The sequence below is a fragment of the Mytilus galloprovincialis genome, chromosome 13 (genome assembly GCF_965363235.1).
Source record: "Mytilus galloprovincialis chromosome 13, xbMytGall1.hap1.1, whole genome shotgun sequence".
Classification (NCBI taxonomy): Eukaryota; Metazoa; Mollusca; class Bivalvia; order Mytilida; family Mytilidae; genus Mytilus; species Mytilus galloprovincialis.
This window is the reverse complement of record NC_134850.1, coordinates 27,527,104-27,638,118: the sequence shown is the minus strand read 5'-3', so window position 1 is coordinate 27,638,118 and position 111,015 is coordinate 27,527,104. Positions and strand designations below refer to the sequence as shown.

At 32.0% G+C, this 111,015-nt stretch overlaps 3 protein-coding genes and 1 long non-coding RNA gene across 4 annotated transcripts in view; all 4 read right to left on the bottom strand.

Moving 5' to 3' along the window:
• Nucleotides 1-10,680: 10,680 nt before the first annotated feature.
• LOC143057573 (uncharacterized) lies at nt 10,681-12,801 on the bottom strand. The gene is made up of 3 exons (XR_012972740.1): nt 12,718-12,801; nt 11,266-11,409; nt 10,681-10,950 (listed from the first exon to the last, which is right to left on the bottom strand). It is a non-coding gene; the product is annotated as an uncharacterized LOC143057573 (long non-coding RNA).
• A 13,499-nt stretch (nt 12,802-26,300) lies between these two features.
• On the bottom strand, nt 26,301-91,277 carry LOC143057456 (uncharacterized). The gene is made up of 5 exons (XM_076230765.1): nt 91,219-91,277; nt 89,162-89,240; nt 85,117-85,404; nt 27,218-27,273; nt 26,301-26,333 (listed from the first exon to the last, which is right to left on the bottom strand). Exons 2-5 carry the CDS (start codon nt 89,226-89,228, stop codon nt 26,301-26,303), a joined length of 444 nt encoding a protein of 147 aa, XP_076086880.1. The 5' UTR covers nt 89,229-89,240; nt 91,219-91,277.
• LOC143056424 (uncharacterized) lies at nt 46,443-62,934 on the bottom strand. Its single transcript, XM_076229510.1, has 5 exons — nt 62,871-62,934; nt 60,826-61,065; nt 52,627-52,847; nt 52,074-52,251; nt 46,443-50,515 (listed from the first exon to the last, which is right to left on the bottom strand). Exons 2-5 carry the CDS (start codon nt 61,058-61,060, stop codon nt 46,497-46,499), a joined length of 4,653 nt encoding a protein of 1,550 aa, XP_076085625.1. The 5' UTR covers nt 61,061-61,065; nt 62,871-62,934; the 3' UTR covers nt 46,443-46,496.
• Nucleotides 91,278-106,871: 15,594 nt separating the features above from the next.
• The window catches only part of LOC143057571 (uncharacterized), a 7,812-nt gene continuing 3,668 nt past the window's right edge, over nt 106,872-111,015 (bottom strand). The window contains exons 3-5 of the mRNA XM_076230889.1: nt 109,548-109,862; nt 107,720-108,196; nt 106,872-107,134 (exon numbers count right to left, since the gene is read on the bottom strand). Coding sequence (XP_076087004.1) covers nt 107,103-107,134; nt 107,720-108,196; nt 109,548-109,862 — 824 coding nt within the window. The 3' untranslated portion in view covers nt 106,872-107,102. The remainder of the gene's footprint in view (nt 107,135-107,719; nt 108,197-109,547; nt 109,863-111,015) is intronic.

Below are 111,015 nucleotides of genomic sequence, written 5' to 3'. Positions count from 1 at the left end.
GGCAAAATTAAAGAAAAAGTAAACGATTGTGTTTATATCAGGTTTAATGGCTGTCGGCAGGTCTTCAAAGGTCACATCGATGGTTAATTAGAAAGCGTGTACACAAAATTACCAAAACAGCTATTTGTTCGAGATTATTAAATAAAGATACAGCTTAGAATTTTAAACTTTTTTTCAAAAATTCATTATTATCGTTTTCATTAAAGTTCTTCATATTTGCATTCTCCAAAAAACAAAATGGCAAACTCTAATCTAGTTTGATCAAATTATCATACCTAAAAAAATATCTTTCTGGTACTATTAGTACTTCAATAATATTCTTGCAAACCACATATCGGTAGCTATTTACGACAATTCTGACGCCAAACATCAGGGAATATTTCGAACCTTATTTTTTAAATTGCAATGACCAAACGTTTTAAATAATTGCCTGAAGCCCAAAAATACTACTCAGTATCCGTGAATCGTTTTGTATTCAAAGAAAATTTAAGAATCAAAACGCATATGCATTAATACATAATTTCAATATGACAAAAACATTTGCATCTAAACAGAAATGTTTCTTATTTAACAATCCCCTAAAAGTCCAAATTTCCAGGGTTAACTGGTTTTGTTTTTATTATATTAATAAATAAATTTGGTGTATTTACTGTCTTCTGATTGGTTAAAAGAATTATCTTTATTTTCAATGTTATCAATTTTTATGGCGACACGCCCACTCTAACGTTGTGTATTCATACACAAACATCTGTGTACGTTGTTATTCGTATTAATATACATCTTTGAGCCTTATTTTTGATAGAAATTTATTCATAATGAATGGCTGTTATTTATTTTGAATTTATTGAACCATAAAATTAATTTTTGACTCTTCACATTGAATAATCCGCTAAATTAATTTTTGACTCTTCACATTTAACATAATCCGCTTCGCGGATTATTCAATGTGAAGAGTCAAAAATTAATTTTATGGTTCAATAAATTCAAAATAAATAACAGCCATTCATTAAATAAAAGAAGAATATAAGAAGATGCTTTATGATTGTCAATGAGACAACCATACACCAGAGTTCAGATCTTGGGGTTAATGTTATAACACTGTTGTAATCGTATATTTCTTGATTCTTAAATATAGAATGCAGAATTGATCCAGGAAATGTGTCAAAGAGCCAACAACCAGAAAGTCTGAAAACAATTCAGGGCCACCAACACATTCATCACAGCAAGAATATCCCGCAGCCGGAGGCGGGTTTCAGCTGGTCCTTAAAACTAGTGTTCTAAAGGATTTTTCAAAATAATGTAAGCTTTTCTAGTACCTACTAAGCATAACAACTTATTAATTTAAAAATATCAATATGATACAAACTAGCAATAACCTTGTTTTAAATTAAATAGGAGCCTGTTGTTTAGTAGTTGTCGTTTGTTAGTGTGGTTCGACAGTGGTTCTCGTTTCTCATTTTTTATATACATTAGATCGTTGGATTTTCCTGTTTTAATTGTTTTACAATAGTTATTGTGGGGTCCTTTATAGCTTTCTGTTCGGTGTGAGCCAATGCTCCTTGTTGAAGGCCAAACTTTGATCTATCATTGTTTACTTTGACACTCATAGCTTATCTTCTTAATCATATTCACAGCAATTTTTTTTTATGTGGAAACAGAATACATTTTGATTACTTCGCATTAAAGTTTGACCCTGAACAACTAAAAATGTAGCATGACCCTTTTTTTTTCTTTCAATAACAAGAATAAATAAATTGTCATGACTTTTATAGCTATAACACCGATCCTTAGAAAAAAGTGCCAAAAGGAATATAATTTAATCAACCCTTGTATGCTTACATGTGCATATGGTAGGTTGATTGTTCTACATGAATTCAGTAATACTCGATTAATAGTTATCAAAGTTACCAGGCTGATTTGATATACCAGATATAAGATGATGCTATATATCAAAGTTAGAAGAGATGTATATTAGTTTATACTTATCTATTGAGTCAATAGTAGATGTGGAAAATGAATTACAATGGCATAAATATTTTCAAATACGTTTTATGTATTTCAACATGGTGAGGTCCAGTTATTTAAAATAATCATTATAATGTTAAAATTGAATTCAATAACATTTGAGAAACTGATCTAGATTTTAACAAAATACACACACAAAACAAAACGTTAAATGCAAGTGTTTTCAGATATCTTAAATACCTTTATACATTTAGCATATTACCAAATAAATGTTTGATTCTGAGACATGTGTTTCTTCTGTTTCTTTTACGTTATTTATAAACATTTTCTATATTTTGATGCAATCGAAAACGTCATATTTACTTTTTCTCAATAAGCATCTCAAAGGTTTCACATACACACATTATTAAACGGTAATTAAAGGATAATGTGTACTTATCCATGACATAAATATTTACATGACTTGGTACGTTTGATAACCATTGACAAATCCAAAAAGCATTTAAACAGCATAATGATAAAATTAAGAACGAAATGAGGAATATGAAAAGGAAACAACAATCCGACCTTATGAGAGCGGAAAACAACAGAAGACCACCAATGGTGACTGTTCTTCATCTGAAAGTCACAGTCAAATCGTCAACAAGTTTTAATTTTACTGCAAGTACAAGACTTTCCCTTGTCTGTTTGAGCAATACTGTTTGTCAAATGTTGACCATTTTAATTAATTTCTCAACTTTAGAGTGATACATTCTTCTTGTCTCCGTTTAAGCATCCTTTAATTAGAAGCACAACCATGAATTATGGCGTATAAAGGAGATTTGGAGCCTGTATCGGTACAGATTAACATGAGAATTCTTACCCAATTCCTCAGCCAATCCGTGACGGGTCTTATTACCAGAGAGATTAACATTCCCCAAACACAATAAAATGCAATAAAATAAAACACACTAACTCACACACGCACCTTATTCGCTCAGTCCTCAAAGTATAAAAAAGTGCAAAATTATATACATTGAACGATTAATTGTTGGTTGCTTATCTTCCAGTTGCAAATATTACCTGCATTTTCAGGACCAGAACAAGTTAACAATAAATACCAAAGGTTGGTTTTATAATAAAGGCCATGCGGGATGACAGTCGGGAAAATTTGGACTGCTACTGAAAAATGAGGATATTTTGGATACGAACAAAAAAATACCTTGCTTCAAGGTCACCTACGGATCCCTCAAAGATTTGTTGCCAGTGTTTTTAACTTGAAAAGAGCGTGGTAAGCACTTTCCTTACACGAGGCAATGAATTTAACGTACCCATTCTGACCGGACGTTAAAACTATATACATAAAATGGAACAAGGTCACCCGGATGCCCAACAAATCTCTAAATACGTCTAATGTAATAACGAGGAACCGGTTAAGATAAAATACATATCAAAACCGACACTTCCAAATACCCTGCTGTATCAATGGTAGAGGAAAGCAGAACATACAAGTGAAAAGGATGTCGGAAAGAAACTACCGATCCTTTAAGAGAACAGCAAGAACTCTCAGACTTCAAAAAATAGGTCTGATAGTTACAAGAATAGAAACTACTAATGAATCCCAAATGGGGAGAACACATATCTCAAACACACCTGAAAATATCTGCAGAGGTTTTCTTCAACAAGAACATAATGACCGAAATTGAAAGTTTATAATCTATGAATGATACAATGCGTCCAAGAAAACAATTTAGAAAACTAATTTGGATGATGTTGACGGATTCGCTCTGCACAAATCCAAGTCCGTTCTCCTCGACATTCAGCTCAGAGATACAAAAAAAAAACTATAGACTATAACGGGCAAATATATCAAAGAGGTGAATTCACCAACAACACAACTGCGGTCATTTTACGCAGTTGTATTTAAATGATAGTATTTATTGTTTAAATTAAATGTTTTGATCGGGTTATGAAAAGTACAAATCAACAATAGTTTTTTTTCAAAATGAACCAGGATATTACCTGCTTAAACTGTAAAGAAAATTGCTGATATTTTGTAACATTTCATTCCTATCACTTGACAAATACCAAAATTACAATTTTAACTGTTCTTCATCTCAGAGGGTCAACATTGGGCAACACCTCCAACTTTACTGCAAGTACGAGACGGCCCCTAGTCTGTTTCGGAGGTACCTTCAAAAATTGACCACGCTAACTCCTTTTACACCTGAAGGGTTATACCAACACATTGTAGATAAAAACAGACAAAAATAGATCAAAGAAATAAATTCACGTACAATTCAACGGTGATCCTTTGAAGCAGGTGTATTTAAATCGCAATATTTATTTTTAGAATTAAATGTTTCATCAGATATTGAAAAGTACAAGTCAAAAAAAGCTTTTTTGAATGAACCAGGATATCACGGCAATAAACATTGATTAATGTATCTTGAAAACTCCATAATTTTTGTAACGCGCCATTTCAATTATATTTAATTTTGTTTACATGTCACAAAAATTACCTGTGTGACCAATTCACTTGAATCTGCGCACATGATATTTTGTATGAGTGTTTAAAATAATAAGATTTCAAAATTTCATTGCAGATGGAAGCTTTTGATGGGCATAACCGTCACCAAAGAGTATAAGACAAGACATACATATATCATTTAAAAAAATGTTTCAATTTTATGTTGACTTTGGATGTTCATTCCTTTTTTATATCATAGAACTATTATATCTGCGTAGAAACTATAGCCATTCAGATAACCAAACTGTTAAAGATACGAAAAATGATCGTATTCAAAAAATTTGGAAGGAAAGGATTTTTATCATTCGATTAGCACTTGGATTGTTGTGTAATGCAGCAATCATTATAAGTATATGTGTACTGAAAAAAGATGTTTGCATTGTAGGGAATGTTGCAAAGGGATTATTCATAACTATTGTAATATTTACTGTACTTTCGTTCCTAATTATGGAATATATTGCGTGTGGAATAGATCCCAATGATGAATGTACACTAACAATGTTGATAGGACATAGAATATACGAAATACAATATGACATTGTGTTGTGTGTCTACTGTCTTCTGTTATCAAACTGGGTAATGACAAAACTTGTAATCGTTATATATGTACTTTCAACAATTGATATAGCAATTAGTGCCATTTCACTAATAAAGAATTTTTGTGACTTGAAAAAAAATGAAACAAATGTATTGACAGTTTTATTTCCTATTTGTGTCTTTATATTTATTCCTTTTCCAGTTGTGTTTATCTTATGTATGTTAAGTAGTATGTCAAGTAGTGGTGGATCAACAAGTAGTTCTTCACATGGAGGAACATTTGACCAAGTTATATAGCAATATTATCTTTTACGAAATATTTATAGAATAACTAATCGAAGAATTCAAACAGAGAAAAATATTCGACGAGTGACCGAACAACACATTAATTCACGAATGTTGTTCGGTCACGAGTTGAATATTTTTCAGTATTTGAATTTTATAACTAGTCATTGTTTGTATTACCTTGGCAAATGGCTTTTTTTTTAAAGAAATTAATGTAAAAGACGTAAGGAACTATATATTTTTTTTCTACGCATTCACAAATTGTTTTGATCCGCCGTTATCAACGTCTTGACAACGCCTATTGTTGTATGACGTCTGAGTGTGAAATAACCACGTTTATTTCACATGTGCAATTATCGTTTTTTTTTTTATTTGACTCGGAAATCAATGTAATTCATTGCACCTAATGTAATAGTAAAACATATTAAACGCAATTAAAACAAGTGTAACAGAGCATTAAGTATGTGTATATAGCATGAAATTAAATGCAAAAAGGCACCAACGAAAATAAATAAGTTTTATTTAAACATTCAGATTAAGCTGTATGAGAGTATCAACCAAATGCCTATCTGGTTAGAGACCCCCTTCCCCTAACCCCCGAATCAGCTGTTCTAATTGTACAGCAAAAAACTACAAAAAGCTTTTTATCGGCGTAATTGTCAATAAATTATAAATTATCAACTACAAACACATTTTTGTTGGCGTCTTTCTCAAATTCACACAACTTTAAAGGAGTAGGTCCGGTAAGGGCTGATTTTGGCCTCAATTTTCAAGTGAATCTAACGAAAGATTTTAGACATTTTTTTAACAATAAAGTGTCTATTTCAATTGATTCAATTAGTTTATGTGCAAGATGTTAACTGATTAAGTCATTAAAAACGCTTCGATTCAAGCTTAAATATGACAAATCTATCAAATATGTCAATCAGATAGATTTTGTCAAAAATGAAAGTGGCCGCATCCGTGTTCATCCTCAACCTTTATATATATTATGTATAATCATCAAATACAATTTACATTTCAATATTATGGATGAACACGAATGCGGCCACATTCATTTAAGACGGAAACCGTCTAAAATTTTACTAAAATGCAAAAATTGTGAAAATTTCAGTAATTTAGCATGACTTAATGATGCTAGTACTCGATATATGTGCATTATATTGTCAAAAACAGCCCATAGTTATGTAGCAGAAGCATTATTCTTTTCAATAAATATCTTAACGATTACATATTCACAATTTTCTGAAACTGCTAAATGTTTGGGCCAAAAAGGGATCTTACTGAACCTAATCCTTTTTTGTTGGCGTCTTTGTAAGATTTATTTGTATATTTGTTTGAAAATTTAATTCAGATGTAATTTATATTTACAGCATATTGGATGAAAGTTAATGTTACATTTACATGTTATGTGTGTTTGAGTTGCTCACTTATTATGTTAACACAACGGAACTTTTAACAACTGTCATACTAGTGGTAGTTAACTTTAAAACCACTTTTAACCCACCTTTCTTCTGCAGTTGGTTTTCAATTTCTCTGTTAATTGATAACAATTGTTTGTGTCATTTGTTTTTTACCTCTCATTTTATCTTGGATTCGGTATTTTGTTATACTTTTGAAATCAACAGTTAATCAGCTGTGTTAAAATCTATTTTCAGATGAGGATACCGTTAACATTGCTACTCGACGCAACTTTTTGAGTGAAAAATAGCATAAAACTCAACAACAACCGATAAACAATCAATGACAATGCACTGGCTTCCCAACAGTAATGCCTATGTGAACTGGAAAGTTCCCCTTGGTTTTTGATAGTGTAATTTCAATAAAAAAAAAGACATTTCCTAAACTAAACTAAACTAAAATCTTGACATTGAGAAAGAGGATCGACCGAAAAGCAAATTTTACCAGTGCCTACAATATATATCCTCCATTAAATACGATTTAAAGGGGCATTAGCTGTCATGTGGCTGATCATCGATTTGACCAAAATTCACATATTTGATTTATAACATACTATATATCCAAATGGTAAAACTGCCAAAATTAACAGTTTACAAGGCATGGGCTCGATAAAATGTATTTTATGCTAGACGCCTTCTTCGTATTATGAACATCAAAAATATGTATTTTGTACAAATATTTCCTTTCTCCAATTAAACTGTACATGTATACATAACAACTAATTGATTTTTATTTACCTGTGTTTTTTATAATTGCAAATGGCGAATTTTCGTGCAAGCTTATTTTTTTTATTTTTCTGAAATTGTTTCACATTGTACAGCGATAGAATACATTTACATCAAATATTCATCCCATATTTTATTGATTGTGTATTTACATTGTATATCATAGATCGAATTTCTTCGTTCAGTGTATGTCCACTTTCAATTGATATGTTAGAGTGTGTTTTCTATGATGTGATGTTACACTTTTGTTTCGGATAAGGGTGAAGGTTTGGTACCATTGAAACATTGAAACCATCTGCAATTGTTTGCATTTGTCCTAAGTCAGGAATCTGATGTTCAGAAGTTTCTTGATGTGGTTTACAAGTGTTTCTCGTTTGTTGTTTTTATATAGGTTTCACCGTTGGAACTCGTTTGTATGGTTTAACACTTTGTCTAATATTTTTATGTATTCCCTTTATAGCTTGCTGTTCGGTGTTAGCCACGGCTCCGTGTTGAAGACCGTACTTTGACTTATCATGGTTTACCTTTATAAATTGTGACTTGGATAGAGAGTTGTCTTATTGGCACTCAGACCACATCTTCTAATATCTATACACGCCAAATCATTAACTATCGATGTTACCTCAAATAGATTAGCTTTGTTTAACTGCAGTGTTTTCCTTTTTTCACTAAGGTAAGGTGGGTGTTTTAAAAATATAACTTGCAACCGGGTGGTTTTTTTTTAAATGTCCAACCTTTTTTAATTTACTGTGGGTGCACGTGGGGGTCACAGAAGTAAAGATTAGTATAATATTCACATTTTATGGAGTTGAACAAACATAAATAGAAGTAGTCATATTAATTGTCAAATATTCTTAGATTTTATTTTTCAAACATTTCTCTTTTATCTCTTCTTTCATTTACAATTTTATGCATCAGCATGGATTTAAGGCCTTTCGATCCAGGTTTCTGTTCTGTTTTTTGCTTTTGTGCCATATTTTTGGCACACAGAACAGTAGTATCCTTCCTCTGTGACTATAAGTCATTTTGAAGTCTTGCTCATATTTGTCTTCACTTGCGTGTCTTTTCCGTTGTTTGGTTGATTTTTGTTCAATTTCCTTCACTTCAACATTACTATCAATTTTATTTAACTTATTTGGTCTAGTATTTTCTTTATCATCATCGTCATCTTCCTTTCTTTTCCCCGATTGATTAATGAAAACATTGAAATTTGACGATTGGACGCCATCTTTGTCAATGAAAACAAGGCGGGATTAGTATTCAAATTTTAACGGTACGGAACCGAAAAAAATCCGGATTTTGAAAAAAAAGCCGACCACCTCCTAAAATCGAAAGGTGGTCGGCTTTCAAAAGAAGGTGGTCGGCACACCCGGCTTAAATGATGAATGGAAAACACTGAACTGTCAATGTTGACATTCTTTTCCTATAAATAAATGAAAACGCCTAATTCATGCGAAATCCATTAACTATAGGTTCAACTGCAGGCTCACACGAATATGGTTTCTCACAGGTTGAAATATTCATTTGCAAGTGAATAATTCATCATCGATATTTCTTAGTTGATTTTGACAAAATTGAACCATGCTGGCTGCTAAAAGCGAATTAGTATTTTACTATTTCACTTTAATTAATGATTGAACAATCATATTTTTCTATGTGTCTCTTCGTATATTATGCCCCTTTAAGAGTTTGTATTCCAGTTTATGGTTTCATTGATAGAAGACCTGCGTACGAGATATCTATTTCACCAAAGGTTTTAAGTAGAAAGTTCGCCTTTCGAAAATTAATTGGACGCCATCACGACTGAGTATACCGTCAAGATTATTTGTATATCTGGTGACTATTCATATATTCCCGTTCTCGTAACCAGAATCGTTACTCATTATCAGTGTACAGCAGATGTTCAAATATTTTTTCATCTTGTTTAGTAGTGCAAAAGAAAGGTGTGATTGAAATCAAATACTAATGAAAATTTCGAAGTTAAAGTAAACGTAGCAGATACAAACGGGTTCATACGTAACAAATAATTGATCGAGCCATCCGTTGAGATGTACATTAGAAAATTAAGAGGAGAACATTTTATAGACAAACGAACGAATAGATAGTTATTAGGGTATTTGTTTTTTACTTTCATAATTAGGTGGTTTAACACATATTTTTTCTGAAAAATCAATGCCTTTCTTCTTCTTTGGTTCCACTTTAGATGTGAATTTGAAGCATCTTTTACCATCATAATGAATAGCAATGCAGTTGTTAAACTTAATACGATAACTCTCACATTCCTTGAAAGAGGGCTCTTCCCAAACTGTTTGAATTTCATCATCAGGTCCAATGTTTCCGCTGGCGGTCGCCATTTTCGCAATTTGCGAAAAATAACAATTGTGGCGATAAAAATTCGTCATTTGCGAAAGAATTTGGCGAAAGAAATATATAAACCGATTTATTTTCCTCCATCTTGTTTATTTACTTTTTTTTTCGAGTTTCTCGGACTTTACCAGATCAGACAATACTCGGAATTCACCTTGACCTCATTAAGATTTAGACAGAAAATCAATAATCAGCTGATTGCATTTATAGCTATCGACAACAAAGGACTAATTAATAAAGGTGTTGATTGAATTGTTTCACAAAATGATATGGTCAAATGGCTTCCGCTATAAATGTCACAAACAGAATTTATTTACATCTTTGCGACGCACGTGTTTGAAGCAAACTTTTGACATCCCTCCCTTTAAAGATAGTTTTGTAAAGAAAGCTGTTGTTGTGACGAAAATTGTTCAAAAGCAAGAAAAATCTCCGATTTAAAACTTTAATTCTTTTATCCTTTGACTTTAATAAAGTCGTTTGAGTGACACCTGCACGTGTTTCAAGCATAGTTGTACGTCTCAACTTTTTCATTTACGATGGTCAAGAAAAGAAAACTGTCCGTTATGAAAAAATTTGATCCAAAAGGCTGGGAACAACCCCTCGAATGAGAGTAACCCTTCAATTTAATGACTACACATGAAATGAGGGATCAATTTCATGAGATAAAAGCTTTTGTTTTGTTGTAAAAATTACTTCTTTATAGTACAAAAGGGCACAACAGGAAAAATATATTTATGTTACTTGGCGAAAAAAATAATAAAGTGGCGAAAAATATATTGTTTTGGCGAAAGAGGTGGCGAAAAAAATAATTGACCCAGGGGAAACCCTGATCAGGTCCTTTTGCATTTTTTATTGACTTCATGGAGCATGATATGCAATCTTTTACATAGAAGGAGCTTTCACTAATATCCTCTTCAATATATTTCTGTTCACTGTATAAAAAACAAAACTTGTTTTTTTGCAGGTATCTGAACGCCATGCAATCTGTATGATGAATGCAAACATATTCACAACTTTCTAAATTTAGTTCCCATTTGGCTTGGATCAGATACTCATCTAAACCTTTCATGTCGTCGATTCTCCGAGTAATACAATCTATGTCTGGGAAAAAAGAAAATTGAATTAAAAGGTTAAACTTAATGTAAAAGGTTATAATTTCACATAGTTATGTCGAGAGTGCATTTATGTGAATTGTTATTTAATGTGGTTACTGCCTTTATATATTTGATAGAAATTGTTAAAACAACTTTTAGCAAGTTAGTCGACTTAAGCACATTGTGTTTAAGTGAAGTTTCAATTCAAAACCATCGACAAAATATATTTTTCTCTTTGTACATGTAATTTTACTCTATAATTAATCATTTTCAATTCCTACACTCGAATCAGCTGTTTGCATCGTTCCAAATATCAACCTACTTTGTCCACATAAAGCTGAACAGAATGATGGAAAAGGCACACCAAACATCCATTCAACTGTTGTCATACATTCGGTGTAGCATGGAACTTTTTTCATTTCCTGCTCTTTTTCCGGACCTTTTTCTGGATTCCGTGACCACCACCCTAATAAAATACACGAACATGCAAGTTAGTTATTAACTGAAGATACCTTGCCAATATGTGTATTCATAAATTTTCAAATGAAACATTTGTTCCTTCGAAACTATGTTTTCAATTGAAAAAGAACATGTTGTTAACGAGCTACCACATTCAAATGGTAGATCAAAAATGAGTGTATTAAATATATTGCTATATCTTACCCATGTTAAACATATTATTCTTACACCAACAACATCAAGTATATTATAAATTCTCTATGTTACTTGAATAATTTTCGACCATCATGTAATAAATTTCTACTATGAATGCTATAATTAGCCAAGGATTAAATTTAAGACAATATAAAAAAAGCAGCCGTGGTATGATTGCCATGAGACAGAAGAGACTAACGTTTTCATTGTTGTAGGCCGTACGGTGACCTATAGTTGTTAATTTATCTGTCATTTGGCTTCTTGTGAAGAGTTGTCTCATTAGCGATATTATATCTTTTTTATATTGTATGTAAAACTACCAAGCCAAATCAGAAGACTATATTGATGCTAAAAACCTATGACCTCGAGCACATGTCGCTAAAGAATTGAGACACCGACACATCATGATCTTATACGTGATGTAGCCATATACTTGTGTAGTTTCAATTACAGTCCGTCTCCCGTGTTAAGTCTGTTAAAGCGGTTTTTTTTGCTTACTCTCAAGTGTGGTACAATATCAATTATAATTACAAAGAATCCTTTTTTTTTTACTAAAAAGGAGTGAAGCTATGTAAATGTGAGTTTAAGTTTTAAAGTCCGCCTATAGAATGATTTTTTCTATAAAAAAGTATACAAATGTAATTTATCAATAATGAAGCAAAACCCCTCCTTAAAAATATCAGGTTCTATTTTTATGTATGCATATATGCAAATAAATAGATAAATAAACAAATAAATACTTGTTTGCAATACTTATCAAAATCGAAATAGGGAAACCAACTCATGTGTTCTTCCCCTTTACCTAATTTTTTCTGAATGTTTGCAAATGTTTTTATTGATTATCACGAAACGACATATTATGGTCTTAGAGAAGATCAAAGCTTGTGTCCGCATTTAACAAAGCAATTTTGTGCATGCACAAATGCAGGGTGTCTAAACCATATGTTGTTCGATACTTTTCGTTTCTGTTGGTATATTATGCGGCTGAGTTACATTTTGGTGAGTGGTAGGGTCTGTTTATATGTTTTAAAGATTGGAAATACTCGTTAACTTGTCCTCTATATACAATCATCCTAAGGTATCAGTACCAAATAAGTAAGCATTAATAATCATATCTTACCAACCACTCCACTGATGATTGATAAAACAGCGAATGCTAAGATACATAACCCTTTGATCCGGTGCATTGGTCTGAATCTTTATCTGAAGATATATGCGAAAACATATAAAGTAGTAATTATTTCGCTAACTTCAAAATTCTGTAAATCTTTATTTTCTGAACTACTTCTTTATTTAATGTATTACCAGTATTTAGTTCAAAGATATAGTTGTAAATAGGATAAAATGTATACCCATTTGAAAACAAGTATCATTGGCATTATTGCTCAAAGATAATGAAAAAACTCAAAAATACACCGATGTCAAAACGAAAAAATAAATAGCATTGGAAGTCATACATAAATGGTATGAATAACCTTACAATTTAACAAATTATACAATTAAGTCAATACAAAATAAAATACCATCGAAAGTGATGTATATACTGGGATGAATAACTTTACAATTCAACAAATTAAACATCGAAAATCTATCAAAAATATCTAAATTAAAGAAATCCATTGAAATAAGATTCATAAGGGTTTCACGGAACTCTGTGTGTTGCGTTTGATACAGTTGTTGATGAAATAAATGCTGATTGCACACTTTGGTATTTATCAATAAAATACCTTATAGAAGAACCAAATCAACAGTATTGATTTCCCTCGATCGCCACGATGAGTATAAGGTTCAAGTACACAATCAATAGTCTTATATATTTTAGAGTTGAATATGATACTTCTGTCCATGTTTTGTAAAATTCTACGATTTACGCAAATATTCAAGTCTGAAATGTTAATTCACTGAATAAAGATTTGTACAAAACCGAGGACAACAAATCAGTAACTGAAAGACCATGAATCTTCTTGAAAATTTAAAACGTTTCATGATGATTGAAGAAAGTTAATTATGATTATCTAATTATGTTGCAATCAACCCGGTTCTGAGAAGTGTTTAAGCACCACATTGATTTAGTTTTTCTTCTGTTATTTAACGCCTTACTCATTCGGAATATTGCATTGAGCGTTTATTTCCTTCCGATACTAAAATTTTCAAATTACTGAATGCTTGATTTGTAGAGGTATATGTTACGAAGGATGGGTATTTTGACACTTATGTTATCATAGGGTCACAATATGCTCGTTTTAATCCTCGGCAATCAGGACTTTTGTCTCCCTTGAACTGGTAAAACATTATATCGGCGGCCTATCTAATATCCACACATATATATTTCGTACATATGCTTGTTGTTTTATAAGTAATAATTTTTCTGTATTCTTTCTGATTTTTTTTTTTTTTTTTTTTAGCGCCAGTAGTCCGTTAATTAATTCCCGATACTTAAATGTTGTAATTACTGAATGTTCATCCCTGTTTGAAGCCTTTTTTGAATGGACGATTTGAGTTTGAATAAACTTAATAATCAATATTGACAACTCGTATCTGCCGGTACAAATACGATTGAGTATATAATGTTTAAGAATGAACACATTTTGGTGATCTATATCATATATGAGACACCATATCTCCACCATAAATGAAACTGCTACATTTCATATACATCGAGTTAGAATATATTGGTGTTGCATATAATTAAACAATATAATTTATGTAATCAAGCTATCACAGTAGTGTAATTTCTAGGGTTTACCATACTATATGCCTTTTAAAGCTGTATGGTATGAGCTATTCTCATTGTTGAAGACCGTACGGCAACCTATAGTTGTTAATTTCTTTGTCATTTTGTCTCTTGTGTAAAGTTGTCTAATTAGCAACCAAACCATCTTTTTGTTTTTATATTTACTAGCACACTATGTATTTAGAATTCATTTTTTAAAAGGATTATGTTAATTTGATATGTCTTCTCTTGCAATTTCCATAGAAAATATTAAATTAAAACTTTATAAATGTTATGAATCCTACGAGCTTTTCTGGATCTACCTTCATCAGAAACTCATAAAAGACAAACATTTAACACACAGTACCGAATCAAATGAACAAAAAGGACAGAAGAAATAGTAATTGGTCTTGGAATATATTTGCTTACAGAAATAACAAAATATACCATCTGTTTCACATTTGATAACAAATTAAATATAAAAATATAAAAAAAAATGAAATTGATTTTTTGTTGTTGTCCTTTTGGAACATTCTCTAGAAACGAGCTTACTTTAGCCAGGAGTTCATCAGGAAAAAATATTAAGTCTTTAATCCTTTGAGAATTTTTCGAAATGAACACATTCAGTCAGACACCTGATCTTCAGTGGTTGTCGTTTGTTGGTGTGGTTCATAAGTTTTTTTAATACTCTTTTGTATAGATTGCATTGTTGGTTTTCCTGTATAAATGGTTCTATACTGGTCATTATTTTATGGTCTTTTATAGCTTTTTGTTTGGTGTGAGCCAAGGATCCTCTAATGGTTTACGTTTACAAATTTTGGCTTGGATTGAGACAATGGCACTCTGGCCACTTCTTCTTATATCTATATCGTAATAACACTTTTTTTTACCGGATGAAAACATGTTAGTAACTAGGTAAATATTAGGTACTTGTTTAACAAAATTATGCATGAACATTAATTGTTATGCCGTAATAATCATATATAAAAGGTATAGAAAATCAACAGAGTTTCAACGAGAAACAAAACTAAATATGAGCAATACTAAATGGACATTTAAATTTCTGATATGCTTAATTGATTGTGTTTTAAATATTATTGAATGAAAATTGTATGTAACAGAAAGGATATACAATTATCAGTGTATATAAAGTGCGAATCCAGCTAGTTCATTTTTACTGTTATATGCGGGTATGTCTATTGTAGAATAAAGGATCATGGGAAAACTGTATTTGTTTACGTTTTGAAAATATCAAGTTAAAGGATTTTAAGTTAAGTTTTAACATATTTTCATTGTGATATGTCTTTATAATATACAAACATAGCATTAAACTTCAAATAAGTGTTATAAAAGCATCATAATATAGCATATCGATTATTGAAAGCGATCCATTTTAACTATAGATGCGATGAATTATCACTGTTAGTGCAGTCATTATTAATGTAGAATTTTCAAAGATGCGAGGAATTTTTATTGTAGAATTATGTGATAAATGCACTTGCAACAAATGAAAAAAAACTTAGTTGATGACTTTAGGATTTATGATACATGTATTTTCCAATTGAAATACAAACTCCTCATTCATTCTTCATCAAATATATAGCTTTTCAAACTTGTAACAAAAGCGATTCTCAAAATGTCATATTGTATTCTTCAGATTACGTTTCTCCTTGATTTTAACTTATATAGTGAATCACTGGAGCGTGACAGCAGCGGGCCCTCTTAAGCAGTCAGTGGGCCCCTACTTAGGAAAAATTCTAGATCCGCGAATGGATACTACCACAGAGGTAAAACCATGCACATTTGGGTTATTGTACACGAAATGCATGCTACAATTCATTTTTGTTGATTTTAGACCCTTTGGAACTCTATGTGGGCTATTTCAGCAACTAGGCAAAAAATCCCCAAACTTGATACATGGTCAGATTCAGCATGTCAACGAATTCCAAATATCTATATTAAAGGACTTTTGTCTATAAATTTGGACCCCACAAAATTGAAAAAGGGACCAAAAATATGAAAAAATGCATGCATCGGATACTTTTGTTATTGAAGGCATGACTGTAACAATAGGATGAATATACAAAAATATCTTTTTCTGGGGTCTCATTGGGGGGTTCTGATCCCGGATCCCGCTTACTGTTTTGGCAGATTCCCGTATTCCGCTTATTGTTTTGTCAGATTCCCGTATCCCGCTTATACTATGCAGTTCTAATTTTTTGTAATTATCCGTGTCCCGCTAGACTTCATTTCCCGTTTTTCTCTACACAATCATTTGACTTTCACCTGTCACGCTTGCAAAAAATCGGCAATCCGGCGTGACGCTTATACCCAAATGCGACCCACTATTTTACTCTATTTTGACTCATATAAAGCCCATTATAAATATATTAAAAAAGTAGCGTAGATTTTTTCATCCCTTTTTATCCCGTCTCGTTTCGTTTTTGAGCCATATAGATGTCGTATGTGACAATGAGACAACTCTCCATCCGAGTCACAATTTATAAAAGTAGACCATTATACGTCAAAATACGGTCTTCAACATGGAGTCTTGGCTCACACCGAACAGCAAGTTATAAAGGGCTCCAGTGTAAAACCTTTTAAACGGGAAAACAAAGGTGCAATCTATATCAAGATGTACGTAATTAGTGGTGAAGTGTCATGGAAATGGATAAAAAAAATAAGGATAAAGATCTCTATACGCTAACTAAATGGAATACATTTGAAATAAATGTTATTTCTATTGAATTTAGTAGAGTGTTTTAAAACCAAACTTTTATCCGTAAGTTAAATTTTATCAAATCTTTCTCTTACTTTATCTATTATTTGAGCAAGTCGTCTAAATTAAGGCTTTACAGCTAATTTCCTAATGCATGTAAAGCAAAACTTTGGTTGGCTTGCTTGCTTTGTTTGTATAATTGTTTATACAAACTTTGTAAATAAGATTGACATTTTTAAACAATATGAATAGGCATAGTTTAACCTGTATTTTTAATATTTGAATTAAATTGGGTGTTATCATAATGATTATCCAATAAAAAAAGCAAGCAAATCAACTAAAGTCTTGCTCTACATGCTTAAAGAAATGAGCTGTAATAGATAAAAAAATAATAATTATACAGTGAAAATGCACCGCATATACAATACTAATGATTCGCTCCACAGTTAAAATGAAAGAATAGTATCATTATTCGACAGTAAACATGACTAGCATTACGAAATCATCATAGTGGAATTTAGTTAAATATGAAGAAACTGAATGACAAAACATATTCTACGTTATACAACTTTAATATTTGTATTAAAATGAATATTTTTTACTGCAACAACATCTCACCTGTTAGTTATAAAGCACCTGCACGATCTGTTCGTGAAATGTCCTAAAAATTCACCTATTTTGGTATATATTTTACAGTTGGATGGCTTTAGGCGAGATAAATCCCGCTCGCATCTCTTACTTTGTTTAATTAGTATTATGTATTTCTGAACATATACATTTTAACTATTTTTCTTCATTTTCTTCAAAAATTAAAAAAAGTTCGTCTGTTTATTTGTCATTCTACATTAGACATTTATGGCATATACAGTAAAAATGATATTTTAGGATCCGCACTTTACATACACTGATTATTTTCTTTGGATGAAGTGAATTTGTTTTGTAATATACTTTCGAATTGATAGTTGTACCCTGAATATTGATTGTCTTCCCAATATTTTAAATGTATGCGCGAGGTATTAGATCATTAGAATTTTCCATACTAATAATTTATAGAAAAGTGGATTTCAACACAAAATGGAACGAAAACGGAGGAATAATATATTGCCTTTATTTCATTTGATACAGAGATCCCGATAAATTTGTTAAATATTTCTTACTGAATTATTGTTTTGAAATCAAGAATATCGAAGCCATGTCTACGAATTAACGTTTTAGTAGGTTTTTTTTTATCAATGTAGATGTGTAAGTTTAACTGCACGATTAAATCAAAATGACCATAACATAAACTTAATTATAATTTTCAAAAGTGTATACAAACGGTTTTCAGTTAAATTAAATACGGGCTCGCCAATATTTATTGTCTTAAACTGATTATAACTCATTTTTAAAATAGTTTATCATATTAATTATTTAGACCATACAAACAAGTTTGGAAAAAAACAAAATAACCAAAAACAGTTAACGTCGGCATCTGAATAAACACTGCTTGTAAAAATGCACACTTGATGTAGTAAAAGTGCTCGTTTATTGATAATCTGGCTGCCGAAAACAAATCTTTCTGGAGTGTCAGGAGACTAAATTGGACTAAGTATGATATTTGATTCAGACATAAACATTAAAAAAACGCTGTGTTTATTTTGTCTTTTTATATGTTTTTTGGATTCGAGCGTCACGGATGAATCTTTTGTAGACGAAACGCGCTTCTGGTGTATAATTACAAAATTTAATCCTGGTATCTATGATGAGTTTTTTTAAAACATAACATCTACAAAAGAGATTCGACAGATACCAAAAGATATTCTTATTCGAAGACACACTGACAATGGTGTGTCAAAAAAAGGGGGAAAAACCAAGACTATTCAACACGTACTCAACCAATGAGAGATATTCGGCTTCCCAATATATTGGTATGAAGCATACTGATAAACTGTACACCGAGACTCGTGAACCAATAACTGTATTTCCACTCTTACTGGATTATGTTATTTAAAAAAATATATATATAATTGCATACAGTTGAACGTAGTTGATTAGACTGAAATCATTTTCCCTTGTCATTTTCATGATGTATAGATGTCATACCTATCTTTTGGTAAGTTTCCCGTCGAAACGGGGGTTCCGGTCATTCATCCCGACAGCGCCAAAGCCATCGATCCTTACTTTATCACTTGATCAATTTTAATTCATCAATAAGTCCCCTCTTTTTATTATTAACTAGAACACACCCTCGAAATCGCGGGCATATACAGCTTGTGAACTATTGTAGGATGGTTTTTTTGTAAAATATATTATGTATTATGTCCGATAATTGTTTCCTTTCTGTTGAATTCAATTACTTTCGTGTTTCTTGCCTCGGACCACAATTATTCTTCTCCTTTGCTAAAATGCATCTTTTGGTAAAAGTAAGATTAAATTAAAAATTTGCAGCGCTTCAAACATGAAATAAATGTAACTGCTTATAAATAGACCATTATTAGTCTAATAAAATATTCTTCAATGACAATCCATCAGTGCTTTTTCTTTTGAGAGCCTTATTAACATGCCAATGGTAGGATATGAATCTTGTATAAATGACTTAGGCAAATATTAGGGGTGGTCGTAGGGGGTCCTGATCCCGAAATCCCGGGCTTAAAAAAATGAAATCCCGAGATGCAGAATTTAAAGCAATTCATATCCCGAAATCCCGAAATCGAAAAATATATTCCTGAATCCCGTAAGGATCAATCCCCAAATTCCGAGCTTAAAAACACCCGATCCCGACGTCCCGAAAAAGGTCCTGCCTCCCTCTAATCTCTACCCTACTTTCATTTTTGCCAAATCACTACTTTCACTTTCAACAATGAATCATTTATCGGCATTATGTTTTCTAGTCTGTGTATCCGTGCGTTCGTTCGTTCGTTCGTCCGTCCGTCTGTCCCGCTTCAGGTTAAATTTTTGGTCGAGGTAGTTTTTGATGAAGTTGAAGTCCAATCAACTCGAAACTTAGTAAATATAGTATATAAATATATGTGGCATCGTACCATGGACACATCCTTGTTTCCACATGTTTTACTTATTTTAATATATATGCAACTGGTATGACCCTTAAATAGTAAACATTTCAAAGAAAACAGTAGACAGAATACAGAGAGTCTCTTTATATTAAAGTAGTATAATCGTAGTTTGCATGTAAATAAACGCGAAAAATAACTGTCCTCTCTGAGGAGGTATACTAGTTCTTGCGATCTAAACACCATGGTAAGGAGAACGCTCTGATTGGCTTATAAATTTTCCATTTTTGTTATCTATCATACGATTGGTTGTACTTGTGCGTGTGTCAAACCGGAAGTCTTATCTATGACTAAAAGTCAGTCTGATGACGGAATCAATATACGGACTCCTTTTTTGTCGTTTTTCTACAAAAATAACTCAATCTGAATAATCATTAGAATGGATGACAAAGGCGACTATGCATGTTACCTATAGAACACAGAGGCATGATGATTGATTTATCGTGGAAGGAAGAGAAGCGACACATAAAATGAGGTCTTCTCGTTTAATAGTATAGATGAGATAAGATCGACAGGACTTGAGTGTTGTTTTTCTTTTTGGTATTATGTTGTTTGAAGTATGTATGTGTGTATCATATATTCATATGTGTTTTTGAATGTGCATGTGCAACATATTTAATAAACATAGCAGCGGCGTTGTCGTGTAGCTTTGCAATTCAATTTTATGAGTTTTTGCATTCTACATACTATGCATTTTCCTTTAAATGGTTTTTCAAAGGCATACATTATCATGGGGTGACGTGCATGAGACTATTGGTATGAAGTGAAGTTCTTCAATACAGAATGAAGATTGTTACAAGAGAACTAATCTTTAAATCGAAATATTTTGGAGTTTCTTTATCGAAATACAAAATAAATTGAAAAGACGATAAAAAAAAATGTTAAATTTAATAACAAGAACAATATCAATTTTCTAATTATTTGCCCATGTGCTTTTAAACAATCAATTGTTGGTTACATACAAGTTATAGACTTTAGTGAAATTTTCAATGTTACTCTATAAATTAGTTGTATTCACATAAAAAAAAATATCAGATATCAAACAAAAAATGAGTACGGATGAGCCTGCAGAAAATATATTTCTACATAGCGCACTCTCCTATGGAAGCCTTATATAAAAGAGGGTATATTTGTCACTTATTATTATTTTCTTAAAAATTTTAAAAAAATTAGGCGAGAAGTGTTGATACTTTATAATTACTAGTTGTCGTCAATGTGTGTGTTGTCTTCTTTTTTTTTTTTTTTTAAATCTAGATGACAGAGGTCCACCATCTAACTGTAGCATAATAAATCATATATAAATCCTTCTTTACATTACACTACAAACCAGTAAAAGTCTGAAATGGCCTATATCTGTACTCGACTGCACTGATTTTTACTCGACCAATCTGAGTTGGTCTGAAATTTGCTAGATAATACTCGACTGTAGTCTGAACCATACTTAACAGTCTGAACTTGTACTTGACCAGTACTTAACCATTTTATACGAGTCTGAACCATGCTCGACCTAGTTTGAACCGTACTCGACCTAGTCTGAACCATACTCGACATAGTCTGGACCACAATCGACCAAGTCTTAATCAACCTAGACATATTCTTTGTATCTATCAACTGAATTTTATCAATTAAGGATGTTTAAACAAAAAAAAAAAAAAAAAAATTGAACAACAACTTGAAATTAAAAATGTATTCAATATAGTATTGAAATTAAAATTTCACAATACTCAATTATAATATAACTTTAACACAATATTCACCAACACTTACATAATTATATATACATATCAACTTTAAAATATAAATAAAACAAGCTGATAAAATAATCTAAAAATGGAATTGTGACTAATAATTTTTAATGTTATTCAAAATTTTTTGAATGTTTCAGAAGTATTTTATGGTGACTGGACTATTTTCACCATTTACTTAAGCCTATTATAGATTTATGATGTCAGTTGAGTTGAGCTAATAATGCAGTGAATCTTTTTTTTTTATTAATATATATATAAAATATAAAGCAACTTTATAAAAAGAGACCTTTGTTTTGTTTTGTTTTGTTAAACCAAAAATGTAATTAATCATGATAATAGAATTTCCATAGCAACCTTTGATAACCTTTTTAAAAAATGGAAATGAGTTCCAAAGTAAGAGTAATTTTTTTTTAATTAAATTTAAATTAAAGACATGGCATACAGAAATCACTTTAATATAGTTTACTTACCCAAGTACATGTATGTTTCACAGGTAGAAAAGAAAGCCCAATTTTCTTAAACTCGTGTATTACTTATCTAGTATATTCGAAAGGCCTTGTTATTTAAGTTAAACAGGATGTTGCAATTTTGAATAAATGTTATTTAGAATCTAATACCTCTGACCAGGTGTGATCTTATTAACGAGTTTGCCACAAGCAGAGGTAATACTTTATACTTCACCGCTTTAAATCAGAAGAACAATTTTATTTAGTACTTTTATTTTATCCCTTTTTGATATTTATTATATATAATATATTTATATTTTAATCCCAAATTATAATAATAGATTTATTTCTAATATATTGTTAGACAATTCATTGATTTTGTTGGCTGTCGTTATATATTCCAGTTAAAAAGAAATTTATTTAAACAGTTAAAAAAGTAGAGGTTATTTGGTCCAGTATGGTTCAGACTGGTCGAGTATTGTTCAGACCTTTGGTTAAGTATGGTTTAGACTTGAACAATAGGTCGAGTACAGATCGAGAATGGGTTAAGACTGTTTCAGACTGGTCAAGTAATAGTTCAGACTATTTTCAATGGCAATGATAATGGTCAAGTACGATTCAGTACAGTCGAGTATGGTTCAGACTGGGGTCGAGTAATGTCAAGTAAAAGTCAGACCAATTCAGACTGGTCGAGTAAAAATCAGTACAGTCGAGTACAGATATAGGCCATTTCAGACTTTTACTGGTTCGTAGTGTTATTCAAACAAAACCTTGTGATATTCAAACTGGCATATGGCATTATCTCAGATATTCAGATATCAGTACTCAATTGATGGAACGAAAACAAGGGGGGAATCTACGTCATCACGCAGGGTGTCGGCGATTGAAATTGGACCACCATCTTGTCGCTTCAAGGTAAGAATTTTACTTATCATTCCAGTTATATGAGGGTTATGATTATACAAAATAGTCCACCAAAGACTATATAAAGTAGGAAAATTAATGAGCCATCGCTCAATATTATTGGTTATCTCAATTTTGCAAACACTTCGATACCAGTTTTAGGAATTAGGTCAAACATGCAGGATATCGGCAAAATTTTTCCTAACAACATCTTGATTATCAAGAACCGCCTACTTTAACAACAAATAAACATGTCCGAATTATTTATTGTACTCGGGAAAATACTTGTAACTCACAAATATCCGTCATTATGGTCGGAAAACTTCTTATTTTTTAAAAATGGAAAAAGGATGTCGGCAACACATCGAATATCGAAGGATGTCGGGGACACACTAATTTATTAACAATGTAAATGTCCATTTTTATCAACCATTATAAAGATACGATTAAAAAAAACCAGGATTCAATTTTTGTAAATATTCGAGAGAAAAAAAAGTTTTAGAAGTTTTATCTGAAAAAATTAGAAATTAGATCTTGTTACATGTTGAATAATATATGCGTTAGAAATAGTATATGATGTGTCCCCGACATCCTTCGATATTCGATGTGTTGCCGACATCCTTTTTCCATTTTTTAAAAATAAGACGTTTTTCGACCATAATGACGAATATTCGTGAGTTACAAGTATTTTCCCGAGTACAATAAAGAACTAGGACATGTTCATTTGTTGATAAAGTAGGCGGTTCTTGATAATCAAGATGTTGTTATGAAAAATTTTGCCGATATCCTGCATGTTTGACCTAATTCCAAAAACTGGTATCGAAGTGTTTACAAAATTGAGATAACCAATAATATTGAGCAATGGCTCATTAATTTTTCTACTTTATATAGTCTTTGGTGGACTATTTTGTATAATCATAAACCTCATATAACTGGCATAAGAAGTAAAATTCTTACCTTGAAGCGGCAAGATGGTGGTCCAATTTCAATCGCCGACACCCTGCGTGATGACGTAGATTCCCCTCCTTGGAAAATAAAATGTTCATGTATGGTTATCCCATCAAAACAAAAGACATCATATGCACAATTTAGCAAGATCTACTTATCCCGGTTTTAGATCCATTTTATCTGTGCAACAAAGCAAAGAATCTAGAAAATTCATGGTTGAAAAATTACATAATTCTTAACAATTCAAATAATTTACTAAATATTTCGACTATATTTCTCAGAAAAAAAAACAATATAAAGTATAAATAAGAAATTTTAGTCAAATATAAATTACAAGGTATGCTTGAAGATGAAAAGCGAGTAAAACAATATTATACACACAGTACAATTACAATTTAATAATAAAACGATGCCTTTTTTTTCTTTATATTATTCCGTCGTTTTTATTTCTATTTCTATTCCTTAAAGTGAAATGGTCGTTTAATTAAGTCAATTGTTACCGTTTTATTTATATTAATCCCCTGAAAAAAAATCAGCAGGAGAATTTAGTGTCCATAATCTGTGGATTTGTGAAAACCATAAAAAATACATTTGTCCAAGTCGCACAAAAACTAAGCCATAAAATCAAACAATAGAATGAAAAACTAAAAATTGAGTAATATAAACATTAGATTTTATTTTAATAATTATTTAATAACTTTTGACAGCAATGTCAATTCACACGACACATTTCTGTATATAACATTGAATTGTGCTCTGGTTAATACTGGCCAATAGGTTATTTGCCAATTCCCTTAATTGACCCTGTAATTAGAGATCCCTAATTTGGTTGTCTCCCTTATGACGGACATTATTTTTTATTTACAATGGTGAGCTAGAAGACAGAGCAAATTTACCTGTGCGTAATGTGAGTAATCTATAAGATTTTTTAATCTGTTAATGACATTAATTTGTTGTTTAGCTAAATACTTTTGACATCAGAAATTATTTTTCATGAAAAATTAATTAAACCGCCGATACATCAATTTCAATTCATCATGCTTTGCATTGGAAAAAGGGATTCTTGTCCGGTATGGAACCAGTCTACGATTGACAAAGGGAAGTAATTTGTTTAAAAAGTGTGTAATAATAGAATCAAATCAGTAATTGGCAAATGGACTATTGATAAATTCTTTTTCGAAAAAAAAACCATAGCATGTGGAGCAGGGTCTACTCACCCTTCCGGAGCACCTGAGATCGACCCTAGTTTTTGGTGGGGTACGTGTTGCTTAGTCTTTAGTTTTCTATGTTTTGTCTTCTGTACTATTATTTATCTGTTTGTCTTTTTATTTTTGGCCATGACGTTGTCAGTTGATTTTCAATCTATGAGTTTGACTATCTTTCGTCCCTCTTTAACATACCTACTAATAGTTAATCAACGGCTTAGCCAACAACGATTTAAAAGGAGGTTTTTCGTTACTATCGAAATTCTAGTCCTATTGATCTTGAACTTAAACATCGATATACGTTTCGCGAATAACATAAAAGGAAGTAAACTTAGATGAATACTTGTCAATAATGTGTTATGAATTAAATTTAATTTCGGAAATTGATAATGCAATAGGGAAATTTGCTATGAGTATGACCTACTAAATATTTTGGATCATGATTTCAACATACAAACATGGTTTGAAGATTTACATATACAACCAACCGATTAAAAAGATAAAATAACAAAAACCCGGATATCTAATGACAATTTTACAAGGAAAGTCCCTTAATGATTAATTAAAAGATCAAACACATCACACTAATCATTGCTAATGGAATTGTGATAACAACTGTCATATTCTGGACATTAAATTATGATTAAACCTGGTTTTATAGTTTGTAAGATTTTTCACCTGTTTGACGGTTGCATAAATGCCATTGTTTTGACAACAATGTGTGAGTAAACTCAAACGCAGGGATCAATATACTATGTTTAACCCGCCAAATAAACCCCAAAAACATTTAAACCCAATTGGACATTATAAAGCAAAATCTTCTTAGGTGAATTTGGCTCGAGAAAAAAACCCGATAAAACTTCTAAACACGTCTGATATTAGATTCAATGCAAAAGACCGAAATCGGGTTGCATGCACAAAGACAAATCTCGTTTATATAAGGGGTTAATATTTGGTAGAATAGGAAATGTTCAGTATCTGATTGAAGAATATAGATGTATATGCTGCATTTAAAGATATAGTTAAAAGTTCATTCAAAGATAACAAGTCAGTCCTTGTGCTTGTGCTATCCGCCCCTTGTTGAACACTAAAAAGTTGGAGTGTTTATTGGTTTATATATATTCTTCCGAGTTAGATATCAGATTGCTGTTTAGACGACCATTTGTCATTGGCTTAATCTGATAGTGAACGGTCATTCTACCGTAAAGGAGTAATAAGTGGCAAAAAAAGTACTATATATTATTTTGTTGGATACCAATTCTTTATATTCATAACCGCTGTGTAAAACATATACATTCTGAAAACATCTTAATATTGAAACGACCATACAATACATTTTACATAACTACGAAAAAAGAATTAATAAGATTATACCGTATGTTAACAAGTCTTTCTATTTACTACAGTGTAATAACTATGTAAAATTCATGACCAAGACTTCAGCATCTTTAGCATGTTAAGACTCTTACCATCATATTCAATTTAATCCGTATATCGACGACAGATCTTTCTTGAAAAATCAATGTAGCTTTTCTGATATGGTTCTGATATTGGTAAATTTGAAACACATTTTTCCATCATAATGAACAGCCCTGCAGTCGACTGACTTAATGCAATTATTCTCACATTCTTTAAGAGAGGATACCTCTTCCCAAACTGATTCAACTTTATCGTCACGTCCTTTAGCATTTTTCGTGGTGTTCATATAGCATTTAGCGCAACGTTTTACATAGAACCGATTTTCACTGATATCGTCTAAAATATATTGCGTTGAGTCGTAAACAATACAAAAGCTTGTTTTTGGCAGATATAGGAAGGCCTTGCAATCTTTTCGACCGTTGCATAGCACTACACATTTTGATGTATTTTTTATTTTTTCAGATTTTACGATATTTTCGTCTAAGCCTTTCATTCCATTGATTCTATGAGTATTACATTTTAGATCTGAAATTGAAAAAAAAATGTAATATGTATTTAGCTAACTTAAGATTTCCTGTTTTAGTAATATTAAATAATTTCGAGTACATACTTGTTCAATTTGTTAAATTTCTATGTAAATGATGTTTTATGTACATCAATCGTATTAAACGAAAACTGTTTTCAGCAAACTGTAAAAAGATAGGTCAACCAGATTTAATGAAGGGAATATTCCAATCGCAGCGTATGACTTTTTTTCGTTCTCTATATATAAATATGTTTTTTCATTGATATGTTTGATTCAAATATGTTGATCACTGTTTGTGTTGTCATCTTTACTTTTTGTAGTTTTTTAAAATATGTATGTCATCTATTTGCATTTTCCCTAATAGGTTTCATTTCACCCATTGAAATAAAATTATCGAATGATCTGAAAAAAATACCGTGTCTTTCATCTGAACTTCAACATAGAGCAGCACATAATGGTGAGACAGTCGATACCAATACCATTTTATCCGTTGTCCCAACACCGGTAACGCCAATCGATTGTAAGAAGGCAATCAAACTTCCAGCTTTAACAACTCCCACCAAGCACATCGTTTTAGCAGCCAATGACCCTGAAGCAATACTTGCAGCGCCAAATCCTACTGCTGATATGGCTAGTGGTGTTGCAACAACTGCGCCTGCACCAACTGCTGCCAAACATGTAATGTAGCATGTTACATCTTCCTTTTTCCATTTCCATGGCCAATCTATACCTGATAAATCATTCATAAATTAGAAACTCATGTCATAAATATATATATATATATGTTGAAGGACATTATGCTTTTCCTTTCAATTCGACAGTACAATCAAGAATTAAATTATAGAGCCTTGTGCAATAAAAAGAAATTCTACTGCCTTACAAAATGGCAACATGTTCACTTTCTCATGTATTTCTATTTAAATTATGTACGCATTAATTACAAAATATTATCATGCCATTTACAAATGTTGATCAATGCTGTAGGCTGCTCAGTGTTATATAACAGCATATATGCAAGTCGTTTGAAAACAATGTGATAGTTGTCCGATTGAACATTATACCATGTTTCTTTATTTTGATAGAAGTTCTACTTATAAACATATTTTGAGCTGAAACGGCCATTTTTACCCTAACTGCTCTTAAAAAACTATACATTGTTATTTCATTTTAAGTCTTAAGTCAATTTTCAGACATGTCAATCGCTGTTAATAATTAAGCACATGCAGTAAATTATTTGATATCAAACTGAATTTGGCTGACAATGTTATTTTGCGGACTTTACAGATGATATTATGAACAAAATGACAGTTTAAGACTAACATTCATTTACCAGTGGTGGCGGCATCGCAACCTTCATGCCACGTGTATGTTTTCATTATCAAATCTCCGTATTTGTCAACGTTCTAGAATTGATGATACCATTTTAATGAAACAGATGCGCAAGTCGACAGTAAATGTCTCGATACGGATGCTCGAAGTCATTGTGTTTTACCTTTATAAATCGTCATCAATTATAGATAAACGTCGTAAGTAAATTTTACGGACGCCATCACGAGTTGGTTGACCGTTATGGAATAACCGTTTCACAAATGATATCGGATATGTTCCTTACGTCGTAACTACAATCCCCTTCCCTTTCATGAATATGACCTACCGAATTAGACTATTTACCGGATTTGTAATCACATAAGCAACACGACGGGTGCCACATGTGGAGCAGGATCTGCTTACCCTTCCGGAGCACCTGAGATCACCCCTAGTTTTTGGTGGGGTTCGTGTTGTTTATTCCTTAGTTTTCTATGTTGTGTCGTGTGTACTATTGTTTTTCTGTTTGTCTTTTTCATTTTTAGCCATGCTGTTGTCAGTTTGTTTTAGATTTATGAGTTTGACTGTCCCTTTGGTATCTTTCGTCCCTCTTTTATTACCACTGGGTCGATGTCTCTGCTGGTGGACATTTTGTCCCCGAGGACATCATCCGCCCAGTAGCAAAACTACAATTGCAAGAACTTACGAAGATCAAACAGGAAACTGTCTCGGACGTCGCCCAGTATAAAAAGGTCCGAAACAGACGTCACCATGGACACGGTGTCGTCTGATACGGCAGGTGTCCCCTCATCACCAGACATGACAAATATCTCAAACACGACTCATTCAGATCATCGTCGTTGTGAAAATAGCAATATTACACATATAAAACCATGTTCAGTTCTCCTTAAAGACATTTTGGTGTTTGATGACACAGTACAACACTGTCGCATTTCAAAATGTGAGATAAAAGGCTGCAAAACTTGTGCTATTTTAATTACAGATGCTGAATTCACGAGCAATTTGACGAAGAAGTCATATTTTACCAGAAGTTACGATGATCTGAATTGTAAATCGATAAATGTCGTCTACGGATTAGAGTGCAACCTTTGCGGATTGGTATACGTCGGTGAAACGAAAGGAAGGCTTAACAAATGTATGTGCGGTCATAGATCAGACATTAACCTTAATGCTAACGACATTCTATACCAGCATTTCAATCAGCCCGATCATTCCATCGTTTCTATGACAGTTCGCATTATCGAAAAGATATACCATAGCTCTAACAATCCTAATCTTTCAACGACTCTCCGTAGACAAAAAGAAGACTACTGGATTAGACAATTGGGAACTGCAACACCTTATGGCTGCAATGACAAAATTGATGGTATAGGTATTCTATCTAGTCCTTCGTGTAACTCGGTGAATGTGATGAATATTTTCAACTCGACTCCTCGACGTAGACGCAGTCATGGTCATCGTCATTATACATCACCTTCTCTGCATGATGTCCCTATTAATGACTTGCTGCCATTCATACAAAAGCCGTTAGGTATTCATCACATTCGCACGAAACTTTATTCATTAACCCTTTCAAAACTTCATTCTCTGTTCAATTTATGTTTGGAATCCACTGTTACAAACCCTCATTCAAACCAATACAAACTTGAAGCTATAATTTCGGATATTGCAAGTCACAGACTTTTCAAGCCAGTTCGCATTGGAAAAGATGAAAAAGAGAAAAGATCTTTTCTTAATCTTTCCTTCGCCAACAAAGGTCTCGATGGCGTCAACCTAGGCAATATCCTTCATCATAAATTAGTGCAATCGAAAATACCTCCTTATTTCAAAGACCAGTCTGTACCAATAATTTCTTATACCTATACCAAACCTATTGCAACTAAAATTTTCAATTACAAACGCGTTTTGCAGGATCTCGATATTGACGACTTCAAGTCTAAACCTCCTGATTGCACTTGTGCTAGTTCCAAATTCACATATAATCCTGCTGGCCACGTTTTTACCGGTGACCTTAACATTGTTAATAACACTTCTCTACGAAATGTGTTATCGAAAGGTCCCAAATATCGTGAGCCTAAATCCATCAATTGGAAATACAACTTTAAAACTTTGATGGATTCAGTCAAGGATTATGCCAGGCAATGGGCTAAGCGCGAAAAGGAAGACGTAGACACTCTTTCCGAATGGATTAAGGCAGTGAGGTCGTTGATACAAATCAAAATTAAGAAACTGAATGGGTGCATCAATGCACATGCTACTTCAATCATTAAAGACCCAAATGTTGCAAAACACCTATCCGACCTCCATGACAAATATGTTGTTGTCCCCGCAGATAAAGCCCCAAATAACATCGTTTTTGTGTGTAAAAGTCACTACATCAACTGCTTGATAAACGAATTAGGTATTGACAATTCACTTGGAAACTCAACATATACCCTCACAACACTTACCAAAGAGGAAATCCTGGATAAGCATAGGTCTGTTCTATGTTCCTTTGGAATTTCAACCAAAGATGAAGAACTGGATCTTCCATCACTGTATTGGATACCTAAACTACATAAGTGTCCTTACAAACAACGGTATATTGCTGGGTCTTCCAAGTGCTCCACGAAACCTCTTTCTAAATTATTAACATCTATTTTATCAGCAATCAAAGACGGGCTTCAAAGTTATTGTGAAACTGCCTATTCTAGAGGTGGCGTGAATCAGATGTGGATACTTAAAAATTCAAAAGATCTTTTAGAGTACATACAATCTAACTCTCTTTCATCTTGTAACAGTATTAAAACATTTGACTTTTCTACTCTGTACACAAGTATTCCACATCCCAAACTAAAAGACAAATTGAAAGAGTTGGTATTACTTTGCTTCATAAAAAAGAATGGCCAACGTAGATACACGTATCTTGTCTTAGGGAGGGATAAATCCTACTTTGTAAAGAATCACTCTGATTCAAACCAAAAATTCTCTGAAACTGATATTATCAAGATGCTTGATTTCTTGATTGACAACATATTTGTTACGTTCGGAGGACGTGTTTTTCAAGAGACTGTCGGCATTCCAATGGGAACAAACTGTGCCCCTCTACTCGCCGACTTGTTTCTTTATTATTATGAGGCTGACTTCATGCAGGAACTTCTTAGGAAGAAAGATAAGAAGTTAGCAATATCCTTTAACTCTACTTTCCGCTATATAGATGATGTTCTTTCACTAAACAATTCAAAATTTGGTGACTATGTGGAACGCATCTATCCAATCGAACTAGAGATAAAGGATACTACAGATACAGTTAAGTCGGCTTCATATCTTGACTTACATCTCGAAATTGACAATGAGGGTCGGTTGAAAACAAAACTTTACGACAAAAGAGATGATTTCAGCTTTCCAATTGTGAACTTTCCATTTCTAAGTAGCAACATTCCAGCAGCACCTGCATACGGGGTATAGATCTCCCAATTGATACGATATTCCCGTGCTTGCATTTCCTATCATGATTTTCTTGATAGAGGTTTGCTGCTCACAAGGAAGCTATTAAACCAAGAGTTCCAAATGGTGAAGTTGAAATCATCCCTTCGTAAATTTTACGGACGCCATCACGAGTTGGTTGACCGTTATGGAATAACCGTTTCACAAATGATATCGGATATGTTCTTTACGTCGTAACTACAATCCCCTTCCCTTTCATGAATATAACCTACCGAATTAGACTATTTACCGGATTTGTAATCACATAAGCAACACGAAGGGTGCCACATGTGGAGCAGGATCTGCTTACCCTTCCGGAGCACCTGAGATCACCCCTAGTTTTTGGTGGGGTTCGTGTTGTTTATTCCTTAGTTTTCTATGTTGTGTCGTGTGTACTATTGTTTTTCTGTTTGTCTTTTTCATTTTTAGCCATGGCGTTGTCAGTTTGTTTTAGATTTATGAGTTTGACTGTCCCTTTGGTATCTTTCGTCCCTCTTTTAATGAACACTTCTGTGTATACATGAATTATCATTGATATGGTTTTAATAATAAATTAACTGTTTACAAAACTTTGAATTTTTAAATACTAAGTCCAATCACATTTGCAGGTTCAGTGATCCACAAAATCTGGGTTATAACCCTACCTGGCATATATTTTGTGTTTAAATGTTCACATCATAATGACAATATACAAGTGTGCTAAGTTTCATTATGATGTGACCACAACTTGATACCAAAAACTTTAAACTGATACAGGATAGCAATCGGTTGAACAAACAAATGAGCACACCAGAAAACAATGGCTCTTCTATCTCTTGAATAGATTCCCTTAGCTGTATTTGGCAAATTCTTATCATTTTAGTTCTCAATGCTCTTCAATTTCATACTTTATTTTGCCTTTATAAGTTTTTGGATTCGAGCGACACTGATGAGTCTTATGAAGACGAAATATGCGTCTGGCGCAAATACAATCTGGGTATCTATGATGATTTTATAAGCACCGTTTAACCGTCTTTCTTTAAAATTCTCAAAGTTATAAATACATATTTATACCTTACCACACACTCCGTGGTTGAATGACACAACAATGAATAATAATATTAACAATCCTTTGCCTAAAAACATCTTAAGCACAAGCTGTAGATAGTTCAAAATCTGGGAAACAAAATGAACTTAACTATTCCAACCGATGAGGCAAAGACAATATTACAGTTAAATGTTCAAAACTAATCGTTTATATTATTGATAAGATAACTGATTAATTTGATAAACCATGTATGTGCAAATACAAATATTCTTTTTTCAATATCTAAACAAAGTATGGTTAAGCAAGGACGTTTAGTTTATAGTATAAGTTGTAACAATCTATTATAAAATTTTGAAAGATTTCCGTACCGTTAATAAAAATTCAAAGAAGATAAAAGGGAATTACTTGATACCAGAAATATTATCATTGGCATGAATAAATGAAACAGTAGTATACCACTGTCCTAAAGTTTAGAGAATAAAAAATACAGGTTACAAACTAAAACCGGGGGAAATACATCAGCTAAAAGACGAAAACATTGGATATTCAGAAAAAATGAAGTGCAACAAAAACAAATACCAACATACATAGAAGGGAACAATTTTATTACAACTGCCATATTCCTGATTTGGTACATAACATTTTAAGAAAAAATGGTGGGTTAAACCTGGTTTTATCGGTAGCCAAACCTCAAGCTCATAAGGCAGTGTTATAAAATATCACTTAAAAGAACACACAACGTTACAGGAATATAGTACAAACAGATTCAAAGAAACACAAACATACTGTGGATTCATAATTATTCGTTAGATACCAATTTTCGTGGATTTTATGGGTACAGGTAAACTTTAATCAATCAACGAATGACAAAGTTTATATAGGCTTTTATGCGGACCTTGGCAAGACCACAAAATAAAATATCCACGAACAAACAAGAAAAATGGTACTCACAAAAAAATGAATCCACAGTAAATAAAATAAGAGTACTACAGCAAAACGTAAATCGCAGAATAACAACAAACATCTTCCATATACGACAGCAATGGACTCCACAAATAGTGACGTATTTTTGGACGTTTACATAATCTTGAAATTTATACAATTAAATAGAACTAGACATGTATTAGCATGATTATGACGGTATCAAAAAGCTATTTTAAATTAATATTGTGATGACGTCATAATCATTTTGACTTATACACTACTTTATTCATTGAAGATGAAAATTAACTCAACTATACCGATAAATAAGACATATGTGAAATGTAGAACAAATACAGAATTTAAACCACACACGATTAAACATAACACAATAAATATTCAACCGAAGCTAGTACCAATCAGTACTAAATGCATGAATGTTGGTTGTTAGAACACCGAGACACGTCGTATAGAAGGGCGATCTAAGACACAGAAAAAATGTCTTATGTATTGGTGTCTATTAAATGTATGGAGTGTCATTTTTTAACCGTTTTTCCTCTTAACCCTGTTGGAGTAGTTTTCTGCAATAGGAGCACACTCGAGTATATAACGTCCTTATAACCTTATATGCATGAGCATACCATATCAATTGATATCAATTGATATATATATCATAAAACGGATAAGACGGTATGTTCATGCTTAGAAATGGAAAATTGATAATTGTGAAGTTTAAATCATACCGTTTGTAATAGATTTTAGTGATAAGTAGTCCATCTGTGTCAATATTGAGCAACATATCAAGGTAAGATGCAGTCCTTCAAGAATCAGTAGTATCCTTAATTTCAAGTTCACTGGGATATACGAGATGCAAGTACTGACTGGAATATAGGATATAGGACATCATCAATATACCTGAAAGTACAATTTATGAACTTCGCAAGGTGCTTTTTCTCTTTTGTCTATTAGAATGTTATCAATGTACTTTGATTAATACGAGTAGGAAAACAAATCGGCCAGAAGGGATGCACCATAAGAACATATTGGAATACTCAAATATATGATTGAACCAAATGAATTAATAAAAGTATGGAGTTGAAATTGAAAGACCAGTTTTTTGCAAAATTGCATAACATCAATTAACACTACTCCTAAATGCTTATGTTTATAATTATTAAAACTGATTTTAAATTTGAAAGTTATTTTCCAAATTGTATAATCAATATGTATTGTGAAAATTTAGACGTGGAAGTCATCAATTTCCTATCGAGACGGGAAGGTAGAATACAATATCTAGAAATAATGTTTGTCACCTTTGTGAATCAGGAATTTGTTACATGCGCAAGTATCAAAATTGCGTTTTTTTTTATCCAATTCAATCATAGGTTTGAACGTTGTTTTCAATTTAGATTTGTTTATATTTATTTCGTTTGAGCTTGTATTATATTTTCCCTCCGGTTTATAAAATCTGTTCATCCTATTTTAACTCTTTAAAATTCAAGAGTCTATCCTAAAATTTTAACACCATATCCAGATTTCGACAATGACTATCTTTTCAGTGATGTCAGGGATATACATATTCTCTGTTACTATGTAATTTGTAGTTAAAATAATAAAAATCATTCAAAATTCATTCCTATCAAACACTTTATCAATATTGTCTGCTATTAAGCCTTCATCTTGTGCCATTTTATTTATTTTGGTTACTAATGAAATCAATTAGTGTAAGTTTTCACTTTGGAAGGCAAATGCAAGCAAATTTAATGGATCAACTATTCTTATTATACTCTAGAGCAGTTTATAAAAAAATGATGATGTTGACGATCAATGTGATAGAACACTTCTTTAAAATGAATAAAATCCTGAAATCTTTATCAACCACAATGCAAGGGAAATTCTTTACCAGCATTTTAATCAACCTGATTATTCAATCGTTTCTATGAAAGTTTGCACTATCGAACAAAATATAGCACAGGACTTACAATTCTCAGCTTGCAACGCCTTTCCATAGACAAAAAGAGGACTTCTGGATTCAATAATTGGGAACTGCGACACCATATGGTTGCTATAACAACATTGATGGTAAAGGTAGTCTATCTAGGTTGTTCTGTAGCTCGATGAATGTGATGAATATTTTCAACTCTAATCCACGACGTAGACGCTGTCAGAATCATCGTCATCTTACATCGGCAACTCTGCATGATATCTCTATAAATGACTTGCTACCATTATAAATATACAAAGCCGTTAGGAATTCAGCACATTCGCAAGAAACTTTTTTTTACCCCCGGATCTTTCAAAACTTCATTCTTTGGAATACACTGTTACACATCCTCTTTAAAACCAATACAAACTGACAGCTATGATTTCGCATATTGTAACTAACACTTTTCAAACCAGTTCGCATTGCAAAAGAAGAAAAAGAATATGTTTTTCTTAAACTTTCCTTTGCCAACTACGGTCTCGATGGCGTCAACTAGGGAAATATCCTTCATCATAAAATAGTTCAATCAAAAATACCTCCTTATATTCAACATCAGTCTGTACCAATCATTGCTTATACCTATACCAAAGCATGTTCAATTGCAAACTGGTTTTGCAGGATCTCAATATTGACGACTTCAAATTTAAACCTTCTAATTGCACCTGTGATAGTTCCTTATGCACATATAATCAGGCTGGCCACGTTAACGTTATTACCGGTGACCTCAACATTGTCAAAAACACTTCCCTGCTGAATGTGTTATACAAAGGTCCGAATTATCATGCCTAAATCCATAAATTGGAAATACAACTTTAAAATACTGATGGATTCAGTCGAGGATTATGCCAGTTAATAAGCTTAACACGAGAAAGAAGATAAAGGTTTTGGTTTTGTAAATATTGCCGGTATTTTTAACTACCATTCTGTTAAAGAACAAATTCCTGGATATTTTGATAATACTGAGCTCCCTCTTATTTGTTATATTTACAAGAAATCTACCCGGAAATTTGTGTTTAATTATAGCCAATTGTGTAAAGATGTTAATATCAGTGAAAATACATCTACTTCATAAAATTGCAGTAATTCCGAATACATTTATGGACCCATTTATCATGTTATAACAGGAGATCTTAACATCGTTCAAGACCGAGAGTTAAAATCATTCCTCAGTAAAGGACCTAAATATCGTCCCCCGTCAATTATTAATTGGATTGAGTGTCGTAATATCATCCACGACTCACTCCGTACTTACTGTTCGAAATGGATAAAACGGGGAAAGGCTGACAAAAAATCTTTGGACTCTTTTTTTAATTCAGTAATGAACATAGATGCTCTTCAACTTTGTATTTATTTGGCTTTTTAACTATTTTGATCTGAGCGTCACTGATGAGTCTTATGTAGACGAAACGCGCGTCTGGCGTATAAAATTATAATCCTGGTACTTTTGATAACTATTTACACCACTGGGTCGATGCCACTGCTGGTGGACGTTTCGTCCCCGAGGGTATCACCAGCCCAGTAGTCAGCACTTCGGTGTTGACATGAATATCAATTATATGGTCATTTTTATAAATTTTCTGTTTACAAAACTTTGAATTTTTCGAAAAACTAAGGATTTTCTTACCCCAGGAGTAGATTACCTTAGTCATATTTGGCTCAACTTTTAGGAATTTTTGATCCTCAATGCTCTTCAACTTTGTATTTATTTGGCTTTTTAACTATTTTGATCTGAGCGTCACTGATGAGTCTTATGTAGACGAAACGCGCGTCTGGCGTATAAAATTATAATCCTGGTACTTTTGATAACTATTTACACCACTGGGTCGATGCCACTGCTGGTGGACGTTTCGTCCCCGAGGGTATCACCAGCCCAGTAGTCAGCACTTCGGGGTTGACATGAATATCAATTATATGGTCATTTTTATAAATTTTCTGTTTACAAAACTTTGAATTTTTCGAAAAACTAAGGATTTTCTTACCCCAGGAGTAGATTACCTTAGCCATATTTGGCTCAACTTTTAGGAATTTTTGATCCTCAATGCTCTTCAACTTTGTATTTATTTGGCTTTTTAACTATTTTGATCTGAGCGTCACTGATGAGTCTTATGTAGACGAAACGCGCGTCTGGCGTATAAAATTATAATCCTGGTACTTTTGATAACTATTGATATACGTATTCAACATTTTAAAGAACATTTTACTCTTAACAATAACCATAATAAACATATGTCTCGTATCAAACATAAACTAACAGAATAAGCCAAGGATTTTTTTTGTCCCGGCCGATAAAGCTGTTAATAATATTATTATTGTTTGACGTAAATTTTACATTGAGGTTCTACAAAAAGAAATCCCCAATTCACCAACATTCCAACTGACTCCATTTTCAGAAAACGACATCTGTAACAAACATAATCTTTAAGCTACCGCTTTACAAGCAGAACCAAATACAATGAAAGTCCCAAAAAAGTATTGGCTTCCGAAGCTACACAAAGCACCTTACCAATATAGATTTATTTGGTCTTCAAGCCATTGTTCCACTACTAAATGGTCTATTCTTCTTACCAGTACACTTGGTACAATCAAAAACCTGATAATAAATTGTTCAAATAAGGCCTTCGAAAATAGTGGAATTAATTACTTTTGGAGTGTCAAGAACTCGTTGGAAGTACTTGATAAATTGCCTGCTTATACTGGTGATTTTGAATCTGTTCAAAGTTTTGATTTTTTTACCCTATATACCACATTGCCTCAGATTCTCATTAAGAAAAAAATCACACACCTAATTAAATGGGCATTTAAAAAGTCAGAATGTGAATATATATGTTCAAACTCTTTTAGGTCATTTGTTAGTAGCAATAAACAAAAGAATTACGTCAATTGGACATGCTTTGATACTATATCTGCCCTTAAAGTTTTACTAAATAACATTTTCGTTCGTTTTGGAGGTTCCGTATATCGTCAGGTTATCGGAATTCCAATGGGGACTAACTGTACACCACTTATTGCGGACCTGTCTTTGTATTGCTATGAGTTACGATTTATGACAAAAATCAGCAAAGACCCATCGAAACAACATCTGATACACAAATTTAATAATACTTTTTAGATATTTGGATTATATTTTGGCTCTCAATAATGACGACTTCAGTATGTATACTAAATAAGCTTATCCTGTTGAACTTACTTTAAATAAAGCTAATACTAACAATGACCACTGCCATTTTCTCGATCTTGATATTTATATCATTAACGGAAAGCTTAATACTAAAATTTATGATAAAAGAGATGATTTTTCATTTCCTATTGTTAATTATCCATTTTTAGATGGTGACGTTCCCTTGTCACCATCTTACGGTGTTTATATAGCTCAACTTGTACGATTCGCTGGTGTATGTAACAACGTTTTAGATTTTAACGAGAGAAATTTATGTATTACTCAAAAATTATTACACCAGGGTTTTCGATATCACAAACTAGTCAAAAAATTTACTATATTTTATCATCGGTATAAGGACATCATTCGTAAATATAGCTCAACATGCAGACTTCTTATACCTTCAGGTATTTCACATCCAATTTTTTATGGAAATATTCTTTATAAAGCACAAAATTGTCAGTATTCACCTCAGAAGCTAACAAAACCTTTCAATAGACTTATTAAGAAGGGATATAGTTACGATACTGTAGTCAGGTTATTAAAGATTGCATATTTTGTCTTTAATATTGATTCACTTATATAGTCTTTGCATCGGAACTAAACACATTTATTAAAAAAAAAACAGTTGTTGACATGACACGGGTTATGATCTTCTCATATATTTTATGATAGTTTGATACTAAACCCCTAACGGGTAGGATTGTGCTTGATATTCATATGATGAATATATAATCTTTCAATCAGTTTAATTGAAGTCTGGAGCTGGCACACCAGTTAACTGCTAGTTGTCTGTTGTTATTTATTTATTATTGTCATTTTGTTTATTTTTTTTTTTGGTTACATCTTCTGACATCAGACTAGGACTTCTCTTAAACTGGATTTTAATGTGCGTATTGTTATGCGTTTACTTTTCTATATTGGCATGTGGTATAGGAGGAGGGTTGATATCTCATAAACATGTTCAACCCCGCCGCAATTTTAGAGATACTCTTTCCTAATGGATGAAGGCTGTGAGGTCGTTGATTAATAATAAATAAACTGAAAGGGACTATCAATACCTTTGCTACGTCAAAATTTAAAGCTTAAAGTATGGCTTGGTCTTCCAAGTGAATCAAGACACTTCCTAATCTTTCTGAATTAAAAAGAGCTTCAATGTTATTTTGAAACTACCTACGTTAGGGGGTGACCTGATTTTAAGGTGATATTCTACTTTTAAAAAGCGCGGAGATCAATACGTGATCCGTTTAAGCTCATCGAGCCTTTAAACAAACTTACTAGTAAATGTCATCTCATTCATGCTGAAATAAGATCTTTGAAAATTGTTGATAATGGCCCAAATATCGATTTTGTCATTAACAGATTAAAACATACTCTTTTCGAATGTATTTTGGGATGTATAAATAGGCATCCAATAGATATAAGATGTGGTATTAGTGCTAATGAGACAACTCTCAATCCATGTTCACTTTCTATATACAGATTGATAAATCTATATATAACATTATACATATTTTCTATTAGGTTAGATTCTAGCTATATTTTAGCATTGAACAATTCATGTCTTCGTTGACTTTCCATGGCGCTAAAACACAAAAAATCTCGGACGTGTTATAGTTGATCTCAGACGACTCTAATGCATCACTTTTTATCATTTAATGTGTTTGGCTTTTAACTAGTTTTTAGTTACTGCAAATACTCTCAAATCTTCTATCTAATTTAACCTGTTGACACTTTTGTATTTATTTTTGTTTTTCAATGTTAACCTATTTTGTGTTGTATCTCGTCTCACTATTTTTAATATGTACCACCTTTGAAAAAATGAAGTATGACGATAGATTGTCTCTTCTGTACTCGAACTACTTCTCGGTTTTGGTGGGGTTCGTGTAGCTCAGTCAGTCTTTAGTTTACTGTCGGATTTTTTTGTTGGTACTATTATATGTCTATTGGTATTTTTCTTCCCAGCTATTACGTTGTCTGTTAATTTGCGACATATGAGTTTGAATGTCTCTCTTGTATCCTTCTCATGACTTTTGACATCAAAATTATTATATTCAAATGTGTATGTTATTTTATTTAAAGCCGTCTTATCCAATGTTATAGTTGGTTTTTTTTTACATTGTTTTACATCTCCTCCCATTTTGATGTAATATTGAATTTGTAGTGTGTCATAAATCAATTTTTTTTTCGATGTATGAACTTATTTTTGTGAATATGTCTTTTTGATTGATTTTAACCATTTCAAATAACATGTTATAGTCTGTATTTCTTTTTTGTTATCTTAAACAACTAGTTAAGGTTAGGGCGAATGTTGGTCCCTATTAAAACGTTTACATCCGCTGCATTTCTTTGTACCTGTCCTACACCAGGAACCTGTTGTTCAGTGGTTGTCGTTTGTTAGTGTGGTTCTTATGTGTTACTCGTTGCTTTTATTGTTTGAATTGTTTTCTACTAGTCATGTTGGAGCCCCTTTAGCTTGTTGTTCGATTTGAGCCAATGCTGCGTGTTGAAGCCCATACTTTTGCCTATATTGTTTACTTTTATCACATTATGACTTGGATGGAGAGTTGTCTTATTGGCATGCATACCATATCTTCTTATTTATATATATGTATGCCGTTTCAAATCAGATTTTGGGTCTCATAATATAAAGGTAACTCAGTAATTAGGAAAGTTATGTAATTGTTCAACAACTATGTATTGATCAATTAATTGTTATTAGAAGCAAACCTCCACTTTTGGTCAGTTCCATTAATACAATTGTGTTACCCATCTTCGAAAATTCTCAATGCTAAATACATGTAAAGTTATTTTAAAGTATTTTTAAGCCGAAGAATTATGAAAATGTAGCCAACCCTGTCTACGGTAAAATTATCATGAGGTAGTTGAGACTGTTTGTGAGACATAAAATATGATAAAATTGTTAATTTTAAAGAAACAACCTTCACTGTAAGAAATGAGATCACATTCTCGCATTAACACCTAGCAGTAACATCATATCTACGCAATGTTAGTAGATCTATATGAAACGCATAAGTTATACATCATTTTGTGCGATGTTTGAATTTACATTACTAAGGTACATTATCGGCATCAAGTAAAAAAAAACTATTCGCCTATTAGTATATACCGATACCTTTATATTCACTGGTGGTAAGCGGATGGTCGTAACTTAAAGTTACGACCATCCGAAGATGGGAGACAACTCTAGTAATAAATTTTTCTTTTCCGATTTTCGTGCAGTAAAAAAAATGTTTCAGTCAAACCGCTTGTCTCATACATACTAATCGTCAGTGAGTTGATATTGAAACAAAATTTGATACATAAAAACATTCCAATTTTCGTAAAATGATCATTCAATAATTCGAGCATGATGGTCGTAACTAAAAAAACATAAAAGTTCAGGATGGTCGTAACTTAAAATTGTGATGGTCGTAACTCTTTATTAAATAGGAACGAATAAGACAAGTCAAGAGTTTTAAATGTGTCTTTTGTTATATGAATATATTATATGATATATTTGTGGAGTTGATTTCACTAAATGATAAAAACTAAAAGGGATGAAGAGAGGGATACCTGTATAAAAGTGCGAAAGGAAAGAAAATTGGAATGAATCGAAAAGAAAAAAAACCAATACAAAATGAAATGACCAGTCACTGTTACTTAAAATATAATGTATAAAATCGACCAAGAGGCAACTAATTACAAGCGGTTAAGTTTAATAACAATATAAATTTCTCAAAAGTGGAGAATTCATTTTAAAACACAGCTCTGGTTATGATCATTATTAGTTACGAATTAAGAAAAGGCGCCTTTAACAAATTTGACATCACATGAAATAACAGTATTCTGATTTATTTTCTTTATATTTTGCATGTATTGAAAAGATAAACTTTTTAAAAACTAGTATGTACTTACTAGGTGGAATTCAAAAGAAAAATCTACAATTTAAAATTGATACTTTAAGTCGAGATAGCATAAGTAAGGAATCAAAATAATGGTATGGGGGTCGTTATCGAGACAAGACCATATCCGCGAATTCGCAGGTCCGTGATCGAATTAAAGAACATACATCTTATTCTTAGCTTGGATTTTGAGAAGTCGTATTGTCATTTGGTATAAAGTCAAGCTGATTATAAGGTGCAATTTCGAAGTTCAGGTATAATTATAACCCGTGGTTTTAGAAAGTTCTGAATACGCCTATTGGTACCATGCTATCCGCTATACATCTTTGTGTTTCTTATGGAAAATACCATGAACCCTGGACCACAGGTTTTTTTATTCCAAATTCACAAAGGGAATGATGCATCCGATCTTAATAACCATCGAGGAATTACAATTACTGATTCATTGGGGAAGCTTTTTTAATAAGATACACATCTTTGTAAATTCTTAGATAAATATCATATCATTGGTGATAGCCAAATTGGGTTTACCAAAAAAAAACGCGACCATCTGACCATATGTTCATTCTAAAAACTATTATTAATAATTATTTGTAATACAAAAGTAGGTAGAGTGTTTGCCTGCTTTGTTGATTTCCAGAAGGTTTTTGATACTGTCATTCTCCCAGGGATAAAACTTAAGCTATTGAATATAGTTAAAGAGTATGGTAAGAGATCTCTTTAGAACTAAAGTTGGAGTAAATCAAGGAGACAATTTGACTCCAAATTTGTTTAAAATTTGTATAAATGAACTTCCTGATTGTATTTAAAGTTCCCCTGATCAAGCTGTTGTTTATTCACGACCAGTTTATTCTTTACTATATATATATGCTGATGATATTGCCATTTTTTCAACTTCAGCAAAAGGACTTCAAAGTAAACTTGATGGATTAAGATCGGTGTTTGAAAATGAATCCCATTAAAACCAAGGTGCTTGTATTTAACAAGACAGGCAGACATATCAAACATGATTTTTATTTTTAATAACAGACTTATTGATTGTGCTCAACATTGTAAATATTAAGGAATAACTTTTAGTGCATCTGGATTTTTTTCCTTCGCTCAGAGAGAATTTTATAATAAAGCGTTAAAAGCCTACTATAAGCTACGCAAGGACATTCTGTCACTAAATCCAAATTTAAAAAAACAATCTTCATGTTTTTGAGCATACAATAAAACCTATTCTCTTATATAGTACTAAAATTTGGGGATATTTCAACCCTTTCAAAAAAAAAAAAATCTATCACTACAAATGTAGATCAGGCTTATCCTAAAATTCTTTCAGAAAGACTACGCATGAAATTTTGTAAACATTTACTTGGTGTACCCAAAAGAGCAACACATTTTGCCAATCTTTCTTAACTCGGTAGATTCACTCTGTATTTTGACATTGCAAAGTCTATGATCAGATACTAGCTCAGGCTTGACAATTTGGGATCATCTTTCAACTACTAGAGGAGCCATATTTAGAGTCAAAATTACTACACGAGTAAAAAAAATCCTTCACAGTATGAATCCTTAATCTTCTTTCTAAAGAATATCAAAGGGGTTAGCAATTTACATTGTTTACTATATGTATTTTTTGAATTTCAGCAAACAGTATTCATACATAGCTTGTAGCCAGGATAATATTTAAAAGATGGAACTTTATGCTTCAACTCAGCGTGCTGTTTTTTTAAATCTGAGTACATTTATACAATATAAACATATAATATAAACATTATTTTCAACCTGCATATGTATGTGATGGTTGCCGCAGTACATTTAGTTCTACCTTGTAATATTATCCTAGCTACAAGGCTGGCTATAAACTACTAATATTTTTTTTGGGATCTTATTCATAAATTCAAAGCGTGTAGCATTGTAAAATATTTACATGCATATGTATGTAATATTTGCCGCAGTACATTTAGTTCTACCTTGTAATATTATCCTGGCTACAAGCCTGTCTATAAACTACTAATATTTGATCTTACTCTTAAATTCAACGCGTGTAGCATTGTAAAATATATACCAACCTTATTCATACTTTCTAGGTTAACACAATGTTCATGGATTAAGTTTTTTTTTATTCTAAACCAATACTTATAACAAATATCAATGATATACCGCAAGATCGTCATGCAATCGATAAAAAATAAAGACAACACTTTAAAAACACCAGGCATTTGTGGATTTTCATTAATCATGATTCACCAAAAGCCGAATATTTGAAAGCCAATGGTTTATAAAAACTGCAATAGCTGATTAAAAATTAAAGAAGATTGTTCAAAATTGTACGTTCAATAATTTCATCTGCCGACATGATTGCAGATAATAAAAAGTCGTAAATAAAAAAAAATCTGAAAGCAAATATTCAACAATTTTATGCCTTAACGTACAGTAAAAAATATATTAATACTCAACCCTAACATACTATTTGGCTTAATGCGAGTTGATTAGTTTCCAATGTTTCTCCTAAATGATGGTCGTTTGGAACATATCAAAAATGTATGTTTGATAATTCTTTAACTTAATTTCTGCATACCATTATCAGAGTAACAAATGAAATAATATTTTTTGTAGTAAACTTTATATAACAACTGAGTTTATTAACATTGTTATGCATATGCACAGTACTTTTAAAATAATTTGATAAAAGTTCGTCTAAATACTTGAGTTACGGTCATCTTTCAAAGTTACGACCATCTTTTGTCAATTACGACCATCATCCAAAATACTATAGTTGACATTACGACCATCACAAGTTAAAGTTACGACCATCATGTTCGAATTTTTGAATGACTATTTTACGAAAATTGAAATGATTTTATGCGTCAAATTTGGTTTCAAAAACAACGCACTCACGATATGGGTATATAACACAAGCGGCTTGACTCAAATGAACCTTTTACTGCACGAAAATCGGAAAAGAAAAACTTATCCCTAGAGTTGTCTCCCATATTCAGATGGTCGTAACTTTTAGTTACGACCATCCGCTTACCACCAGTGATATTAGACCACTTTGCCTGATGTAAAAAAACAAATGATTTGCAATATCAGTCCAAGAAAGAAGCACTCGTTTGTTACATTTGTTTTATTTTCAAATAAATTGTCTAGCGCGTAGCCATTCGAACCATTCAATACTCAATTTGTGTGTTCAACGTGTTGGTATATCTATGAACTCAAATCAACAAAACTGTACAAAAAATAGTATAACGTCATTTAAATTCAGTGCATTAAATTATTCTTAAATATATAATATATAAAAACACTCTGAGTGACCTTATATTTAGAATAACTCTTTTTTTTTAAAATATATCCAACCAGTTTAACCAATTCTTGCTATGATGTCAAAACAACTATTTTACAATAACCACACTTTAAACGTTTTATTAAGTATGCGTATATTGTTACATCTACAAAGAAGTTTCACCAAACTGGTCATAAAACAAAACTGTCCTGTCAGCTTTTAGGATAAGTTGGGTAATATCAAAATACCCTTTCAAAATAGCAATGTTTAAAGCTGACTGGTTTTTATCATCTAAAAGTTTGACATTGCAGTTATATCCAAGTAGAGTTCCAACAATGTCTTTATCTCCTCTGGATACTGCATAATGAAGAACTGTTCGTTGTGATATATCTTGAATATTCACATCACCGGCATTATTTAGTAACAAGTCTACTATATATTTTTGCTTTGTACGTTCTTGATTGTTTGCCTCCACTGCATAAAACAGTGCTGTCTTATGGTTTCTATCGCAGTGATTTACATCGCATCTGTTTTCGATGAGTATTCTAACGATATCGCCATGACCCGTAATTGCCGCCCAATGTAAAGCAGTTTCCTGATCGTGACTATAAAGGTTAACATTGCAATTGTTTTCTATAAGCAATTCTACTATTTGCTGTTGACCTTTAATGCATGCTCTAATCAGCGGTGTATATGCGTAATTAACAGGTTGTATATTGATATCCGGTTTTGGATCTTGTCGTAAAAGTAGATAAATGATATCAATTTTATAGTTCTGACATGCAATATAAAACGGACTACCTCCGACATTATCCAACAAGTCTATAGTACAACCATTCTGAACTAATAATTCAGCAACATTGGTAAAGCCATTTGCGCTTGAAATCCAAAGAGGAGACCGACCCTGGTTATTGCATTTATCAATATCACATTTGCTATTCAGTAGTAGTTTGGCGATATCACTTTTTCCAGTTTTACATGCAATGAAAAGAGCAGTTTCGTTTTTTCCATTACAGTAATTTATATTACACTCGCTTTGTAATAATAACTGCACGACTTCTGTATTCCCTCGCTCTGTAGCATATATTAATGCTGACATTTGTTGATGATCATATATATTAACGTCACACTTTGTCGTTGATAGTAATTCTTTAACGATATCATTGAAACCGCTTTCGATTGCGTACAATAGAGGTGATTTGTGAAACTCATCTAAATGGTTAATATCACAATCATGTTTCAATAGCTTTCGTACAATATCCTTATGACCTTTTTTAACGGATAATTTTAAAGCTGTACTTTCACCATGGTCGTACATGTCTATCTTACAATTATTTTCTACAAGTATTTTGACGACATCGAAATGTCCTTTACTACTTGCGATGATTAAAGGTGTGTAACCATAACTAACTAACTGTATATTAACATCCGGTGTGTACGGTTGGGTCAATAATAAATTGACAATGTCAATATGATTGTTCTGACATGCTATGTAAAACGGACTCCCACCGACATCGTCAAGCTGGTTGACATTGCAACCTTTCTGAATCAACAAATTCGCGATTTCTACATGACCGAAATAACTTGCAATAAACAACGGTGTCATTTTATTATTGTTTGGAACGTTGATATTACAGCATTTTTCTAATAGTTGTTTAACAATTTGTTTCCTTCCCATTTTACATGCAATAAATAAAGCTGTTTCGCCCAATGTGTTCCGATGATTCATGTTAGGATTTTTCTCAAGAAGAAGGGGAATAATTTCCTCATAGTTCATTGAAACCGCAATATGTAAAGCGTTTTCCTTTTTTTTGTTATGCAGGTTTAAATTAGAGCTGTTTTGTATCAAGATCTTTGAAATTTCTGAACGTCCCATTCTCAAAGCTACATGCAAAAATGGTTCATGATTTTCACCAGTAGCATTTACATCGCAGTTTGCTTGGATTAAAAGACTAACGATATCTGTATTATTCTTTCTAATGGCATAATACAATGGTGTTGCATTGTTAATGTCAGCATGGTTAATATTGCTACTATGCTTAACTAAAATATCCACTATATCATAGAAATTGTTACTTACAGCGTGGTGTAGCGCTAATTTCCGGTATCTATCACCGCGATTTACATCAGATTTATTCTCTAAAAGAATCTCAACAATATCTATATATCCCTTTTTAGAGGCTATGTGTAGTGCAGTTTGTTTATGTGTATCACATATATTGACGTCACAAGAGTTTTCAGTCAGTAATTTTACTATGTCTTTGTGCCCTTCAACGCATGCACATATTAATGGGTAACTTGTGGATATTCCATGCTTATCTACATCTGCATTATTTTTTAACAGGATTTCTACTATGTCGATAAATCCGTTGATACATGCTTCACAAAGTGGAGATTCCCATTTTGGTGTAAATTTATTCACTTTAGCACCAGCTTCTATTAGAATTTTAACAATTTCAGGTTCATTGGCTGAAGTGGCAAAGACTATTGGAGAGCAGATCCCAGAAACATCATTTACATCAAAGTAACTTACGAGGAGTTTGACAATATCAATATGACCCTTGAAACAGGCAAAAAGTAGCGGTGCACTAAATGTATTCCTGAGTTCATTTACGAAATCCCTGAAGTCATCAGAATCATCAAAGCGTTCGTTATTAAGTATATCATCTTCGCTTGAACTGTGTCCGCTAAACAAGCCAAATGATCTTGATAACCCCCGCTCTTCAAATTTCGAAGTTTTAAAGGATTGTGCATCACTTAATCTGCCTAAAGTTCCTATTTCAGTAAAATATTGCCCTGTGTACTGTTTTTTACTCATGAATGAGTTAATCAGCTTCCAGTCACTACATTTGTCAAAACTAATTTCTGTCTTATTTGATTTTTGATTTTTCCGTTTTAACATTATGAACTCTACAATATGAGTATAACCTAACAACGATGAAAGAGTAAGTGGCCAGATGTTCTCAGTCATTATATTACAGATCATTTCGTTTTCGGAAACAAATTTCAAAAAAGCGTGCTGAAAAGAATCATGTTGTAACTGATTTACACAAAACACATTGAAATATTTATTGTTTGTTATTTCAACCGCAAGTCTGTCAAAGAACTTTCTTTCATACTCACGAGGAAGTAAAATAGAAAGATCACAATGCTTTTCATTGATTGATTCAAGTTGAACTCGTTGAGATACAAAAGTCCAATCTCCATGTTGTAGGACAGTATTAAGGATCTGTTTTCCAACGTAAAAAGATATGATATCAAATATCTTATCATGAACTGCAACTATACAACTTTCTGTTTCTTTTATGTACGTTCCTTGAAATTCTAGTAAACATGCTAAAACATAACTGAATGTTGGTTTTGTAGAGAGCTTCAATTCTTGGCATAATGATGAATATAAAGTTTTGGTTTTTAATGATAATGTGACATTACTTGTTAATAGTGTTTTTGGTATGGTTTTATTAAACAAAACGAGAAATGCTAAACCAAGATAACCTCCTTCGTTTTGATAACGCATAAGACTTAGTTCTAGCTCCAACTTCTCGTATGGATTCACGAAATTATCAGCAGTATCTTTACTTGTTGATTTTGCATACAACATGCAAAGAAGCGGAAACATATCAATATTTTTTAGTTTTTCAATATTCAATTTCTTTGCAACTTCTGTTCCTAAATGAAAGGCTGCAATTGAACTTTTTTCCAAAATGCTAAGACCAAGTTCTTCGGAAAGTAAATTACATTCGATGATGTTCATTTTTTTAAGAAAAATTTCAAGTTGTCTTGTTTTCAACACCTGAAATCTACATGTCGCCAATACTCTCAAACATGTTGATTCGCTCAAACACCTAATGATTTGTGGATAATATCTAGTCCAATTATTAAATTCTAACTGATCCAATGAAAATGTTCCACAAAAATCATCTATGAAGATTAACAGTTTTATTTCTTTAGTGCTGTATTCAAGTATTTTGGCTGGTTCCCTTATAGGCAATATTGTATAACCATCTATGTCTCTTAACTTTAAACATATATTGCGAGCCGTTATAGTTTTTCCCATTCCTGGACTTCCGGTTATCACAACGAATGATTTATTTCTTATTTTTTCTAGAATTACTGTCATTGAAGATGTTTTTATATATCTTGAATCGTCTTTTGCCCATTCCGCCATATCTTGGTCAATCTTATCTGAAGTAAAAAAACCAGTATGATCAGAATTATAGTGGTATTCAAGAAATGACAATAATGTAATGAAAATAGAAACAGGGTCATTAAGATTCACAATGTTTTCCTTAACAACGGGATTTGAATATCAAGTATGACATTCTCAAAAAAATCTCAAAAAAGTAATTAAAACTATAAACTTTACACAGTACAATGTATATTGTTTCGACCATTTTCTTGCAACTTTCTTTTCAATCCATCTACATTATGCGACTTAACGTTATTTAGAATATATTCATTTTGGTTATACTTAGGAGAAAGTATGGGTAACTCTAAAACGTTTCGTTTTTCATTACGATGAATTCCTACCTGGTACCTAAATACCATTTCATTTGTTTTACTCCTGTATATGCATTCAATATATGCAGTTGATCAATCTTTTCGTTTTCGACTGAACACAATAACATTGTGTAGATACGGAACTATATTAGGCAGCAGACTAAAAAAAAATGTGTTAAAAATAATTCAACTTGATTATGCTTCAAACATGAAAACATGAAAACAATGTATGTAATGTTATCCATGTTATCGTTATAGCTTCGCAGAATTCTACAAATTGTGGATATAAATTGTATTTACTGACAATGTGACGTGGTATGTTATATCCCATTATCTGACCTATTTAGGATTATCGAATATCAGTTAACAATATTAAATTGTCAAATTTTATTTTGCTGAAGAGATGTTATGGGTTAAAGCAACATTATTTACCCTATATACAAATAGTGGGATATAGTATGATTGCCAATGAGACAACTATTCAAAAGAACCTTAATGTTATGATTCAAAGAAACTATATGTCATCCTATGACCTTTCAGATGAACGCAACTAATACCGCAGAGTCAGGTTTAGGCCATTATGTAATCAAATGTGAAATAATAACTCCGGGCCAGCTTTTACCACATGTTTATAAGGACTGAACCTTTCTCTAACCTTCATTAACATAGCATTGTGGTTTAACAGCACAACATTTAATAACTGTAAAACAGTTGGAAAAGTAAAATAGCAAAAATACTGAACTCCAAGGAAAATTAATAACGCCAAAATCAAAGGCTCAAACACATCAAACTAATCAAACAAATCAAAATACAGGGATTTTCTAGTAGAAAATGGTGGATTAAACATGGTTTATAGGTAGCTAAACCTTTTACTTGTATGACAGTCTTACAAAATTATATAATATTAATGATCGAAATTAACAGGCTTGTATGAAGCACTAAAACCATAGACACAAGACACGTAAAACCAATTTAATAGCTAGCAATTACTTAAAGCTTGTTGATCTGTTAAATGCACAAAACGAACTTTACAGAAAAGTGTGAACCAAAGTTAAAGGTAACGAATTGCCCTTCAAATCTATCTTTATATATAAGGGGTAAAACCAAGACCCGCCTGTTATATCTCAATTTCCTTTTCTTACGAACTACAATTTGAAAAATGTAATATTTAGAAGAAAGTAAAATGATCAGAGATTTATGTAAATTATGAAGATTTGCATCGTTGACGTTATTATAACTATACCTCTCAAGGTCTTAGGAATTGGATGCATGAGTTCTCTTTCAAGGTCTTTGACTTTTTCTTCCATTTCTATAGTTTTGCATAATTGCATGTAAAATTCCCTCAGTGAACAATCGAGTTCTGCAAATCGCAGAGCGTCACACTCATCTTTAAGTGTTTGTTTACTAAGTCTACCTATTGCCTGTAATATAAAATTGAAAAAATATCATTCCCAAACAATTAGTTTTCTTAAATTATGCCATCAAATATAAATGATACGCAAGAATTAAAAACATACTATACAAATAAGAAGTCCTATAAATGAACTTTTACTATTACTTAAAGTTCAGTTTAACTATTAAAAAAAAAACTAATATATGTATCATATAAACTTGATTAATTTGTCGAAATACTACTAATAAGTTCTTTCTATCAAAATATGAATTTTTATTATCTGATTAAATAACCATGCATATTATTACACAAACAAATCGTTACTGAGCACATATCATATTGTTAGATAATAAACGTGCATTATTGCCCAGTCTTTTAAATCATATCATATAAAATATAGTACCTCACACACGTTTTTCCATATTTCACTGTAAACACAATCGTCCAGTTTACCATCACTTGAGTGTGTTATATAATTTCTGTAATATTTAATTCGTGATAAATCAGCACACTCACTGGTATCTGAAGGTTTTGGAAGTACATCTTGAATCTGTATCTTCGCTATGTTTCGCAGTAAACATACCATGAGGGTAACATCCATATCAGACGATGACACTGAAGAACCTACAATACACATTTGTTATTCAAACAGTGAAATATATATTCTTTGAGGGTTAAACGAACACAAGTATATTAAATGTTAGAAATAGTAAATAGAAGTAGAAATTTTAAAATAGTAAGATACCATAAATGACATATATAAGTTAAAAGTATATAATACACTTGAAATATAGCACAAGTTAATAATAAGATTGCACAAATCATAAACATGTAGTCACACAAAAAATGAAAGTAAAAAAAACCAGGCATAAACACTATATGCATGCACTGCACTGACATGAGCTGTTACTTGGATCCCATGTTTGTACCAATTTTTTTCCATTCGACAATGGTTCGGTAGCTCATTCCAGATTTGTGCAGCATTATAGCGAAACGATTTTAAGATATACTTAGTAGTTCGAACTCTTAGGAGTACTGCTGTGATCTTAAATCATACTTGTTAATTTTTATATTGATCAAATCATGAATGTAGCTCGGACATTTTTGTGAATTATTTTAAATGTTTCTATTGCAATTGTTTTTATTCATATTATTTTTAAAGGTGGTAATTTAGATTTTTCTAGCAGTTTTTCGTAAGGACTATCATAATCTTCATAAATGAATCTAAGAGCTCTTTCTTGATTTTTTTCCATTTTAAAAGAATTTTTTTCACTACAGTAGTGCCAAATTACTGGACAATAGTTAAAATTCGAAAGAATGAATGAGTAGTGTGCTGTTAACCTACCTAGCCTGTTTAAATATTTACCCATACGTTTTAGAATATTTAATTGTCTTGATGTCTTTTTACATATTTCACATATATGATTATTAAAATTTAAGTCCGAATCTATAGTTATTCCAGGAAGTTAAACATTTTCTTCACAAGAAATTTTGTTTCCATTTAAATTAAATATCAAATTATGTTTATTTGTCTTTTTTCCAATGGCTATAGCCTGGAATTTGTCAGGATTAGCCTTCATTAAATTTATAGAAAACCATTTTTAAGATTTAAACTATCAGTTTCTAAACTTTCAACAACTTTATCTAAATTATGATCACTGTATGATACAGTGGTGTCATAAGCATTATCATAAATGGTGTTTTTTTTGTACAAAATGAAATATGTTATTTATGAAGATATTGAAAAGAACTGGACCAAGAATTTACCCTTGTGGTACGCCTTTAAACATACGATCCCATTCACTGTAAGAACTTCCAATTTTAATGCGTTGTTTTCTGTTTTCTAAATAACTTTTTAATAATTTTAGAGAATTTTTAGACAGACCGTTTCAGTGTATGATCATTCGTTTAATGCCAGTACATAAACTCAGCATAAATAACGGGCAAGAGTTTTGAACGTCTGACAACCGTTTTCTGTACAAAGTTTAATCTGTGACGTTCGAATAAACAAAATTAAAAGTTTAATAAGGTACGATGTAGAAGAGCATTATGGACCTAAAAATTCTAAATGTTTTGTCAAATACAGATCAGGTAATATATTCCTGGGATAGACATCAGTATGGTACAGTATTTCTGAGCATTGACATTCAACTAGCTGCGTAAACATTTCAAGTTTAAATCAAAAACTTAATGTTGTCAAATTTGCCAGGTAGTAATCCACCATCATATACATTGGAGATTTCACAAAATGTTATGAATACCGACTTCCAATTCGACTGATTTAAAAGTTTTGACAAAACGCATGTCTGACGTATTGAATTTTAAATCTAGTACCTTTTGTTAGCTATCATTCGTGTGTTTCTCTGTCCTATATATTCTCTTATTTATTTGTATTGTAGTCCTGTCGTGTAATGTAATGTTGTCATTTTAATGTTATATTTAACATTGTCATAAAAGCGGGAGGTTTGGCATGCCACAAAACCAGGTTCAAGCCAACATTTTTTTTTCTTAAAATATCCTGTACCAAGTCAGGAAAATGGCCATTGTTATATTATAGTTCGTTTCTCTGTGTGTTACATTTTAATGTTGTGTTTCTGTTGTGTCGTAGTACTCCTCTTGTATTTGATGCGTTTCCCTCAGTTTTAGTTTGTAACCCGGATTTGTTTTTTTCTCAATCGATTTATGAATTTCGAACAGCGGTATACTACTGTTGTCTTTATTTAATGGTACAACTGCACTTTTAATTTTGGTACAATATCTGTCATGAAATATGGAACATTTCAAAAGGGTTTCAATTAATATAACTGGTTTCTTGATTCTATATCAACAAAATAAGCGGTACAAAGTTTATTTTCTTGATCCATTAACTGATGATATTGTATCAAAAAGATAATAAATACCGAAATCCAAGGTTATTAAAAGAAAAAGTCCACAAATCAAACGTTAGACTTTATCGACTTACAGCACGTATTGGGAACAATTGTCATATACCTTTTGGTTCCATGCGTTTTCCGACGAAAATTGTGTGTTTGACCCGATTTATTTGACCGTTATAAAATTGTAAATTCGAGCTTTACATGCATATACAACACTTGAATCCTGGTACCTTGATGAGATTATTTATAGCTAACTAGGTAAGCTTCCCACTTATTTCAAAATTGAATAAGCATCAAAACCATACAAAATAAGGTCTGCTAAGGCCTTTTTTTTCACTTTCACTTTGAATTTGAAAAACAAAATACCAAAAATTTACTTAACAACATCTTGCACGTGTTCATAAGACACTGTCTGTCAGAAATCAGTATTTCATGTTTTGACTTGTGTCTTGTATATTTGCAACATGTCCTCACACTTTTCATATATACTGAACAATTAAAGCTGCTATAATATCTTCATTTTGAGAACATTAAAGATCGTTGATATATATATATATAGATAGGAACAACAGATTTACCATGTAAAAAACTACTTGTTCTACATAAGGTATTTCACAGAGCTGTTAATATGTGCAAAATATCGTTTTGGATAAAACAAAAATGTTGCTCATATATTTTTCGAGTATATAAATAGTTAGGTTCTCGGTATATGTCACTGGTGGTAAGCGGATGGTCGTAACTTAAAGTTACGACCATCCGAAGATGGGAGACAACTCTAGTAATAAATTTTTCTTTTCCGATTTTCGTGCAGTAAAAAAAATGTTTCAGTCAAACCGCTTGTCTCATTCATACTAATCGTCAGTGAGTTGATATTGAAACAAAATTTGATACATAAAAACATTCCAATTTTCGTAAAATGATCATTCAATAATTCGAGCATGATGGTCGTAACTAAAAAAACATAAAAGTTCAGGATGGTCGTAACTTAAAATTGTGATGGTCGTAACTCTTTATTAAATAGGAACGAATAAGACAAGTCAAGAGTTTTAAATGTGTCTTTTGTTATATGAATATATTATATGATATATTTGTGGAGTTGATTTCACTAAATGATAAAAACTAAAAGGGATGAAGAGAGGGATACCTGTATAAAAGTGCGAAAGGAAAGAAAATTGGAATGAATCGAAAAGAAAAAAAACCAATACAAAATGAAATGACCAGTCACTGTTACTTAAAATATAATGTATAAAATCGACCAAGAGGCAACTAATTACAAGCGGTTAAGTTTAATAACAATATAAATTTCTCAAAAGTGGAGAATTCATTTTAAAACACAGCTCTGGTTATGATCATTATTAGTTACGAATTAAGAAAAGGCGCCTTTAACAAATTTGACATCACATGAAATAACAGTATTCTGATTTATTTTCTTTATATTTTGCATGTATTGAAAAGATAAACTTTTTAAAAACTAGTATGTACTTACTAGGTGGAATTCAAAAGAAAAATCTACAATTTAAAATTGATACTTTAAGTCGAGATAGCATAAGTAAGGAATCAAAATAATGGTATGGGGGTCGTTATCGAGACAAGACCATATCCGCGAATTCGCAGGTCCGTGATCGAATTAAAGAACATACATCTTATTCTTAGCTTGGATTTTGAGAAGTCGTATTGTCATTTGGTATAAAGTCAAGCTGATTATAAGGTGCAATTTCGAAGTTCAGGTATAATTATAACCCGTGGTTTTAGAAAGTTCTGAATACGCCTATTGGTACCATGCTATCCGCTATACATCTTTGTGTTTCTTATGGAAAATACCATGAACCCTGGACCACAGGTTTTTTTATTCCAAATTCACAAAGGGAATGATGCATCCGATCTTAATAACCATCGAGGAATTACAATTACTGATTCATTGGGGAAGCTTTTTTAATAAGATACACATCTTTGTAAATTCTTAGATAAATATCATATCATTGGTGATAGCCAAATTGGGTTTACCAAAAAAAAACGCGACCATCTGACCATATGTTCATTCTAAAAACTATTATTAATAATTATTTGTAATACAAAAGTAGGTAGAGTGTTTGCCTGCTTTGTTGATTTCCAGAAGGTTTTTGATACTGTCATTCTCCCAGGGATAAAACTTAAGCTATTGAATATAGTTAAAGAGTATGGTAAGAGATCTCTTTAGAACTAAAGTTGGAGTAAATCAAGGAGACAATTTGACTCCAAATTTGTTTAAAATTTGTATAAATGAACTTCCTGATTGTATTTAAAGTTCCCCTGATCAAGCTGTTGTTTATTCACGACCAGTTTATTCTTTACTATATATATATGCTGATGATATTGCCATTTTTTCAATTTCAGCAAAAGGACTTCAAAGTAAACTTGATGGATTAAGATCGGTGTTTGAAAATGAATCCCATTAAAACCAAGGTGCTTGTATTTAACAAGACAGGCAGACATATCAAACATGATTTTTATTTTTAATAACAGACTTATTGATTGTGCTCAACATTGTAAATATTAAGGAATAACTTTTAGTGCATCTGGATTTTTTTCCTTCGCTCAGAGAGAATTTTATAATAAAGCGTTAAAAGCCTACTATAAGCTACGCAAGGACATTCTGTCACTAAATCCAAATTTAAAAAAACAATCTTCATGTTTTTGAGCATACAATAAAACCTATTCTCTTATATAGTACTAAAATTTGGGGATATTTCAACCCTTTCAAAAAAAAAAAAAAATCTATCACTACAAATGTAGATCAGGCTTATCCTAAAATTCTTTCAGAAAGACTACGCATGAAATTTTGTAAACATTTACTTGGTGTACCCAAAAGAGCAACACATTTTGCCAATCTTTCTTAACTCGGTAGATTCACTCTGTATTTTGACATTGCAAAGTCTATGATCAGATACTAGCTCAGGCTTGACAATTTGGGATCATCTTTCAACTACTAGAGGAGCCATATTTAGAGTCAAAATTACTACACGAGTAAAAAAAATCATTCACAGTATGAATCCTTAATCTTCTTTCTAAAGAATATCAAAGGGGTTAGCAATTTACATTGTTTACTATATGTATTTTTTGAATTTCAGCAAACAGTATTCATACATAGCTTGTAGCCAGGATAATATTTAAAAGATGGAACTTTATGCTTCAACTCAGCGTGCTGTTTTTTTTTAAATCTGAGTACATTTATACAATATAAACATATAATATAAACATTATTTTCAACCTGCATATGTATGTGATGGTTGCCGCAGTACATTTAGTTCTACCTTGTAATATTATCCTAGCTACAAGGCTGGCTATAAACTACTAATATTTTTTTTGGGATCTTATTCTTAAATTCAAAGCGTGTAGCATTGTAAAATATTTACATGCATATGTATGTAATATTTGCCGCAGTACATTTAGTTCTACCTTGTAATATTATCCTGGCTACAAGCCTGTCTAAAACTACTAATATTTGATCTTACTCTTAAATTCAACGCGTGTAGCATTGTAAAATATATACCAACCTTATTCATACTTTCTAGGTTAACACAATGTTCATGGATTAAGTTTTTTTTATTCTAAACCAATACTTATAACAAATATCAATTATATACCGCAAGATCGTCATGCAATCGATAAAAAATAAAGACAACACTTTAAAAACACCAGGCATTTGTGGATTTTCATTAATCATGATTCACCAAAAGCCGAATATTTGAAAGCCAATGGTTTATAAAAACTGCAATAGCTGATTAAAAATTAAAGAAGATTGTTCAAAATTGTACGTTCAATAATTTCATCTGCCAACATGATTGCAGATAATAAAAAGTCGTAAATAAAAAAAAATCTGAAAGCAAATATTCAACAATTTTATGCCTTAACGTACAGTAAAAAATATATTAATACTCAACCCTAACATACTATTTGGCTTAATGCGAGTTGATTAGTTTTCAATGTTTCTCCTAAATGATGGTCGTTTGGAACATATCAAAAATGTATGTTTGATAATTCTTTAACTTAATTTCTGCATACCATTATCAGAGTAACAAATGAAATAATATTTTTTGTAGTAAACTTTATATAACAACTGAGTTTATTAACATTGTTATGCATATGCACAGTACTTTTAAAATAATTTGATAAAAGTTCGTCTAAATACTTGAGTTACGGTCATCTTTCAAAGTTACGACCATCTTTTGTCAATTACGACCATCATCCAAAATACTATAGTTGACATTACGACCATCACAAGTTAAAGTTACGACCATCATGTTCGAATTTTTGAATGACTATTTTACGAAAATTGAAATGATTTTATGCGTCAAATTTGGTTTCAAAAACAACGCACTCACGATATGGGTATATAACACAAGCGGCTTGACTCAAATGAACCTTTTACTGCACGAAAATCGGAAAAGAAAAACTTATCCCTAGAGTTGTCTCCCATATTCAGATGGTCGTAACTTTTAGTTACGACCATCCGCTTACCACCAGTGATATGTTGATTCTAACCGTGGATTTTCGAATTTTGTACCCTGTTATCAGATTGGTTCATATTGAATTTAAAAGGGTATAATTCAAATATTTCCGACAAAGTTCAGCAAAAATTGCTGCATCTAACCATGTATAACCGCTGCATTTGTTTGCACCTGTCCTAAGTCAGAAAGCTGATCTTCTGTTTTTGTCATTTGTTGATGTGGTTTATATGAGTTATTCGTTTCTCGATTTTGTTTTAAATTTATAAGACCTTTGGTTTTCCTGGTCTAGAATAATTCATTTTCAGGCCCTTTGTAGCTTGCTCTTCGGTGTGATCCAAGGCTCCGTGTAGAAGACCCTACTTTGACCTATAATGATTTACGTTTACAAATAGTGACTTGCATGAAGAGTTGTCTCATTGGCACTTTTACCACATCTTATAATATCTGTATACAGATTAGGGAAATGTGACCCCTTTATGTAAATGTTCGATTTCCAATTTTTAGGCTCTGAAACCACATAAATTTTGTGGCAGAAACCTATGTTGTTTCAAATATTGATGTGTCAATCCTAAATGTTGTGTCCCTACTTAACCAATTTGTTCATTGTTGGACCTCCGCGTTAGTATCAAGCTGTGCTCTGTCGAAAGTTTCATATTATGATATTCTGAACCTCATCTTTACATCAAAATGTTTAAAGAAATTACCAAATATCGACTACTTTCGCATTTTTAAAAAAGCTTCGCAGAACCCTATATTGAACAATGATAATGTAAACTTCACATTAAAACAATTTTTGTTTGTTTTTTAAGGTGTCATGATAAATGTTAAGTTTCGTGAAGTTTGATTTCAGTAACTTTGACTCACAAGCCAGTATCTTATAATTTACATTTCCTATTATAGCTCTATATTTATTTTTTTTTGAAGCCAATTGAAAAGTTGTCATCAATAACAAAGCGTCGTATATTCAAATATATATCAAGGAGTATATCTATAAGAACTATGTAAATGCTCATTCATTGAGTTGGACAAGAAATGAGTAATTAGTACAACGTATCAAAATGGGTTTCTTTCCTTATTCCACTATTCCAAAAATCAATCCCAAACTGACCTTTCTTTGGTATTTAACCTTGAAGTACAATTTCTGTGAGATCCAAAACCTTGAAATGAATTTATAAAATTTTCAGGTCGTATAAAAAAAAGATATATTTACCAAAAAATCGAAAGCAGTCATACACTTACCAGTAGAACTCGGATATAATGTACTGAACTGTGACTGATTAATTATTTTTTTCTTCAAAAGTACTTCAATATTTGATTTCTTCATCATCAGGACTATCTGAAGACCACCTGGATTAAAATGATGGTCGAAACTTTTCCTGACCGCCTCGGGTGAAACTCGGATAATTAAATGGGCGAGTCGTAAATAATTGCTTTCTTCTCTGGTGAGTGATGTAGTGATATTAGGCAGCATCATTATGTCTGAAAAAATATATATATATGGTATTATTATTTAATGGGTTCTCACGTTAATAATTACCTTACAAAAGTTTTCATAATGCCGAAATCTCAACCATTTCTTTCGGTCGATTGTTTGTATATTTTGTGGATTTTTTTCTTATCTTTTTCATAAGGAGTCACATTATACATTGTTTATAAGTATTAGATTAAACCATATGGACAATTTTAAAAACACACCACATTAAATCATACAGCATGGCAATACAGTTACATTTAATGGCATCATGACGGAAACATTTTGAAGTATCTAGTTATGATGCTTTGACGAATTTCGGTATATTCAGTTGAAAATTATATTAGTACATTTGAATTTGAAAACGATATGAATAAATGCATCAGTACTATACCGCTGTTCAATAGGCATTAATCGATTAAGTAAAATATAAATCCGGGTCACAAACCAAAATCGAGGGACACACCAACTATAAGAGAAAACAATGAAAAAACAGAAACAGTAAACTGTCATACAAACAAAATCAATTATACATAGAAAGGTATTATTTGATAACAACTGGCATATTCCTGAGTTGCTACAGGATATTTTAACAAAATATGCATACAAGCAATCCCTGAAAGAATCTTGATATAAATGCCTACCTTCCAAATTAGTACCTAAGGCGTAGTAAGGTTAGATTCTGATATTTTGTAATACATGCACAGGTACAAATGTATACACATGTACACAAATATCACAAGTATGATAAATCGGAATCGGATATGATCCAGATAACGTTACAACCTCTTATAATTTCAACTTTTTATTTAGGGTTGTCATTGAGAAATGAAATAATTTACACCATATGGAGATATCGGATGACAACCATGTATTGTTTAACAATGGTCTACCATATTTAGGACATGGTCACGATTAAATAAGATGTCCAATTGTAGACTTAATAAGAATCAATTTCTTTGGAGTAATAATATCAGTTTTTATAAAGTAAAAAATTGAAACTGTAGAGTGAATACAAAGTTTAAAGAATTTGAACTTAATCAGTATTGTAATGTTGAATGTATTTTGAGTAAGTCTGTTATTAAAGATATTGAAAACAAACTATTTATTACGTATCAAAATAATTGGCATCCAAATTTACTAGCTAATGAAAGCAGTAAATGGCGTACTTACAGGTTATTTAAAATCAAATTACTGTACAGAAAAAATATTTTAGTATTACTATGCCTGGTAAATATAGAAGTGCATGTTTATAGATGTAAAAAGTAGTTATACAAATAATACAAGTATGATAGATCGGAAACGGATATAATCAAGATAATGGTACTTCAACTTATGGTTAAACATGTTAGATAAACTGACGCTAATAATTTTGACAATGATTTAGACGCAAAATGATTTGACCAAGTAAACATTGCCTGTGCAATTTAAATACTTCATTTCATTTTGGAGAAATTTAAATGGGCCCTTAATATCAAGGTGACTTAAAGGTTAAAATAGAGTGAATTGTTTGTAAATAAAAAAACGATAAAAAAAAATTGTATATGCCAAACATCCATCATGTCCATTCATAATCATCATTTATAACATTTTTTAATCTTAGATAGCAGTAATCATTGTATTTTGCTTTGACTCTTTATAGATTGACCCCCAATTTTAATGTTGACTTGTTATCGCATTCCTGAATAAAAGTAAAAATGTAAAGTAGTTTGTCACAAATATATTTAGATCAAATAAGTATCTGTCATTTTGATACCATATGTTTCATTTATAACAAGGTCAGATGAATGAATAATAGTTGTTTTCTTCTTACCATAAAATGTATCTCTCCCAAATGTGTCTGCAAAACTATAGGCGATTTAGCGCCATTCCATCAGAAATCAGTAGTCTGATTGGATAAAAGAGCAGAAATTAATTCAGCAATATTTGATAACTAAAAAAATATATACATATAGATGAAAACGAATTTAAAAAATAAAGGTTTGCAGTGAGATTTACCTTATATGTTTTTAAAAAGTCTTCGAACTACGTTAGTTTCAAATTCTTTACTGATATGCTTCATCGTTGAAGATAATCACATAATACATAGTAAAAAGCTACAAAGAGAAAAGTAAAATTCATAAACTCAAAATTTATGACGTTATTTACCAAAAAATTACAACAAAATAACTATTATCCAAATGACACTCAATGACCTCCATACATTTATTCTTAAGCATTAAAATTCCTTTAAATAAGTGTCGGGTCCCAACAAAAACAAACATGAACTAAATAGCGAAATGACATAAAACGGCTTGCCTGTCCAAAGTCAGGAATCTGATGTACAGTAGTTGTCGTTTGTTTATGTAATGTATACGTGTTTCTCGTTTCTCGTTTTTTTATAGATTAGACCGTTGGTTTTCCCGTTTGAATGGTTTTACACTAGTAATTTTGGGGCCCCTTTATAGCTTTTTTTATAGGCTCAGCGTTGAAGGCCGTAAATTGACCTATAATGGTTTACTTTCATAAATTGTTATTTGGATGGAGAGTTGTCTCATTGGCACTCACACCACATCTTCCTATATCTATTTGGCATTACTAACATTCCATAAAGTAAAAAAATATAAAAATAGAACTAGGTGTACATATGTATACATTGCACTAACAGCTTTCCATAAATTCTTTATCAGATAGCAACTCTGTACTACAAAAGATTAATTAGCTTAAATTTAATAAGATAATACAATTGCGAGAATAATAGTTAAACTTTATCGCTAACAATATTTAATATTAATTATTCTAAAATAAACGATGTACACAATGCAAAACATACAAAATGCAGATATTAACAAACATGACCTTTGTACACGTCAATCGGCAGTTCAAACAAAGAAACGTAGACAATTAATTGCTTAAACTTATCAAAACTATTTACTTAAAGTTATAAAATAAAATAACATAAAAAATTTACTCACACTGTAGTTTACCAAATATTGCACGAAAATCGGAGAATTTCGAAAACGAAACACAATCATTCTTCACATGTCATGGGGGAATCTTAAAGAAACTTGTAAGAAATATAACACGTGTTCCAAACAGTGAAATTACATATGTACGTGTAAAAATGCGGGAATTATGAATTATCAAAAATAAGTATAATAATATAATATTGTGATAACATAACAATGTAACTCACTTTTGTTCCTTCTTTTTTTTATATATATAATTGGATTACGAGATACGAACGTAAATAAACTTAGGATAAACTAGTGTCTCCTTAATTTATTCTTATATTTTAATTTTTGTGATAATCAATAGTGTGGTAACAACTGTTACATTCCTGACTTGGTAAGGATATTTAAACTAAAGATGCATATTATCAATTTTTGAAGGAATATTGATATAAATGCCTACCTTCAAAATTAATACCTAAGGCGTTGTCAGGAAAAATCTGTTATATCGTAATACATGCACAGGTATCCAGGTACACAAATATTACAAGTATGATAGACTGAGATGATAGATCGGAAACGGATATGATCAAGATAATGCTACAACCTCTTATAAAGTCAACTTATCGTTAAACATGTTGAAAATAAACGTCCACAACATTCTGCAACATAAAACAATTCAATGTATAATGCACCCTGTACATAATTATTTTTAATGTCTTTTAAAATTGAAATCGACAACAATCTACTGACGATAATAAACTTGACAATTATTTAGACGAAGGATTAAGTGACTAAGTAGTATTATCTGTGCTATTAATAAAATCCATTTCACCTTGAAGAAATATTAATGGGTCAAGTAATATTATACATGTAGTCACTTAAAGGTTAGAATAGAGTATATTGTGTGTAATTAAAAATAAATGATAAAGAATTATAAATTAATTCTTGTTAGTTCGGTCACCTTTTTATCTGTGTAGATGTTTACTTGTTTTTGTAAGGATCGTGTTGCTATGATCTTTAGTGTTCTATGTTGTGTCTTGTGTACTATTATTTTTCTGTTTGTCTTTTTCCTTTCTACCCATGTCTTTGTCAGTTTATTTTCGATCTATGAGTTTGACTGTTCATCTTGTATATTTCGCACCTCTTTTGAAATAAATGGTAGAAAATTAGAATAATATAAGTTAACTATGTGTTATCTTTTATATTGTTACTTTCAACAACGTATTCTAGCCTCTTTCGGATCAAAATGCAGTATTACAACATTAAAACTTCAAAACGCTTTCAAAAACTTACTTTACCCTCTGTGGATTTTTGAATTGGAAGGGTTAAAAATATTGTTTTTTAAAAGACTCAAACATTTGTGTTGGAAAAAAAGTGTTGTAAAAACATTTTGTCTGCAGTTGGAACATTGAAACATTATGGCAAAAGGCAGAAACTACAACAAACCTCTTGGGGACTGTTTGTTTAAGTGGTCTCGTGTATGGCTTCCTCATTTGGATGTTAGTGTTGTACATACTGAAGAAAAAATATATGTAAAATATCTTCACAAAATGTAAACACTCCGGCCAATTAAAAGCTTCTCATAGCTTTTACATGAGTTGTTTTGCCTAACTTAAATTATTGATATGTAATCTTATTCATATTCACCAAAAAATATATTGCTATTGAAAGTATCATGAAGAAAAAAGAATCTGTCATTTCGGGTAACCAATTATTATGGGTTGAAACGTATTGGACGTTTTTTAAATTTTACCGTTCAATTTTATGTTTTTTTATTTTTTAGGTTAACTCAAAGAAATATTGGAATACCTATTCGATGTGTTGTTTTCAAATTCAAAATTCTTTTTGTTGTTTATATACAGTGGTATTCAGATCAAAAATTTCCCATGCATAAACCACTGTTATGTCAAAGTTGTCTCTCCTTGCATAACACCGATTTTCTTAATAATTAATATGTCAGTTGTTGCTATATTTAAACGTGTGATATTGATTTTCTTCAGAAAAAAATAAATAATAGAAAAATCCAAATGGAAAGTCTGTAAAACATGTTTACCCCCACCACATGTCCCATGTTCGGAGCCTCTGGTCTTTGTTAGTCTTGTTTTTTTTTTTTTAACTTTAGTTTATTTAAATGTTTTTTAGTATGATGTCCATTTTCATTGAACTAGTAAACATTTTTGTTTAGGGGCAACCTGAAGCCCGACTCCAGTTGAAGGATTTTCGCGCTGGGTTGAAGACCCGTTGGAGGCCTTCGGCTGTTTTCTGCTCTTTGGTCGGGTTTTTATCTCTTTTACACTTTCGCCATTTCCAATCCCAATTTTTAAATGTCAATCAACATTTTGTTATAATCTTTATCACGATAAAAACAAACAACTATAACAACAAAGAAAAGCAAAATGGCACAAAGACACTCTATAGACAGTCTATAAGCAAGAATGCGTTATAAACATAATAGTCTCTTTCTCTAGTAACATCTCTATCTCTATCTGAAAAAAAATAAACTCATTATAGATACCAGGATTTAATCTTGTATTAACGCCAGACGCGCGTTTCGTCTACAAAAAACTCATCAGTATATGGCCTAACATACCCATGTAATTAATTTTTATGAAGTTTTTAAAGATGTTCTTACAAATTTTAAAGGGAACACAAGGGGGAACATTTTGATACCAGGAATATGATATACTGCAGAAATTATAATATATAAGTATTGGCATCGAACACTTACTAGCTACTTACATCAATTTGGACATACATATTAGTCAGTCGTGTTCACAGTTCCGTGATTATATACTTTCCATTTACAACAAAATGTTTTTTTGACAATAAGGAGCGAAAGTCCTTTACAAATGTATCCTTACTTTTTAATTCCTAAAAGAAGAATAGTAATTTTAAACAATACAGATGACAACAACTGATATAACATAGAAATAGCCCAATTAAACCCTCATCTATTCTCTGCGCACTGTAATTTTGATAAGCTTAGCATTAATATTATAATAAACTAATTAAACAATATGTAATTCATGTTTTTCCTAAAGCTTTTTATTGAAACGATAAAGATTTTTAGTGAATACTACAATCAGCAGATCTACAAGAACCAGAAGTTCTCGTCGTGCACTATTTTTGGTATGTACTTATTTTGTTAAAACTGGATGACAAGTCTTCAGTCAATATCAAGACTAGACATGTATGTAAGATGTATCATATACGATGACATATTTTAGATAAAAAAAAACATCCGGTAAATAGTTTAATTAGATAAATTGTGCAATTACAAGAACTTAAAACTCGGAAAGTTCTATTATTTTACCAGTACGGTAAAGTACATGGAGTTTTTTTTGTCTTATAAGTTCGGACATAATCTTCAAAAGTCAACAAACAAAAAATTAAAAACACCTGGGAAAATTCAAAACAGAAAGACCTTTATCAAATGGCAAAATCTAAAGCTCAAACAAATCAAACGGCTGTCATATTCCTGACTAAGTATATGCATTTGGAAGAAATTATTATATCTGATGAAATTACCGGCGAGCATGTTATCTGTATTATCATCAATTTCTTTTACAAATTATCTCCATGAATAATATGGTATTTAAACATTTAATACATTAGCAATTCATTCATGTTTTATATGTGTGTGTGTACAACAAATTCAGACAAAATGTGCATTTAAAATACCTGTTCATGCACGCGAGTAATGTCGGTGGTTCCTTTGTTGACTTTTTACTGTTGATTTGTTTCCCTCGGTTTTAATTGTAACCCAGATTTGGTTTTTTCTCAATCGATCTTTGATTTTTGAACACCGGTGTTATATACTACTATTGCCTATATTTACATATTTAATATGACGCTTCGTGTACTTTTAAGTCTGATTTTCAGAACACCAGTATCAAAATGAAACGGCTTCTATTACATTTAAATACATTTATCGACGTATGATCCTCAATGCTCTTCAACTTTGTACTTGTTTGGCTTTATAAATATTTTGATATGAGCGTCACTGATGAGTCTTATGTAGACGAAACGCGCGTCTGGAGTACTAAATTATAATCCTGGTACCTTTGATAACTACTTTAGAAAATAATAGTACAGTATTTAAGTGTATCTAGTTGTTTTACATACGATGTATGATAATATGCATAAAATTAAAATTATAACAAAGTGCAGAAATTACCTTTCCTGTTTAAATATCGGAAATGTACACTGTTGTCAAGCAGGGAATGACAACAAATGCAATACAAGTCGGAAGTTTAAATTTGTTAAATGCGCTCTGATGGTTTTTAGGTATATTTAAATAGGAAAACCCCTTTACCATGTTTACAGAAATAGTATGTTGATACTGAGTTGACAGTTATAGGTAGCAATATGGTAAAAATAACAGTGCAATTTGCTAAAGGAAACTTCTATAAAATAAGTGAAACTGGATTAGCTCAAAAAGAAAGTGTTCTATAAAATTAGTGACACTGGATTATAATGTTTGCATGCACATTTTTACAAAATAAAAAGTGAAGGGCAATATAGTATTTTGGGTATTTAGTATGTGACTTCATTTACAATCAATCTAACTTAACCAAATTTACTTTTCTTTACTTACACTTAAGTCTATTTGAAAATTAAATTTGGTCACTGTACAACGTGTTAAATTCGTAAGGATTTTCTATTATAAAATCAATATCTTAATAAAATAAAAAACATGTATGAAATTTCACTTTCGGCATGGAACAGGCAAACAAATTAAAAACAACACGTTTAATCGTTTCTTGCGTCCGAAACGCTTTTCTGGATTTACCTTCATCAGGAACGCTCAAAGCCAAACATTTGAAATCCGAAGATGTATAAGTACCGAAAATCGTGTAAGAGCTAAATGTCAAAAATACCTAAAATAAATAGCCAAATTCCTCTAAAGCCAACTTTGCCTGAGGGAGGTGAAACCTTAGTTTCATAAAAATTTAATTTTATAAACGGACGATTTTAGTGAAATTTGTTTAATCATGTCAGTACCGAAGCACTGACTACTGAGCTGATGATACCCTCGGGGACTGATAGTCCATCAGCAGAAGTATCGACTCAGTGTATTAAAAATTGAAAACAACACGTTTAATAATTTCTTGCGTCCAAAGAGCTTTTCTGGATTTACCTTCATCAGGAACGCTTAAAGTCAAACATTTGAAATCCGAAGATGTTTAAGTACCGAAAATCGTTTAAAAGCTAAATGTCAAAAATACCTAAATCAAATAGCCAAATTCATCTAAAGGATATTTTTTCTTCAAACAAGTGTTGAAAATCTAAACTTCTATAAAGCAGTATTTACCAATATGCTTGTAAACATTTTCCCAATCACTAACAGTTAATAGTATCAGGTATCTTGAATCAAACAAAATCAAAGTACCATAGGTGGTGGATGACATCTTATCTGTTGGATTATTTGTATTATTTGAAACCAATTAATTGGAACCATACATTCAAAATAATTATCAATTACATCGCAGACTACGCCCGAGCATGTGCTAAACTGGGCAAGGTTATATTGGGTCAAAACAATCAGGTCTCGAATAAAATGCAGAATTCATAAGTTGAAAAACTGGATGATTTATCAACCAAATTCCGTTAAACTGTAAAATGTATATCATTCCTTCACGATAAACATGTTCTTGTTCCTGCAGACACAGCTTCAAATATTATTGTTTTTGTATGTGAATAGTACTACTACGAGTGTCTTGTAAACGAAAATGGAATATATGAAGACTCAGGTAATCCAAAGTACAAAAATATATGATTTGACATAGATCACATTTTGGCAAATCACAAGTTCTTCGTGACTAAAAGGAACATTACATGGAACAGCAAATATGAGGTATAGTCCATGCTTATCTGCATGTTCTAATAAGGAATTTCCATTAAATTTACAAAAAAGAAAGAGGGTCTTCAGAAATTACAGATTTGGTACATGACATCTGAAGCACAAAATGGTTGGTTGAACCTGTTTTTGTTGCTAGCCAAACATCGCACTTTATGGCAAAACGCTCGTTTGGTGTAAAATATTTATCAAAGATATAACCTAATATATATTTTTGATGAGTTTTTACGCTATATGTATATTGCAAGCAAATGGTTGAAAAACATAGAAAGACATTGGATTATACAATATTTGATATTTGATACATTGTTTTGACTAGTAAAGGTATAACTAAATCTGTATGTACCTCCCAAACATGAACAACATATCATAGGTCAACGAATATAATTCATATTTGCACTAATATGATGTTATTTTAGGACTACTCTAGAAGCATATGCATTACCAACCCGAAAGCAGTGATTTTTATAATGTAGCTTTTCAAAAACCTTCATCATAAATGATGTTGATACTTATCATTTCAAAATAGAATGCTGTGAGCATTTCACAAACTTAACAATCCATACATTGTACAGAAATTTAAATACTTTTATATTTTCTCCCTATTTTTGTTCCCTTAGTTATTTGATGGATACAGCTAAACTAGATGGTATGCATCATATTTTGATCATTTCGTCGATATTGACATAGATGGACGACTTTAAACTAGAATCTTTTACAAACGTGATGAATTCAACCGCTTTCCGATTATCAATTACCCATTTCTTAGCAGTAACGTACCCTGAATACGATATGCATACTGCTAGATCACATACCGACATGTTTTCGCCGTCTCCGATCTTTCAATATTTGAATTGACGTCTGATCTGTAAATTTACCTGTTAACAATATTCCGCATTCTGACATTTCGTTGATTTATATGGTGAGTAACGCTTGGAATAGCAGGAATAATTTACCCTTTCGACGCAACATTCTCCCTTTTGAAGTGCATGCAATATCCTCATATTGCGTTTGTTACCTTAGTATGTGTATTCCTAATCGATTTATGAGAATGAAACATCAATACAATACTGTTGTCTAAATTCAAAGACGAATTATCTGAATTTCTCAAATTATATTTTTCGGTGTACAAATAACAATGGAACTTTCATGGTTTTACAAAACAATAGATTTTACTTCTCCAAGAAAAACGAATTAAAACATAAATTTGTTGAACATTTATCTGACATTGTTTCATTAGAAAAATAAACATTTAACACTAACTGGTCAAAATAGAAAAAAAAGGTTAACCATGAAGAAGGATTTGCAGCTTACATTATTTTAATTACAAAACAGAAAATAACAAATAAATACATCTGAGTGTTTTTGCTTTTTTTTAAACTTTTCTTCTTCTATACACATTTTATTCATCAATCTAATTTTCAAAATTCAATAATCTTGCACTATTCAATCATATTCAGCTTTTCCCGTTTTGCATGTACTTGTCATTTAAAAAGAAATTAAAAATAAACATGTATGATAGCTAGTTTGCGTTAGTTGCTGTCGGTTGTAATAGTTTTCCCGTTATATTGTAAAAAATCAGGCAAAATGGTTTCGTGTTTGAAATGATCTACATCTTGTCATGTCCGGGCTTTTAATAGCTGACTGTTTGGTATGGGTCTTCTCATTGTTGAAGACTGTATGGTGACATCCGAGCAGTTTGGACTCTGTAAGTTAGTTGTCTCATTTTCAAAAATATCACATCTTTTTACTCATGATTAGTATTTCAGTTTACATGTTTGAAATTTGTCAATTGATGTCACTTTGATAACCCATATATCTCATTAAAACTCGTATTACGTCATTCACGCCATGTATGCCTGTAAATCGATACGGAATGAGGATTTTTTTACAGACGTCGTATCACACTTTCTTTCAAGTTTTAAAAAATTCCCGATAAAGGTTGAGATGCACATCAGTAAGAAAATAGACTAACATTAATCAAGAAGCGCTATCTTTGATACCTGGTCAATTTAAAATTAGGTTTTCGAGGGCTAGTATATTATCAAAAGGTTTTGAGATTTAGCTTTTAAAGAAGAATTTATAATCCTTTTCTGTACCAATTAGAATCACGGGTTGGGTTTTTTTTATATGACACGACTGAAACATCTGTTCATACACTAAGTGTGGTTTCTCAATTATCTCTCCCCCAAAAAGACCAAATTCATAAGAAGATTAAGACAATTGACATTGTTTCCGAGAACGTTTTCACTTCTAACCCTTACATTTTTTCATTGATTTCATGATTATGCAAATCCATGGTAAATAGTCTTAATCAAAATCTTACCATCATATTCATCATTGAACTCTACACATATCTTTTTAGAAAAATCAGTGCCTGTATTCTCATTTGGTTCTGTTTTGGTGTTAAATTTGAAACATCTCAGCCCATCAAAAATGAACAGCCCCGCAGTCGTCAGTTTTTATACATTGAATCTCACATTCCTTCAGAGAAGATGCTTCCCAAACTGTTTGAATTTCATCATCCCGCCCTTTTGCATTTTTCGTTGCGTTCATGTAACACAAACAACAACGTTATACATAAAAATTGGCTTTCATTAATATCGTCTTCAATATATGGTTGTAGTTTGTATAAAAAGCAAAAAGCTATTTATTGGAAGGTATCGGAAGGCCCTGCAAGCTGCATCATCGTTGCATTGATCTTCACACTGCTCAATATTCTTTACTCTTTCAGCTTGTATCAGATATTCATCCAAGCACTTCGTTCCATTTATTTTATGAGTGTAACATTTTAAATCTTACAAAAAAGAAAGAAGCTGTTTTGTTGAACAAAATTTGAAATTTTACTATTGGAGTATCAAATAATATAAAAACAATTACTGAACTCCAAGGTACATTTTTTTTTGTAAGTTAAAAAAGGGAAATTTATAAAAACTAACAAATTCAAACATTAAACTTTACAAACCAGAATGGAAAACAACTGTCAAATTCCCGACTTCGTACAAATATTTTTCAAGTAGAGTGATATATGTTCAATGTATAACCCACAATCATATTATACAACCTGTTAGCAGATAAGTCACGTCAATGTGTACTCGAGTTAATTTCCAAATTTACAGTGTTCTTAGATATATATTCCTTATTATTTTAAAAACTAGAGAGAACAAAAAACACGGGCGAGCGCGGCTTGAAGATACTAAACATAATTATGGGGATACACAGCTTGGGTTCTTGTGTCTAAAAACTTTTTTTATGACTCGGTGCATTATTTATTTTATTTTTCGAAAGGTACGGGTCCAGTTCTGTCTCTGTATTATACGGAGGAAATAACTCAGAGAAGAAGAAAGTAATCTAGAACACTCTGATGACTTTAAAACATTTCTACAGTTGTGCGAGTTCGTAGTAGTATTTTTCTAGTGATGCAATAGTCCTGTTTCTGCGTGATATGGGTGCTCCAAAAAGGGAAGAATTTACAAAGGGAATAAGAAAACAATCTAATGATTTAACATATTTCTTAAAGTTTGTTAAATTTCTTTTTTGTTTAGTGGAACGAGTTAGATAAAGTGATGCAAGTTGTAATAATTAGGGAGAGTGTATTAAAAAGTTATCAATAATGGTCTTCGAATTTGGATATTCACTTCAAAATTTGTGTTTTCTGTGGAAGAAACATTGTTTAAAGACAATTGAAGAACGTTTATACGTCATGTCACAAATATCTCTGACTTTGTATGGTTTTCAGAGAAGTTTTGGGTTAATAAATTCGTTCTCTTTCTTTAGTAACATAGACCTTTGGTAACCTTCATTCTACACACTATGATTATACTTTTGCATTATCTATAAGAAATTACCTTGTCTTTCCTCTGAACTCCCACAAATAGCTGTACACAATGGAGAAACATTCGAGGCCAATACCATTTTATCAGTTGTTCCAACACCGTAAACGCCAGCCGATTGTAAAAAGGCAAACCAATATCTGGCCGCAAACTGTGCTATCATGAACCTGCTGCTGATATTGCCAAAGGGGTTGCAACAACTGCGCCTGTGCGAACTGCTGCCAAACATGTGGTGTAACATTTCACATGTGTAACATCTTCTTTTTTCCAATGCCATGGCCAATCTAAACCTGGTAAAATATAATAAATAAGATGATCATAGAAATACTTTTCTCACAAAATATGGCCAAAGAATTTTCAAATGCAAATAAGCATTTTTCTGTAATGTAGCATTACAGTAATTGCTTGGTTGCAGGCTTTGTCGCAAAAGGGGAATACATTCGTCTATCTGATGTACAGTAGTTTTCGTTTATCATTATCTAAATTTTATGAAAAATGTGTGGAAAAGACGTAATTTTATTAAGATAAAGAAATCGTTTCATTATTAGTTTGTAGTTGTGTAGTGAGTACTCCTTTGCTGGATATTTATCATGTTTATCTTCGCTCTTACTTTGGATTACATATTCGACTATATATTTTTGTATTTGAACGTTTTATTGGTTATGCAATTTATTCAAAGAAGTTTACTTTAAATCGCTCATAGTATATTAGAACTGTAAAGAAAAAAACAAACAAATAGACCCGGTCCGAAAGAACATACAAGAAAATAGTACATATCTCAAACAAAACAGTTCCTATGCATAGCTGTAACTTTGTCAAAATTTTAATTATCTTTTTTAATTTTGATCTGAATTAAATGCCTTTATGCTATATATAATGGTTTACTTTTACAAATGGTTACTCGGAGTTGTCTCATTACCACTCATACAACATCTTTCTAGATCTATGAAGGACTATTACAATATTTAAATTTCTTTTGAATGAGAAAACGAGAAAGATAGAGAGGCATATTTGCCCTGTTGCTAGATCAGAAATACCTGTTATTGCACTATACAGATACCGGAAACAAGTGTGCTCCTATATGCAATTAAACGTATGTTGATTATTTACAAGTCAGTTTAAGGAATAGTTTTGACATGAAATGGCATGACTATTATTTTATCTAAAGTAAAGACAAAGTAAATGCTTGAAATTACAGAATTTAACGTTGAAAGCAAAGGGGGTATACATTTTGTGTGCGTTTTTCTAACGAACATGTATTATTTAAACTACGAATTTATATATATTCATTGTATTGTTGCGCCGAAAAAAAAAAGATGAAAGCGGTATGAGAAAATGGATACCAGATTTTTTTTAATCATACACATGCTGCTTCTATATTTATAGAATTAACACAAATCCTGACGTGCACATGAACATATAATATTGCGTTCCATTGATATAATACTAATATTGATATAATCACGTATTATGGAACAACAAAGAGGAATTCATAAAATTTTGTGCTAATTATGCAGGGAAGGAACTATATTTGGTTTAGTGTTCTGCAGCTAGTTGTTCACCTCTATCTACTAGATGAATTTTGAGAAATAAATCGTATATTAACGACGACGAAAAATAAAATCGAGTACAATTATTTCTCAACAAAAACGTATCAATAATATGTTACGGGAATATCGTCGAATTAACGTAAGGATCCTTTAGGAGAATGTGCTATGCGGAAATGTTATAATCGCTGCAACCGAATTCTAACTCAAAATAATTCATGATATCTGTTTTCCCTGCAGTGATTATGAATAGATATAGCAAGTTACAGTGTAACATGTGTAAACATTCATTAAAATACAAAGCATGTATATGATAAAGAGTTTCATTGAACACGACGTTAGTACACAAGAATAAATCAATAGTAAAATAATTTAATTTTTATTATTAAACTTTACATCTTATAACTTCGTCATTTATCCGCTAAATAGTAAACATATTCGATAAAGTAACAAGCATAAATCATTTTGAAACCAAGGTATTTTTATTCAAAACTACATCATTATCGAATAAAAGAGAAATAAATCATATGTGCATGAGCCTTGTAATACATTTTATCAGAACTGTATTTGGTAGCCGAATATGTGCATTCTTTAAGCCATTTTCATAATGCTTGTAGTTTGAAGGTTTTGTTGGCATGCTTGCTTTTCAGGAATGTTTGATCATGCATTGTAATTCAGATTGATACTTGTAGTCCTGCGGCTACAAGCATATTTCAGACGAATTGTGCACATCCTGCTACAAGCATGAAATTTGGCGTAGATCTTCCTCAACTATTACTCACTTTCAGTAAATTCCAAAATGGCGGACATCATACTTAAATCAGCCCTATATCGAAGTCTATTAAGTGAAAAGGTGTTATTATCATGCTACTAACATAATATTGGGTATCAACCTTTGTTTTGTACTACTTTTGGATATATGCTATAGATAAGATGTCTTCAAAAACCCTACTTCCGGTAAAATCAAACATGGCGGATATAGTACTACAATAAGCTTTGTTTTAGGAAGGGTCATTGAAATGTGTTTTAATGTATTGCTACTATCATTACACTGGGCAGGAACCTTTCGTTTGTGCCTCTCATGGATACAATGTATAAGACATATCTCTTTAAAAACCTTACTTCCGGTAAATTTTAGAATGGCGGTCATAGAAATATCAATTTTCTATTTTAATATTCAACTTTTTTAAATATGTAAAGAAAATGTTTTTTGTTGGTTTTTTTTTTGCTTGTCATTAAACTATTGGCTTCTAGTTATCCTCAAAATCACTAAATTTTTTCTAATGTAAATTTTTAAATCACACTTTCGGTATTAAAAAAACCCCAATATGGTGGAAATTTCAAAAATGAGTCCTCAATACATATCTTTGATTTAGAGTTTTAGATAGATTGGTTAAAACAAAATAAAATTACTGAAGTACTCACACATTTTTCAAATTATTACTACTTGGCTGAAAATACATGTTTATTCACAGTCACCACAGGTAAACAAAACGGTGCACGAGAGACCCGATTCTCCACATTAACAACGACCGCGACATCCTCTGTATCTGTATCTGTATGAATGCGTTGTCAATACCAATTCCTGCTTCAAAAAAAACGGTTTGAGAGAGTGCCGCCGATTTATTGACGAGCAGTAAGAGCAGATTTGACGCTCTATACGCTTGATGTGCGCACTACAGTGTCGTCTTGCTGATTCGAAGCGATCACTGTCTTTACAAAGAACGAGTTTGAGTATTGTGGTGTTTTGCTTAGTGGAATGTCAAAACACTTAGAGTGATTCTTTACTTGCTTTTCCACAATATTTGTTGCGTGGTATTCTTCGAACTTCTTTGCAGTTATTTTTTCGTAGGACGTACTTTTTGGAGAAAATTCGTTTGGTTCAATAGCGGGAATCAGCCCCTAAACCACTTTGTACATAAATATCAACTTCTAGCTTGTTCGTCTTGCAATTGTCTGGAGGTCTTGTAGTTCCTTTTTGGCAAGCATATTGGAGACACACCCGTCCTCTCTTGACTTGTATCCTATGGTGATAAATCTTGCCGCTTGACGTATCCTTTCTAGCTTATTTATGTTTGTTACCATGTTGGGGTCCCATACTATGGCTCCACATTCCATCGTTGATGAACGAGCGAGATGTAAGCTGTTTTTTGCAATCTTGTGGGCAGTATTTCAAGTTTCTTCTTTGAGAGCCTAGTGTTGAATTTACTTTCTTTGCCACGTTTAATATGTGGGTGGTCCATTTGAGGTCTTCAGAAATTTGTAGGCATAGGTATGGGTTATGCTTGACTTGTTGTAGTATGTGTCCATTTAAACTATAGATTTTATGGCTTTTGTTTCTGATGCTTAGGATGTAGCATGTTTTGACATTAAACCACATTCCAAAGTACATCCACAATGTACAAGCTTCTGATAAAATGATGAGGCCTTAGAAAGAGTTATTTAAAAGTTATCCTCTCTGTCCCTTCGCCATTCATAAGCGCTTGAACTGGGTATCATAAGAGTCAATTCCAAGCTCGTCCCCCTAAACACCTGCCTTAGTATATTGCACGTTTTACCCTGAATTAGTCTTCCCTTTTGCGCAAATAGTTATTTTCTTGATTCGTTAACCATGTTTTCCCCATCTGATAAGTTTGTGTGCTTTTACAGTTAAGCCACGGTGATTTAGGCTGATCAATCATCATTCCTTATGTCAAAGTCACATCTTCAAATGCCATCAATGTCTCCCACTCTTATTTTCCTTTTCAAGCAATCAGAGAACCGTATCACAACTGGTAAATACATGGAGCACAATAAGTGTGTGCAATCACTCATTACTAGGTGCATTTGTAAATATATTTATCCAAAGCTTTTTGCCCTCCCAAACACAATCCATAGTTCGTCTACCCCTGTCACGGAATAGCGAAACAATAACGACTATTCGAATCATGACTCGTGCACGTTCGTGGTTCATTGCATCAAACACATGCACCATGATTATATTGTCAGACTCTTAATGTGAACATGGTGATAAACTTGAAATACATCTCGAGGTAGATAAGATAGAATATCCTGAGCATTTGTTATAAGAAGCAAGAGCTACATTTAGGGGAAAGGGAATACACTGACGAATCAAGACTCAAAATAAAATTACGACAATAAGAAAGAACTTTTAAGTTTTCATTCGCAACAGCTTGCTCGATAGATTTTGAGGGAAAGGTAGTTGTAGCAACAATTACTCAGGATGTTCTGTAATGGTGATGTTTCAAGCTTAGCATCATGTTCACGTAAAGAGGCTGACACTTGAATCAAGATGCATGTATCTGATGCAGTGAAACACAGACTTAACTGAGTCATGACTCGAACATTCGATACTGATGTTGCTGTCATTTCGGTTTCGCTTTTCAGTGACCTAGGGGCAGACAAACTTTGGCTTGCATTTGGAAGTGGGAAAAGCTTCAGATATATATCTATCCATGACCTTTCAAATACACTAGGCATTGAGATATTACACGTATGCTGGAAAAGGAACTGCGTTGGTGACATGGATGGTGTTTAAAGATGTGACTCTATCATTTAGAATGATGATTGATGAGCCAACATCACCAGATATGGATTTGACAATGTCATTGATTGAACGATACGTGGTTTTGTTGTACGATCGAACAAACTTGTCAGATTGGGTTAACGAAGCAAGAAAAACTGTTTTTGGAAGAGGAAATACTTATTGAGGCTATTCCCACGACTCGGTCTAGTCTTTTTCAGCAAGTAAAACGTGCAATATACCATGGCGGATGTGAATGAGTAACAATCTTGGTATTGGTTCCTTTTCTAACTAGTCCATCTCTTATGAATGGCGAAGGGGAAAATATTAGCCATGGCACCCTTTTCAACAACTCATTTGTGAGGCCTCTTAATCTTATCAGGAGCTTGTACATTATAGATGTAGGAAACAATACCACGATCTTTGTAAATTTGGAAAATAAGCTCTCCTATTGTGAGTAAACATGTATATGCGGCCATAAATAAGTCATTCTAACGATGTTTAACAACTTTAGTGATTTCATTTTGTTTTAATCAATCTATCCAAAACTCTACATCGAATATATGGATTGAGGACTCATCTTTGTAATTTTCGCCATATTGATTTTTTACCGGAAGTGTTAATTTTGTATTGAATCATATGCAATTGAATAGAATTAGTGGTTTTGAGGATGACTTAAAGCCAAAAGTTTAATGACAACCCCAAAAAAATCATTTTGTTTACAGTTTGAAAAAAGTTGAATATAAAAATGAAAAATTATCAATATTTCTATGTCCGCCATATTGGATATTACCGGAAGTAAGGGTTTTAAAGACATATGTCTTATACATTGTATCCATGAAAAGCACCAAAGAAAGGTTCCTGCACAATATAATGATAGTAGCAATACTTTAAAACACATTTCAATTATCCTTCCTAAAAATAAGCTTATTGTAGTTTTATATCCGCCATGTTTGATTTTACCGGAAGTAGGGTTTTTGAAGACATCTAATCTATATCATATATCCAAAAGTAGTACAAAACAAATGTTTGTACCCAATATTATGATAGTAGCATGTCAATAACACCTTTTCACATACTAGCCTTCGATATTGGGCTAATTTAAGTATGATGTCCGCCATTTTAGATTTTACCGGAAGTGAGGCATTTTTTTCAAATGCCTCCATATCTGAAATGAAAGAGAAATAGTTGAGGAAGGTCTATGCCAAATTTCATGCTTGTAGCAGGATGTGCACAATTTTTCACAAAGCCGCCGTACTATTGCAATCATTTTTTTTCATCGTTTTTTTGCTTAAAAACATACATCTGACTGTTAGTTTTCTCGTTTGCTTTGTATTGCATTTGTAATTTCTATCAATTCGGATAGACGCTTCCTACTGTTAATTTAAAAGCCTTTTGTCATATGTTTACCGTGCGATATTCAGTAATGAATAAATCCCACACCAACTAGGACAGTACAAGATGAAACAAGGTGCAATTAAAAAAAAATAAAGTAAAAGATATAATCTATACCACAGCAAGAAATGAAAACAAACCAAGACAGCAATCAAGGACATCCAATGGATTATAATTAGCTCTTGGCCTGAATCTCAGAGTTGGATTCACGGGTAGGGAGTCATGCAAAACAAATACAATAAATTTACCTTAAGGCTTAATGACTTATTACCATCGTTAATTAGTAAGTTGGTACTTTTGATGTTGAGATGCAAAAATGAAGAGATAATTCTCAATATTATTTTTTTTGGCTTTCTTCAATTAAGTTGTTTTAATCTTTAAGATATAAACGTTAAGCTTAATTTCCCCGAACATTACCGTATTGCAACTGTGATGTCATTATCTAATTGATGTGTCATTCATTCTGTTTATTTTTAGAATAAGAAAATCTATACCAGACATATGACTTTTATTCGGATTAATTGGTATGTTTTACCGTCTCCTTCATGAAATTACACAAATTATCATTAATATGAAAAACTAACGGCTCTGAATAAATCTAGCATTGTTATTGACTTTGTCTTCTGGGAATAAAACCAAAACATTTCAAACCCTCTTACTTTTCAACGGAGTTACAAAAAAATGGTAGAAAGAAATTCAAAAATGACAAAAAAAGATATTCTGCATAGTCGGTTATAAAAAAAAAGTAAAATCACAAAAATTCTGAACTCATAGGAAAATCCAATCGGAAAGTCCATAATCACATAGAAAAATTATAAGACAAAACACATAAAAAACGAATGGACAAGAACTGTCATACTCCTGACTTGGTACAGGCATTTTCAAATGTAGAAAATTAAACCTGGTTTTATAGCCTAAACCTCTCACTTTGTTGACAGTCTTATCGATTCCGTTATATTTGCAATGATGCGTGAACTAAACAGACATAATAAAAGGCCACAATATATAAAAAATGTGAAACAATTAAAAGGGCACTTACTGTCAAGTTCATGTTCACTGAGTTGACTCAAAATTTGAAAAAGAAGCGTGCAATAGGATTTTTCTAGGTCTGTTTAATTTCATATTTACAGATTTAAAAAAATGTTACTCATCGTTTTTACCTGTATAAGAATGATCTTTATTGTAGAACCAGTAAAATGTTGACATTCTTTTCCTTTGAATAATTAACCACGCACAATGTATGCGGTATCCATCTCTAGCTAAGGGGTAAATTAGCTTATTTTGACAACATTGAACCATACTGGCTACTAAAAGCGATATATTATTTCACTATTTCACTTTCATAAATGATTAAACAAACAAATGCAGCAGGGTTAAATATGTGAGCGCTAAACCCTATCCCTAACCTGGGGCACGTGGTGTAACAGCACAACATATGAAAACGCTGTCAAAATCCATTACAATTGGCTTAGCTCAAAATAATATTCAATTCAATTCAAATATTTATTGTCATATAAACTCTGAACAATACATTTGTGACAAATAATATACACATACACAAAATACATTTAACAAACAAAACCATAACAACAAAAAAGAAAAAAAAGCAAAACAATCTATCTATATGATATATAAATATATTTTATAAATTAATCAAGAGTTCCCTGTCCTCAGTTCAAATAGATATAGGAAGATGTGGTGTGAGTGCCAATGAAACAACTCTCCATCCAAATAACAATTTATAAAAGTAAACCATTATAGGTCAATGTACGGCCTTCAACACGGAGCCTTGGCTCACATCGACAAACAAACTATAAAGGTTCCCAAAATTACTAGTATAAAACCATTCAAACGAGAAAAGCAACGGTCTCATCTATATAAAAAAACGAGAAACGAGAAACACGTTTAAATTACATAAACAAACCACAACTAATGAACATCAGATTCCTGACTTAGGACAGGTGCAAACATTTGCAGCGGGATTAAACGTTTTAATGGTACCAAACCTTTCCTTTTTCCGAAACAATAGCATAACATCACAACATAGAAAAACACACGATAAAATATCAATTGGCAGGCTTAACTCAATAAAAAAACGTAAATTAACACATCTTGAACGAATAAATTTGATCTGCGATATTTGAATGCAAATGCACAGTTAATAAAATATTAGGGACAAACATTCAAGGCCAAAAAGCAAACAAACAAGTCCAAACAAAGCCATGGCAAGATACCACTGCGAAATATTCAACCCTTCGATAATAATCACTTTTGAAAAAAACGTTTTAATAATACAGGTAATTCTTGAAGTTTATACAAATGTAGTACTAATAAGTGAAACTAAGAAGATATTCCAAATAATCAAAGCTGGTATAAATACAAGATCCATATTAATATAAAATAACAAAAAAGCATTATAAACAGTATCAACAGGTCGAATAAACACGAAAATACGATTTGAGAGTGTTTAATGTTTAAAATAGGACCCTAAGCTTTCTACTTTTTTAGGTTGATGGGCAAAGAAGATTTTTTTTTCATTTTCTTGCCAGGACATAAAATCTGGCATATGTTTTATTACATTTTCTATAAACATGATAAAGTTATCTCTTATTTTAGAATTTTTTGTACAGTATGGTACGAGGCACAAATCATCTGACATAAACAAAATATACATATAAAGATAAACCATGTTCTTCAAGAATAAGGTCTCAATCAGCTCATCCCGATCAACCCTTATATATTTGCCAAAAGGACGCTAGGAAAACAAAAATCAATTATATTGCAGGTGCATCTGTCAATCCATTTAGTCAGACTTATCCTATTTTTTAGATTAACAAATTATGCAGGAACATGAGTTTCCTATTTGATCGCTTACATTCTTGTCGTGCTGATAATCTTTATAATGGCTAACGTTTGAAATGTTAAACTTTGTGTGTTTCCAAATGTTTGTACTTGCTGACTTCAGTAATATTGAATTATTTATTTTTCACCACTAACTGTAGTCCACTCGGGCTAAACAAATCTGGCATAAAATCAACACTGAGTTCGTCGCAGTTGTTGATAACTATCTCATAGAAAATAGAGTCCATAACAATACCAGGTCTATTTAGGAGTCTTTGGTTCTTCATATTAAGCTATCCCATGCAGGCATGGACTTAGGCAACTAACGTTAACTTATTCCATACCTGCAAGGACTAGCACAACAGACTTTGCCCATGCATGCATGAACTAAACTAATTTTACATAGACATTTAAAATTATTCTATTTTTCAAGCAGATTTAATTCATGCAATTATGAACTAAGTTAATATTAGTTGCATTAGTCCATGACTGCATGGAATAAGCTTAGTTCTCAAGTGTTCATGTTTACATGATATGAAAAGGTAATGTCATACTATCAAGTGTTTGTGCTTTATTCTATAAGGTAAGTTTTAATGCACAATATGTATTTAAATCATAAATTTGAGGTTGAATATGTATAAATCAATTTAAAAAAATTTATAGTAACATCAAATAAAAAAAGAATCGAACCAACATCATATTCAATTTAATATGTATACTGTTCACAGATCCTTCTTGAAAAATCCATGCCAGTTTTCTCATATGGTTTCACTTCATCGGTAAATTTGAAGCACCTTTCTCCGTCGAAATAAACAGCTCTGCAGTCGTCTGACTTAATGCAATATTTCTCACATTCTTTGATAGAGGATTCTTTCCTAATCGATTCAATTTCATCGTCAGGTCCTTTGGCATTCTTTGTTGTATTCATATAGCATAACAAGCAACGTTTCACGTAAAACTGACTTTCACTGATATTGTCTTCAATATGCTGGTTTGAATTGTAAACAAAACAATCCCTATTTTTCAACAGATATCTGAAGGCCTTGCACTTTTTTTCATTGTTGCATAGACCTTCACATTCTTCGATTTTATTAACAATTTCAGCTTTCAAGACATTTTCATCTAAGCCTTTCATTCCATTGATTCTGTGAGTGTTACATTTTAGATCTGAATAAGAAAACAAATGTTATATATATTGATATAGCTTTCAGTAATATACCTTATAATTTCGATTACATACGCGTGTAGATAAACGCATTACTATGTTAATGGTGTCAAATGTACGGCAATTGTTTGAAACGAAAAACTGTTTTCAGTAAACTGCAAATGGATTGGTACACCAATTTTTTTTCTTAAGTGAACAATCAAATTGTAGCGTCTGACATTGTTTTGTTTTGCTTTCTATTTGTAAATTAAAGGTTTTTCACTGGCGTTTTAAACTCAAATAGTTATCAAAGGTACCAGAATTATAATTTAGTACGCCAGAATCGCGTTTCGTCTCCATAAGACACATTAGTGACGCTCATATCAAAATATTTATAAAGCCAACCAAGTACAAAGTTGAAAGCATTTAGAATCCAATATTCCAAAAATGTGTGCCAAATACGGCTAAGGTAATCTATGCCTGGTATCAGAAAATCCTTAGTTTTTCAAAAAATTCAAAGTTTTGTAAACAGGAAATTTATACAAATGACCACATTATTAATATTCATGTCAACACCGAAATGTTGACTACTGGGCTGGTGATACCCTCGGGGACGAAACGTCCACCAGCAGTGGAATCGACCCAGTGGTGTTAATAGTTATCAAAGGTACCAGGATTATTATTTAGTACGCCAGACGCGAGTTTCGTCTACATAAGACTCATCATCGACGCTCATATCAAAATAGTTATCAAGCCAAACAAGTACAAAATTGAAATGCATTGCGGATCCAAAATTCCGAAAAGGTGTGCCAAATACGGCTTATGCAAACATATTGCAATGTCATATTAGAAATACCTTCTTCTTTTACTCTTAGCAGGTCTTTAAATATGTATGTCATTTATTTGTAAATATGCCTTTTCATTGATAAGGTTCATTTCCCACACTGTAATCAATACTATTGCATTATCTGATAAGAAAATACCTTGTATTTCCTCCGAACTTCCACATATAGCTGCACACAATGGTGAAACAGTCGATGCCAATACCATTTTACCAGTTGTTCCAACACCGGTAACGCCAGCCGATTGTAAAAAGGCAAACCAGCCTCCAGCCTTAGCAGCCAATCCCCCAGCAACAATACCAGCGTTTCCAAATCCTGCTGCTCCTAAGGCAAAAGGGGTTGCTACAACTGTACCTGTGCCAACTGCTGCCAAACACGTGGTGTAGCATGTTACATCTTCTTTTGTCCAGTTCCATGGCCAATCTAAACCTGGTAAAATATGATAACTAAACTAAACTAAGTATTCTTAGATGCCATAGAATTAATTTTTTTTTCAAATTCAAATAAGCATTTCTTATGTAATGTAGCTTTACAGTAATTGCTTGGTCGCAAACGGGGAATACATTCAAATATATATATATATATTTTGTGACTAATCACCAGTAACGGCTTTTAAAATTCCAGATTGCCATGTTTTATCAGCAGCACAATATGATGCACCGTTATCTTTACTTGCGGAGAGACATAGACTAAATTAAACAGCTCACAGTAAAGGACTAGATTCACATGAGAAGAAGACCAAGTATCAACAGTAACATAATACAACCAGTGCACTTTAGAAATAACATCATAGAAGAGGTTGAGGACTTTACATATCTTGGAAGCATGCCAAGTAACACCAATAGAACAGCAAAAGATATGAGCTAGAATAAGCAAAGCCAGATATGCATTCTGCCAATTACAGTCCATATGAAAGAGAAGCTAAGGTCAATCAGTCTGAAAACGAAGATAAAAATATACATAGCAATTTGAAGTCACTCCTTATTTATGGGGCAGAATGCTGGTGAATTATCCAATCAGACATGGAACAGCTTTCATCATTCCATAACACCTGCTTGATTAAAATCTGTAAGATATTCTGGCCCAATACTATAACCAACAAAGACCTTTATCACAAAACCAATCAGTCTTGCATAGAGGCGGATGTTGAAAGGAAGAGATGGTATTTGATTCGTCATGTATTGAGGAAAGGAAATGAGCATTAGACGAAACGCAAGTGATGTATTAAATTATAAGCCTGGTACCTTTGATTACGATTAGCATGTCGAAATGTCCTATTATAATAAAATTGAGGATGGAAATGGGGAATGTGTCAAAGAGACAACAACCCGGCCATAGAGCAGACAACAGCTGAATGTCACCAACAGGTCTTCAATGCAGTTAGAAATTCCCGCACTCGGAGGCGTCCTTCAGCTGGACCCTAAACAAATATATTATACTAGTTTAGTTAAAATGAACGCCAAAATAAACTCCAAATTGTACACAAGAAACTAAAATTAAAAATAATACAAGACTAACAAAGGCCAGAGGCTTCTGACTTGGGACTGGCGCAAGATTGCGGCGGGGTTAAACATGTTTATGAGATCTCAACCCTCCCCTATACTTCTAGCCAATTCAGAAAAGTAAACGCATAACAATACGCACATTAACATTCAGTTCAAGAGAAGTCCGAGTCTGATGTCAGAAGATGTAACCAAAGAAAATAAACAAAATGACAATGTAATGTTTACTTGTGTATTTCTCTGTCCTGGACGTTTTTGAATTTAGTTGTACTGTAGTCCTGTCATATAATGTTGTCATTTTGTGTTATATTGAACATTGTCATATATAAAAGTGCGATATTTGGCTAGCCGCAGAACCAGTTTCAACCCACCATTTTTCTTAAAAGGTCCTGTACCAGGTCAAGAAATTGCAATTGTTATCTGATATAGATATAGGAAAATGTGGTGTGAGTGCCAATGAGACAACTCTCCATCCAAATAACAATTTAAAAAAAAGTAAACCATTATAGGTCAATGTACGGCCTTCAACACGGAGCATTGGCTCACACCGAACAACAAGCTATAAAGGGCCCAAAAATTACTAGTATAAAACAATTCAAACGGGAAAACCAACGGTCTAATGGTTTCTTTCTCTGTGTGTAGCATTATCTTTTTTGTTTTTGTTGCACTTCTGCATGTTCTTTTTTTCTGAAGTTTCGTTGTTTTTTCTCTTACAGTTCATATCTTTATCTCAGTTTTAGTTTGTAACCCAGATTTGTATCCTCTCAATCGATTTATGACTTTCGAACAGCGGTTTACTACTGTTGCCTTTAATTCCCCTCCAGGAGCACCTGAGATTACCCCCAATTTTTGGTGAGGATCGTGTTGCTATGATCTTTAGTTTTTTATGTTGTGTCTTGTGTACTATTATTTGTTTGTTTGTTTTTTTCCTTTTTACCCATGTCTTTGTCAGTTTATTTTAGATCTATGAGTTTGACTGATCATCTTGTATATTTCGCACCTCTTTTGTAATAAATGGTAGAAAATTAGAATAATAGAAGTTAACTATGTGTTATCTTTTATATTGTTACTTTCAACAACGTATTTTAGCCTCTTTTGGATCAAAGTGTCAGTATTACAACATTAAAACTTCAAAACGCTTTCAAAAACTTACTTTACCCTCTGTTGATTTTTTAATTGGAAGTGTTAGAAAATATTGTTTTTTAAATGACTTACACATTTGTGTTGGAAAAAAAGTGTTGTAAAAAATTTGAACATTGAAACATTATGGCAAAAGGCATTAACTACAATAAAACTCTTGATGACTGTTTGTTTAAGTGGTCTCTTGTATGGCTTCATGATTTGGATGTTAATGTTGTACATATTGAAGAAAAAATATATGTAAAATATCTTCACAAAATGTAAACAATTCGGCCAATTAAAAACTTCTCACAGCTTTTACATGAGCTGTTTTGCCTAACTCAAATCATTGACATGTTATCTTATGCATATTCACCAAAAAATCAATATGTATTGCTATTGAAAGTATCATGGGGAAAAAACAATCTGTCATTTCGGGTACCCCATTATTATGGGTTAAAACGCATTGGACGTTTTTAAAATTTTACCGTTCAATTTTATGTTTTTTTTATTGTTTAGGTTAACTCAAAAAAATATTGGAATACCTATTCGATGTGTTATTTTTTCAAATTCAAAATTATAGTTGTTGTTTATATACCGTGATATTCAGATCAATAATTTCCCATGCATAAACTACTGTTATGTCAAAGTTGTCTCTCCTTGCATAACACCGATTTTCTTAATATGTCAGTTGTTGCTATTTTTAAAAGTGTGAAATTGATTTCCTTCAGAAAAAAGTAATATATATATATATATTCAAATGGAAAGTCTGTTTCCATCTGGTGATATAAAAACAAACTTAAAAAAATCACACGAATGGGAAACAGCTGTCATATTTCTGACTTGGTAGAGGCATTTCTTTTTGTAGAAAATAGTAGATTAAAACTTGTTTCATTGCTAGCTAATCTAATCATTTTCGCATAGAATTCCATTATATTGACACCATGTGAGAGCCAACTAAACAGACATATTAGGTTTGATGTAAAGGGCGGGGGGTGATCTAATGTTTACCCCACCACATGTCCCATATTCGGAGCCTTTGGCTTTGTTAGTCTTGTTTTTTTTTTAACTTTAGTTTATTTAAATGTTTTGGAGTTTAGTATGATATCCATTTTCACTGAACTAGTACACATTTTTGTTTACGGGCAACCTGAACCTGACTTCAGTTGAAGGATTTTCGCGCTAGGTTTAAGACTCGTTGGAGGCCTTCGGCTGTTTTCTGCTCTTTGGTCGGGTTTTTATCTCTTTTACACTTTCGCCATTTCCATTCCTAATTTTAAAACGCCAATCAACATTTTGTTATAATTTTATCACGATAAAAACAAACAACTGTAACAACAAAGAAAAGCAAAATGGCATAAAGACACTCTATAGCCAGTCTATAAGCAATAATGCGTTAGAAACATAATAGTCTTTAAAGTTGTGCAGCTTTAAATAGTATATGCCGCCGACCTGCAATAAGACATTTTTAATTGCAAGACCTCTTTGATTCACACCAATACATACATATCATAACATCGTCTATCTACCTTTTTTCAAAAAAAGTGGAAAACAATATACCTTACCATACACTTCACTGGTTAGTGACACAACATTGAATGCTAAAATCCACAAAGCTTTCTCTAGTAACATCTCTATCTCTATCTGAAAATGAGAAAATAAACTAATCATAGATACCAGGTTTAAATCTTGTATTAACGCCAGACGCGCGTTTCGTCTGTAAAAGACTCATCAGTGACGCTCGAATCAAAACAAGTTAAAAAGGCCAAATAAAGTACAAAGTTGAAGAGCATTGAGGATCATAATTCCTGAATGTTTTTCCAAATACAGCTAAGGTTATCTATTCCTGATGTAAAAAAAAACCTTAGTATTTCAAAAATTCAAAAGTTTTGTAAACAGTTAATACATAAATATGACCATATCAATGATAATTCAAAAATAATTTCTAGCCAATATCTGAAAAAAGTTCAATAAAGCAAGGACGTATATTTTAAAGTATAGGGCCTAACATAACCATGTAATAAATTTTTATGAAGTTTTTAAAGATGTTCTTACAAATTTTAAAGGGAACAGAACGTCTTGATACCAGGAATATGATATACTGCAGAAATTATTATATATAAGTATTGGCATCGAACACTGCAGAGGCGGATTTAGGGGGGCCCAGGGGGTCGGGCCCCCCTTTTTCAGAAAAATCTTGCTTGGTTATATAGGGAATCACTGAAGCGTGACGGAATCGGGTCCCCCTTTAGACAGTCAGTGGGCCCCCTCTGATGAAAATTTCTAGATCCGCCACTGCACTTACCATGCTTACTAGCTACTTACATCAATTTGGACATACATTTCAGTCAGTTCATGTTCACAGTTAAGTGATTATATACTTTCCATTTACAACAAAATGTTATTTTGAAAATAAGGAGCGAAAGTCCTTTAAAAATGTATCCTTACTTTTTAATTTCTAAAAGAAGAAGAGTAATTTTAAACAATACAGATGACAATAACTGATATAACATAGCAATAGCCCAATTAAACCCTCATCTATTCTCTGCGTACTGTAATTTTGATAAGCTTAGCATTAATATTATTATAAACTAATTAAACAATATGTAATTCATGTTTTTCCTAAAGCTTTTTATTGAAACGATAAAGATTTTTAGTGAATACTATAATCAGCAGATCTACAAGAACCAGAAATTCTCGTCGTGCACTATTTTTGGTATGTATTTATTTTGTTAAAACTGGATGACAAGTCTTCATTCAATATCAAGACTAGACATGTATGTAAGACGTATCATATACGATGACACATTTTAGAAAAACATCCGGTTAATAGTCTAATTAGATAAATTGTGCGATTACAAGAACTTAAAACTCGGAAAGTTCTATCATTGTACCAGTACGGTAAAGTACATGGAGTTTTTTTGTCCTGTAAGTTCGGACATAATCTTCAAAAGTCAAAAAACAAAAAAATTAAAAACACCTGGGAAAATTCAAAACAGAAAGTCCTTTATCAAATGGCAAAATCTAAAGCTCAAACACATCAAACGGCTGTTATATTCCTGACTAAGTATATGCATTTGGACGATCTTATTACATCTGATGAAATTACCTGCGAGTATGTTATTTGTATTATCATCAATTTCTTTTACAAATTATCTCCATGAATAATATGGTATTTAAACATATAATACATTAGCAATGCATTCATGTTTTATATGTGTGTGCACAACTAATTCAAACAAAATGTGCATTTAAAATACCTGTTCATGCACGCGAGTAATGTGGTTCCTTTGTTGACTTTTTATGGTTGATGTGTTTCCCTCGGTTTTAATTGTAACCAGATTTTGTTTTTTTCTCAATCGATCTATGACTTTTGAACACCGGTGTTATATACTACTATTGCCTATATTTACATATTTAATATGACACTTCCGTGTACTTTTAAGTCTGATTTCCAGAACACCAGTATCAAAATGAAATGGCTTCTATTACATTTAAATACATTTATCGACGTATGATCTTTAGAAAATAATAGTACAGTATTTAAGTGTATCTAGTTGTTTTACATACGATGTATGATAATATGCATAAAATAAAAATTATAACAAAGTGCAGAAATTACCTTTCCTGTTTAAATATCGGAAATGTACACTGTTGTCAAGCAGGGAATGACAACAAATGCAGTACAAGTCGGAAGTTTAAATTTGTTAAATGCGCTCTGATGGTTTTTATGTATATTTAAATTGGAACACTCCTTTACCATGTTTACAGAAATAGTATGTTAATATTGAGTTGACAGTTATAGGTAGCAATATGGTAAAAATAACAGTGCAATTTGCTAAATGAAACTTATATAAAATAAGTGAAACTGGATTAGTTCAAAAAGAAAGTGTTCTATAAAATTAGTGACACTGGATTTTAATGTTTGCATGCACATTTTTACAAAATAAAAAGTGCAGGGCAATATAGTATTTTGGGGATTTCGTATGTGACTTCATTTACAATCAATCTAACTTAACTAATTTTACTTTTCTTTACTTATACTTTAGTCTATTTGAAAATCAAATTTGATCACTGTACAATGTGTTAGATTCGTAAGGATTTTCTATCTTAAAATCAATATCTTAATAAAGCATGTATAAAATTTCACTTTCGGCGTGGAACAGGCACACAATTGCATTTGTCCACCACTGGTCTTAATAAGGTTTTTAGCTTTATAGCTAATACTCTTGCACATGTTTAAATCCTTTGATGAATTTTGATTGTGTTTGAAATTTGATTAAGAATTTAAATTAAATTTACTAGTAAATTGCAGCTTAATTTTAGGAGAAGGTTTACTCTTAATCTCCGCATGAGAGAGAGTAGACTTTTAATCCTGGTTTTTCTATTATTGTTGAGGGTTTACACTGTTGACTCTATCATGCATCCTTGTTAGTACAATGGTTAGTACACCTGTCCTTGTGATGGGGGATCGAGGTTCGAGTCCTCGACTTGGATTATAGAAGATGGTGTAGACTTACTCTCTTATTATTTTAGAATTATTATAAAAGTTGCAATTTGCAGTTTCTGAGATTTTTTTGGCGGACCTTCGGTTTGGCGGGTATGAAATTTATATTTCATTTGTATTTCATAGAATTTTTAATTTGTTATGCTTCATTCTTTAAATTTATTAAGATACTACTTAGTAGTTCTTTAATTCAGAGTTTATTTGTCAGTTATAATCTATGATCACTTTGTATTTCATTTGTATTATATTCTTGACATATGTATATAAGCAAGCAACCCGTTTAATAATTTCTTGCGTCCGAAGCGCTTTTCTGGATTTACCTTCATCAGGAACGCTCAAAGCCAAACATTTGAAATCCGAAGATGTATAAGTACCGATAAAAAAAATATATATATAAACGGACGATTTTAGTGAAAATTGTTAAATCATGTCAGTACCGAAGCACTGACTACTGAGCTGGTGATACCCTCGGGGACTGATAGTCCACCAGCAGAGGTATCGATTCAGTGTATTAAAAATTGAAAACAACACGTTTAATAATTTCTTGCGTCCGAAGCGCTTTTCTGGATTTACCTTCATCAGGAACGCTCAAAGCCGAACATTTGAAATCCGAAGATGTATAAGTACCGAAAATCGTTTAAGAGCTAAATGTCAAAAACCTAAATCAAATAGCCAAATTCATCTAAAGAATATTTTTTCTTCAGATAAGTGTTGAAAACCTAAACTTCTATAAAGCAGTATTTACCAATATGCTTGTAAACATTTTCCCAATCACTAACAGTTAATAGTATAAGGTATCTTGAATCAAACAAAATCAAAGTACCATAGGTGGTGGATGGCATCTTATCTGCTTGAATTATTTGTATTATTTGAAACCAATTAACTGGAACCATACATTCAAAATAATTATCAGTTTCATCGTGGACTACGCCCGAGCATGTGCTAAACTGGGCAAGGTTATATTGTGTCAAAACAATCAGGTCTCGAATAAAATGCAGAATTCATAAGTTGAAAAACTGGATGATTGATCAACCAAATTCCGTTAAACTGTAAAATGTATATCATTCCCTCACGATAAACATGTTCTTGTTCCTGCAGACACAGCTTCAAATATTATTGTTTTTGTATGTGAATCGTACTACTACGAGTGTCTTGTAAACGAATAAGGAATATATGAAGACTCTGACAGGTAATCCAAAGTACAAAAATATATGATTTGACATAGATCATATTCTGGCAATTTACAAGTTCTTCGTGACTAAAAGGAACATTACATGGAACAGCAAATATGAGGTATATTGCATGCTTATCTGCATGTTCTTATAAGGAATTTCCATTAGATTTACAAAAAAGAAAGAGGGTCTTCAGAAATTCCAAATTTGGTACATGACATCTGAAGAACAAAATGGTTGGTTGAACCTGTTTTTGTTGCTAGCCAAACATCGCACTGTATGGCAAAACGCTCGTTTGGTGTAAAATATTTATCAAAGATATAACCTAATATATATTTTTCATGAGTTTTTACGCTATATATATATTGCAAGCAAATGGTTGAGAAACATAGAAAGACATTGGATTTTTACAATATTTGATATTTTGTTACCTAATATATATTTTTCATGAGTTTTTACGCTATATATATATTGCAAGCAAATGGTTGAGAAACATAGAAAGACATTGGATTTTTACAATATTTGATATTTTGTTAAACATTGTTTTGACTAGTAAAGATATAACTAAATCTGTATGTACCTCCAAAGCATGAAAAAAAATATCAGAGGTCAACAAATTTAATGCATATTTTCACTAATATGATGTTATTTTAGGACTACACTGGTGGCATATGCATTGCCAACCCGAAAGAAGTTATTTCTAGAATGTAGTTTTCAAACACATTCATAATAAATGATGTTGATACTTATCATTTCAAACTAGTTTGCTGTGAAAATTTCACCAACTTAACAATCCATGAATTGTACAGAAATTTAATTACTTTTATATTTTCTCCCTATTTCTTTTTCCTTAGTTATTTGATGGATACAGCTAAACTAGAGGGTATGCATCATATTTTGATCATTTCGTCGATATTGACACAGATGGACGACTTCAAACTAGAATCTTTTACAAACGTGATGAATTCAACAGCTTTCTGATTATCAATTACCCAGCAGTAACTTACCTTCTTCTCATATCGAATGGTGAATACATAACTGAATCTGAATACGATATGCATACTGCTAGATCAAATGCCGACATGTTTTTGCCGTCTCCGATCTTTCAATATATGAAATGACGTCTGATCTGTACATTTACTTGTTAGCAATATTCCGCATTCTGACATTTCGTTGATTTACATGGCGAGTAGCGCTTGGAATAGCAGATATAATTTACTCTTTCGACGCAACAGTCTACCTCCTTTTGAAGTGCATGCAATATCCTCATATTGCGTTTGTTACCTTAGTATTTGTCTTCCTTATCGATTTATGAGAATGAAACATCAATACAATACTGTTGTCTAAATTCAAAGACGAATTATCTGAATTTCTTAAATTATATTTTTCGGTGTACAAATAACAATGGAACTTATCAAAAATTTCATGGTTTTACAAAACAATAGATTTTACTTCTCCAAGAAAAACGAATTAAAAGATAAATTTGTTGAACATTTATCTAACATGGTTTCATTAGCAAAATACACATTTAACACTAACTGGTCAAAATAGAAAAAAAATGTTAACCATGAAGAAGGATTTGCAGCTTAAATTATTTATTTACAAAACAGAAAATAACAAATAAATGCATCTGAGTGTTTTTGGCTTTTTTTAAACATTTCTTCTCCTAAACACATTTTATTCATCAATTTAATTTTCAAAATTCAATAATCTTGCACTATTCAATCATATTCAGCTTTTCCCGTTTTGCATGTACTTGTCATCTAAAAAGAAATTAAAAATAAACATGTATGATAGCTAGTTTGCGTTAGTTGCTGTCGGTTGTAATAGTTTTCCCGTTATATTGTAAAAAATCAGGCAAAATGGTTTCGTGTTTGAAATGATCTACATCTTGTCCGGGCTTTTAATAGCTGACTGTTTGGTATGGGTCTTCTCATTGTTGAAGACTGTATGGTGACATCCAAGCAGTTTAGACTCTGTAAGTTAGTTGTCTCATTTTCAAAAATATCACATCTTTTTAGTCATGATTAGTATTTCAGTTTACATGTTTGAAATTTGTCAATTGATGTCACTTTGATAACCCATATATCTCATTAAAACTTGTATTGCGTCATTCACGCCATGTATGCCTGTAAATCGATACGGAATGAGGATTTTTTTTACAGACGTCGTATCACACTTTCTTTCAATTTTTAAAAAAATCCCAATTAAGGTTGAGATGCACATCAGTAAGAAAATAGACTAACATTAATCAAGAAGCGCCATCTTTGATACCTGATCAATTTAAAATTAGGTTTTCCAGGGCTAGTATATTATCAAAAGGTTTTGAGATTTAGCTTTCAAAGAAGAATTTGTAATCCTTTTCTTTACCAATTAGAATCAAGGGTTGGGTTTTTTTTTATATGACAGGACTGAAACATCTGTTCATACACTAAGTGTGGTTTCTCAATTATCTCTCCCACAAAAAGACCAAATTCATAAGAAGATTAAGACAATTGACATTGTTTCCGAGAACGTTTTCACTTCTAACCCTTACATTTTTTCATTGATTTCATGATCATGGAAATCCATTGTAAATAGTCTTAATCAAAATCTTACCATCATATTCATCATTGAACTCTTCACATATCTTTGAAGAAAAATCAGTGCCTGTATTCTCATTTGGTTCTGTTTTGGTGTTAAATTTGAAACATCTCAGCCCATCAAAATGAACAGCCCCGCAGTCGTCAGTTTTTATACATTGAATCTCACATTCCTTGAGAGAAGAAGCTTCCCAAACTGTTTGAATTTCATCATCACGTCCTTTTGCATTTTTCGTTGCGTTCATGTAACACAAACAACAACGTTTTACATAAAATTGGCTTTCATTAATATCGTCTTCAATATATTGTTGTTGTTTGTATAAAAAGCAAACGCTATTTCTTGGAAGGTATCGGAATGCCCTGCAAGCTGCATCATCGTTGCATTGATCTTCACACTGCTTTCAGATCGTATCAGATATTCATCCAAACCCTTCATTCCATTTATTTTATGCGTGTAACATTTTAATTCTAACAAAAAAAGAAAGAAACTGTTTTGTTCAACAAAATTTAAATTTTACTATTGGAGTATCAAATAAAATAAAAACAATTACTTAACTCCAAGGTACATTTTTTGTAAGTTAAAAAAGGGAAATTTATAAAAACTAACAAATTCAAACATTAAACTTTACAAACCAGCAATAAGAATGGAAAACAACTGTCAAATTCCCGACTTTGTACAGATCTTTTTCAAGTAGAGTGATAGATGTTCAATGTATAACCCACAATCATATTATAGAACCTGCAGTTAGCAGATAAATCACGTCAATGTGTACTCGAGTTAATTTCCAAATTTACAGTGTTTTTTAGATATATAATACTTATTATTGTAAAAACTAGAGAGAACAAAAACACGGGCGAGCGCGGCTTGAAGATACTAAAAATAATTATGGGGATACACAGCTTGGGTTCGAGTTTCTAAAACTTTTTTTATGAATCGATGCACTATTTATTTTATTTTTCTAAAGGTGCGGGTCCAGTTCTGCCTCTGTGTAATACGGAGGAAATAACTCAGAGAAGAAGAAGAGAAGGTAATCTAGAACACTCTGATGACTTTAAAACATTTCTACAGTGGTGCGAGTTCGTAGTAGTATTTTTCTAGTGGTGCAATAGTCCTGTCTCTGCGTGATATGGGTGCTTCAAAAAAGGAAGAATTTACAAAGTGAATAAGAAAACAATCTGACTAATGATTTAACATATGTCTTAAAGGTTGTTAAATTTCTTTTTTGATTAGTGGAACGAGTTAGATAAAGTGATGCAAGTTGTAATAATTAGGGAGAGTGTATTAAAAAGTTATTAATAACGGTCTTCGAATTTGAATATTCACTTCAAAATTTGTGTTTTCTGTGGAAGAAACATTGTTTAAAGACAATTTAAGAACGTTTATACGTCATGTCACAAATATTTCCGACTTTGTATGGTTTTCAGAAAAGTTTTGGCTCAATGAATTCGTTATCTTTCTTTAGAAACATAGACCTTTGGTAACCTTCATTCTACACACTATGATTATACTTTTGCATTATCTATAAGAAATTACCTTGTCTTTCCTCTGAACTCCCACAAATAGCTGCACACAATGGAGAAACAGTCGAGCTCAATACCATTTTATTAGTTGTTCCAACACCGTAAACGCCAGCCGGTTGTAAAAAGGCAAACCAATCCCTGGCCGCAAACTGTGGTAGCATGGGCATAAACCATGCAGGAAAAGGTCCAGCAACAATACCAGCGGCGCCAAATCCTGCTGCTGGTATTGCCAAATGGGTTGCAACAATTACGCCGGTTCGAACTGCTGCCAAACATGTGGTGTAACATTTCACATGTGTGACATCTTCTTTTTTCCAATGCCATGGCCAATCTAAACCTGGTAAAATATAATAAATAAGATGATCATAGAAATACTTTTCGAAAAAAATATGGCCAAAGAATTTTCAAATGCAAATAAGCATTTCTTCTGTAATGTAGCATTACAGTAATTGCTTGGTTGCATGCTTGGTCGCAAAAGGTGAATACATTCGTCTCTCTGATGTTCAGTAGCTTTCGTTTGTTGATGTGGTTTATAAGTATTTTCTCTTTTTTTTATTTTATAGATTATACTGTCTGTTTTCCTTTTTGAATGGTTTTACACTAGTATATGTTTGGGCCCTTTATAGCTTGCTGTTCGGTGTCAGCCAATGCTCAATGTTGAAAGCGTTACTTTGAGCTATAATGGTTTACTTTTATGAATGGTGACTTGAATAGAAAGTTTTCTCATTGGCACTCATACCTCATCTTCTTATATCTATATATGAAATATTTTTGTGTTACCAGTCACGGCTCAATTCCAGATTGTCATGTTTTATCAGCACAATCTGATCTTTACGTACGGAGAAACATATGTTAATTATAAAAAAGAAATACTACTGTTTAACTGGCGGTAGAACTTTGCTGTCAGTACCAAGCAAGAAAAGAGCAGGCAGGGTTTAGATGAAGTAGAGGATGTATCGACCATAGTTTTACCAACAGACATATACTAGAGCAAAGTATAGAGTGGCAAAACAAACTAGTTCTTAGAGCAATAGTTTACTATTAAAAATAATCACTTTAACACAAGCTTTCTACAATAACTATGAACGCTGTGTATTACATAACGGCCAACCGTCAGAATGGTTTCAAGTAACATCTGGAGTACGCTAAGGATGCATAATAAATGAAATCACAGGCATCAGATGGACCATGAATTCCCTTCTAGAGGATTTAAATTTTGCTGATGACATCTGTCTACCTTCAAGCAGCAGGAACAAATTGCAGAACAAAACAACAAGACTGAATGAAACAGCTCAAAGTATAGGCCGGACTATAAATGAGAAGACCACCAAGCTTATGAGCATCAACAGTAACACACTACAACCTGTGCACTTGGGTAATAACATCATAGAAATGGTTGAGGAATTAATATATCTTTGAAACATGCGAAGTAACATCAATGGAAGAGCAAAAGATATAAGAGCCAGAATAAGCAAAGCTTCATCTCCATTCTGCCAATTACAGCCGATATTGAAGAAAAGGTCAATCAGACTGAAAACAAAGATCAAAATAAATATACATCAGCAGTCAGTTCTTCTTTATGGACGCAGAATGCTGACGAATTATCCAATCAGACATGAAAAGGATTTCCTTATTCCACAACACCTGCTGGATGAAAATCTATAAGATGTTCTGGCTCAATACTATAACCAACAAAGACCTGTTTCACAAAACCAATCAGTTTTGTATTGAGACGTATATTTATAAGAAGAAGAGATGGTGTTTGATTGATCATGTATTGTTAAACGGAAATGAGGAGTGAGTCTTATTAGACGAAACGCACGTGGTATATTAAATTATAAGCCTGGTACCTTCGATTACTATTAGCATGTCGAAATGTTCTATTGTAATGTTTACTTGTGTTTTTCTCTGTCCTGAACGTTTTTGCATCTAGCTGTACTGTAGTCCTGTCATGTAATGTTGTCATTTTAGTGTTATACTAAACATTGACAAAAAAGCGAGAGGTTTGGCTAGCCCCAGAACCAGTTTCAACCCACCATTTTTTTTCTTAAAAGGGATGTAGCAAGTCAGGAAATGGCAGTTGTTATCTTATAGTTCCTTTCTCTGTGTGTAGCATTATAGTTTTTGTTTTTGTTACACTTCTGTGTTTCTGTAGTTTCGTTGTTTTCCTCTTATAGTTGATGTGCTTATCTCAGTTTTAGTTTGTAACCCAAATTTGTATCCTCTCAATCGATTTATTACTTTCGAACAGCGGTTTACTACTGTTGCCTTTATTCCCCCCCCCCCCCCCCCAGGAGCACCTGAGATCACCCCCAGTTTTTTTTATAATAAATGGTAGAAAATTAGAATATTGTAAGTTAACTATGTGTTATCTTTTATATTGTTACTTTCAACAACGTATTCTAGCCTCTTTCGGATCAAAGTGTCAGTATTACAACATTAAAACTTCAAAAACTTACTTTACCCTCTGAGGATTTTTTAACTGGAAGGGTTAGAACATATTGTTTTTTAAAAGACTCAAACATTTGTGTTGGAAAAAAAAAGTGTTGTCAAGACATTTTGTCTGCAATTGGAACATTGAAACATTATGGCAAAAGGCAGAAACTACAACAAAATTCTTGATGACTGTTTGTTTAAGTGGTCTCTTGTATGGCTTCCTGATTTAGATGTTAGTATTGTATATATTGAATAAAAAACATATGTAAAATATCTTCAAAAAATGTAAACAAATTCGGCCAATAAAAAGCTTCTCACAGCGCTTCCATGAGTAGAGTTATCTAACTGAAATCGTTGACACGTTATTTATATTCACCCAAAATCAATAATTATTGCTATTGAAAGTAGCTCCATCATGAAGAATAAAAAAATCTGTCCTTTCGGACACCACATTATTTTGGGTTAAAATGTATTAAACGTTTATAAATTTTACCATTTAATTTTTATATTTTTATTTTTTAGTTTACTGAAAGAAATATTGGAATACCTATTCGCTGTTTTTTTTCTAATCCAAAAATTTATTGGTTGTTTATTTGCGGTCATAGTCGGATCAATTATTTCCTATATATAAACCACCGTTATGTCAAAGTTGTCTCACCTTGCATAACACCGATATGCTTAATAATTATTATGTCAGTTGTTGAATTATTTATACGTGTAAGATTGATTTTCTTTAGAAAAAAGTAAAATTTATAAAATTTATGGCAAAATAAAAAAAAACCTTACACACATCACACGAATGGAAAACAACTGTCGGTCAAATTCCGTACTTTGTACAGGCATTTCTTAATGTTGAGAATGGTGGAACTTGTTTTTTACTGCTAGCTAATCTAATTATTAGTATGATAGTCGCATAGAATTCCATAATATTGACACAATATGAGAGCATACTTAACAAACATAATAGGTTTGAGGTAAAGGGGGAGGGTTGTGATCTAAAAAAAACTAGTACATATTTTTGTGTCATGGAACAGCTGAAGCCTGACTCCAGATGTGGGATTTCTCGATGTGTTGAAGACCCATTGGAGGCCTTTGGCTGTTTTCTTCTCTTTAGTCGGGTTTTTATCTCTTTGACACATTCGCCATTTCCAGTCTCAATTTTAAAATGCCGAAAATAATGGTTTAGCAGGCAACATTTTGTTATAATCTTTACCACAATAAAAACAAACAACTATAACAACAAAGAAAAGCAAAATGTCAATAGACAGTCGATAAAAAAGAATGCGTTATAAACCATTTTGTAAACATAAGAATTTCTTAATGTTTACCACTTTAAACAGTATCTGCCATCGACCTGTAATAAGACATATACAATTGCAAGACCTTTATGATTCAAACCAATAGATACATATTTTAACGTCATCTACCTACTTTTTTATAATTTGTAAACAAAAGTGAATATTATACAATATACCTTACCATACACTTCACTGGTTAGTGACACAACAGTGAATGCTAAAAATCCACAATGCTTTCTCTAGTAACATATTTATCTCTTTCAAACGTAAATACAATATCTGTAAAAACAAAAAACAAAAATAAAACAAAATTAAATTAAAAAGAAAATATATATCATCGTGGACTACATAATATTTTCATTAATTGTTTATACCATTGATTTAAAAACTCATAGATTTGATGAAACATTCAAAAATAATCTCTAGATATTTTTTTTAACAAAGTCCAATATAGCAAGGAGGAATATTTTTTAAGTATAGGTCCTAACATAACCATGTTATTAATTTTTATAAACATATAAAAGATGTTCTTACAAATTTTAAAGGGAACAAAAGGGAGTACAACTTAAAAAAATGTAATACCAGGAATATGATATAATACGGGAATTATAATCTATTATTATTGACATCGAACACTTACTTACTACTTACATCAATTTAGACATACATTTTTAGTTAGACGTGTTAAAACTTCCGTGATTATACACTTTCCATTTTAATCAAAAATATCTTATTTGGAAATAAGAGGAGTGAACATCGTTAACAAAAAGCTATACTTTTTTTCTAAAAGAAGTAGAGTAACTAGATAATACAGATGACAACAAATGATATATAGATATAGGAAGATGTTGTATGAGTGCCAATGAGACAACTCTCAATCCAAGTCACAATTATAAAAGTAAACTATCATAGGTCAAGGTATGGTCTTCAACACGGAGCCTAGGCTCTGACCGAACAGCATGCTATAAAGGGCCCCCTAAATTACTAGTGTAAAACCATTCAAACGGGAAAATTAACGGTCTTATAACATGAATAATACATAACAACAATAGCCCATCTAAACCATCATCTATTTTCTGCGCACTGTAATTAAGATAAGCTAAGCATTAATATTATCATATACTAATTTACCAATATGCTATTCATGTTTTTCCTAAAGCTTTTTATTGAAACGATTAAACTTTATTGTACATGTGAATATTATAATCAGCAAATTTACAAGAACCAGAAGCTCTCATCCTGATCTGTTCTTGTTATTGTACTTATTTTGTTAAAATTGGATGACAAGTCTTCAGTCAATATCGAGACTAGAGATGTATGTTAAAAAAGGAGCGAAAGATACCAGAGGGACAGTCAAACTCATAAATCGAAAACAAACTGACAACGCCATGGCTAATAATGAAAAAATCGAACGGACACCTAATAGTACACAATTCAACATAGAAAACTGAAGACTAAGCAACACGAACCTCACCGAAAACTGGAGGTGATATCATGTGCTCCTAAAGCATGTAAGTGGAAAGCAAATCCTGCTCCACACGTGGCACATATAAGATGTATCATATACGATGACACATTTTAGATAAATTGTACGATGGCAAGAACTTAGAACTTGGAAAATGATTCCTTTTACCAGTACAGTAAAGTTTGTGAATTTCTTTTGTCTTGTAAGGTCGTACATAATGATAATGTTAAAAAGACAGAACAACAGGGGAAATTCAAAACGGAAAGTCCGTTATCATACAGCGAAATCAAAAGCTCAAACACATCAAACGGCTGTCATATCCCGGACTTAGTAGAGTCATTTGAACGATCTTTTGACATCTGATAAAATTACCGGCAAGCATTTTATCTGTATTATAATCTATTTATTATATCTCCATTAATAATATTGTATTTAAACTTTTAATACATTAACAATGCATTCATGTTGCATATGTGTGTACAACAAATTCAGACAATATGTGCATTTAAAATACATGTTAATGCACTCGAGTAATGTGATTTCTTTGTTGACTTTTTATTGTTGATTTGTTTACATCAGTTTTAATTGTAACTAAGATTTGTTTTTTTTTAAATCGATCTATGACTTTTGAACAGCGGTATACTACTGTTGCCTTTGTTTACATATTTAATGTGACGCTTCATGTACTTTTAAGTCCGATTTCCTGAACATCAGTAACAAAATGAAATGGCTTCTATTACACTTAAATACATTTATCGATATATAGTCTTTAGCATATACTAGTACAGTATTGTAGTCGTATTAAGTTGGTTTAGATACAATATATAATAATATGCATAAAATAATGATAAAGATAAAGTGCAGAAATTACCTTTCCTGATAAATATCGAAAATGTAAACTGTTGTCAATCAGGCAATGACAACAAATGCAATACGAGTTCGAAGTTTAAATTTGTTAAATGCGCTCTGATGGTTTTTATGTATATTTAGGTATATTTAGACGGGAAAATCCCTTCACAGAAATAACATGTTTATGTTTTGTTGATAGTTATAGGTAGTAGTATGGTAAAAAGAAAAGTGCAATTTGCTAAATGAAACTCCTATATAACTAGTGAAATTGAGTAAGTGCAAAAAGGTACTGTTCTATAAATTTAGCATGTTTAGTGAACTAGATTTGAATGTTTGAATGCACAATTAAAAATGCAATATAGTATTTGTTGGATTTCATAGGTCTTCATCTATAATCAATCTAACTAAACTAATTTTAATTTTCTTTACTTATACTTTAAAATTCAATTTGATCACTGTACAACTTGTAAGATATGTAAGATTTTTCTATCTTAAAATCAATATTTTAATAGAATAAAGAACATGTGTAAAATTCAATTTTCGACTTTAGAACAGGCATAAGGCATGCTTTCTTCAGATTAGTGTTGAACACCTAAACTTCTATTAAGCAGTATTTACTAATATGCTTGTAACCATTTTTCAAATCACTTACAGTTAATAGTATCAGGTTTCTTAAGTTTGAATCAAACAAACTCAAAGTACCATAGGTGGTGGATGACATCTTATCTGCTTGAATTATTTGTATTATTTGAAACCTATTAATTTAAACCATACATTCAAAATAATTTCCAATTCCATTGCGGACTACGCCCGAGCATGTGCATGTGCTAAACGGGACACTGCTTTAATGGGTCATAACAATCAGGTCTCTGATAAAATGCAGAATTCATAAGTTGAAAAACTGAATGATTGATCAACCAAAGCCCGTTTTCAGAGACAAAGAAACTATAAAATGTCTATTATTCATTCACGATAAACATGTTCTTGTTCCTGTAGACACAGCTTCAAATATTATTGTTTTGTATGTAAAACGTACTACTACGAGTGTCTTGTAAACGAATAAGTAATATATGACGACTCAGGTAATCCCAAGTACAAAAATAAATAATTTGACATAGTTGATATTTTTGCGAATCACACGTTCTCCGTGACTTAAATGAATATCATATGTAACAGCAAATCTGAGTACTTACATTATCTTAGCTCCAAAACAATCCGTTCAAAAACGGTAAATTGCATGCTTATCTGCATGTTCTAATAAGAAATTGTCCATTATATTTACAAAAATCAAACAGGGTCGTCAGAAATTCCAGATTTGGTACATGACATCTGAAGAAAAAACGGTAGGTTGAACCTTTTTTTGTTGTTAGCCAAATAATGCACTTTATGGCAAAACGCTCGTTTGGTGTAAAAGATATAACCTATATATTTTAGATGAGTTTTTACGCTATATATATTGCAAGCAAATGGTTGAGAAACATAGAAAGACATTGGATTATATAATATTTGATATTTTGTAAAAAATTGTTTTGACTAGTAAAGATATAATTAAATCTGTATGTACCTCTAAATCATGAAAAAAATATCATAGGTCAAGGAATGTAGTCCATATTTTTAACTTTCTGTAAACCAACTTATTTTTGCGGATACTTTATTTCGCGTTTAGTCCTTTTTTGTCCACTTCGCGGCGATTTAATTTCGCGATTTTCTAATGTACTTGAGGTAGTTAAATAAATTAAGATCCAAGTTATACATATTCGCGACGATTTAAGTTCGCGTTACATATCTACTCGCGAAAGACGCGAAAATAAATCGCTCACGAAAATAAGTTGGTTTACTATATATGATTATATGATATAATATGATGTTATTTTAAGACTACTCTGGAAGCATATGCATTGCAAACCCGAAAGCAGTTATTTCCATAATATAGCTGTTCAAAAACTTTCATAATAAATGATGTTGATACTTACATTTTTATCATTTCAAAATAGTATGCTGTGAAAATTTCACCAACTTAACAATCCATGCATTGTACCAAGACTTTAATTCTTTGATATTTTCTCCCTATATTTGTTACCTTCGTTATATGATGGATACAACTAAACTAGAGGGTATGCATCATATCTTGATCTTTTCGTCGATATTGACACAGATAGACGACTTCATACTAGAATCATTTACAAACGTGATGATTTCAACAGCTTTCCAATTATAAAATATCCATTTCTTAGCAGTAAAATACCCTCTATTCTCATGGTATGATGTATATGTTACCGAATTAGACTATTTACCGGATTTGTTATCACATAAGCAACACGACGGGTGCCGCATGTGGAGCAGGATCTGCTTACCCTTCCGGAGCACCTGAGATCACCCCTAGTTTTTGGTGGGGTTCGTGTTGTTTATTCTTTAGTTTTCTATGTTGTGTCATGTGTACTATTGTTTTTCTGTTTGTCTTTTTCATTTTTAGCCATGGCGTTGTCAGTTTGTTTTAGATTTATGAGTTTGACTGTCCCTTTGGTATCTTTCGTCCCTCTTTTCTTTTACAGTAAATAGGTGAAATTAGTAATTACATGTAATTACTAAAATTCATGAATTACATGTAATTCCCGGTGCACTTAGTAAATACAAGTAATTCCTAGAACGGTCCAGTAATTACCAGTAATTACTAATTTTCAAATGATTTTTTGCACCTATTTTCTTACTGTTAAAACAATGTTGTAATATGGTCAACTGATCAAAAGTAATAACTAAAAAATCAGTTAATACTTTTAAAAAGTGTAAAATGTATCTTTTTGCTATAGGTGCATTAGCTACGATATTTAAAATAAAATATGATTTTTGTTGTTGTTATGTAAATCAGTAATGAAAATGATATAGTGGAATTATATTTAACTTTCAGCAGCCTATCAGTTTCTATTTTGTTAAATAAGCTGAGAAACATGGTTGATGAGTTGTGAACTTGAAAGTTAATTATTTGACCTCATTGAATACATATTCATTTGACTGAATACAATAAGTCGTCTCCTAGATCCAAAAACGACATTTTATTCACCGTCTCCGATCTTGCAATATATGAACTGTAGTCTGATCTGTTAATTTACCTGAGAACTATTCTGGAATTCTGATATTTCGTTGATGTTTATGTCGAGAATTGCTTAGTAAAGTAGAATAACTTACTCTATCGACGAAACAGTCTTTCTCATTTTAAAGTTCATGCAATATCCTCATATTCAGTTTGTTTCTTAGTGTGTGTCTTCCTAATAGATTTATGAGATTGAAAGATAAATACATTACTGTTGTCTAAATTCAAAGACGAAATACAACATTATCTGAATTTCTCTTAGTTCGATGTATACATAATCCAATTTATCAAAGATTTCATGGTTTTACAGTAAAAAAAGGTTTTTACTACTCTAAGAAAAACAAATTAAAACATAAATATGTTGAACATTTATCTAACATGTTTTCATAAACAACAAATACTATTCAATACTAACTAGTCAACATAGAAAAATTGGTTAACAATGTTTAAAGATTTGCATCTAAAATTAATCAAATCACATAACAGAAAACTAATATAAAGATATTAAATTGTTTTTTTAACATTTCTTCTCATTTTATTCATCAATTACTTGTCAAAATTCAATAATCTTGCACTATTCCATTATATTCAGCTATTCCCGGTTTGCTTGTATTTGTCACCTAAAAAGAAATAAAAGAAAAATGTATGATAGCCTTAATTCATTAGTTTGAATTAGTTGCTGTCGGTTTTAATTGTTTCTCCGTTTATTATTTTGCTATAAATCAGGCCATCAAGAAGCACCATCTTTGATACCTGATCAATATAAAATTAGTTTTGGTGTCGGCTGGTCCTGGTGTCCTCCCATGGCAAGTAAATTATCTAAAGGTTTTCAGATTGAATTTTTTAAAGAAAAATTTGTTTACTTTTTTTTTACCAATATAAGAACTGTGGATCTTAATTATCTCTCCCCCAAAAGACAAAACTCATATGAAAATTGAGAATTAAACTCATCATAGATACTAATATTGTGTTTGCGCCAGACGCGCTGTTCGTCTACAAAAGACTTATCAGTTCAGCTCTAAAAAAACAAAAGTTAAAAAGGCCAAAGAAAGTACGAAGTTGAAGAGCATTAAGGACCAAAAGTTCCTAAAAGTTAAAGACAATTGGCCTTGTTGTCGAGATCATTTTTACTTCTAACCCTAAATTTTTTCATAGATTTCATTATTATTCAAATCCAGGGTAAATAGTCTTAATTAAAATCTTACCATCATATTCAAGTGCTATATCGCTGAACTCGACACATATCTTGGAAGAAAAATCAGTGCCTGTATTCTCCTTTGGTTCTGTTTTGGTGTTAAATTTAAAACATCTCAGCCCATCAAAATAAACAGCACCGCAGTCGTCAGTTTTAATACATCGAATCTCACATTCCTTGAGAGAAGATGCTTCCCAAACTGTTTGAATTTCATCATCGCGTCCTTTGGCATTTTCCGTTGCGTTCATGTAACATAGGATACAACGTTTTACATAAAATTGGCTTTCACTGATATCGTCTTCAATATATTGTTGTAGCTTGTATAAAAAGCAAAAGCTATTTCTTGGAAGATATCGGAAGGCCCGGCAAGCTGCATCATCGTTGCATTGATCTTCACACTGCTTAATATTCTTAACTTGTTCTGCTCGTATCAGATATTCATCCAAGCCCTTCATTCCATCAATTCTATGGGTATAACATTTTAAATCTAACGAAAAAAAAGGAGGCTTTTATTTACACAGAATTTAAAATTTTCTTCTCCAGTATAATGAATCATTCCAATTACAAAAAAAGTGTAAACGAAATACTGAACTCAAAGGTAATACCGGCGTCACACATCAACATATAGCACCGACGTACGCCGGGCGTGGTCAAAAACCATGTTCACTGCCAATACGCTAGAAATTTTGGACATATTCAACTTGTCAATCATATCTGTATCGTGTTTAGCGAGCGCTTAGCGTGATTAGGGCGTACGAGAACAGTAAACATGCGTTTAGCAAGTAAAGTATGTTGGTGTTTGTCTAACGTAGCTAAAATGCAAGTTACGAAGGAAAAACGTCCCTTGAAAGTATTTGAGAAGCGTCCATGTCGTATGTGGGAAAATTATTCGTGCTTTCGGCGTGTCTTGGACAAGTAATTATTGGGTGTTTCATTGAATGAGTACATATCACAAGCCCAAGTCTGGGTGCATGATTTTCTCGCTGTATTGAAGACCCAAACTTTGCCTTCGGTCGTTTTCTGCCCTTTGGTCAGATTGTTGTCTCTTTGTCATATTCCCCATTTCCATACTCAATTTTATTGTTTGTACTACTTCTAAACAGACGTGGTCTTGTAAATTCACGGACATAAATATATAAGATATATAAATATCAATTTATAAATGTCAGAGCAAGTTTCGTTTATTTTCAGAAGACCTTTTTGATACGCCACGGTTGCGTTTATACGTTTACGGTGCGCTGAAACTACGCCTGGCATATGTTGCAAACACGCCCTGCATACGTCCAAGTAAAAGTCGAATGATCTTAAGGAGTTCGAATGATCTTGAGGCGTATACAACGTGTCATAAAAGTGTCTCAAACTTATCTGTAGCGTTTTCCAACGTGGTTGTTGTAGTGTATGTACTTAGTATTACGTGAGTGTGGCAAACAGGTATACGCTTGAAAAACGCTAGATCTAGATGAAAAGTTTTAAAGCGTTCACCAAGCGTATACCTTTGCATTTCGATCTACTTCAAACTTATGCAACACGCGTTTAACGATTGCTTAGCGTTCTTCTTGCGTGCACCTAACGCATACGGACTTAGTCAAATTTCTCTGTACGTCTAAGTCACGTCGGTCTATACGCCAATGTGTGACGCCGGCATAAGTTCAAAAAGGGAAAGTTCATAACAACTAACAAAATTACACATTAAACTTTACCAACAAATGGTACGAGTATAAAACAACTGTCAAATTCCTGACTTCCTATAGATATTTTTCATAGAGAGTGATAGATGTTCCATATTTTACATTTAATTATCATTATAGTATTTTGCTATCGCATTATCTGAAAAATACCTTGTCTTTCCTCTGAACTTCCACATATAGCTGCACACAATGGTGAAACAGTCGAAGCTAATATCATTTTACCAGTTGTCCCAACACCATAAACTCCAGCCGACTGTAAAAATGCCAACCAGCTTCCAGCTTTTACAACTCCTACCATTGACATCATTTTAGCAGCCAATGACCCAGCAACTACGCCTGCAGCGCCAAATCCTGCTGCTGATATTGCCAATGGCGTTGCAACAACTGCACCTGTTCCAACTGCTGCCAAACACGTGGTGTAACACGTGACATCTTCTCTTTTCCAATTCCATGGCCAGTCTAAACCTAGTAAAATATTTGCTAATCATCTTCAGAAGATGTCTACAAATTTTCAAATTAAATTATAACATTATTTCAAACTTTGGTTTGTTTTGGGGTTTTTTTTGTAAAAGAACAGAAAGCTTTCCCATTCAGAACTTCTACAGTTCAAACAGGGATTAGATATGAAACCTTTACCAAGTTGAATGTAATTGCTCTACTCTTATTCATAGTAAATGATGTACTTCTCTCTTCTGTTTTTCTCATGAAGTAACGCTTTTATTAGAGACCAAATGTGTCTTTAACAAATGTGCCCAGTGGGCAGAAAAAAAAACTAAATGCCGAAACAAATCCCAACTGATGGATTGATTGATAACTATATTGGAGAATGGTTCTCTCTTTTAGATAATATTGGGTCGATTTACCTATCACAAAACTTATATTTGCAGTTGTTTATACAACCCACATTTGGTAACATTGATACAAAGTATTTAATGCGATTTTTACAGAGAAGGCAAAAAGGTTACCAAGAATATGGTCTTCATTTCTGGTAAGCTCCAATATAAAAACAAAACCGTGATAGCGGCAACATTTGCATACCGAGCCACATCAGAGTACCATATCTTGAAAAGCGCCTCATAACACATTAGGACTACTATATAAATTGTTTTAAATTGGTAAATCTATTCTGACGAATTATTTTCGAAGAAAATTGAGCAACCTCTCTAGTTACTTCGTAGCAAAAACTCAAGAAACCTTTCTCGTATATCTAACTTTCAGTTGCTGCAAAGGTTCTGGAAAAGAATATTTCGACCACGTAATGCACATATTGTCCTGTTTAACGATACTGTATGTGTTTTCTTTATTGTTGAAGGCCGTATAATGACTTACAGATACTAACATCCACGTCTTTGGTTTCTAGTAGATATAATTTTCAATGGTAATCGTACCATGTCTTCTCATATTATATTTATAGATTATCGTTGGTTATCTCAACGAGATTGATTTTTTTTCTTCAGCCGGAACGTCGAAAGTGAGAAAAGCAAAGTCGAGTTGAGATGACCCATGATAATCTGTTTATCGCTATTTTACCTACGACGACGTTGTTAAATTCATTGACAACAAGCACGTGCGCCCTTAGTTTCTATCGATAATTTTTCATATCACTCGACTCCACTGA

What these genes read in the sequence shown, in the direction of transcription:
- LOC143056424 (XM_076229510.1), bottom strand. Translation starts at nt 61,060, where the DNA reads ATGATGCTGCCTAATATCACTACATCACTCACCAGAGAAGAAAGCAAT. An exon ending in TATGGAAAAACGTGTGTGAG is followed by an intron (nt 52,252 to 52,626) that starts GTACTATATTTT and finishes TTTATATTACAG; the next exon opens with GCAATAGGTAGACTTAGTAA. An exon ending in AATTCCTAAGACCTTGAGAG is followed by an intron (nt 50,516 to 52,073) that starts GTATAGTTATAA and finishes TTTTTACTTCAG; the next exon opens with ATAAGATTGACCAAGATATG.
- LOC143057456 (XM_076230765.1), bottom strand. Translation starts at nt 89,228, where the DNA reads ATGTTACTAGAGAAAGCTTTGTGGATTTTAGCATTCAATGTTGTGTCA. An exon ending in ACTAACCAGTGAAGTGTATG is followed by an intron (nt 85,405 to 89,161) that starts GTAAGGTATATT and finishes ATATTTTACCAG; the next exon opens with GTTTAGATTGGCCATGGAAC. An exon ending in AAGGCTTAGACGAAAATATC is followed by an intron (nt 26,334 to 27,217) that starts GTAAAATCTGAA and finishes CTTTAAATGCAG; the next exon opens with CATATACATCTATATTCTTC.